Source organism: Phaseolus vulgaris, chromosome 9 (genome assembly GCF_051622355.1).
Source record: "Phaseolus vulgaris cultivar YP4 chromosome 9, ASM5162235v1, whole genome shotgun sequence".
Taxonomy (NCBI): Eukaryota; Viridiplantae; Streptophyta; class Magnoliopsida; order Fabales; family Fabaceae; genus Phaseolus; species Phaseolus vulgaris.
The window spans coordinates 20,604,179-20,748,357 of NC_143506.1; the positions used below are offsets into that span (position 1 = coordinate 20,604,179).

The 144,179-nt window shown below is 31.2% G+C and overlaps 12 protein-coding genes, 1 long non-coding RNA gene and 1 pseudogene across 21 annotated transcripts; 4 read left to right on the top strand and 10 right to left on the bottom strand.

Moving 5' to 3' along the window:
* Positions 1–19,896: 19,896 nt before the first annotated feature.
* Positions 19,897–25,267, bottom strand: LOC137821516 (biotin--protein ligase 2). Of its 5 annotated transcripts, none has more exons than XM_068626144.2 (10): positions 25,110–25,267; positions 24,712–24,970; positions 24,475–24,536; positions 24,221–24,369; positions 23,745–23,865; positions 23,391–23,546; positions 22,299–22,344; positions 20,848–20,914; positions 20,592–20,668; positions 19,897–20,343 (listed from the first exon to the last, which is right to left on the bottom strand). In XM_068626144.2, exons 1-10 carry the CDS (start codon positions 25,210–25,212, stop codon positions 20,301–20,303), a joined length of 1,083 nt encoding a protein of 360 aa, XP_068482245.1. In that variant the 5' UTR covers positions 25,213–25,267; the 3' UTR covers positions 19,897–20,300. The 5 variants fall into 5 exon arrangements, 3 of the variants coding, with proteins under 3 accessions (XP_068482245.1, XP_068482244.1, XP_090151371.1); XM_068626143.2 differs by having other exon boundaries at positions 25,089–25,265; XR_011082822.2 differs by lacking the exon at positions 22,299–22,344.
* A 4,356-nt stretch (positions 25,268–29,623) lies between these two features.
* SDG37 (SET domain group 37) lies at positions 29,624–36,292 on the top strand. 2 transcript variants are annotated; one of them, XR_016515667.1, is made up of 14 exons: positions 29,624–29,793; positions 29,928–30,082; positions 30,225–30,359; positions 31,193–31,247; positions 31,361–31,479; positions 31,657–31,745; positions 31,831–31,912; positions 32,930–33,034; positions 33,142–33,240; positions 33,452–33,574; positions 33,755–33,861; positions 34,354–34,423; positions 34,893–34,956; positions 35,747–36,292. XR_016515667.1 is itself a non-coding variant. In XM_068626097.2 (14 exons), the coding sequence occupies exons 1-14, from the start codon at positions 29,694–29,696 to the stop codon at positions 35,907–35,909; spliced, it is 1,458 nt and encodes a 485-aa protein (XP_068482198.2). In that variant the 5' UTR covers positions 29,624–29,693; the 3' UTR covers positions 35,910–36,292. The 2 variants fall into 2 exon arrangements, 1 of the variants encoding a protein (XP_068482198.2); XM_068626097.2 differs by having other exon boundaries at positions 33,150–33,240.
* A 1,111-nt stretch (positions 36,293–37,403) lies between these two features.
* On the bottom strand, positions 37,404–41,238 carry PPK1 (putative protein kinase 1). Of its 4 annotated transcripts, none has more exons than XM_068625621.1 (6): positions 40,986–41,238; positions 40,712–40,909; positions 39,606–40,633; positions 39,117–39,317; positions 38,574–38,735; positions 37,404–38,361 (listed from the first exon to the last, which is right to left on the bottom strand). In XM_068625621.1, exons 1-6 carry the CDS (start codon positions 41,068–41,070, stop codon positions 37,786–37,788), a joined length of 2,250 nt encoding a protein of 749 aa, XP_068481722.1. In that variant the 5' UTR covers positions 41,071–41,238; the 3' UTR covers positions 37,404–37,785. The 4 variants fall into 4 exon arrangements, with proteins under 4 accessions (XP_068481722.1, XP_068481723.1, XP_068481725.1 ...); XM_068625622.2 differs by having other exon boundaries at positions 39,606–40,570; positions 40,986–41,137; XM_068625624.1 differs by having other exon boundaries at positions 40,982–41,120.
* Positions 41,239–52,449: 11,211 nt separating this feature from the next.
* Positions 52,450–54,540, top strand: LOC137821947 (uncharacterized). The gene is made up of 2 exons (XM_068626765.2): positions 52,450–53,392; positions 53,770–54,540. The coding sequence occupies exons 1-2, from the start codon at positions 52,723–52,725 to the stop codon at positions 54,372–54,374; spliced, it is 1,275 nt and encodes a 424-aa protein (XP_068482866.1). The 5' UTR covers positions 52,450–52,722; the 3' UTR covers positions 54,375–54,540.
* Positions 54,541–57,029: 2,489 nt separating this feature from the next.
* LOC137822560 (Pentatricopeptide repeat (PPR-like) superfamily protein) lies at positions 57,030–61,422 on the bottom strand. The gene is made up of 3 exons (XM_068627465.2): positions 58,753–61,422; positions 57,591–57,742; positions 57,030–57,483 (listed from the first exon to the last, which is right to left on the bottom strand). Exon 1 carries the CDS (start codon positions 61,183–61,185, stop codon positions 59,107–59,109), a length of 2,079 nt encoding a protein of 692 aa, XP_068483566.1. The 5' UTR covers positions 61,186–61,422; the 3' UTR covers positions 57,030–57,483; positions 57,591–57,742; positions 58,753–59,106.
* Positions 61,423–62,621: 1,199 nt separating this feature from the next.
* On the bottom strand, positions 62,622–65,367 carry CCP2 (ubiquitin-fold modifier). Its single transcript, XM_068623860.2, has 4 exons — positions 65,160–65,367; positions 64,969–65,066; positions 63,308–63,340; positions 62,622–62,755 (listed from the first exon to the last, which is right to left on the bottom strand). Exons 1-4 carry the CDS (start codon positions 65,225–65,227, stop codon positions 62,691–62,693), a joined length of 264 nt encoding a protein of 87 aa, XP_068479961.1. The 5' UTR covers positions 65,228–65,367; the 3' UTR covers positions 62,622–62,690.
* Positions 65,368–67,600: 2,233 nt separating this feature from the next.
* LOC150025209 (uncharacterized) lies at positions 67,601–70,279 on the bottom strand (annotated as a pseudogene).
* A 14,374-nt stretch (positions 70,280–84,653) lies between these two features.
* On the top strand, positions 84,654–87,891 carry LOC137820602 (auxin transporter-like protein 3). The gene is made up of 8 exons (XM_068624763.2): positions 84,654–85,514; positions 85,610–85,795; positions 85,883–85,995; positions 86,082–86,265; positions 86,395–86,492; positions 86,685–86,892; positions 87,065–87,322; positions 87,434–87,891. Exons 1-8 carry the CDS (start codon positions 85,359–85,361, stop codon positions 87,626–87,628), a joined length of 1,398 nt encoding a protein of 465 aa, XP_068480864.1. The 5' UTR covers positions 84,654–85,358; the 3' UTR covers positions 87,629–87,891.
* A 2,047-nt stretch (positions 87,892–89,938) lies between these two features.
* On the bottom strand, positions 89,939–90,409 carry LOC137823130 (uncharacterized). The gene is made up of 3 exons (XR_011083070.2): positions 90,340–90,409; positions 90,170–90,265; positions 89,939–90,092 (listed from the first exon to the last, which is right to left on the bottom strand). It is a non-coding gene; the product is annotated as an uncharacterized LOC137823130 (long non-coding RNA).
* A 21,325-nt stretch (positions 90,410–111,734) lies between these two features.
* On the bottom strand, positions 111,735–112,673 carry LOC137821663 (cold shock protein 2). The gene has a single exon (XM_068626364.2). It carries the CDS (start codon positions 112,441–112,443, stop codon positions 111,901–111,903), a length of 543 nt encoding a protein of 180 aa, XP_068482465.1. The 5' UTR covers positions 112,444–112,673; the 3' UTR covers positions 111,735–111,900.
* A 4,705-nt stretch (positions 112,674–117,378) lies between these two features.
* LOC137821177 (camphor resistance CrcB family protein) lies at positions 117,379–120,728 on the top strand. Its single transcript, XM_090295212.1, has 6 exons — positions 117,379–118,472; positions 118,560–118,637; positions 118,864–118,962; positions 119,291–119,483; positions 119,655–120,073; positions 120,310–120,728. Exons 1-6 carry the CDS (start codon positions 118,137–118,139, stop codon positions 120,535–120,537), a joined length of 1,353 nt encoding a protein of 450 aa, XP_090151338.1. The 5' UTR covers positions 117,379–118,136; the 3' UTR covers positions 120,538–120,728.
* A 1,943-nt stretch (positions 120,729–122,671) lies between these two features.
* Positions 122,672–126,101, bottom strand: LOC137822608 (pentatricopeptide repeat-containing protein At3g62890). The gene has a single exon (XM_068627516.2). It carries the CDS (start codon positions 126,018–126,020, stop codon positions 123,696–123,698), a length of 2,325 nt encoding a protein of 774 aa, XP_068483617.1. The 5' UTR covers positions 126,021–126,101; the 3' UTR covers positions 122,672–123,695.
* Positions 126,102–126,479: 378 nt separating this feature from the next.
* Positions 126,480–129,438, bottom strand: LOC137822745 (S-locus lectin protein kinase family protein). Its single transcript, XM_068627729.2, has one exon. The coding sequence runs from the start codon at positions 129,234–129,236 to the stop codon at positions 126,657–126,659; it is 2,580 nt and encodes an 859-aa protein (XP_068483830.1). The 5' UTR covers positions 129,237–129,438; the 3' UTR covers positions 126,480–126,656.
* An 11,581-nt stretch (positions 129,439–141,019) lies between these two features.
* Positions 141,020–142,908, bottom strand: LOC137822669 (protein NODULATION SIGNALING PATHWAY 2). Its single transcript, XM_068627611.2, has one exon. The coding sequence runs from the start codon at positions 142,618–142,620 to the stop codon at positions 141,115–141,117; it is 1,506 nt and encodes a 501-aa protein (XP_068483712.2). The 5' UTR covers positions 142,621–142,908; the 3' UTR covers positions 141,020–141,114.
* Positions 142,909–144,179: the final 1,271 nt, after the last annotated feature.

Here is a 144,179-nt window from a genome sequence, read left to right on the forward strand (position 1 = left end):
TAGGAACAGTTTATATACATATTTTCTCCTTTAACCTACTGAGACATCTTTTAAAGATAAAATTGTAATGAAAGTTTGAGCTCCAAAATGAATAATAAAAATATTAGATGTGATGATTGACCATGTAATGTTATATTAACGAACTTGAGGTTGAAACATTGACATAGGATCAAAAACTTTTACCTTAGCCCTCGACTGACGAGCTTGTTTCGATAAGTCCAATAATAGTTTCGTAATGCTTAAAAGTTGATGTTAAGAACAATTTATACACACTTTCCTTCTTTAATCTATTGTGACTGAATTCTAAGTTTCAAAACGGATAATACATCTAAGTAGATTATTGATCCTACTAATATTATCTCAACAAATTTAAAGTTAGAACAATAAAATTGTGAGATTTTCAAATATATAAAAAAAAGTAGATTACTAAAAATGTAAAAAAAGTTATTTACTTAAAACATAAAATATTAAAAGTGCAATTGAGTTTTTTTAAAAGAAAATATATCAATCAAGTTTCATATGATTTGCCATATTAAACACATTAGGCAATCATATTTGGTCCGATGGCATTTTGAATCTAAAACTTTTCTTTATGTGCCTAAACTTTTGTTTGTAAACCAATTTAACTCTTTACTTATTATCCTCGAATTGAAGATTATAGCATCTAGGTGATGGGTAGGTTTATAGTGTACCCTTTTTCTTCTTTAAAGTATCTAAAGTAAATTCATTCATCTCATGTGACATGATATATTCATGCGCTGATATGACAAGTTTTAGATTGTTCTCATGGAACATTTTCTTAGGAAGAGTTTAATAGTAACATATGAAACACAGTTTAAATTCTTTAAATATGCTATAGTGTACCGAAATAAAAAATATAATTAAAACAAACAAAAACCACTCGAAAATATCAAGTCTTTATTTATTAATTAAAGAATATCATTAGCGCAATCAAAAAATAAAAACCTAAGAAATATAATGATAATAATAATAATCTATGCATCTGTACTCTTGAAAAGTTAGTTGAAATCATTTCTATAAAACTAAGTGTATAAGTTTATCATCTTTTTAAATTAATAAACATATTTTTTAATAAATCATTTTTTAAATAGCCACTTTTAAAGTAGATGTTTCTTCTTAAAATAAATATAAAAAATTAGTCATTCTGATCCATATTATAAAAAATAATTAAAAGTAATTAAAAGTCAGTTTTATAATATTATTATTTTTTCTTATTTTTCAATGATAAATATTATTCCAAAAATTCTTTTTATATATCTTTTCATCTTATTTTATAAGAAGAAAAAATATAACAAACCTTTCTTATTCTAATCAAATAGTTACACTTTTTGAATTTCACCCATTTCTCTTTTCATCTAACCTAATAAATTCACACCTAAATCATTTAGAAATTATTGTAAGGATTTTTAGTATAGTAGGGGAAAATAATAATTATGTTATTAGAATTACAAAGAAACAGATAACAATGAAAAACAGAATTCTAAAATTGATACAGACGAGAAGGAATGAGGATGAATACATGTGTTGTTTTTATTAATAAATAATCAATGAGAAGATAATTTTAAAAGTTATTAATGATTAAGGTAAATTTGGTATAGTTATATTATTGTTTTAAAAATTCAACAACATAAATTGAATTAATTATTTTTATTAGTATGTGTTATATGTGATTACATTATAAATGTTATATACTAAGATTGGAAAAATAATTTAAATAAACATATATTAGACCAACATATAAAAAAATAAAAATGTGCCTTTTTTATTAAATAAGCATTTTCTAAAATAATAAATATCAACTAATCACCCAATATCTTTAATGTAATTAATCCTAGATAACACTCATAGAATTGCCCTTAGTTTCGATTAAAGATGCATTCTAAAAATTATTAAAAAAAAACTTTAAAATAATACAAGCTACACCCTAATATTTTTTTCTCCAATGTTTTTTTTTTCTTTTTAGCTTAAGTCTGCGTCTGATTCAATAGTCACATTACGCTTGTATATTTTTTTTCTCGAGTAATTAAGATCAAACGCACTATTAATGACCAAAATAATTTAATCTCAATCTTCCTTATAAGACTGAGTGATTGGTATCAACTATTTTTACTTCCCATGTTTTAACCTAATATGCTTTACAAATAAATCATCTAATTTTATTTATCTAATCTTCTTTAATATCTTTTCAAACAAACAATTTCTATTAATTTTTACCAGTAATACTATTTTATTTATTAGTAAAAAAAATAAAATAAATAAAAGACATTCTAGAGATGTCTCAATCCTATTACAATGAAGCAGATTATGTATATACATAACCCACAGAAAATCATAATATCATCAAAAACTTGTCTTCATACAAAATCTGACTTGTCAGTCATTAAGAAGTCCTTATTTACATAACCCCACACCTTTACAATTAAAACATTGTTATGGCTTCAATTGTCAATATTACACACAATAATAAAAAAACAAACAAAAGAGAATAAACCAAAACAGCTTCAAATTAGTTTATCATAATCCAACTAGGATGTATATTGTTGGTAATAGAAATCAAAGGCTGCAAATTACCATGTCCTAAATCCTCTATAAATCTCTTTCCCAACCATCACCACAACAAAACTCATTTTAATTATTTACAATTAAAATACATTGCGTACAACTTTATCTTAATAAACTTGGATCAACAAAACCAAACAAACCACATTAAGGTTGTTAAGCAAATGTAAAGATTCAATCGTTAATTAAAAGAAGTATTTTAGATGACAATCAAATCCAAAATTTTACTTGGGTCAAATAAAAACTTCTTTCACATTCACCCACCGAAAATCATAATACCATCAAAACCTATCTACATACAAAATCTGACCTGTCAGTCATTAAAAAGTCCTTGTTTACATCAACCCCACACCTTTACAATTTAAATATTGTCATGGCCTCAATTACCAAATATTACACAGAATCAAACCAAAAAACAAAAGAGAATAAACCGAAAATAATTTCAAATTAGTTTATCATAATCCAACTAGGATGTATATTGTTGGTAATAGAAACCAAAGGCTGCAAATTACCATGTCCTGAATCCTCTATAAATCTCTTTCTCAATCATCAACACAACAAAACTCATTTTAATCATTTACAAGTAAAATACATTGCGTACAACTTTATCTTAATAAGATTGGATCAACAAAACCAAACAAACCACATTAAGGTTGTTAGACAAATGTAAAGATTCAACTGTCAATTAAAAGAATAATTAAAAGAGGGTATTTTAGATGACAACCAAGTCCAAATTTTTACTTGGATCAAATAAAAACTTCTTCCAATTCACCCCTATTTAGAAATGACTTTATTCATATAATCTCAAATATCTCATATTATTGCAACTCATTATAGAGAACCAAGAGATGACTTCAAAACAATTGAACTAAGATTTTCCATATCTGGTATTTTAATTAAGATGAAAGATATGAAATTATTCGAATGTGGTATTTAAGATAATTATGTTATACAAATGTTCCTTTACTTACCATATTCATCCTAGTTTATATTTTACTTAATAAAACTCTCTACGCGATAATTTAACGAGTAATGTGTCCGTGTAAAAGTCGTATTTAATTCAATCACGAGAGGTATATCATGGAGAATGAAGGAGAATTAAGATTCATCCAAATAAATTTCTCCACAAATATTTATAAAAAAATTAATTAATTAAATTTTATAATCAAATTATACACTTATCATTTTAAGAAGTTAATATCACCTACATTTTTTTTGTAAAGTTAACATACATAAAATTAAACTTTAATTTATCAAAACAGAAAACAAATAAAATGTTACTTGTCTAAGTTATATAAAATATTACACTACTTAAAATCTTTCGATCAGATTATAATTTTTTTTAAATTCACAAAAATTATTATTATATAAATTATATATACAAAATTTTATAATAGTCTAAAATTATTTGATACACTTTTTATATAAATCAAAATTAATGCAATGTATATTTATAAAATATAAATTCTTTTATCATCATTACTAAATTTAACAAAATTTTGACGTAAATAATTCTGATGATATAAGATTATATAATTTAAAATTATTGATGATGTAATATTTAGTACAATTTTGATAACTTTGTTAAATTAAAATTAGACTTAGCCACCTATTTCATGACTGCAACTGATCATCGAATTTCTTTTCGTGAGAACAAGATCGTTAATGATGGAGAATTATTTATATAATTATTATTATTCCAAATATTGACGTTCCCAAATTAAATATATGTCAGAAATTTATATACTATTTTCAACAAGTTAAACATATAAGGTGTCTACTGTCTTAATGACTTCTTTTATTACTGGTTGCAATGTAATTTTATTATTTTATATATATATATATATATATATATATATATATATGCTTATAGTTTGGTTTTGAAAGATTTAGAACAATCAGAACCATATATAAACAATACAAATTAAATGCACACACAATATTTTGCACCAACACTAACCAATAGAAAAAGTTATATTCCAACCATTTAAATTGTTAGGAAATTATAAGTTATGATTGAGACTTTTGCTATTTATGAAAAAATAAAGATATGGCTGCAACATAAAATTTCCATAAATCTTTGAAAATATTCTATCACAGCTACTTTGATTGCTACGTATGTTTGGTATGGCAGCAATGTGGGTCACTAGCACAAGTTAGTTGCAACAAATGATTGTCGTTGCAAAAACATCATTAATTAAAGTTATAATTGATGTTTGGAAACCTTAACCATCGCTACAACAATGTCAAAAGATAACTAACTATGCTATACATTCACTTAATATCATAACTTTCTTTGTTACAACTTTGTTGTCATAGCATCAACCATCTTTTCATTCAACATCTCACTTCTCTAATACATTTCCCTTTTTTCATATACAACTATTTATCTAAAAGAATTACTATTGTAACTTCTCACAATAATTGTTTATCCATTCTCTCAATTAATTACTAAACTTTTCTTTCTTTCTTTTGTTAATATTTTTTCTCCATATTCCTCTATCTATCGAGACTCACATGGTCGATTCAAGAATAAGTCAGTTTAAAACTTTGTTTTAAGTTCTTTTAAAAAAATAGTATTGATATACCTTTTTTTAATAACAGATTTATAAAAAAAAAATTATTAGCATTCCTAATTTAATTTTAATCAAGATTTTTTCCTTGATAAATGGGATTCTCGTCCTACTAAAGGAACATTTTTTTTTTTTTTTAATGTTTTTTTATTTTTTTTTCTCTTAACTAAAATAAGTATCAACTTTTGCTATACCAAATTCATATATATTATTAATTTAAGTCTCATACAAATTTATTATAAACCAAAAAATATGTTGGTGTGTCGAGAATCAAACTATCACACAAATAGAAGAAAATAATTTTTTTTATCATTTTGTGATAGAAAGTAAAGTATAATTTATCATATAGTTAGATAAAAAATTAAAATGAATAAAGTTTGAAGTATTTTTAATTTAAATATTTTTATTTAGATGAAAAAATTAAAATTTAATTTTTCTGGAGTAGAGTATTTCTATTATTATTAAAAAACAAGAAATTATTTTAATAATAAAAGTATTTAATTTTTTAACATTTTAGTTGGTGATATTTTTCTTTCAATTTTAGTTAATACTATTTATCGATTAAAATTGGTTAAGTTATTTTTTAGCTAAAAATAATAAAGAATTTTATTTATTTATATCTATTGAGTTTTTTTTTATGTTAGGATTACTTTTTGACGTTATTAGTGAGAATATTTTTTTATTAACTTTTTATCGATAAAGAATTGACTATAAGTTTTTCTAATTGACTTTACAAGAAAATTGACTATTTACACACACAAAAATAACACTAGTGACGTGGATGACAAATCTTTGCAAAACATAGACAAAAAATCCCAACAAACACCAACCGGAAAAATAAATCATGAAACACCAATTGAAAAGTAAACCTAGGTGACTTTAATAAAAAAATTAAGTATTGCTTAAAAATATATTTTTGTTATTAACCAATTAATTCAGAAATAACATTGTCTTAAAAAAAATTAAGATGTTGACTATAAATAATTATAAGTCACGCCTAGGTGTTCATCTTTCAATCTTCTGCCTTTGTGAATCATTCACTACACAACCGAACACCACAACCTAGTTTTATCAAAAAATAAAGTTTTATAAAAAAACAGAATAAAAGCACTTCTTAAGGCCGAATATGCGAATTCTCCATCTCTAGACAACCTCCAATCTGGACTATTTGAACATAAATTTGAGGAATTAATTAAAACTATTTTTATATAAATATTTTTGTTATTAATTGTCACGGACTCTATTATTTCAATAATTTTATTACCATTAAACTAAAATTTAAATTAAAAACAAAAATTAAATTCTCGTATAAAAATGAAAAATACATTTAATCCTAGAATAAATGAATTTTATAAAATCAAACAAAAAAATATAAAATATTCTTTAAAAAAATATTCAGATGAATCACCTTTCTAGATGATATTAAACTTGTAGAATGGTATGCTCACGGTTCAAAGTGTTCACTATTTTTTCAACATCTTAAATATTTTCTTCAGAACAAAAGGAATAAATAAAGGAGAAGAATCTTGATTAATAAACAACAACCTACGGATGCAAAATGAATCAAAACAACTAAAGTTCTAATACCAGTTCGTATTAACACACAAAGAAAGACAAAGATATTAAGAGAAGAATATTATTTTCTATAAATGTTCTTGATCAGCACAATGATTACAAAATTCAAAGCACACATGTCCAAAGAGGAAATGACAAATCATAAAGATTACCAACAACGAATCTCACACTTGCGTTAATAAAAAACTCTTTTCTAAAAAAAACATTACACATAACGTTAAAAAAAATTAATTACTATATTATTTTATAAGTTAAAAAAATATTAAAATTTATTTATTTTTATTATAAATTAATTTAAAATTAGTACCGAGTATTAGTTATAAAAATTTTAGATTAAATTATAAATTAATCACTGATTAGTATGATCTAATATTAGATATATATGCTAATTTATAAATTAATTTATAAATTTTTATTAATAATATAAATTACTTTATATACCAATTTTTTATAAAATAGTATTTATCTTAATCAATATAGTTATTAATTATTTTTAATCTCTAAAATTAGTAATAATTTAATAAAAAAAATATTTAAATATTATAATTTTTTTTATATGTCTGTTATATGTTTATTACTTAATTTTGCACTCTAAGCTATTGTTTTTTATATAATACAAATTCTTATGGTTGATTTAATAATATTTTTACCGTAAGATTGTTTCACTAATTAATCATCTTTTAATATTATAAAATTTGTTTCTGTCTTTTATATCTTATTTTAGTATTAGAAATATTATATAAACTAATTACACATTTTATTACATGTGAATTTTGTTATAGGTTTTTTATGTTGATTTTTTTTCCTTGATTTTTGTTAATTTGTTGAATATTTTTCTACAAAACTTTACTACAAACATTATTACAAATTTCAAAATATGATTATTAAATTTTGTTTGAAAATCATAGAAAATTTTGATTTTCTTAATTGGTCTTATTTTTAGTATATGTAGAATTTTCAATACAGTCTCTTAGGTTGAGAACTTGTCTCTTAGGTTGAGAACATCAAGTGTGAGAATTAAGAATAACTCAATAATGGGTAACATCATAATATAGATTTTGAATGACTATGATATCATATTAAGATATTGAAATTTAAGCCTAATTTGAGCCTATAGAGTGAGATTTGTCTCATTTATATATATTCTAAAATTGTTTTATTTATAATTTATGTAGCACAGACACAAACACTGATACAACACGAATACAGAAATACGTATAATCTCTAAAATGTAGGACACAGGGAAACAAATCTATATATTATATCATTATGGATTATATAAATTGACAATAAATATTTATGTACACAAGTATGTTTCAAATTTTTTTGGAACATAAAGATATTTTTTGATGGCTGTTCAAAATGATTTGTTTCTTATTATTATAATCATAATAAACATTTATAAAATAAGTATGAGTTTTAAAAAAATTAATGTATTTCTTTTTTTTTTAAATTGTGTTAGAACCGTGTTAGAATTCTTAGAAATTTAACAAATATTTTTTGAATTAAACACTGCACAACCAATATTTATTGAATTAGACACTCCACGGATATGTATTTTACGAATGTCGTATAAGTGTTGTGTTCCATACATGTATCCGACACGGACACACCATTTAAAAAAAGTGTTTGAGTCTCAATTTATAGTGGGTGTATCTCCAACACATGGATGACGCTATATATCATATATTAATATATGTCATTCAACCAGTAACTCTATACTTCATTTATTCTCATTGACTCAGTATCGTAAGTATCGTAATTAAACGTTAATAAACTATAGTAAAAGATAAGAGTTTTTTCTTCTTTCAAATTAAGTGGAGTTAGTTTTGATGGTTTATGGTTTATTGGTGGTGATCTTTTGCTTATAATTAGTTTTTTCGCGCGTGGTTTGCTGTATTTAAATTGATGGATTTGTACTTTTGTAACTTTTGTTCTTATTGGTTAAGATTGATTAAATTTTAAATATAAATTTGAAATAGAATATTCATATATATGCCATATTTTGTTATATTTTTTATAACTTCATTTTAGATTTAATTAAATTTAAAATATCTCATAGATTTGAATGTTTTTAAGTAATTTTTTATTAAAAATATTTATTGTATTGAGTATTTAAATTTGTTATTTTTTAATTATCTTTGTCATTAGATTTTATTGTTAATTAAGTGTGGTTGAAATGTCAATTTTTTTTTTCATAAGTAATGCCAATGTAAAGTAACATAGGGTCACCTTAATTAATAGCAAAATCTAATGATAAAAACTTAACTAAAAAATATAAAATTTTGGATACTCAATAAAATAATTTTTTAATAAAAAATTCAATTAAAAAAATGAAATTTAATTAATTCTTTATTCTATATATATAAAATTTAAATTATATTTTTTTATCGCCTAAAAGCCAGAGTGCGTAGTATAAGTAATTGTAGTTGGGATAAATCATTTAGTGATCACGTTAATTTTCTGTACTCTTGTTTTCTTTTTCAAATTTGATTAACGTGATATTTGAGAGGGTTCTGGAACATTAATGTTGGCTTGCTATTTTTGTATATTGAGTAAATGATGGATACAAGTTAAAAGAACTTTTGAAGATTTTTTATCATAAATATAGTTTTTTCCTAGTTGGAAAACTCTTCTAATTTTGTATTCAAATAGATTCTATAATTCTACATTGTAAGTACAGTATGAAAGGAATTGCGCACTGTTTTTTGTGTGTGAAGGATATCAGAACTTAATCTTGTTTATATTTAGATTGTGTGTAAAGAACAACCTTAACTATTTCGATCACTTGTAACTATTTTTATTAGTGTAATGCACAAAATGTCATGATATAAAAAATAAATCACTGATATTGTCCTTTGCACATCTCAAAATTGAACTATAATTATAAAATTTTAGGATATATCCAAATAAATTAGCTTTATGACATGTAAATTTTCAGAACATTTAACTCAAAATTCCAATTGATGCAAGGTCTCATCATGAAATGTTCCAGCATGCAAGCAACAACCCAAAATTAAGCAAAATTGATGATAATGTGCCCTTATCCAAGTGTTGGAGAGGTGAACTCAAAAAAATTGTCCCTACATTAATACTAACTTACTATTAAGAATACTATTAAGAAGTGGACTTTAAGTTTAACTCAACCCCATAAAACCAGCTCATGGGGTTGAGGTTTGCACCCACTTATATATAACGAAATGTTTTAATCTCTAGTCGATGTGCGATCTCCAACACACCTTACTCACGTCAAGAGTGACAGCTTGTGTATGACATAACATATTATGGGTGCTAGGATAGACTAGAAATAACTCTGATATCATATTAAGAAGTGAACTTTAAATCTAACTCAATCCCATAAAATCGGCTCATAGAGTTGAGGTTTACATTCATTTATATATAATGAAATGTTAAAATGTCATAATTTCTAGTCGACGTGGAATCTTCAACAGTATGATACCATGAAAAGTATCTAACAAAAGTCTTCAAGTTGGTTCAACCTCTCATGTTATCCTATAAGTTTGAAACCTTATTTCTCATTTTCACATGCATGTGATTCAATAAACGCCTCAACTTTGCATCTAAATTTATTTATGGATAAATGACATGAAAGTTAGATTTAATGTGATGGTAGATAAGTTCAATTCAACTAAGATAGTTTGTATACAAATGTAAGCAAATTTAATATAGAATCATAAATTATATCTCAAAAACCATCAAGAACTACTGTATTCCTAAACTACATTACCTAATCAACCAACAAAAGTGTTGTTAAGGAATGAGACCAAAGAACTAAAAACATTTTCAATTGATTGAACGTAGAAAAACCTATAATCTTCACATATGGATCCGAAAAAAAAAAGATTTAGAGTAAGAGAAACATAACCTAAAAGAAATTTTGATTGGGCATAATTAATTTATTTGAAGTCATTTACGAATAGGAATTTTTTTGAGAAAAGGATAAAGGATAATTTCAAAAGATTAAAGAGAAGAAAATTTATAATAAATTATTAGAATTTTATTTATATACTTAAATATAAGTTACTTTTTTTTAAATTAACTGGAAATCAAATACTACACTATCAATTTTATTATCGATGAAAAGCATATAATACAAACTCCAAAAACTAATTAAGGTTTATATATAACACCCAAAAAGTATGTTTAAAATATAGTAGCCACTAAATCTTTATTTAGAAAATATATATGTATATTTGGCGAATTATATCTTTTATGAAAATCTATTTTTCCTTTCTTAATAACTTGTTGATACAATTTTACTCAATTGGGATCATATATTTCTCGGAGTAAATAATTATCAAGTTATTATTAGAAAAGATCTCTATTAGTTTATTAATATTTAGTGTTTAACAAATATTGCAGACATATCATATGAAATTACAAGAAAATAATTAAGTAAAAATTAATTTTAAAAACAAAATAATTAATTACTATATTAATTAAATAAGTTAAAAAAATTATTGATATCTAAAATAGTTTTTATTATTAATAAATATTATAAATTAGTATTTAATTAACTTAACTAACAATATTTTAACTACCACCAACTGCTTTAAGTTTTATAATTAGTAATTTGATACTAATTTAAAAATTATTATTTTTATTAATAATAGAAATTACTTTAAATATTAATAATTTATAAAATAGTATATAATTTAATTAATATATTAATTATTATTTTTATTTATTTTTTAATAATTTGTTAGTAATGTGATTATATGTCTCATAGTTATGAATTTCACAAACATAGTTGAATGATGTGATATTTTTTAAGGTGAATTTGATGAGATAATTTTGTTGAACTAACATATAAATGTGAAACAGCTATTATTTCCACAAAATTAGAGTCAAAATACGTAATTGGTGGATGTCATACTAGTGAGCAAATAGTGTCTTATCTTTTTGAAACGTATTTGGCCATTTTCACTGTTGTGTACATGAATTTTGTGGAGTGTGAACACAATTAAAAGATAAAGATTTGGGAGAAGTACACGTTAAGGTGTACCCAGGCGCAGAGGATCACGGACATATCATTTTCTTTTTGGAGGACATTGACCAAAACCCCAGTCAAACGCAGACGCTGCTTTGCAATTCATGATCTGATGACACGTGGCACTCCTTATGTCATTCTCCCGTGCCTGTGACTCTGCCTGTGCTGTGCCTATTCAACAAGTCCTATTAAAGATGATTCATGTGCTTTAACTACTTAAAGCTGCTACACAAAAGGTCATTTTTGAACTTTCACTACCTAATAATATTATCTTCAATTTAAATAACATTACTTAATTAATTAAATCATTGTCATTATCACTAATCATTGTAACTAAATTCAAATCCTTAATTATTATTCTTGCACTTCACCCACTTCTACTCGATCAAAAATCATTCATGTATTTTATCACTTAAAACGGACATAGAATTTAGGAAAATACTTTAAAAATGTGAAAGTTAAACTTAATATTAATAAATATCAAATGAAAATATTTCACATAGCCATGTGCAGTTTAGTTTATTGCACTTTGAGTGATTTAAACCTTATATATTTGATTTCTTACCTGAGCCACTTTATTAAAATTGAAAGTAGATAAAAATGAAATAAAAAAAAAAGAGAATTGTCTGACAGAGTGATTACATGTGATCTTAAAGTGAAAGGCTGAATAAGTTAAAATAGTAAAATGAATAAAGAGGTTAGAATGAGGAGGTACAGGAACACGTTAAGGTGCAGAGCAGAAGGGAAATATGTCCGTACGTTTTGGTATGTTGTGGAGTGTTGTGTTGTGTTGTGTGTGTGTGTTGTGTTTATGATTTGGGTGAGGGTGGGAAGCGAAGCTAGTGAGAGAGTGGGGCAACAACAATGGTGCTTGGTGGGTGGTGCAGCAGCTGCGTACGTTGTTGTGATCAGAAGACATAAAGCAAAGGGAAAAAGGAAGAAGGGCCATCCATGAAGATTGAAATGTCTCCTCCTCAATTTTTGTGTTTCTGTTGATTTCATATTTCATTTGTACCCAATGTCACCTACTCCACCTACTCTTAACTTACCTTATTTTCTTTCTCCTCTTCATATTTCTAATGCTTTCATTGAATTCAGATATAAGAAGAATTTGTATGAGAGAGAAAAAAAAAACTCAAACTAAGATCATTTGTATTAAAGGGATGATAATGAAAAATAAATAGAAAAATTATGAAAGTTTGAGTAATGTAATGGATGTTATTTAAAATTTAATTGATAATTTCTTTTTACAATTTTATCTTTGTGGTTAAAATTAATTTAAAATAAAATATCATTACTTATTTGTAGATGAAATTATGTGGGATTAAAACATCATTTTCACTAATATTAGTGAACTCAATTAAAACAAATACGAATTATTTAATATTGTGCATACTTGCAAAATTGTTGAAAATATTTTTTTATAAAATTAAATAAAATTAGTTGTGAAATATTTAAGTGAAATTGTAAATTTTGTAAAACTTAATAAAATAAATTGAAATTTATGTCAAAATCCAGTGTCTGATTAATATTTAACATAGAAGTGTACAATACAATATGATGAAAAAATAAAGTTAAATTACAATAATTAGACAAGGAAAAAACAACAATCATAATAACAACAATCATTTGAAAGAGTTCTAGAACTCATCGAATCTTGTTGGAGCAGGTAAATTCTTTAATGAACCCTCTCAAAATCTTTGTTGACTAACATTGATGTTCAAAGTATTTAATCCTTGTTGCAACTCTTGAATACCACCCAAAATTTGTGAAAGCATTTGAGCATCTTGAGAGAGTAAGGGTTCATATGCAATGTCTTTAACATGGTCGTCGGGTATTAATGGGTCTTGGTCATCTTGTTCATCATCCCTTGCCATGTAGGTAGACACCATTGACTAGAAATATATTCAACTTGTTCAAGGTTTTTTGACCGAAATAGTGTGACCACCCTAGTTCCACGAATGCATCATGGATAAGTCCACATCATAGTGAGCCATGATCCGTGTTATCAGAATGTCGTATGGAAGAAGCATGTTGTTATCCATGCATTTGATCATGTGTTGCATGTTGTAATGAAACCAATTAATCAATACATTATTTTTCAATCCATAATATTAAAATGTCTTCATACAATAATTTAGGAAAATTGTTGGCTCGTGGACTCAATATGTGCACGAACACATATTGTAGTAATTTGTCATTAATATTCAAACTACCTACATTTTTTACATTTCAACCGTGCATCATTGGTTTAAACATGAAACTCAATGTTATATCACGATTAGTTGAACTCCTCGAGGATGTTTAAACATGACAATTTTTTACCTTGTTACTTTAAATTAGCCAAAGTTAATAGATTTGAATGTGTGATTTTAATCTTCTTATTATTAACCTTAGTATAAGGTATGTGATCTTCAAGTTCGAATAAAATACTTTAATTAGATCCTCAAAGTATGGATCTTTCAGCATGAGAAATTGTTCCAAACCTTTGAAAGTGTGAATGATGGTAAAAGTAAAGCCTTAATTGTGAATAGAATGAGAAATTCATGATCTTAGGTGTCAAAACTATCTTCGTGTAAAACTCCTTCCTATACTCAATCGTCTAATTATGCTTGTTGAAAAAACGTGTTTGATTGAAGACGTTTTCAATACATGAGAGATTTCTAGCAGGAACTCCATTAGCAATTGTCAGAGCTTTTCCTTTACATTTGTTTGACACTTCTTTATCTTTGAGTTGATGAAAATGAAGTTATTGCTACAAAACTTAAGAATATGAATACATTCGTCAATGCACATTTCATAATATTACATAACGACATTATAAATAAGGTAGTAAGTATATAAATAAGAATATTTAATAATATAAAATAAAACATATCACATTCATGTTTGAGTACATGTGACATGGTGATGTCATAATATTACATAGCCAAAAAGTGAAAGAAAATATAACATTCTCAAAACATGGTACAAATGAAGATTTCAACTATTGTCACTCATAATATTTGTAACTTATTTAGACGACAATGTGGAGGCATGCCTAGAAGATGCTTTGCATAGGACATGTTAATGCACAGGAAGTCATAACATTATTCCATAATTTGCTCATCATGTATGTTCATGTCAACTAACATGTCCTAAATGTCGGTTTCCAAGTATTGGAATGTTGAGTTACAACTCATAAGGCTAACCTATTTATTAAGAAGTTCATTTCATCATTCAATTACCAAAACTTGTCATTTAGAGAATTGCACTAGTCATTTAGATGTCATAGCAATTCATTTAGATGTGACCTATCTTTTAGCAATGGAAGACAATTTTTCACTTAAGGCATTTCCTGTCCCAATTACATCAACAAACACATCCACCTCAGTCGTAAGCTTGTCAAAGTGCACACATCCTTGACATCAACCATCGGGATTTTTATTTTTGAACTCCGTGATGATGACATACCTCTAGAAAGTTTGAAGCTCTACCAGATTCATTCACGAGTTTTTAATGGAGTTTTCAAACACTAAACCACAGTGGTCAAAAGATTTTCCACCTTGTTTTGGAATCTCTACATGCATGACCACTATGTTAACCTCGAATCTCCATGCATAGTGTAAAAGTGAAGGATACTTTGATCTTTTTCATGCACGTGCAATTGACTTTCTCTCTATTCCTTTATACAAGAGTAAGAGTAATGCATTCTCTTGACCTCTTTCTCGTACATCCACTTTCTCACTTTCTCATTAATCAACAAATACAAATACTTGTCCATCCTTCAAATTCATTCGTGTGAAGAGTTCTCATATTTTGTCATTGAGCTGAAAAGAATAATGGATATAAGAATTAAACTAAAAAAATAAATTTGTTTTTAAAAACATTAAATTTACTTGTACTAATATTTTATGATGTAATTTTTTTGAAATTCTATCTAATATAAAAACTTGTTTGAGTTCGTATTTTAAAAATTAATTTTCAAATAATTTTTTAAAATTTTCAAAGAAATATTTATGATATACTCATATACTAACATGTATTTATTTTCAAACTGATAACTGAGCAATAGACAAATACTGGATTTTTTATAAACATTTTTTTAATTTATTTATATGTTACTTTAAAGAGATTATTTGAACAAAGAAAAAAAAAAGAAATTCAGTAACCTAAAACAGTTAAACCTTTAATTATGTTGGGAGCAAGCATAAACTAAATACATAAATACATAGACCTAATAAGTGTCCATAAAATATTTAAAAGTTTGTGCCTGGTTTAGTTAAGGAATGGAAATGATTTTGAGGAAATAAAAACTGGTTGGTATTATTCATAAAAGTGGAGAAATTTCACACAGAGAAGAGGTACCAGCACAGCCGCAGCCTTTGTCAATAATCTAATGACGGAAATTCTGTGGATTTGGAATAATTCTTCACATATTCTTTATCACACTTAGAAAAAAATCAGTCAAAATTGGACTAAGTTATTAGGATACACATTATCCAATCATTTTGGAATAAATAATGTATCATTTATATAATTGAGTGTTAAACAATTTTTTAGTTGTAAGAGATTGGATTGTTTTCCTTTTCGTTCTTTTTTACTTTAATTTTATTATTTTAGTTTCTATATTTCTTTTTTTTTTCTTTGATTCTTGTGTCCCTACACAGCAATACCATGATTAGTATAAATTAGAAAATAGGGTTCAGATTTCTCAATTAATAAAGATTAAAATAAAAGAAACTCAATTAAAAGAAAAACTTACATAAAAAAAGTTTAAAATTTTATAGGAATTGAAACAAAGATTAAGGACTAAAATTAAATATATCAGACATTTATTTATTTCATTTCTGGTGACAATTAACAAAAGAAAATCTCAATCTCTCTTTTCTCAGCCATACACCCCACCAATCAGGGGATATACTTAAGACTTATTCTCAGAATTAAAAGCCAAAAACGTGGGCATAAAGGTATGAAGTTGAATATTTTGGTCAACATATATTATGCTAATATTACTACTCCAATTTTACAAATTATATAAGAGAAAGGTTGATAATTCTGTATTAAATTATAATTGAAAAAACAATATTTTTTTTATTAAAGGGTATGTTAACCTCTCATTAAGAAATTAAACAATATTAAACTATAACTGAAAAAATAAATTAGTTTTTGTTAAAATATGAACCCATATAAAAAAATAGAATAATTTTTACAGTTATAAAGTGATGCTTTATACTGTACAATTATTGTACAATTGTGAAAATAATATTTTACAATAAATAAATACAGTTGTAAAAGAAGAAACCTTATGCAGAGAGAATTTGTTTTGATCTCAGAAGATCTCTCACAAGCATCCAGAAACAATAGTTTCATGTGACGGAATGGTCCAAAATGGTGCAATGTGCAAAAAGGCTGTCACCCTACGTCTACCAAATATAACTGCACATTTGAATTCAATTCTTTTATCACTCATTGGACCCACCTCTTGATTAGTACTATTGGTAAATCCCATTGCCCCAATCTTCACATTCTATAACCCAAACACTCTTTTTTAAATTCAGTCGTAGTTGCTTACTTGGGAGCATGTCTATGCCAAAAATCAACCCAGATATAAAGTAGTTCCCACATTTCATGCTTACAAATTCAATACCTTGTACCACTTTTCGTCTACTATTCTTTTGGCCTTGCTTACCTTATCCCAATCTTATTACTTCACTTTAATGATTCACTTAATCATATCTACTTCGATAACGGCAAGATCATAATTGGCTTCTATTGTGGATGATGTAGAATATATGCATTTTTTACATAAGGTTAGTCAGATGTTGAAACCATGCTTAAGATCTTAATCAAGTTAAAGCGTGACTAAGAATTAGAGTATAATATATAATAAGTTGGGTGATCAATGAGTAGTGTCTTATTCGGCCTCCTACTTGATTTTTAACATAAACTTTTCTCTGTTGAAGTCACAACTTCTTTGGCCCACCAAGCCTGCTTCCCCATGTGATCCTCCAAAGGATCTATGACTAATCTTCTTTTCCTTTCTTTTTCCATTAATCATATGTAATTATGATTCATCAATTTACTTACATGCTGCAGGCCCTGCCTACGATCTTCCCTCTTCTTACTCTTCTCTTCAGATGCTTCTCACCCCCTTTCACTTTATTGCATTCATGCTTTCTCTGTCACTTCCTTTCATCCATTAGTGCCATAAATTCTCCTTCTGCCTGCTTTCTACTATTCTATAACCTTGCCAATCATTTCAAATTTCTCACTTCACTTTTTAAAATAATTTCTAGTGGTAGCTGGTGATGTAATACATTCAGTCACCACTTTGTAAGTCACTGTTCTCAGATACTACATGGCACTGCATCCTTAATGAGTGATGATTACTTTTGGAAACTTTCAAATTTCTAAAATTATAGTTTTCTTTCACGGTTTTGTTTTTGACAGTGATCCTGTTTGAAATAATGTCAGGTATTAAACGTTTTACATATTTAAAACACTGGTTTGGTTTATTAAGTTATACTAGATTCGAGTTTCTTGTTGATAGACTGTGAAGACTAAAATTAATGTTTTTTTTTCTTGGAAATCTAAATCCAAGTTTACCATGGTTTTTAGAACTAAAAAAATCCGCAAACACTTCTTTACGTGAAATTTAATTGATAAATACATGTGTCGCAAAGAAAGTTGTGGAGAAGAGATGAAAAGCTTGGATAAATATAGCATCATATCATTATGTCACCCAGGTAAAAAACAGTACGAGGGCAATTTTCAATTGTGGGATTTTCACTTTGTCAACTGTTCAACCATTTTCATTCATACAATGATTGTCCAAGACATCATCCACATTCCACAGCGTAGGTGTAGATATAGACTAATTATTCGAAAATCAAACCAACCTGGAAAGCACAACACCATATTCACCTATAGATTTTCTTTTGTCCAAATACACAAGATTTTACTGTATACACATATTCTTTTACACGGTTTGAATCTTCATTTTCCAGAAGCCTGGTGAAAAAATTGCTTTTATAAGTTTTCAATTCCGAACCTTTGGATTTGCGCCAAGGAACCTTATTCTCTGGACAGCTAGTCTAAAATTAGGAGCGTCTACACTGTTAATACTAATATTTTTATTGTAAGTTTGTTTAGTATTACTACAGATGGATTTCTGATTGTGACGTATACCAAATTAGCAACTATTTTTCCTTAACCGTGCTAAAAGAATTCCATGGGGCTCGAGACGTGGTGACAAGTAATAGATGCTACCGATTGTGTCACAAGGCATTGTCTCGTATTGAGAGAGACCAACACCCCAACTCGGCTAAACGTCTTTTTTTGTCCATGATTCGCGTAAATGTTAACTAAGCCACGTTTGGCGGAAGAATGCAGCTTTGGTGCTTATTGGGTACTGGCAGATCCAGTTTTCAAAAGGAGAACAAAGAAAAGGCTACAAGTTCTCACTAGCCTTTCACCAATGACCAAGAGACGAAAAATGCGACTGCTAGCTTCTCTCACATGGCCTTTTTCCTTCCCTTTGAGAATGACTCAACCTCCAATGATTCCACATTGTGATGGAGACATGGGAGTTGAATGGACATGCTTCATGCTTTATGGCCTTAACTCTCATATCGCCAAGGCATTTTGTAGAAAGTAAGGAAGCTTGTCCATATGTTGCGGATGGTGTGGTGTCTTTCGTTCACTTGCAGAAATACAAGCAAATAATGCCACCGATCCCGAAAAAGAAAGACCAAGTACAACTCAACCATTGAACATGCCACTATAAAGGTTTTTCTTCAAACAAGGCCACCAACCACCCCACCAAAAAAACATGCTGAATATGATGGATAATGGACCATTGTGGATCACTAGCACAACGCTACTCTTTGTGGAATAAATGCAAATTCTCAACTATGACGACAAGTACTATCTTGTTACATGATACCAGTATGTGAGAAATATACGCCAATATAAATGGGTAAACATTACTGTATAAAGCCAGTGGGAAAAAAGTACTGCATGTTTTTATAAGGAAAACAGATTTGGCATTATGGCGAATGAGTCCAATTTCAAAAAGCGACCGATTTTTGAAAGACAGACAGTCAACACATCTGATTAAGCATCTAATTCGAACACACTTTATTTGGAAGCAAAGGCGATTATTGAGCACAAGTATGAATCATAGAAACGGTTTTTCTTTTTCTTATTCAAATCATTTCATAGCTGGCGACGAAGGACCACCATACTCCTTACAAATGATTGACTAAAGCAATCATGAACTAGGTCCTATCAAGAGAAAAAAATAAGTTACTATTTTGGTTGCAACTGCATGATTTTTTTACGTGCCATGATGTATAGAAGATCTAGTTTGACCGGACAAGGAAAGCGCATCACAAGTTTGACGGAAAATCATAAATGGGGTACAAAAGCTCTGAGGCTCTAAAGACAACATATATTAAACAAATATGGTTTATGGAAAACTCTTAGCTCTAAAGACAAAAACCTTCGTAATAATATATACAGAGTGCAAAAGTGCGGTAGAGTTGTAGCCTCTTGTGAAATGTGTCAAGGAATCTTGTTCAGTCGAGTTTCCTTCTGACTAGTCCTTTGAAAAAGTCAAAGCTGTAACACAGTAGGAAATCATTTTGAATTTCAATTGATAATAAGATCAGGTCATGCAATCACGTAATTTCAAACGTCCATTTCATTAATAAATGTGTCCGGTGAAATTTATCACTGTTTTTGATAACTATGCGTGCTTCAAATTTCAAAAGTTCCTAGGCCTAAACTGTTGATTTTTTTTTCTCCAGAAGCATTTTGGTCATAACTAAATCATGCAGATGGCAGAAAAAGGTATTTTGTTCCATTACCTATTACCATCAGGGTGGAGCTCACACATTTGATTGTCATCACCGACAGCCAATAAATATCCCGAAGATGTCAAACCCTACGCATAAATTAATAGAAAAATTACTTTACAGCAATAATGACAACCGAGTTAAACCATCAATATTACCACTGAAAATGGTTCACAGAAACTATCCATTTATTTTCACAGAACAAATTTTACATCAAGTGTTCTCTATGAACGGTTGGTCAGGAGGGAATAGTTTTCATCTGCCAAACCTGAATAGTTACCACATGCTCGATCACTTTGTCCCCATTCTTTTCTTGTACAACAACTCTCTGTCCACTGCACACAACATTTTTGAATATATAAATAACTGCACACCCATAAATACAACAATATGTTTAAAAGCATAAACAAAATGATGAATACAACAATATGTTTAAACTTCATTTCAGCTGCTAACTAAAATGAATAAATGAATTTAGTTGTTAGTTTTCTCTAAAGCATAAACTTTAACACAAACACCGGACTCAAGATTGATAAAGATATTTCAACACAATTAAAGTAAACAAATATAAGACACCAAGACATATATAATCTAAAAATGATAATCAAGATTTGTATGCTATATTAAACATCCTACGATAATTGCCTTCACAAAAACATAGCGAGATACATTATTATTTTATATTTTATAATACACTCTATGTCGACTTTTCTGATTTTCTTTTTCAAAAAAATATAAATATTTTATTTTTTTCTGATACTAATGTTCTCGAAGTTTCCATCCTGAAGTATGCGTTGGCTGATGCGTTCAAGCTGATAGAAAATAATATAAGTGGACCCTGGGAGAATCAAACACATGTCATATTAGTGTTAGGGAAGTGCTGATGCAGTGCCTTGTGTCTCAAACAAGAAGAGTGTTTCTGCTTCAAGATCGGCATTATGACAAAACGTTAGGAATTCAGATTCACTCCTTCATGATTAACATTGCTACAAAGTATCAAGGGTAAAAGGAAGTACTACTTAAGTTTATGATGGTGATTAATTGCTAGTTCTAGTGATTTGAATTTCAAAGTGAAAAGATAAGAATAAAATGATGATAAAGAGGGCAAATGAAGACATTTTATTTTCTCTTTTTTTGGTGGGGGGGACAGGTAGAAAATAAGAATTGAAGACCAAAAATGATGAAAAGCAGGAAATAGCATGAATGCAGAGGTCCCTCATAGTTCTATTGTGTAAAAAATAGTACTCTTGGACAAAGAATCATCAGAACTTCTATTTAAAGCTAAGGTACAGTGGAGTCAATGGAACTCTTCCATATATATATTAATGATAAGAACTTTCGACAAATTATGCAGCCACACACGATGGAAACTACTAATTCACTGAATGCTAGGTTAGTCACTAAACTTTCTAGAAAAAATAGTCTCCAGAGTAACAATGATTCTCTGATTTTACCAAGGCATAGAAACAGGGAATTCAATCACCTAGTTCTTAGCATATTTTGCAACCCTAATCATGATCCCTAACTTGTCCTTCAACTTTATCCATGCTAACAGGCATCACATTATTTGTGCCTTATAATTCAAGGCATTACCAAAAAAAAAAAAGATTCAAAGGCAATTACAAGAAAACCAACCAATTCTCTTAAGTCTTGCAATGAATCCTTGCCAATAAAATAAAATAAATAAAACTACAGGTGAGAATTTTAAAACTAAGTCACCTGTGCAACCATGTCTTAATATAGAGCTCCTCTAGGGTCTGAAATCCTGCATTTAACAAGATTTGTGAAGCTGAAAATTACCTAACTAGTAATCAACATATTCGGTAATGTAGAATAATGGGTGCTTAAAATACAGTAAGTTGAGGAAAACTCTAAAGTCAGGAAACAAAGTAATTGCATTATTTTAACTCAAAAAAACACTGTTTTGGATGTTTATTTTATGTTAAATTTTTTAATAAATGCTTATTTTTTCTTCCGTAGATGTATGTGAGACTATATTGGTCATCCATATATCGGAAACATTAAATTGATCCTTCAATTAAAAGTGCCATTAGTTTTGACAACAGATCTTCACTGATAATGTTTTCTGAGTGTCTATCTCCCTTTTCATAGACATTCCTCGGAGACAGTCACATGAAAATCTAGGATGGAAGGATCCACTCCCACTAGTTTTGTTCTTCTAGGAACCAATTTGATGTCACTTCAATAACGAATGTGATGGCATAAGTTACATTGAATTTGATGCATTTGTAAATGAACAACAAACTTGAGGAAACTGTAGGATCATGTCAGGCCTCACTCTCTAAGTCGTGAGTACAATCCATTAAAAGAAACAGTAAATCTTCAAAAAGGGAAAAAAAATATCCAGACAAAAGAAAAATAGAGGCTCATGGAGTTTTGCACTTGCAATTGTAAACCAGCAAATCATTTTCAATTATATACATAACTGTTGCATCCTATTCCCTATAGTTATATTACTCTTCTCTCTCTTGCCTGTTTCTCTGCTTTCCCAAAATATAAATTTCCATAATTTTCTTCCCTTCATATTATATGTAGCTTGATTAATTTAGATATAAAAAGGATAGGCTTACAAGTATCTTCCATTGTGATTGGTACACAAGGGTGAGAAGCATAATTCAAGAAGTTGATTCAGATTGGTTAAAAGATTTTATTAATCCATGGGTTTTCCAGAGAAAGAGCACGATAGAGGAATGAACACAGGTACAAGATGTTTACACAACCAGAATTGAGGTATGATGTCAGAATTTAGATATGAAACCTATCAAACAAATTACTTAACTAGTACAGTACCTTGATTCACAAATAAACCATAAAATTCCTCAAATTTGTTAAAAAAGGCGGCTAGAATATCTTCTCTTTGAAATTGGTAACCTCCTGTAGACAACTCTCTTAGAACTGTATTTAAGGATGTTGTTGGCTTCTCATTGTTGACATTCAAGCCTATTCCTGTGAAAGCATGAGATTTGTTATGATCATCCTCATGAGCATAAACTTGAAAATCATTTTATTCTTACCAAAATGACATTAAGGAAAGTCAAATTCTCCACAGAAAACAGATAGACAAATTCAACTATTTAAGTACACAGAACAGAAGTGCAATCAGTCGATACTGAATGGCATTACTACTCAAGAATAATTTATTACCTGCACTAACGTTGAACTTCTTTGATTTATATGTCGAGGTGCAAAGAATGCCTCCAACTTTAGAGCCATTTAAGTAAAGATCATTTGGCCACTTGATTTTAGCATCTATGCTTGGTAACCCCTGGAATGGAAAGCGTTGGAATAAAACATACTTAAGGGCCCACAATGCCAAAACAATTGGAGAACATATTAACATTGTGACAAATCATGCATGTTGATTTGGAATACTGCCAAACACAAAGTAAACAACAGCATTCTTACTGCTGTTATTCTCGGAATCACATAAAGCAACAACAGGCATCAGTCTCCCCAAAAGAATTACAATTTTAAGTTTATTTAGTCAATAACATCTGCACATTTGTTTGTGTAAACAGAAAATAAATCTACTTAAATTTGTTAACCTTGCTACAATTTTCCCTAATCAAATTCACTGGCAAGCTAGGTGTCAAGTCAGTTCTTCAAAACAAAGCACTTACGTTTTTGTAACAGATATCCTTGACTGCCTCTGTGATAGCCAGGGAAACCACATACTGAACTAAAGGAACGACTCGTCCATCCTCCATTTGCAAAGTAAAAGAAAACATAAGGCAACCCGATGGAGATTCCCAGACATTCTTAGACCGACCTGAGAATTTAAGTGCTCAGGGCAGCTTGGACTTTAACTAAAATGGAAGTTGAAAAGGACAGATAATCACACACAACAACACTAAATGTTGTATAAATGTCAAACCTCGTCCCTTGGTCTGAACATCAGCGACACAAACTGTACCAATGGGAAGCTCACAAAAGTTTCTGAACAAACTAAGAGTGTCAGATTTAGGAAAATAAGATCTTATAAATGAATATGGATAATTAGAAAATGCGAAAAAAATGACAAAACATTATTTTAGGCACAACAAAGTCATTTTTTCTGCTTCCAGTGCATACTCTAAAACACTGAACAAAAGGCTAAAAGTGCAAAACATACTGTGAAACGATATCATGTGTTGAAGTTAACTGAGGGGACCAGATGAGAAGCCTGCCAAATTGTTTGGTTGAAAGAGAATCCATAAAGGAGGGAATTTGAAAAGACCCTTGCATAAGAGCTTTATCCAGCTGCGAATGCAAAACGAGGGAGTATTCTCCATTCTCGGGGAGCTTGAGAGTGTTATTGGTTTTTATAGCTTTGGCAGTTTCATTCTCTGCCAATGATTTTCCATACAAAACCAGCAAACTGCATTCCAAAGCTGATTAAAAAGAGAGGAACAACTATTTCACTTTCATTATTCACGCTTTACTCGATGCAATTGTTGAGTGACAAATGAATTAGTTAACTGATAATATTAAGCCTTAAACTTAAACTACCTAAACCCTTAAAGACCGAACCTGAAGACGCCATCGACGAAGATGTAGAAAGGCGGTGGTTGTAGAGCCTTCTCGCGGTGGCTGATAGCAACGTTGTTGTCCACGAAGGGTTACGCAACAGCATCAACGTTTCTTCTGACTTCAAAAAGCGTTACCGCAAGTCGGAAAAAACAAGGTGGTTCCACTTCTGTGACCGGTTACTATTACATGGTTTTAATTTTTGCATTTCAGTCCTCAAAACTTAGGAAAATTGCAAGAATCCAACATATCGCATTTCTGACCTTTTGAAATGGTAAAAAGTAGGCTGTTACGAGCAATAATTTCCTCGATTATTGGATAAAATTCGTCAGATTATTCTGAATTTTATAAATACTTCTAGCTTTCTTAAGAATAATTTTTACATATAATAATGAAATAAAAAAAGAAATATATTTTAAACTAAACATAATTTCTTAAATGCTAATGTAAAGACATTAATATATATATATATATATAATTAGGATTTTATAAATTTTTACATACGAAATAGAGTAAGTAGCCATTATAATTCTTAAAAAGTTATTCAATAACTTTCAAGTTTCAACTTTCCATCCCTAAACTTTTTCTCTTTATATTTTGCACAGGAAAATAAAAAAATAAAAACAAGAACATTGTTTGATTTTTCAATTATATATCTTACAAAGCACACACTATTTCTCTAGTTTATAAAATACACACAGAAAAAGGTCTATTTATTTTATCAATATCTAGATTTAACTATTTTAGTTCAACATATTATGACTTTTTTTTAAAACAATATCCGCATATTATCTTAATAAATTAGTGAAAGATAAAAGATAATAATAGTTAATATCACATTTTTTTACATTTTCAAAAGAGTTTTATTCATGAGGTAAAAAAAATATTAATTTTTTGCATAAGAAGTTATTTATCACATTCGCAAGGGTGGAGTGAAAGTAATAATTGTAGTCATGATAGTTTCTTTACAAAACCCTCGTCAAATTTGATTTACATGGCATAGTAAATTTAATCATATGATGTGTTAGAGGTGCAAGTTTATCTATTCTTTAAAATAAATCAAAACTTTAGAATTTTTCTTTTTTCATGACTTGATACAACGAGATGTTATCACTTCTTACTTATATCTTCCATATGTTATGCTATAAATCATCGTGTAAAATTAGAGAGATTAACAAACTATTACAATATTTAAGAGATCTCCTTTTATCCATATTTTTTTATTTATGGTGTTTTTAAAACAATTATTACTGTTTTTTACTGTGAATGAGTTTGACAATTAATTATGTTTGAAGGGTTAATATTCAACAATTTATATTTATATATTAAAATGGGTTTTCTTGATACATAAAAATAACATGGACAAGTGTTTTCACTACAAATAACTAGTTCAAAAAGTCATCAAAACAAAGTTTAACTTTGTGATTGAGAAAGTCCTAGCCCACTTAGAAAATTGGAAATGGAAGATTTTAAATAAGGATTAAGTATGTTTCTAGTCCCTGATTTTTTTTTTGCAAAATTAGATTTCGCCTATCACCAAAATTGTAAAGTAATTGTTTCATTGTACTTTGAAAAGTTATGAAAGATAATCAGACGACGTTAACGACTTTGTCATGTGACAAATGGAGTTATACGTAAGTGAAAGGTCTAACTTTGATTATTTTTTTTTATATTAATATGAAATTTTAAGGACTAAAAACATACTTAATTTTATTTTTTTTTACATAAAATAAAATATTTCTTTTTTTATAAACAATGTTTAAAATATTTTATAATTATGAGAGCTAAAAATACATAAAATAACTATTATAGAAAAAATTTCTCAACATCATAAACACACAAATTCATCCGTCAATCTCTTGCCACCCCAATATTTCAGGGATCAAAAACATATTTAATCATTTAAATAATGTATGTTGTATTTGCCTTATAAACTCATTTATGGTCTACATACTATGTAACCATGCAACCATTTTTATTTTCAAATGGTGTTTACCAATATATAATTTAAGTAGTGTATACATCGTAGTTTAAGAATGTGACTAATAAAAATTATAATTTGGTAAGATGAGAAGAAGTAATAAAACCAAAGTATATTGGTGGATTGAGTTTTAAAGATGTCTAAGCGATAAATATATTTCATTAACAAACTAACATGAGATTTCTTTCAATCGAAGTCATGAGTTCAAGTCCTAATATATGCGCGATCATATTTTTAAGGCAAAAGTGAATAAATGTGATTCATAAAGATGAAAAAATAAACATAGGTGATAGACTTATTAAAAAAATGGTTTCAAAATCAAACTGGGTATGGGCCAATCCATTTTTTTTACACAAATTGACTTGGTGCAAGTGAAATTTGTTACGAGTGTTGAAGATGGTTGCTGCCCCTTCAAGATTGTGTTTGATGAAGACTTCTATGTACTTTTCATTTGTATTTTGCTTTGCTTTAAGTGTGTCTTAGGTAGTGCTTAGAGGTTGTCTAAGAGTGGGTTTTTTGCTGAGTAACTCACCTCATAACCACTGGCCATGTGATAAGAACAAGCATAAGTTTTCTTAAACTGTTTTTCACATGTTTTACAAAAAACATGTTTACTGCATAAAAATAAATCTGTTCTTTCCTAAATAAACAGATTCATTTTTACACTGATGTCTTGGCTAAGTCTTGGGAAAATTAGATTTTGTGCATCATGTATTTTGACTAAGTCTTCTATCTTTCAAAACGACTGTGTTTCAAACAGTTAAACTTTTATGTTTTCGTTTTGAAAAATAAATCTATTCATCTGTAAATGAATAGATTATTTTTGTCTCTAGTGCCATGTCAAGCTTAAACGAATTTCATTCTTATCTCAACACCAGAATGGTTGACTAAGTCTCCTCACTTAACAAATTCTCTAACTGCTTTTTGAAAATAAATCTGTTCATTTTATTTTCAATCTGTTCATTTTATAATAGCTTTAACTGTTTTTTTCAAAAAATCTGTTATAAGTTGGTTTTCTATAAAAATGAAAACTTGTTTCTGAGTTTAAACATCGTTCATACATTTGCAAAAACAAGTTTTGACAGCAGAGAACTAAGAGTTTACAAAGGATTAAAATTTGTTCTTCAAAGATTTCAAAAATCACAAAGTGTTTGTTCTTGGTTTGGTTCCAAAAGCTTGGTGTGAGGTGCAGCTATTGTTCTAGCAATCTTGCCTACTGGTTTAAGGCAGATCTTTGTATCCTCAATCAGGTGTAGTCGTTTCACTTCTCATTTCTTGTAATAGTTTGGTTGAACACTCTTCTTGATAGGTTTTCTTGAAGAGTGGGTGTGTGCTGAAATAGGTTTTTTTCAGCAAGAGTACCTAAGTTCTTGTAGGTTTCAAGAATAGTGAGAATTGTACTTGGTTATACTGTGTTTTAGTGATTTCCACCTGGTTTTGGTGAAGACTGGATGTAGCTCAGTTGAGTGAACCAGTATAACTGCTTGTGTTCATTCTCTCTGCAATTTCGTTTCTGCATAATTGATAAAACAGCAAAGAAATAAATCTGTTCAATTGAAAATAAATCTGTTCTTTCTGGGCACTGTGCATACTGTTCTTAATTTCTGGAAAATTGTCTGGTTTCAATAAGAACACTGATAAAGGCTAATAAAACAGGTTGAGTGTGATAGATTGTCTCACTAATTGTCAAGCCCTTAATTGAACCTAAATCACATTAATTGGAATTAAGGTTTGTTGTTTTTGTGTTTCACTGTTTTTCAATCTAATATCTGTGTGTGTGCATCTGGAAAATCTATCTGCATAATCTTGTGATTAACCTTGTTGTATAAACGCTTTTCAAACAAAAACAATGCTGAAATAAATCTGTTCATTTTCACATAAATCGATTTATTTTCTGTAAAACTGTGTTAAACACTGTTTCTGTGAGAAAGTTTTAAAATGTCAATTCACCCCCCTCTTGATACGAGGGGAGCCATCCTCGTATTAGAAACCCTAAATCAGAAATTCGAAATCACCAATTTGAATAACCTAAACCCTAATTCAGTATTCACTAAAGTAATGTAAGCATCATTCACGTAACTTACACGTGTCTGCCACATAAGCACCACTTAACGCCGTTTGGTGATATTTAAAAGAAAGGATCATTTTGAATACATTTTAAAAAACTTAGGGACCAAATTGAATTTTTTAAAAACCACGGTACCAAATTGACTATTGACTATAAATATAGGGACGAAAATGGTAATTAAACCTTTAAAATATTCATAATTGAATTTTTTTTAATTCAATCATACTGATCTAAGCTTATATTTGTAAAAAAAAATTGAAAAAGAAAAATCACATGCATGATCCACATGATTCATGGTCATTCTTTTTTTCTTATCCGCAATTGGCATGATAAACAAAATTTTGTTTTCGTTTTGAACTTGGAGCAGGGAGACGAATATGATTTTTGTAAATAGTTTCAGAATAAGGACTACTTAGCAATTTTAGAAACTTAACAAAGGCTACCCGCGGAACGAGTTGAAGGTGAATGACCCGAACCCACTAAAACCAAAAGGGAGAGGGAAATTAAAAGCGCAGAGGTACCGTCCTTCAACATAGCAATGGAGGATTTGCAAAGTGCTCTAAAAGATTGTGGCTTATCAGTTTCCACCGTCCCAGAAAAGGGTCGCTCTCTCTTCGCTACAAGGGATTTCTATCCAGGTCTCTCACTCTAGTTTAAACTTTTTTTCTCGCTTCATTCGGTACTTGTTTGTAACTTGAATGAGTTTGGAGAATGATGAACACAATGATGAACACACAACTAATCAATGTTAAATGCGTCTTTTATGTTGCAGGGGATGTGATCATAGGCCAAGAGCCTTACGTTTGTGTTCCAAACAACTCCCCACTTTCCACCCCCAAAAGGTGTGATGGATGTTTGACGACATCTAATGTCCTTAGAAGATGCTCACGTTGCCACGTTGCATACTATTGCAGAACCGCATGTCAGGTCTTGTCTTCTTCATCACCTATTCCCCTTTTATCGATAGATTCAGTTCCTACAAAGTTTGAGTGTAAATATAGCTAATGGGTTTTATATATTTATTTGCTCTATCAGTGTAACCTTTGTCGTGGTTTTTAACGTTGTTCAGAGGTCAGAGTGGAAGCTGCATCGTCTTGAGTGTGAGGTCCTCTCAAGGCTTGACAAGGACAAGAGAAAATCTGTCACACCATCCATACGGCTGATGGTGAGACTTTATCTGCGGAGGAAGTTGCAAGATGATAAGGTATATAAAAAGTTAATATTTGAGTAATGTATTGGTGCAAGAAAGTCAGAGCTGCTTCTTACATTATGAAATTGAAATCTTACCTCATTTTCTTGTTGTATGGAATATGTCTGGGAAGTCAATACAAATATTTATTAATGCAAGATTATAAATATGAAGTCTTTTAACCGAGCTAAATGACTTTGTATTATTCATGTAGTCAGCCTCTCCTGATGGGATCAGGCTTATGTCCTGGTTGTTGTTACCAAAATGCAAATCTTACCGTTTTCAGTCAATTGACAAGCTTTATCCATATTTGAAAGTGGGAAGGAATTGTCAATAAATTCTGAGAGATCAGTTTTGCAAAACCTATTTTCTTTTGATCTTTCCAAAGACCATTGAATTTTCTGGAAATATGTTTGATGCTCTTGTATTCTCCCTGGAAATGGAGGCTCAAGTTATTGACTATATTATCGATTTAGCAATCACAGTAGCTAATGTTACAATACCAGAATATTAACATGGAGGAAGTTAGTTCAAATATGGCTGGAGCTTACTTCATTCGATACCAAACAGAGTAATTATGGACTGTTCTTCTTTATACAAAATATTGGTAGAATGTTAATATTCTTCACTGACTGTTCTGTTGGATACTTACCTTCCTCGTTTCTTTCATAATTTTTATATACAGTTGCACTCACATTTGACTTTTTAAACTTGCCTTCGTTGACTTATCCTTAAAATTCCTTTTTGTGGCAATGAAATGTTTCTTCTGTTTATTCAGAAAGATTTTTTCAACCAGTGATCAAGGTTGAGCTGCTATAAGAGAAATTTGTTATTTGTTTAATTGCTAGGTCATCTCAAGTACTGCCATGGACAACTACAACTTAGTGGAGGCATTAGTGGCTCGTATCCTTTTTATTACTAGTTTTACTGAAAGTGTATTGAAATGAATTTAGATTTTTCTCCATTTTCTTACTTTTCCATGATGATTGTTCTTTTTAACATTCACTTCCATGAAGACATGTCTGATATCACAGAAGAGCAGCTGGTGCTTTACGCACAGATGGCGAATCTTGTATATTACATATTACAATGGCCAGAAATCAATATAAAAGAGATTGCAGAAAATTTTTCTAAGGTCTTCTGATGCTCCTATACCTAAATCATTTGATATAACTATTAAAAATTGTTCTCATTTGATATAACTCTTATGTTCATGGGGATTTAGACTTATTTGTTTTAGATATAGGATCCTGTTTATGTGGATTCGACTCTGATGATGCCATTCTAAGCTCAGATCCTTTTAATCCTGCAGTTTGCATGTAATGCTCATACTATTTGTGACAGTGAGTTAAGACCTGTGGGAACAGGATTGTATCCCGTAATTTCCATTATCAATCATAGGTAACCACTTAGTCTATCCACCCCAATATATGTATATATTATCCTATTTATTTGGTTGTGTTCTAATCTTGGATTTGCCATATAGTTGTTTGCCCAATTCTGTGTTGGTTTTTGAGGGAAGGTCAGCATTGGTACGTGCTGTTGAACATATACCCATAGGTACTGAGGTAAGTATTTTATTTTTAAATTTTAAGTCAATTATAATTTGCAATATTTAGTTCATTGGTTTGTAGAGCAAGAAATGGAAATTTTAGTATTATTTAAATAAACTTAAAAAAGATTGGGCAGAATATTGGGATTTTAACCATTTTGTTTCACAAGTCCTGTCTTGTAGCCTTTTATGTATTTCTATATGCTTAGCTTCATATATTTTCTGTATGTCTCATCTCATTGTTCTCTAAGTCATGTTCACTTTTTACTGGATTTTTTTTTGGATAACTAAATTTAGACTGTAGAGGATGTAAATGGAAGCCAAACTATTGGAGGCACCACTGGTATTTCTACTAATCCATTGAAAATTTAAGATATGTGGCTTTTCTATGTTAATTAATGCCAAAAAGCAAAACTCATGCAGCCGTTTTGTTGAGGAAAAGTAGACACCTAGGTAATTTAGCATTTCAAGATTTCCATGTAAGTGTGGTATGAATAAGATGGTTTGAAAGATACAAAACGAATTGGTACATTTAATTAAGAAGTGGATGTTTTTATTAATAAATGATAGATTCAAATGGTTAATTATGATTTAGAGGGTGTAAAACCAATTTTGGTTGATTCAACCTACATGAGTAAAGTCAAAATTGTCGTCAAACTTTAAATACCACTTTTGACCCCAAATCCCAATTCTATTGTTGAATCACCTTTGGCCTGTTTGAACATTAGACAACTTTGCCTTGACACTGCTTCCTGTTTTAATTTGTTACATTTACCACTATTTATCCTGTACAGAACTGACTGCTACTTAACTTTGTAGTTCATAATTGTTTCCAAAGTGATGCAGCTGTTTCCTATTTACTTCTCAATTCTGTTGTGACTTTTTGTTTTTATCTTAGAAACTTTTTGGTTGGGCAGATATCATCTCATATCCACTAGATGATGAGTGTCAATTTAAAATTATTTGAAGATGTAGCGTAATATCTTCATTCTTTTCCAGATCATGTTCAATACAATTTTCTGTATGTTTAAAGGTACTGATAAGTTATATAGAGACTGCTGGAAGCACAATGACTCGACAGAAGGCTCTCAAAGAACAGTACCTATTCACTTGTACATGTCCCCGCTGTTCTAAATTGGTACTTGCTATATAACTTAATCTGGGATATAGTTTTTTTAGGCTTTCATGACTTATTATATTTCCATAAAATTTATATGCTTTCATTAGCTAATTCAGTCACGTTAGTTTTGAAGGGTCAGAATGATGATACACAAGAAAGTGCAATTTTAGAAGGATATAGATGCAAAAGTGATAAATGTGGTGGTTTCTTGCTTCACACAACTGGTAGGTGACCTATGGCTGTAATAAATGTTCAAGTAGCTGGAGGGGAATGTTATAATGTTTTATACTGGCTATTGTTTTTGAAGTCTGATGGTACATTGTTGATCCTCCCCTTTATGAACAAGACTGAGATCACAGATAGACAACCTGCATGGTGCTTTTATGTCTTTCTTATCAATGACCTTGTTTTGTTTTTTACCCGCTAAAATTGAAGATGGGAAAGGATTTCAATGCCAAGGTTGTCAACTAGTTATGGGCAAGGAGGAGATAAAGGAAACTATAACTGAAATTGAATTGCTATCTGAAGAAGCAGCTTCTAAGTCTTCTTTCTCTTGCGGTATTCTTTAATGCTTCTATCAAAATATATATAATTGCAGTAGCTATTGCCTAAAATTTTCTCCTTTTGTATTCGAATCTTCTTTTCTTTCTCTCCCTTGTGATGATGACCTTGATCCATGTGCACGTAAAAAGGATTCATAGTTAATGTCTGTGAAGTCTAATCCTTGACTATATTTAGGTTATCAAGAAGTTATTTCCATATATAAAAAGATTGAGAAACTGCAAACAGAACTATATCATCCTTTCTCAGTTAGTTTGATGCAAACTCGTGAGAAGATTTTGAAGGTGAGCTCCTCCTTGTTCCTTTATTAATTTTTCTTGCTCGATGATATCAATTATCAATCAAGCTCAACCTTACCATACATGCTTTAATTAGCACAATTCTTATGGAGATTTGTTCAGTAAATGCAGATCTTATTTGTGACTTTTCAGTACAAACAAATTCTCATGCTCGTGTGGTCACTAAATTATATTACATACTAGTTAATTAATATGGATTGATATGATTTATATTGTGTTTTGGATGATCTTGCAAATAGTATACAACAGGTCTTTATGACAAAAGGAGCCTGCCTCCTTCATGTGTATCCAAAGTTTGCATAACTGATCTACTTGTTTCTTTTTATTAGTAATTATTAATTAAAACTATGCCTGTCTTCTGCTATTTTTTTTTTTATCTTTGCATAAGGAGCATGTTTCCACAAGTCCATTGAAGCAATACTTTATGTTTGAACTTCGGATAATAGATCTAAAAATTAGATAGCTTTTCGTTTGCAGTCATTAATGGAGCTGGAACACTGGACAGAAGCTTTAGCATATTGCAAATTGACCATTCCATTCTATGAAAGTATGTTATATTGAACTTGGTGGATTCATAGTAAATGACATAATAATGAGATTCTATAGCACTGATTTTTTCAGTAGTTTCTGTTGTTTTGAAAGTTATATATGTTGCTCTTCAATTTTTTGTTTCCATTTTATTTTTTTGCATTTATTCCTTGTTGAATGAAAAGGAAAAGAATATTCTTACTTTTTGTTAACAATAGTGACACAAGGTACTCTGGAAGCAAAGCAGATAAAATCAAGGTTGTAATTTTAGGTGTTAACTAAATACCCTAGAACATTTCAATTCCAGTCATCAAGGTTGTACACATTGTGATGAAATTTACACTGATAGGGACAATAATAATGGGGCTAGACAAAATATTCACTTTGCTTAGACTGCTAAAACTTAACATTCATGTTCTCTTTGAAGAAAAGTTCATAATATATTGCTAATAGTTATATCCATTTCCTGGTCAATTACTTTACTGCAGAAGTGTATCCATCTATTCACCCTCTGCTTGGCTTGCAGTATTATACTTGTGGAAAACTAGAATGGTAAGCATCTTTATATCTGTTTAACTAAGGGTTTTTGTTAAATTCTTTTCCTTAGTGCAACCATTTATGGGGACATAAAAATCATGTTTTCTTGTGTAAATAACATAGAAATGTCTCTATATATGCATCACATGTTAGTTTTGTCAAAATTGATACTTAGGTCGGGGATCAAAAGATTGTAACACAAATCGTAAGGCTCTTCTAAAAATGTAAAACTATACTTAAACATATACATATGCATACAAAAAGATAAGGAAAATAACCTCCGAATCACATCAAAGAATTGAAAAGTGAAAATTTATGAGCTTATGAACACAACACAGCCCATAATTGCCACATAATATAGAACATAAGGTTTTTGTGAGAAATATAAGTTCATAACAAAGCACTATAAAGTCTAATTCTTTGAAACACTAGAAAATAATTCAAGTGTCCAACTCTTCTAGACGGCTAGTCTGCTATACCCTGCATTTGACCCCAGTCAGGATGGTCATTTAAAGTAACTAAATTATAAAATAGTACAAAAAGACATTTATACAATTTTGTTTTAACAAAATATTTTTTCGAGAATTATAATTTTCATTTCTTTATTACTTTTAAGTAATAATTTCTTTAAAGGTGAAATATTTTATTAAAAGTTAAAAGTTGTGAATAAGTGTAATTAAAGAGTCTAAGAGTAGCATAAAAATTAAGAAAAAAAGAAAAGAAATGTAGGTAAGGATAAAGAAAGGTATAAGCTAAAAAGGAAAAGAAATGTATTGTTGATGTTGTTGTTTGAGCTTTGAAATAGGTATTTGGGAGAGATAGAGGAAGGTGTTAAATCACTGACGAAGGCGGTGGATATACTACGGATTACTCATGGCACAAATACACCTTTCATGAAGGATCTCTTGATGAAGTTGGAAGAAGCCCGTGCTGAAGCCTCTTACAAATTCTCCTCCGTAGACAGCTAGAATAACAACTTGCTGCTGCTGCTGCTGTTTGTACAAGCTACTCATTGAAACCGAATCTGTTAGAGACATGGTTGGCTTGCTTTCTCATATTCTCGGGAGCCGTAACACATTTCAATATTAACATTCAGCAGAAGGAAAATTTTGCACTGTTTACCTTTTAATGGAATGTTAAATTTATGTGTGTTTGTGTTGAGATGGGGGGGAGTTTGCTGCTCCTTTTGTGTGTTGCAGTTTATTTTTATCATTTGGAGAATCATATCGAATCTTCCACTCCCCCTTTCCCCCCATGTGCATTCCCCTATAGCACCAAGAAATGTTTTTAAACATGAAAAGATGTGGACTGTTTTTTTTTTAAATCTTGATGCATAATTTGCTTATTTGAAGACTTTTGTTAATTGATTCACTGCCGCACATTTTAACCCACTCTGAATTATAATATATAGTGGGCTGGTAAAGGTGAATGATAACAGTGATAGCGTGAGTTCTGTAATATGAGAAGGCAGTGATAGGACTGTTTCTTAGGTTCTACATAACGTGAAAATACCTTTTTATTCTTGTGCTATTTTCATAGATTAATTTTTGAATTATGTAATCTGAAAATACATTTGAAAAAAAGACTTCTGGAATATGTAATCCAGAAACTAAAAGACTTTTGGATTTTGAAAAAAAAATAATTCAGATTATGTAATTCGAAATATTATAGATGGGTATTTTTACAAATATAAAAATTTATGGAGGTGAGAAAATAATACATGGAGGTAGAGGAAGAAACAGTCCTATCACTGCGTGTAAGAAAAAGCAATTTTAGTAAAAAAAATAGTTTTATTAATTTTGTTTGAACTTCAAAAATAAGTAAAGTAATTAGGCATGTATTTGATGTGTATTTATTAAAACAAAATTAATGTTAACATGTAATTAATTTTTAAAGGAATTTATCTTTTACTTTTTATTTTGTAAATTTAAGATTGTTAGTAGTTTAAGGTTAACTGAATATTAATATGTTAATTTTTTCTTTAAATGAAAAATATAATAATTATTAAAGACCAAACAACTGTTCAATTAATTACTAAAAAGTTCAATCAAAACTAATAAAATCAAAATTGTAGAACTAAAACTATTAATTTTTCTTTTTATCATATTAAATATAAAGTATATCAATATTTATTTTACAGATTATTTACCCATTTTATTTTCCTATTTTCACAGAGGTAATCTTTGGCCTGTCACCTCAACTTTTAACAGCTTTTCTAACTAACAGGTAAAAGGCAATAAAAAAAGTTAAGAGACAAGAAAAGAAGCATCAAGATTATTAAAATATTGATATTTAAGCCCATTTCCTGTTAGCAGCAACAACAAATTGGGAAGGTGGTGGGAAAAATAAGATGTTTATTCCCTTTCGAAAAACCCTATTAACCTTCCATATTTTAAAAATCCAATTCGACAAGTTCCATTTATTGATTTTTTTTCCAACTTCACTTGTAGCACCAATAAATGTTTTTAACAAAAATCTATACTCAATTCATTAATTTGGTGCTTCTGTAACATTTCACAAAATTTATACAAGACTTGTCCTAAATTCACTTGCTACACACTTTAACCCACTGAATAATAGGAAATACATACTAAGCAACCTAGAAGACTGCATTTACTAAAATTACATCAGCGAATGACTCTTCACACCTGGCACTTTGGGACGGAAGATACGAGGAAAGAGAGAAAACAATAAATGAGGTGAATGATGTTAAAAATATACGAGATGGGGGTGTAAGGTGAGAAGAAAAATAGAGTATAGGAAATCTGGGATTGGAGAAAATATAACGAAAGGACCAAAAGATTTGAACACCCCACTGACCGTCTCACTAGCTTCTCTCATCACCTACTTGCTTCCAGTATTTCTCAAACGTTCATGCAGCTGAATACATAGATCTGACATTTGGGACAGCAGTTTTAGTTGTTGATCTCGTGAATTTAGTGAGTGAGTTGTTTTATCGACTGGATCGCTAAGAAGCTGTTGGAGCTGACTACACAGTTGAGATACCTCTGGGTCATATGTACAAGTTTCAGAAATATGTTGTAACAATTCACAACTATTATTATCCTGGGGCAATGATGGATGAGATGGTACAGGAGGAACAAGAAAAGGATGTTGGAGTAGCTGAGGTATTCTCCACCTTTGATTGCGATCCCATGTTAGACACCTCTCCATAAGATCCAAAAGCCATGGATTTGAAACTGGTTCATACGTAATTTCATGATTTGGATCTGTTATCACTTTGAATTTGGCCCAAAATGTCTTGTAATCTGAAAAAGGTGTTCTCCCATATACCATTTGATAAAGGATGCAGCCCAGGGACCAGATATCTGATGACCGGCCACACTTTATGATGTTTCCATTTGCATCAGTCTCATTACACATAAATGCCTCTGGAGACATGTAACTTAGTGTACCCACCTACAAGAATTTAACACAGTATAAGTACAAATTTAATATTTATAGTTAGTTTGACATCTTAAAATTGGGATAAAAGTTAAAAAAAAATCCTATACTATGTTTTACATAACTTATATTCAATAATGCACATCATTTAACAATACAAGGCAGACCTGCATCTCAATATCTACAAGTGGATCAAAAGTAGAGAAAGAGGTGGAAATAAGCATCACCTGTGAATCCCGTTGGATGTTGGTTGTGTCATTCATTATTGCTTTGGCTATACCAAAATCAATTAGTTTTAGGGAACCTTTGACAAGAAGGAAGTTAGCTGGCTTTAAGTCTGAGTGCACAATACGTTCCTCATGAATAGTGTTGACAGCTAGAAGAATTTGCTGCGAAAGGTGTCAAAAGAATAACCTAAGCTAATTTACATGGACAGATATAAAAATAAGAAACCTAAGCTCATAATCATATAATGGCGAGAACAGGTAACAAGTTTGAAAGAACATAATTTCAAATCAGATTATCAATAGTGCTCGGAAAGAGAAATAGAGAGCAACTTCTTCAAATGTTACGTAAAATCTGAGGAATTGATTGAACATCCAGAACACATAGAAGCAGATATGGATATATGTATGTTAATTACAGTCTTTTTAGGTAATAAGCACCAGAAATTTTAATGATTGATCAATGAGAACAAAAGTAGCTATACAGCACATGCAATTTCCAGAATTAATATAATATTTACAAGGATACAAAGTAGATTTTTAAACCTGCCAATAAAATCGAAGCCAGTTCTCATCTATGGTCTGGTGGCTTCCATCCAGTTCCTTCCACTTCTGAGACAACATGTGAGCCAAATCAATTTCTCCATATTCAAGTACCATGTATATACATCCATCATCCTTGACCCGGCCATCTTTATTACTGAAGGAGCCTTTCATAACTTCCTCAAGCAATGCCTTGTCTGTCACCTAATCACAAAATTGACTGTAAGTAAACTACACTAGAACTTAAGTAAATAAAACATTTTCCATACACTACAAACACAAAAATAAACTCAAGAAAAACTTTTTGTCTGTATATAACCCAAGAGCACCAAAAATGAAGAGTATACATACAGAAGTGATGACATAATTTATTCTCATCCTCGGACATTGACGAGAATCCTCGGACATTGACGAGAGATATGAAGCAGAAATAGATAAAAGCTAGAGTAACACAAAGTATCCCAACAGAAAAATGTCATTGACGAATAGTACCTCATAATCTATGAGCTGTATGATGTTATCTTTTCCCTTTAGCCTATTCAGATACTCAATCTCTTGACAAAACCCAAATGCAGTAGCATAATCACGACCCTTGAGCTTGATCTTTTTAAGGGCATATATCCTACAGTCCGATGAAATCACTTTGTGTACCTCACTGCTTCCACCACTACCTATCTTGCCAAGACGTTGATAAAGCTTTCCATTAACTTTGAAAAACAAATCAGGATCATAAGTCCTTTTACGGGCAGATGATGCACCTTTACTACTTGCAATTTTCTCTCGTTTTTCTACCTTAGAAGACTCCAACTTCGCATCTGAAGATGTGGTTGTGGAAGGTAGAGCCAACGGTTGTATAGTGGCAACATCCACAGCCTCTTTCCCTTTACCATCATCCCAAGTATATTTAGAATCTCCAGATTCTTTCAACACACTCCCTTGTTGCTCCTTAGATCGATTGCTCTTCTTAGACGCCAACTCTGCATCAGCAATACTAGGACCAGAAGCTTGGACTTCAGCTTCTGCCCCCCGATCCACCAACATTCTGTTGGTTTCCTTTTGGAAAACATTAACTGATTTCACAAGCCCTTCAGTAACAGGACGAGGGTTAGCATTAACCTCCCCAAAAGGCTCAGCAGTCACATTTGAGCCACCTTCTAGATGCGAGTGAGAATAGCGTGTTGTTGAATTTAGCATAGGTGCCGAAGTTGAATGAACTGACGTGGTTGTAGCACATGAAGGTCCCAAAACCGAAGACTGCGTAGCTGGCTGACTCAAAAAACTACTGAATTGCTGCAAATGATCCTGAGTAACCACACTTCTCTTTGGCAACGCCGAACTCACTCCACTATCACATCTCAAACTCGCGTCGAAGCCAGCCTTCTGAACATCCTCCTTCCGGTTGCATCCAAGCAATGATGACGATGCTTCAATTTGGTTGCCTTCAACCCACTCCATTTCTGCGAATCCAAGCGAACCCATGTGAGACGATAAATTCTCCAACTCAGTGGTAGCCTTAGCATCTGTAAAAAATAAATATCGCAGGAAATAACAGTGACGGGTTCAAACTACACGAGGAGCATAATATAATAAAACTTTACCCTGAGCAGTAGAATTCGTGTGAACTGAAAACTGAACTTTCTTCTGAGCATCTAGATTTTGGGAAGGGACGACGGTGTTGAGTGAGACCTTGGAAGAAGCTTGTTCTTGAGATTTAGTGGGGTCGGAAGGCGTGTTTGACAGCTTTCGTTGTGGAAGCAGCGTGCGCCTTGGCCTTATGCTATTGGACTGCATTGAACCTGAAAAGGAGAAACCCTAGAAATGAGATTTGAAATGAACTGAATGACTGAGAGAAGAGTAAAGGGGATTACCGACCGATGGGACGGTGTCGTTTCAAGGCGGCTTGAACGTGGCGGAGGAAGTCCGCGGAGGAGGAATCCGGGTTAGGCTTCCCATCCATGGAGCAGTCTCCACCGCATTTCTATTCGCTTCTCACTTCATTTCCCAAACAACACCCATCAAATTGAAATTCAATTTTTCCTTTCGCGCTCCTCCTCCTCCTCCCTGGGCCCAATCAGCCCAACGCTCCTTTGGGCTTATCACCCACCAGACAAAATTGGACCCGCTCAAAGCCCTGTCTCTAGTGGGTTGGGCTTGAACTTTAATATTAGGCTTAGTGGACAGTGGTCTCTACGAACTTAGGTAAATTCTTCCCGTATCTCCATAGTTTCTTTTGACTCTTATATTTTTAAAAATATCAAAATTGTCAATTTGGAATGAATTTTGTATTTTTAATTTTACAATCTGAAATACAAAATTTTACATTTTGAATTATAGAATTTGGAATACAAAATTGTATTATGAATTGTAAAATTCAAAAGGTATTTTCGAATCCAAAAAATACCTCTAAATTCTATAATTCAAAAAGGATAAATTAGATTTTTTAAAAAAAGTATAGAGGTGTAGGAAGAAAACTTATGAACGAAACCATGTATGTTGTTGGTGCATGGGCATCAATTAAGAAAGTAGTTCGGATACATCTTAGGGTTGAATTGTTGCTTTACATCTTGTATGTGATTTGAAGCATGACTTTAAAATCACATATATTATTTTTATTACGTATATCACGAATAGTCAATTTTTTTACGTGAAGTTTGACTCAATAAAACATTGTCTAAAGGTTCTCAGACTATTTATTCGTGTTAGATTGTTTGGAGTTTTATATGATTTTTCTCTCATACTTGGTAGATCGTTTCAATAGAGTATTTATTCTCTTAGTGTCTACTAAGACTTGAAATATCTAATAAAATCGTCTAAGTGACTTTCCAATTCAGTAAAGAGAAGCATTGTTCATGTGTCTTCCTTGTTAGTTTAAGTGTGTTTCACGTGACTCGGTTGTAACAATATTGATGTATAAATAAGACATTTGTATTATTAGAAGGTAACACTTTGATTTGTACTTGAGTGAGAGTTTGTTGTAAAAGAGAATTTTCTCGTATATGTAAATTGCAATTCGTTAATACTTCAATCGAATCACATTAATTTCTCTGTGTGATTTTTTCTTAATCTTCTTCTTATTGTTTACCTTTTATTGTCTATATTTGTGGATTTCTCTATTATTGAATTTTGTTTGTGGTAGACGTTTTGTAGTGAGTTTGATTGAGTTAATTCCTTACAAGTTGGTGTAGTGAACGAATAATCAATCATCCTGACTTCCATAGAGTATGAGGTTGAGAAATTTACTATTATGAATTATTACAAATTATGACAGTTGAAGATGCATGCTTTTTTGGTTTAACAAGGTCTCCTCAAAGCTTTGGAAGGTGAATTTAAGCTTGATGTATCCATGGCGCATTGTCTTAGCTTTTTTATGTTCATTATTTAAGACGCATGATCACTTAAAAAAAAACTTATTGTATGGAAGGGAGAATCTCTCTTAAGGAGTTTCAGGTTGTTTTGAGCTCTAAGGATCTGAATGACAAGTTTAGTGTTAAAGCATTGGTGTTAGAGATAACCTTGTAACAAGGGGTAAATTGTCTACCAATGATAACAGAGGAGGTAGAAGGAGGCCAAAGTCGAGTATGTCAAATTATGGAAATACATCGTCCATTAGATGTTACCAATGTAAGAAGGCAGGTTACACTAAAAGGATCTATCTAGAGAGGAGAAATAAGGTTAAGAACCTTGATAGATCGTTTGGGTCTAGTAAATGGTATAATGGAGCATCTATGTTTAGTGAAGCAACTCTAATGGAAGACGGGTATGAATCATCAAAGGTCTTTGTGGTGTCAAGCAATAGTAATGATTGTGGATGAATAATGGACTTGGGATGTTCTTTTCACATCACACCAAATCATTTATGGTTCCAATACTTTACAAAACTTGAAAGAGGTCTAGTTTTCCTTAGTGATAACAAGCCTACAAGATAACTAAAGTTTGAACCATCAGGTTGCGTTTGCATGATGGAACTGAAAGATTTCTTGAAGAAGTTAGGTTTGTATCTAACTTGAAACACGATTTGATATCCCTTGGTGAGTTTGAGAACAAGGGATATGTGTTTAAAGAAGAGAGGGGAATGTTAAATGTTGAGGAGATCCATGGTAGTAATGAAGGGTATGAGGAAGAATGGCTTGTATGCCTTAGAAGGTGTTGTAGTGTGTCACCTAGCTTATATTGTTGAATGGGTCGTCTTATCCAAACTAAGATATGACATAAAAGGTTAGATCATGTAAGCGAAAAAAACCTAGTTGGGTTGAAGAGGCCAAGCTTATTTGGTAGTGAAAAAATTGAACAGTTGACATTATGTGAACATTGTGTCTAGAGAAAAGCCTATAGAATTCGTTTTAACGTAGGACGATAGAGAATGAAAGCAACCCTTTATTATGTTCATGATGACCTATGGGGACCTTCTTCAACTTGATGACTCTAGTGTTAGATACTCTATGTCATTAGTTGATGATTACTCAAGGAAATTATGGATCTATCCTTAGAAGACCAAGGATGAAACCTTTGATGGTTTCAAGAGATGGAGGCTTATAGTGGAGAACCAAATCGGTTAGACGATGAAGAGGTTCAAAATTGATAATGGTCTTGAATTTCATTAAAAAATTGTTCAACACATTTTATAAAGGAGAATGACATTACAAAACACCAAACAATAGTAGGAACTCCTCAACATAATGACCTAAATGAAGGTTCAACAAAAGTATTATGGAAAGAGTGAGATGTAGGTTGTTGAGTGTTAGAGTTCCAAAGGTGTTTTGGGCTGAAGTTGATGCTATTATTGCCTATATAATCAGTACATGTATCTCAATAACATTGAAGATGAAGAGAAATCTGGTTAGGACATTTCTCCAACCTTGAAAATTTGAGAAATCTTTAGCTATGTTGCCTATGCTCACATGATGCAAGGAAAATTGGTTGCACATGTTGTTAAGTGAATGTTTTTTGTTATCCAAAGGTTGTAAAAAATATTTGGTGTTTTGAGCCAGGATCCAAGGAGTGTATCATTAGTCATGACATCGTATTTAATGAAACTGAATTGACTTATAATCCAAGAGTTTCAAAAATCATCTTTGATGAAACTGAAATGACTTATAATCCAAGAGTTTCAAAATGGGAACCTAAGAGTAACAATAATGGTGAAAAAGGCTAACATTGAGGTGGAGTATGACACAAAAGAATCACCTAGTTTCCCACAAGATGGTGTGTTAGACAATATGGTAGATGCATACAAGAAACTTCTCATGAAGACAGATGGTCTGATGGTTACATGTTTGCCAAATATAAAACAAGGAGAATGATAAAGTAGTTGTTGGTGAGGTGTTAAAAGGTGAACATTTTAGTGTATCATGTGTACTAACAAATAAGGAGAGGACTCAATGGTTAGATTTGAATGATTTCATCTAAACAACATGTGAATTCTTGTCAGTAGATCTGTGGATTCTAGGTTGATCAGTTGTAAATGAATTTTCAAATGTAAAAATGGTAATCTAGAAATTGGTCAACAAAAAATCAAGGTGAGATTGGTGGATAAAGGCTTTACTAAAAGGGAAAGAGTTGATTATAATGATGTGTTTTCTTTTGCAGTAAAGTACATATCCATTTAGATGTTGCTAGCCATGGTTGTTGAGCTTAACTTTGAGGTATAACAAATGGATGTTAAGACTAGGTTCCTATACGAAGACTTAGAGGAGAACACCTACATGAAACAATTAGAAGGATTTGAGGTAGGAAACTAGGACGATTATGTTTGTAATTTAAACAGATTTTTGTATGGTATGAAAAAGCTCAAAGGAAATGGAATAAATTATTTGATTAGTTCATTCCAAGCATCGACTTCGAACATAGCAAATATGACACTTGCATCTACTTCAAGTTTCTAGTAGAAGGTTAATTTATTTTATTGTTGTTGTATATATATGATATTCTAATAGCAAACAATAGTAAACTTGAGGTGCATAAGGTTAAAACTGAGTTGAACAACGAGTTTGAGATGAAGGACTTTGGAGTTGCTAGGAATATTTTTTGGATAGATGATGTGATTTGAAGCGTTTGTATTTATCTTAGGAGATCTATCTCAGAAAAATTCTTGATAAATTTGGGAATGACAAATTTAAAACTTGTATTCACACATCTTGATTTCCACTATAAGATGAATGATGGGGGGACAACGTTATATGGACGGTCTTCCATAAGCAAATATAATTGGTTCTTTTATGTACACTATGGTTTGCACTCGACTAGATTTAGTCTATGTTGTTAGCGTTGTTAGCAAGTTCATGTCAAATCCTGGGTGAGCTCATCGACAAGCTCTTAAGTGAATTCTTATTTACTTGAAGGGATCGCTTGAAAGAGTGCTAGTTTATGGTGCAGTTAGACGGTCTGCCGGAGATGCTCTCGTAAAAGATTTTATTGACTCGGATTTTGATGGGTGTTTGGACACCAAAATGTCTCTCACATGCTATGTGTTTCACTGCTTATAATACTGCTATTAGTTGAAAGGACAATCTACAAAAGGTAGTGACTGTAGCAACCACTGAAGTAGAGTACATAGTCATAACAAAAGGAAGCCTTTTGGTCAAAGGGTCTCACTAAGGAGGTAAAAGTGCAAGACTATATTGTTATAGTCTATTGTGATAGTAACAACGCGGTAAAGTTGTCCAAGAACCAAGTCTACCATGAAAAAACTAAACATATTGATGTTAAGTTGCATTTCATAAGAAAGGAGATTGCACGAGGATCTATGAAGGTGATGAAAGTCTCAACAAATCACAATCCCTCTGATATGATTATGGAGGTTCTGCTATACAGTAAGTTCTTTCATTGTTTGGATTTAATCCAACTTATTGGTGATTAAGTTTGTAGTGGGCTTAGTGGTACGTAGTGACTTTCACTCATAATTTTTGTGTTGAACCAAGGTGGAGAATTGTGAAGATTAACTTAGTAAAATATTGTATGAATGTTTATAGACTGTTTACTTGTATTAGACCGTTCATACATTCATATATTATTTCTATCATATTTGGTAGATTGTATTAGTAGAACATCTAGTCTTTTAAAGTAACTTTCCAATTCATTAATAAGAAACATTGTTCATATATTTTTCTCCTTAATCTAAACGTATTTCACATGAATAAGTTATAACAATATTAATATATAAATAGGATTTTTATATTATCAGCAACTAACATTTTTAAGTTGAACTTATTGAGAATTTATTGTGAGAAAAAAATATGAAAGTTATAATATATTTAACAAATTCTCACATAAATTGAAATTCATTAACACTTCAATGGAATATGTTACTCTTAATTTTAATCTTACTATTTACCTTCTATAGTCTATACCTACGATTTTTTTTATTATTGAAATTTGTCAGTATGGTAGACCCTTTCTAGATCGAGATAATTCATATCATTGCGACCAAATCTTCCATGATCAGTTTTAAATAAAACCATTCAGATAAAGTATACAACTAATAAATCTCTCTTCTCACATTCGTATTTCTTAGAATAATTTTTTAGAATTTGTAATACTAATTACTGTCACTGTTTCGTTCAATATATAATTCTTCTTAGTGTGCTCTCACTTCGATGCTTCACACCATACTTTTTGTCTATCCATGGAGCCTCTTATACTTTAAATGACATAAATATATATTTATTAATTCTTCTGAGAATAGAAGCAGAGTGACACCCTTGCATGGAAACCGAAGAGAATCTCTCGAGTTTCACCAACATTTACTTCCCATGGAATCGCGCACTGAAACATTTACCAATTTGTTTTGACAACTTTGTAGGGCAACCTGATTTGAAGCGAAAAGAATCAGAGTTTAAAAAAGATACACAACTACTAGATTGCTTGGATTTGGAGCCATTTTTCACTCAAAATCTAAACTTTTGCACCATTATAGCTCAAAATTGGTTGCGCTAAATTTCCCTTGAGCAACAACATTAACAATAATGAAGACAATATAACCTAGTATTATGGCAATATCATATCACGGTCAATAGGTTATAAAGTATAGAATAACAAATGTTTACTTCAAAAACGTTTTATTGGTACATGGAAAACTACATTAATTGTTGGAGTAATGTATGCGTTAAGATAATCTTATTTAGTTTTCGTATTTAATTTTTTCATTATATTACTTCACTTCAACCTATTTAAAACATGCATATCTTTTTAACTAATTATCTCAAATTTGACATAAATGGTTACTAAATACTATAACCTGTGAAGTTCGGATACTGTGAAAAAGGCGTCGTCGGTATTTTCGATACACCGCAGACACGACACACGGCGGAAGCGTGTCCGACACGGTGTTGGACGCTTTTTATTGGGTCGGAAACGACCCTCTTTCTGGATACACTGGACGTTTCCCTCCTTGGACCCGCCAGAAAAACTTGAAAAAAAAAATGTCGTTAAGTGTTTTAAATACCTCTTCTCTTCCACACTAAATCTCAAATAAAATCTAAACAAAATCTCAAACAAAATATTAAAATTTTCAAAAAGTAAAAGTTAAACATTATGTTTTTTTTTGTTTTTTTTCATATAACAAAATATATTACTACATTTTAATTTATATATAATCGTGTTTCGTGTCCTATAATTTTCAATTTAGTCGTATCTCCGTGTCATATTCGTGTTTTGGCTTGTTAGACTATAACATTCTCTATATTTGTTAAAAAATACAGTAAGAATAATTTTCATTTTACAAATATGACTATGAATTTATGTTACGCAATCATACATAATTATAAAATTAATCAGTAATCACATAATTAGTTATTTTAGTAAAGTAATGTAATTTTTTTCCATTATTCAAATAGATGATAGCAGTTTAGTATCCTCCATGTTAGTCTTAGAATATTTTACTTAACAAAACATAATTTTTTGTATAAAACAAAATCAAACATGAAGCAATCTTTAAACTTAAGCTCTGAAATTTGAAGTTTGAACCACTGAGTGGCCCCATCAATGAAATACCCTACTATATAGTTTTGCTATATCTGGTGATTCGATTGTCTGTGGAGAGGACAATAACAATCAAATCGCTGCTTCCCACAGATTTATGATCTGTCTGTTTTTCAAGGTCCTTTTATTGTCCTTCTCTGTTCATCACATCAAATTTCGTGCTCACCATTGGAAAAGTTATGGCATACAACATTCTTACTCCACCACACATCTTAACCATTAATTTCTCCTTACCCTTTTCTAATTCTTTAGCCAATGGATGTGATGTTTTGCTCCTGTAGGCTACAGAAGCACACAACAAATGTTTTTTTTACCTTTGTGAGCTTTTTCACTTTCTCTGATGACCAAAGACCTTTTTAAATTAAACATTTTTTTGTACTACCATGTCTTGGCCTTCTCCATTCAGTTTTTAGTTTTTCTGTTTAAAAAATGTTAGTGCACTTTAACTGACACACCCATCTCATGTGTTAATTTAAAATTTGAAACACACTTGGTGCCTCGTATTTGTAATCTGTAATTTATGTTCTTACGCAAGACCTAAGTTACACATGAGAAAGTTGTTATCTTAATGTCTTTCTAAAAGAAGCAAAAATTAAATTATGTATGTAACATATGCTAAACTGTGCTGTCAAAACGGACCAGAGAATTGAACTGGTATCTTATTCCGTTAGTGTATATATTTAAAATGAAGCACTCTTAATTATAAATATTTTCAAATTTCTAACCCCAACTATTTTTTTCAATGTCTTTACAAATTAAAAGAATTACTAATTTTAGATATTGAATTACTCAATTATAATTAATAATTCAAACTTAATTTACAAGTACTCATAATTTAAATTGTAGTGTTATTGGATATTTTTCCAATTCAAACAATACAATACAATATAAAATTATAATTATATTCACATATATATATATATATCATTACAAGAAAATAATTAAATAATAATCAAATTTAGAAATAAAAAATAATTAGTCACTATATTGACTAAATTAGATAGAAATTAAAATATTATTGATATCTAAAGTGGATTCTATTATTAATAAAAATTTATAAAATGATTTTTAAATTGCATCTAAATTAGATAACAAGGTTTTAGCCACTTTAAATTCTAAATTAGTCTCTAAAAGACTAATAGAGACTAATTTAGAATATAAAGTAGTTAGTAACTTAAACCTTGGTTGGTAATGGTTAGATATCAATTTATAAACTACTTTGTAAAAAAAAATTTAATAATAGAAACTACTTTAGATACCAATAATTTTTTTAGTTTATAAAATGATTTCTAATTTAGTCAATATAGTAACTAATTATTTTGGTATCTAAAATTAGTTTCTATTTAATGATTTTCTTGTAGTGTATATTGCAAAAAATAAAATAAATATAAGAAGAAATAGTTGAATTGTGTTTTAAAAACTTTTTTGTAAGTATTGTATGATATTAAATAGTTAGATGATAAGTTTAATATTAGTAAAATGAATCGACAAAGATTTTCACAAACTTATCTCGACAGACTTCACCTTAATTTAGTTGCTGGAAAATAACAAAGTAATGTACAAAAACAGGGATAAAAAAGATTTATGCATTATTTTTATACTTGTTTATCTGATATTGCATACTACATCAATTTCTTGACCAATCATTTAAGTTTCACAAGACAGACAATTGTGACAAAGTACAAATCGAGTAATCTTTCGGATCACAACCATCTTGGCTCACCTCGTTTAAGGTTTCTTTCAACAAGCCACCTTTAACTTAAGACAAATAAAATGTCTTTGTGATCAACAAATCACTGGCTTTTCCAACTAAAGAGAGTTTACTTTTTCTGATAATTATATTGGTAATATTTTTCTCTTAGTTTGCTATGCAAACACAAATAATGTTCTTCTAGTAAGCTTTTTGTGACACATAATATGTTAACAATGTTTCAATACTTTGCAACGAGTACTCTCAACTTCTTATTGAAAGGTAATTTTATATAGGCACAAGAAGAAAGTAGTTGTTACAATCCCTTTTTTGTCCGGTTGTTGAGTAACTTTAACTCTTTTGTTCGTCTTCCTTGCCTTTGATGAGATTTTGATTAAAAGATGCATTAATGCAAAATTAAATGTTCTTCTTCTTCGTTTTCTTTGTGCCATATTAGCTTGATGTACTTATCTTTTTTTGGACATAGTACCTTTAATTGAATATATGTAAAGTGCAGTACAAACTAGATAGTTTTTTTCAGTGTTGGCGCTAGGGAGTTGATGAGGCAAAGTAACTTTTAGCTCTTCTTCTAAGAGATAATTTCTTGTGACTCAATGGATCTTCTTGGTTAAGAAGGGACTAGACATTTTTTGCAATCATAGAATAAGCGTATCGATATTTGTGAACTACGAGGATAACTTAAATCTATGCGCACGCATATAAATGTCTTATCAGGCGTAAAATAAGACTGCACAATATTATATTGTTTATTAGACGAAACATTTGTGTCATTAGATGATTATATTTGAATAGAGTATTCATTTTACAGAATGTACATAATCATATTTTATATTTTATTTTAAGCACTTAATAAAAAAATAATAGATGTTGGACTTTTATTCATAGAACATATATTTTATTTTAATAATAAAGGGTTGAGAGATAAGTCTCTTTTTATATGTTGTGTTCACAAATTATAAAAATGTCAACCATCCTACTAAATTCAAAGTGGTTTAATATACGCACACCTTTTACCATTTTATTTGTAAATCACAATATAACGGAATAGTAAAATATTTCAAAGTTGATTGCTAAAGTTTTCGAATTTCGATTTAAGAATTTCTTAGTAGAAAAAAAATTATTTTAACATAAATTTTACAAACATATTTTTTGAAATTGGAAAAGTTATAAATAGTAATGTTATTTGTAAAGCTGTATTTAATTTTAAAATATATTTGTAAAGCTCATTAAAATAGTGATGTTATTAGAACTGTTATGAAATTTTCATATTCAAACTATAAGTATGTTTTTGCGCCAAGACGCCTTTTGCCATACAATACGAGTTATAAGTATGTTTATACATAGCCAAGTTCTAGTTGGAATGGTACAATTAGGGTTAAAAAGAATAACTTTTTTCAAAGTTTTTGGGGAAATTACTGATTTTTATGTTAATTAAAGTAAGCGGCTTTATTCCATAGCATATGGGGTTGCATGATTTTGAGGCAGAAAGGGAATCAAATGAGCAGCTTTTCCCTATATAAGAGGTGCCATTATGGGGTAATTAGTGGAATACCTTGCAAATGGTGCAATGCGTTTAGCCCGAAAAAGTCCACCTTCTTGGGCATCAAGTAACGACAAAACCTAATTAATTATCAACTCTCTCCCCATAAACTTGTGCTGGGTTCGGGTACAGAAGGAACAGTTGCTACTCTTGAATGCATTTTCTAGCTGTGATGCGTAAATGACTTTTGTCCTATTCACTGATATTAATCAGTTATCTACTAGTTGATCTGTTGAGATATGGTCTGTGTCAGCGGTTATGGGAGATTGATTTAGCCAGGGTTTGTGTCTCAGACACTAAACTAACATTTTCCGAGGACAAAATCTTCACTCAATTATATTCCAATCATGTTGTGAAAGGGTTTCAGAAAGCTCATAAACCATGAGAGTTTCAACTTCCAAATACCGATGTGTTCAAGAATTGTGTTAGAACTCCAATTACTCCTACTCACAAATGACTGACGGAAAGAAATGTATAGGTTAGAAAACTGGCAAGTGACAACCTAGTGTTTGCACCCACTTCAATGATACATTGCATTATTTTCTTAATTTTAGCAACCGCATGATCTACTTCCTATTGAAACATGATGTTCTGCTGGATAAAATAATGGAATGGAATATAAGCCTTTTGCTGAGTACCTCCACCAAACAACAGAAAAATGGAAATGAACATGCAATTCTGCCAATGTTATTTTAAGTTTTCTGGGGGGTTTAGTTTTCAGGGGGGACCATTATATCATCAAATAATACAAATGTAAATTTCCTAGAATTTTCATCTGATGAATGGTTTGTGTTTCATATCTTTTTGCACTCATGACTGGAGCCAAGTCATGAGTACTCTCAGCAGGGACATTGGAAGCTGATAGCCCAAAAGGAAACAGAAATGTGGTCCATTTGCTTCAGAAGTATAGATAGGTTAATTAAACTGAATTTTTGGTGGCAGCAATTTAAAGTGTCCATTAAAGACTAAGCTATATATGATTTACATTAAGCATGAAATCCAAGTACTTTAGTCCCCGTGGGAATTAGGCAGTAAAGATGGTGAGTTATGATATTCACAAAATGTTTTCATACAGAAGACAGACACAACATAAAAAGGCGGGGGGACCCGTTGGCCAATAAACCCTTTACTTTCCCACTATTTAGATAAAAAATGACTCTTCAATCTAGAAAAATCAACGGTGAGAGATGCTCACCATAAAGTCATATATCTCCCCACGGGAAGAGCCATAGGTTCCTCAAAGCTTTCCACCTTAAGAGCCCACTTAACACTTCCATGTTCCAACTCCTAAATGACTCAAATTCAGAATCCTGTTCTACTTCCAACCCTGTTCTAAAAGCCATCATTTGGTATAAGCTGAACAAACTTCCATCCTTTCTACAATGAGCAAACCCAAAACCCAAAGAAAACCAACCATTGCCAAACATGTCAGCCAAGACCAAAACCAAGAGCTACAGAAAACAGAAAAACAACCTTCATGGGTGGTAAGAGGCCTATTGGCTTGTAGGAATGTCCAAATCCAGCAACAGCACCAGCAGCAGAAGGAAGCAAAACCACCTCCAGAAGCGAAAGAGCATCAACATAGGAAAAAACAGGAACAGAGAAAGCTGCAAGAGGAACGAGTCCCGGAAGATAACAGCAAGAAGTGCAAGAAGATGAAGTGCTCAGGTTCGCTTTGTAACAACACCAAAATCACGGCAAAGCCTGACACATCAACCCCGGATATCCACAAGAAAAGGTTGTTTCTAAATGGATGCAACAGCAACGATGCTTCCAGCAGATCCATGAAAGCTCCTCTTACTGAACACAATGGAACCGTCTCAGCCTCTTCTTCTTCATTGTCAGCATCTTCCACTTCTTCTGGCGCTGGCTCTTTCAGGGGAATGCCATTCAGGAGACTTTCCGGCTGTTATGAGTGTAGAATGGTAGTAGATCCAGTTCTAGGCTTCACTAAAGACCCTTCTCTCAGGAGTAGCATTTGTTCTTGCCCCGACTGTGGCGAGATCATGAAAGCTGAAAGCTTGGAGCATCACCAGGCAGTCAAACATGCAGGTATCGTATAATGTGCTGTACTTTAAGTTTCATTAGAAGAAAATAAGCTTTTCCCTTCATTTTATTGAAATTTTCAGTGTGTTTGGTCTCACATGTATACGAATTTTAGAAGCTAAAAGGTATAGTTTCTACATTGTAATTCAAAAACGGATATTCATAAGTTAATTTTAATTTAGTTTGCTTTATTTCCTTGTTTTCTTTAAGAGAAATTAATCCAGACATCTCTGATATGATGTGTGCTTATTTATATAAACATCATAATTGACACGTTGATGTGTTTGTCACTTTATCATCTATGATTTTAATGATGACACCAATGTACCATGACTTAACTACATGTTTTACCATCTTCTTTTTCTTCCCGTTACCAATTTCAGTTTCTGAACTGGGTCCAGAAGACACCAGCAAGAACATAGTTGAGATCATATTCCACTCCAGCTGGCTGAAGAAGCAATCTCCAGTGTGCAAAATAGACCGCATCCTCAAGGTCCACAACACCCAGAAAACCATTACCAGATTCGAAGAGTACAGAGACTCCATAAAAGCTAAGGCCACGAAACTCCCGAAGAAGCACCCACGTTGCATAGCAGATGGCAACGAGCTACTGAGGTTTCATTGCACCTCCTTCGCGTGTTCTCTAGGCCTAAACGGGTCCTCCAACTTGTGCAACTCGATACCACAGTGCAACGTTTGCAGCATAATCAAGCACGGGTTCAAGGTTACCGGAGGAACCGGTATCTTGACAACGGCAACGAGTGGGAAGGCTCACGACAAGGCGTGTGTGGATGAGATTGAGGAGAAGAGGGCAATGCTGGTTTGTCGGGTGATAGCAGGAAGGGTGAAGAAGAATGCAGAAGGCGGCATGGAGGAGTATGATTCAGTTGCAGGGGCTGTTGGAGCCTATTCCAATTTGGATGAGTTGGTTGTGTTCAACCCAAGAGCTATTTTGCCTTGCTTTGTTGTAATCTACAGTGGCTTTTGATGATCATAACTTCCTTTCATATATCACTTCCTTTGTTTTGTTAGTTTTTTTCAAGTTCTAGCATCATCTAGTTGATTATTTTGTTGATGCTTTGGGGGGAGTAAGATCATTTTTGTATGTGTTGGTTGGTATCACTGACTCTCCAATCCATGCCAGATTTAATCAACGACTGTATATTACTATAACAATTATATATTAACCGCATAATAAGCCTTCATTGTCTCTACATTTAGCTAACGTAAGACTTTTGTCTCATTTATTGTTTTTATATTTCACAAGACTGTTAAACAAGTGACTTTCCTTTATCCATTCAATGCATACACAGACAGAACCTATCAATCTTACACGCGCCATCAACTTTGCTTTACTTATCAGATTAATAATTTGATTCCATCAAAACTACTTTTTTTCTGAAACACTCAAATGGGAAATCTAAGTAGAAAGATATCCTACTTAAATTTAAATTTTTGTTTGTTTCTTCTACACGTTTTAAACTATTTTTCCCATGATTATATTTTTGTTAAATGTTTCTTGAGCATAATAGTAGATACTGATAAGTGAGAAAAAATCTCACTGTTTCTGTTTTTCAGTTTTTAACTTGGATGAGAAATTGATTTTTTTTTTAATAATCTCCTCATAGGATGAGGGGAGGTCAACGGTCTTCTATAGCCTCAACTCTCAATTTCTCCAACGATAATATAACAAACGGTCTGAAAATTGAAAAGAAAAAAAAAGACTTGAGACAATATGCTTGAAAGTCCCGAATTATTCTTGCGAACTTTACATAAAACGGTATCAGCATTCGTTATCTTTATATTTTTTTGTGAACTTTACGTAAAGGTAAGCAAGTAGAAAACATTTTATAATCAACCCGTTACTGCAAAAAGTTTACTCACATCTACGACTCTCATGTCTCATCTGTGACTTGTTTGGATGGGAGAGTACATTTGACAAAGAGAAAAATATAGATTTGATGTGAAAAAAAAGAGGGAAATGTGATCTTGTTTTGGATAAGAGAGAAACTAGAAATTAAAGGATAAGTTTATAAAAGTTGGTCTATAATTAATAAAATATTTTTTAATTAAAGAAATTTTAAATTTATATTTTTTTAAAATTAATTTAAAATTAAATATGATTAATTATTTGCAAAAAAAAATCATGTGTTATTAAAATATTATTCATATTATAAATGATTAGTAAACTCACTTAAAAAAATTCAATTATGTAACATTGTATATATGCATAAAAAAATTATATATATATTTTCGTAAAACAAAATAAAAATAAAAATATTATTATTAACTTTTTAATTTATGTTTATCTATTATTATTATTTATGAATTTTTTATTTTTAATATTATTATTATGTTATAGTAAATTATTATAATATAATCGATTATGTTATATAACATTATCAATTATATAAATGTTATAATTTTTATAATATAATCAGTTATTTTACATAGGTACAGAAATAAATTAAGGATAAATTTAATTTTTTAATATTTATTAGGTATATCTTTTCGACTTTATGTAGGGAACCATTTTTTTTATTATTCTTTCATAGATAAGCTACACATTAACAAAAACAAACGCACTTGTCTCTAACTTTTCTATCAGTTAAATAGTCTCACCGTATTCAAACTGTGAAAGCTCATAAACCCTTTTAGAGCAGAAAATAATGGTCAGGGTCAAAGGCCAGGTCTCTACTAAGAGAAAACAGGTCAATGCAACAATGAACACACTCCAGAGACAAAGGCACTTTAACAATAAAAATAACATAAAAACTTCGGCACTTGTTCTAATCGCTTCTTATTGGAACCACGTTTGTTTTGGCTTATTGTTTAATTGAAGTACTTGTTTTATCTTTTAAGTTGAATTCTATAACACTTCTTAATTCTTATAATAGCTTGATATACGAATAAACTTTTTGAAGTGAGTTATTATAGTATTGTTATTGAAGTTAATGGAGTGAAGTCCTTCACACAGACAAAGGCATGTAAGGAACATTATAAGGAATAAGACGAGGAGTAGAAACTCCCATGCCATAAAGTCCTCACACACGGTTTAATAAGGGTATCTCACGGTCGGGCGTGTGATCTAGATTTGTGTTTTTTATTACAGATGTAGATTTCAGCGGTGTAGTGCGTTTCCATGGAATCCGGAACAAGTTGACTCCTGTTTTGTACTCATTGTATTATGATTAAGATCGCATTGGCCTTTGTTACTCAAATTTAAGCAACTCGGCGTGGGCTTAACAATCACCTCTCCACCAATGTCAAGATAATTGTGAATATTATAACACAAATCACTAAAAACTGTTTTGTATGGCGCACTAAGCTTTGACAATTATCACAGGCTACGTTATGATGTACCTACATGGTCCATGTAACGCTTGTAGCTAAAGAAGTCTGATTCAGTTTGGTTTACTCACTATTGCAGAGTGACCAGTGACAACTCAGCTCTTCTTGATAGCAAACAAATATGGCGCGAAAAGTGTGGGCAGGAAAGCATTTTAGCGTGGTGTTTCGCGGTAATTTTTGCAGTGTTCCCTGGTTATTGGAAACTGTGAAGGAATCAACTTGACATGCCTGGTCAAGATCGAAACAAAAATAAAAGCTAGTAGTAGGAAGTCAGAAAAAAGTAAGAGTCGGGAGACAAAAGTGGATGAAATGATTGAGAAAGAAATAAACATGGCACGAGAATAAATTCCATAGTAGACTTCAAATATTAAAATCCATGTAAGCACTGTCACAATGTCACTGCCACTAGCATGCACTAGAGACTTTGCTCAGCAATGACTCGGCCTTATGCAGGAAGCTTACAGTGAGTGATGATGAGGAGGTGGGGTTCACCATTTTAATCTTCTCTTCTTCTAATGGGACCTACCCATGTCCCCAGTGTTAGCTAGTGGTAATGATGGGTCAGGTTCATATGGTTTGGACTGTACTCCTGCAGTTGTTGACTGGATTCCCAAGAACATTGCTCTACTAATTTAGGTGCCCCATCCTCTGTTCAAACTTGCAACTCATACCAAGCAGCCTCAACTCATCACGGAGGCTTGGAAAGACAAAATTGGTCCATGACATAGTTCCAATCAGGGCCAAGCCTAATACATAAAATGGAAACATGAATGACCTTCAAGTACAAAAAATGCAGTTAATGTAAAAATAGTAGTAAGAAAATTTGCGGCTTTAAAATTGTTACAAATCAAACCATTGAGCAGTATTTTATTTTTGCTTCCCTCGGACCAGGTAGTTAGAATCCGCTATCCCTCTGATCAAATAATCCAAAAAGTGGTAGACGTAGCTTGAGAGGTTCTTGTCCACCTCCAACATATTATCGCTGCTGCTTAGTGGTGTCTCAATCTGTTCTCACTCAGGCAATACGACAGAACGAGAAAAGCCAAAAAACAAATGAGAAAGTGATGATGTTAGTCCCCAGTGGCAGTTCCAAATTACAGAACGATTCATTTAAGATAAGTCAACTCCCAGCCAAATATATCTTCAACTTACTGTTCGGAGAGACAACCTAAAAACTTAAAAATTGTCATTAAATCCAGGGAATTATTGTACAGCATACTACATTTCTTTTTATCTATCTACTTTAGAAGATATTCCATATATTAAAAATTGTAATAAATTTTCCCGTTTATCTTATTTTTAACTTACTAATTGAAAAGAACAAGGAGTACACCTAAACCAGAGAGTCATGCCAAGCCATTTTCTTTGATAATCATTAATTCACTGTCATTATCACTCTTTTTTTGTCTTTATTATAATCATAATCTTAAATCTTGCTTAGAATTATTGAAGAGAAAATGAATTATTACACTCAAATTACAAATAAAATGAAAAATGTTTGCAACACACTATTAATCTATTCTATTAAAAAAGGGTCTCGTTTATAAATTAAATTGACTTTGTAGATAATTAACTAGTAATAAATCGGCAATCCATTCTCTAAATTCAACCCTCAGTAATAATATAGGCCAATCTTATCGTATACTGCACATGTCAAGCTCCTAAACCGTGCTAAAAGATAAGCTGAGACCTGAATCCTGATGATTTTGCAGAATTGATATAGCAAAAAGAAATTCAGAAAAGGTTTGTTTAATTGCAATTTTAGTGTAAAAATGTTATGTAAATTTTAAAACTACATAAAAAATGTAAGCGGTTGATCAAACATCTGTTTTTAACCAAATTTGAGTTCCTTAAATGAGTGCTTATTAGCAAATGTAAGCGGTTGATCAAATTAGTATATGGTATACAAAGTTAATCATGTTGTAGTTAATATAAAACTGAAATCAATTAATTAAAACTAAACATGATTAAAATTATAACGTATTAATGCTATTGAAAGTACACTTTGCATTTACCTTTTTAGTTTGTACCTTTGCTGGGGAAGGCAAACATTGAATGTGTGAAACCTCATGGCAATAGCAAGTATGCAAAAGCTTATCGGATTGAACTGCTGCATACGTTATACTTAATTTGATTCTTTGTTGTAGTATTTCTAGTATCTTCCATCCAAATGTCCTTTAAAATTTGACACTAACGTGCTTTTACCTTGTAACTGAACTGACAGTCACCATAACATACGACTCTTTCACCATACAAATTCCGGTCAAGTAACATTCCTTATAATTTAGAACAATCATTGAGTTGTCCGGAAATATATTACAAGGAATTAAGCTAGCTGAACCAAGCCGTTCACAACATAACCAGCTATCTCAGCTAAAGATCTCGATCCAGCTTTTTCCAGCTCCTTTTATACCTACTTTTTTGACAGCTTCTCGTACTTTGCTTACATTATCCCACATTCCAAGTGATGCATAAACATTTGACAGCATTATATACACAGAAGCATCTTCAGGTGAGGTAGCAAGAAGATGCTCAGCAACAATATTTGCAAGATGTCGATTCTTGTAATTTCCACAAGCACCAAGCAAGGAACACCATATGGTTTTGTCGGGCTTATATGGCATGTCATTAATCAAGTTTATTGCTTCTTTAAAACGTCCTGCTTGAGCAAATATATCAACCATACAATTGTAATGTTCAGGGCATGGTGTCAATCCATGCTTTGTTTCAGTAGACTTAAATATAGTCCATGCCTCTTCTACTAGGCCTGCATGTCTACATGCAGACAGAACACCTATAATGGTGAGCTCATTTGGCTTTGTACCTGACTCAATCATCTTATGCAGAAGATTAATTGCCTTGTCTTCTCTTCCATTTTGTGCACATCCCACAATAATACCAGTCCAACTCAAGGTATCTACTTCCGAAAGACAATTAAACAAAGCTAAGGCATCCTCAATCTCACCACATTTTGCATACATATCAGTAAGAGCAGTTGTAATAACTCGCTCTGATTCATATCCCTTCTTAAGACAAAAAGAATGAATTTGTTTGCCAGTTGGAAGCGATGCCAAACTTGAAGAAACTTTCAGAACAATTGAAAGGACAAAATGATCAATCTCAAGATCCAAATGAACCATATCCATGAAGAGGGAAAAAGCTAGTGTAGCTAGACCAAATCTAGCACAACCAACAATCAAACTAGACCAAGCCACAACATCTTTATATGGCAACCTTTCAAACAATTTCAATGCATTGTTAATATTGCCCTGTTTCACATATAGATCAATGAAAATGCTTCCAATAACATAGTCTAACTCATAGCCACCAGTGATGACCAATCCATGCACTTGAGATGCCAACCTCAAGTTTTCAAACTCGATGCAGACCTTTAAAGCAACACTAAAGGTATAGGGATCAAACTGTGCACCAGAATGATGCATATGAGCAATCATACTGAGAGCTTTCCACCAATCTCCATTGGCAACAAACCCTGAAAGCATGGAATTCCATACTGCCAAGCTTTCTGCAAGAGGAGATTTGTTATCAAATATATTCATTGCATCATTCAATAGCTTGCAATTCGAATACATATCAATCAATGCTGATATGCAATAAAAGCTACACTCAAACCCTGACTTGATAATGCAACAATGAATCTGTCTCCCCGCGGTTAACTTGCCAAGTAGACTACACGCTTTGAGGGCACATGGGAATGTGAATGCATCAAGTTTAAGGCCCTTCATATGCATCATAGAAACAAATTGCAATGCCTGGAAGCTAGAAGTATCTGCAAGACCAGCAATGATGCTGTTCCAAGACACAAGGTCTGGTTCTGGCATTTGATCAAACAGATCCAACGCATCCTTCATCAAACCCTGTTTGGCATGCCCTAGAATGAGAGTGTTCCATGAAGTAGAATTTTTACACGGCATGTCATAGAAAACTCGATTTGCATCACCCAACCTTCTACATTTGACGTACATGTCCATGAGGGCATTCATCAGAACAGTGTCATACTCTAACCTAGCCTGATATACACGTCGGTGAACCAACTTGCCCAATTCAACATCACCAGCGACTCCACATGCCTTGAGAACCGCTGAGTACAAGAACTGATTGGGTTGCACTGTTTTAGATTCCAGCATGTGGTTGTAGAGTGTGAGAGCATCTTGGGGTCTCCCGGAATTGGTGAATGCAGAGACCATCGTTGTGTAAGAAATTATGTTCCTGTGAGGCATATCGTCGAAAAGGGTTCGTGCATCGTCGAATTGGGAGCATTTTGCATAGACAGAGATAATGTTATTTAGGAGAAAAACGTGACTGAAAAGACCAAGTTTTATTATATGGGAATGAAGTGATTTAGCATGTTTGATAGCTTGAAACCGCCCACAACAGCGTAAAGCTAACTGGATTTGGTTCAAATCCATTGCTAACCCATTGTGCATCGAATTGCCAGTTTTCGCTATTTTGAAACTATTTTTTTTAACAGCTAAGGATTTTGTGAAGAATGGTAGAATAATTCCCAGATTGAAAATAGTGTGAATATCAACATATTTTGCTCAAATGTTGGATTCTAAGGAGTGATCAAACGTTTTTGCGCGTGTTGTATAGTTTGCACTATTAAAGACTAATATTTTCGGGATTGACAGTCTCGTTTTCTTCTCCTAATAAAAAAAAAACTAAGAAGGTGGCTCGTATTCTTGTATTGCTCATACTAATCTTTCTTTCTTATGGTTTAAATAAGTTACTGGTATTGCTTTGAATTAAAAATATTACAAATTGACCAGTATAAAAATAAACATTAGACAAAAAAAAGTATTGTCTAAATTTTATTTATCCCACTTTTTACTTCGCTAAATAATTAAATCATACACACTTACTAAATATAATTAATTATTATTATTATTATTTTTAATATTTCCTCCAAACAATTCTTTTCAATTAATTCTTTTTTATAATTTTTTTTCCCAAAAAATTTCTATTCATGTTATTTAACTTAATAAATCAAAAGGAAAAAAAGAAGTAAAAAACGACTCAGAATTCGATTCCCCCATAACAGAATTCCAATTGGTTTTCGGTACCACCAAATTAATCCAATGTCAGAATTTGCCTCCCAAAAATCAAATTCTGACTTAAGACCAAAAGAATGCTACATGTGTAAGTGTTATGTATAGTGTGCCATACGGAAAAAAAAACATGTCAAAAAAAAAATTCTAAAATTTGACGATTAGCAGCACATGTACGAAAGAAAACGACAATTCCTCCCAGTCCCCCTTCCTCTGCATTCTGGTAAGAGGTACATATAGACATAAGTCTATGTTAATTTTTCTAACTCAGGGTACCATGATTCCTTTGCACTCACTTTCACTTGGTATAGCTTCATCATACAATATGAATAGCCAGTAAAGGAAATTTCATAGACCCTGGATTGCAAAGCGTGGCTATTCAACAGTGGTACAACAACAACTGAGTTTAAAAAGGTAATGTATTTAATAACCACATTTCACTAGTGCATGCCCCACATCAAATAATAAAAAATATCTTCAACTTCAATATATTTTGAAGATAATCTCCTCATCATCAGTAGTCTTAAATTTAGTAACATGCTTTCCTTAATATAGATTTATTTATGAAACAGGTATCTGAAAAGCAACACAATCAGCGAGAGACACGCACTGCCTCAAAATCGATGGTATTGCACGATACGGACATCATTTATCTCAATTTTGACATCTTTGCTAAGCTTTCATCGGGGAAAGGGTGGCGCTTGGAAGTTGTCTAAAGGTAATGGGCGGACCAAAACTGACAGAACTATAATTTCCCCAAAATTTATATTTTTACATAAAAAAGAAAAGACTTCATGATACCTTTAATCTCAATATTATGAAATCAGTAACAACGGCTTTTATTGATAATTATGAAGCTACAACAGTCAGACACCCCCGTTACATTAGGCACCAACCCTATCACGCGGAATCAGGCGCAATTCTGAACCATGCTTAAGGAAGACATTGCCTGAATAAATCAATATATAAGCAAGTCAATGAAACATACCAAACTACCATAAACCTATATATAATATAATTTTATTCAATGTTTTGTTATTGGTGTAACCTTTCTATAGGAACCCATGATTGCAACTACAAAAAAATGCGAATTAAGAAATCTCAACACAACCATTTCATGTATATAATTAAATTTAATCATAATAATACCATCACCAGAGTGATTGCAAAAAGTACTTTATTTTTTTAAGGACTTTTACATAAATAGAAATTGACACTGACAAAAACTACTTTTTAATTAAAAGTAATTTCTCTGTTTTTTCAACTTCCCGCTTTTTAAATAAGTTTATCCAAATATGTTAAAGATCATAAGTGATTATTTTATTTAAAAAACATTTTTTCTATAAAAAAGTTTTAACAAACAGACCCATTGTTTTATTTGTCCTTGTACAGTAACTTCTTAAGAAGAAAATTGTAGAGGTAAAACAGTATTTGTAGGAAAATATGAAGATTCTTCAAAAACAGTGGAAAGTTAAAGACAGATGATAAAGCATTGCGTTACCTGCGCTCTGCTGGGGATTTATGCCGACACCATCTGCATGCATTCGAAGTAAGGAATATGAGTGGCAAATTTAAGATGAATATTACTAGAACAAGATAGGCTAACAAAGTGAAAGGTTTACAGCAAACAAAAATACTCTTAAATTCGTAGTTCTTCATTCATTTGATTAATGCAACAAGTTAGTTAGAAAAATCCTCCTTAATGAACAGTATTACACTTTTAGTAATGCAACAACAAATGCCAAAACAGTCCCAACATATGATGGGCTCACCAAGTCAATTCAAATAACTAATTTGTCAACAAGCCCAATTAAACCTCAATCAATTGAACTTTTTAGCTTTTGAAGATTCAAAGATCAAATATCTTGTCAATATGTAGCCACAGTGAATCACGTTAAATTTGAATATGTTTACCTCCAACTTAACCAGTAGAGAATATAATAAAACCTAAAGACTACACTATTCAATCAATTCTAATTCAAATAAACAGCAAAAAAAATAAAATAAAGGGGTTATTAATTAAATTCCAACCCCAAAAGTTAAAATATTACGTAGATTACAAAATTACCCAGTAAGATCACAAATTTCAAAGGGTCTATTAGTTACAAAATGCCCTAATAACTTTAATAAGTCTAAAGGAAAGAATGGGAAACAACTTCAAATATGTGCCAAACTATAAGCCAGACACCACTTAGCCTGCGAAGGAGACAACCCTCGAGTGAAGAAAAAGGTACGAAATGAGGCCAATATTTTGGAGCTGAGATGTAGAAAGTTTTCATTAATCTAATAACCATAGCATTTTCAGCTGCATTCAAAAGGCGGTCTCATTCAGTAAATACATCATTGTCTTCAAAGTGGCAACCATTGTTGATTTAGTATCTAAAACTTTGCATGTATGCAATAATTTATTTCTCAACTTTGTCAACTTAAAGACAAATGAGTCTTCTTTAATGAAGTTGACCGAGTTTGAGGATTAAATTTGTCATAAAATAAACAGAATCGGGGATTACATTATTATTATATAATAAAAATTCAAGGTTCAAATCAACACGAATTACCATTTTCCAGATTAAAATTGTATATTTAGTTAGGTTTGTATACAGTACAAGTTGTCTCCAAATCTATAAATTTCATAACAAATCAGTTCTTCCCTCATGCAGTCGACCAAATTAGAGGACTGTATTTGCCATAACATTGGTAGATTAGGGAACAAAGTTACACACACAAAAATTTCCAAGGGCTAAATGAACATGGGTTGCATTGTTTAAAGACAAAATTGTGTTTTGTATCGTATAAATTGTTCTCTCTTTTTTACTTTGTTTCATATATATTTTTTAATACAAATCAACTGAAAAGAAAAAATTAAGTACATAGAATGTGCAAACACTTACAAAATAATCACCAAAATAAACAGTACTTTTCTTAATAAAAAAACAGGTGCAAGTGTGGCAAAGTTTTTTAATTCCCCAAAGGCTGAAAAAGCTATAAGGAAGGAAAAACAATTAGCGAAAGGCATCTACCATGTATTCAAATTTTCACACCCACACAACCATAACACGATTTTCAATTTACATGAAACCCTAAATATCCTAAAACTAGAAACATCGATATCACTGACTAATCCAAAAAAAAAAATCGATCTGACTCAAGATAATTAATTACCGTTGGTGATGATAGCGCTGGTCTGGGGCGGGACTTTGAATTCTTCCGCGGCGAATTTGAGAACTGCGGTAAAAGGTGCAGCCTCTGGAACACTAAACCTGAAAGAAACAAAGAAAATCGAGATTAGGGAAAAAAGAAATTTAGGGAAAATGTTGAGAATTGAGAATTGAATGAGACATATAGATATATACACTTTGAAGGGTAGCTTTGGATCGGAGGTCAGTGTGACTTTGAAGGAAACCTTTCCACCACCGGCCATTTTCCCACTTCCGACGATCTCCTAAATTCCCCTGTACCAACAACACGCTCCTGCACCCTTTTGATATTCTTCAGCGTACTTCTCACGCACTTGTCGTTTCCCTTAAAACGACGTACTAAGGCTGAACGGTGAAGGGAGCCGTATTCTTAAAAAAAAACCTTTTTTAATATTTTTTTTACAATTATTACATTTTCAATTACTCCTTTTCATATAGTTCGTTAAATTTGTAGGGGAATTTTTTTTTTTTTTACATTTTATGAATATTTTTAGAAAATAAATTTAAATTTGCATGAGTAATTTTATTTTCAATAAAGATAGCTTGCAAATACAATTTCTTTTGTTTTTCTTTATAATCAAATTGTCCTTTTTTTCTTAAATTAACAAATTTTGTAACAATTAATGATCATTATTTATTTTAATATTTACATATTTTAAATATTTTTCTATTTGTGGGACATAAATATTATCAATGGTATTGTTTTTGAATGAGATTAGAATCAAGAGAACGATTGAACCATTTCTCGTTCGGTTGGTCTGATGCTACTCTCGCTCTTTCACTCTTCCTTCCCTTAAATTTCGGACTCGAATTGTACCTGCAAAAGGCACTCCAACAATCAAGTTAGACTTTAATACTCGACACTCAGCATTTAATATTATATGATTGCGTACCTGATCCTTTGAGATCTGTTATAAATATTGTGGACCCTTTGTCGTCAATGGACCTACTAAAAGAAGATTAAAAAATGTTGGATCATTAATCATTTTTGTTGTTCATCTTGTCGATCAATCTGAACCGAAAACCATATTAGAGTCTCGATCGTGCAGACTCTACGTAAATAAATATTAAAAATCTCAATACATTTTACCATATATAAATTTATAAGTAATTATAATGTACTTTTCAATTTAACGTTTAAAATCATTTTCCAACTTTATACTGTGATTATAATTTACTTTTCAATATAACATTTAAAATAATTTTCCAACTTTATACAGAGATTATAATGTACTTTTCAATTATATGTTTTTGTATTAATATATCCATTCCACGAAATATTTAAAAGCTAATAACTGTAATGTATAGATATTTATAAAAAGAATGAAAGAAAATGCTTAATTTATATATTCTTGTATTTGTATATTTAAAACATCTAATCGGTAGAAAAACATTTCAGTAGCAATTTGCAAATACCTATCCATTTGCCATTACGTATATTATTAATTGTTGATACAAAAAAAAGTAGCTTATTGAGTAAAACTAAATAAAAAAAATTAATAGAATAATTAATTGAAATGATAATTTGATTTATGAGTTATAAAATTGAGGAAAGTGTATAGTTATGAAAAAGGTACATATACAAATTATATTACTGTTGAAAACATAGATACAAAATGATTATACTGTTATGGACTAAGTTAAGGGCCCAAACCCAATTAGCTAGGGCGCCATGTGGTAAGTTCGGATATATTTACGGCTGCTTCTTCCTGCACCTAGTATAGTATGTTCTTGCAGCACCCCAATAAATATTTTAATTCCAAAAAAAAATGTTCTTTTGTAAGTTAAAAAGTAAAAAGTTTTGGTTGTGGAGGCATTGCGGAACTCTTAGGCTTTGTTTGGATTAGGGAGTGGAAATGAGGGAGTGGATTTGAGATGATTTGAAGAGAAAGTGTAAAGAAAGTTAGGGTGTTTGGATTAAGGTAAAGAGAGGAGAAAGTGTAGGGAAAGTTTATAAAAGTTTGTGAGTGATGTGATGGATGTGATTGAAATTGTATTTTTTTTAATTGATAAAAATGTAACTTTACACATTTGCCCTTATATTTAAAAATTGATAAAAAAATTATTTTGATTGATTATTTGTGAATTACATTTTTTTTTAAATTAAAAATATTTTTTTGACAATTGAAACATTATTTTCGATACCGTGTTCGAGCTAACTTCGGAAAATTATAAATTATATAAATTTTTTTGATCATATTTATGATTGATAAACATTATTGAGAACAAAGTTGTAATTGTGAATTATTTATTTTTCAATTATAGTTGTATGCAATTAAAAGATTATTTCCGGTATGGAACAAATTATTTCTGATAATGTGTTGGATGTATAATTCGATAAAGGATTATTTTTTTAAGAAATAAATATTAATGTGTATTAATGCAGTATGTTAGTTTATTAAAGCAAAATTCATTGATAAATTTTGTGCATAATAATAATGATTCAGAAAATCATATGAATGATACAATGAAATATGTTTCATTCAAAATAGTCATGGAAGTCCTTAATTTGTTTAGGGATTCGTGTCATAAATAAGATTACAGATTCGAAAAGAAAAACACATGCATAATAAAATACAACCAAATTTTTACGTAGTTTAGGGATTTGTAGTCATTATCTTGACCAGCTTTCTCATTCTTCGCTCAAGAGGCAGGCCAAAGAGTTGTTTTACTGCATTAGGATAACCACACAAGAAGTCGTAACAATTATCCAACAAATCTTCATCTTGTATGTTCATCTCCACTAACATTTCCCAGATATCAGATTCAGAGTACTGGAAAGTCGATGTACGACGAAGTGTGCGCGTGTGTTCACGAAATATGGAGTTTCGTTCTTCTTCTGCAACAACATGGCGTCTGTTATATTGCAGATTTTCTTCCGTAGCATTAGCCACTCGTTGTGATGACAAAGCGACAACCTCAGATGAAATGGCTTGTCGCTCAGCAATATGACATAACCTATCTGACTGATCACTACCCCTCCCAAGGATATCAGTTAATCCTTCAAACCTTGTGTTAAGCCTTTCCAGTTGCAGATCAATGACGTCTACCATAGGGGCTTTTCTTTTTGAGCCTCTAGAAGAAGAAGTACCACCTGATGGCTGAGATGACTGAGGTGGCACCAATGGGGGTGTCAAATTAGGGCTAGGGCTGTATGAATCAACATTAGGATCAACTGAGCGAGGAGTTTCACATTGAGTAGCATCCAATCCTGGCTCCTCTGGGATGTCCTCCATATTGTGATCATTAAGATCTACATTAAAATGATGAGACTGAGTTCGACTTGAGGACTGCAATGCTGTTCTTCCACCGTGGCCAGTAGCACGATCAAGCCCCCATAAGTCTTCCATCAACTTGTAGTGCCTGATGGGATTAACACGCCATTTTGCGGCCGATGGCTTTGCCTGTTCATTAATGAAAAGAAATACACTCATAATCATAATTAGTGGTTAATGTATGCGATAAGTGAACATCAAGTTGAATACGTTACCTTTATCAACGAATCCCACACTTCATCCTCGGCCTCGAAAATTTTCGTGCTTGGATTCCAAGCAAAACCACTCAGTCCACTAAATAGATCATGGATCTCACGCCATTTGTCCTTAAGGCTTTTCTACCTGTTCTTCCCATTATTTTTTGTAATCCCTACCAATCCAGTCTGATGTAAGGATTTAACAATGTTTGTGTAACCCTGCGTCGTCCAACTACCATCAATGCGGTTACCCATAGATGCCTCATCGATCATGGCATTCAACAATCGGAAATCTATGTCGGTAGTCCATTTTTTGTGTTCACGGACAGCTGCAGATGACTCTGAAGCAATACCCTTCCCGTGATCCATGATAAAACCTAATAAAAAAGGTTAAACTTTTGCAATAACATAAATAGTTTCATACGTAAATATTAATAAAGGTGGAATGTCAACATTAAACCATGAAATTGTTCTTACAACAATATAAATATAAGTTCACGGATGTTACATAAAATTAATTATTACAATAATCTGTCCACATTTCATTCGCTATAGTATCCCTAATTTGTGACCCGAGCCTGTAGTCATCCTCACGAGTTTGCGAGTGTGACACATCTATATCTCCTTGCATTAACTCACGATCAACTTCTTCCAACAAAGAGTCATCATTATCCACCCCGCGAAGAAAGTTATGAAGAATACAACATGCTAAAACAATATCGGTCATAGTGTCCACAGAGTAATGAGGCTCTGTTCCGCTAGCGATAATTGGAAATCGCTTTTTGAGGACACCAAATGTTCTTTCGATAACATTTCTTAGTGAGGAATGACGATGATTAAATAACTCACGGGCATTTTGTGGACCTCTTCGGGAATACTCTTTTAGATGGTATCAAACTCCGCAATATGGAGTTATAACTTGGGTTTTGAGCATAAAACCTGCATCTCCAAGGTAGTATTTGCCTACAACCATCCATTAATAATTGTTAATTATAAGTGATGTGACCAAATGAATATTTATTGCACTTGAAAACACACTCAACTAACCTTCCGGAATGACCAATGGATCCTCTCGTACAAACGCATCCTTCAATATCCTGGAATCAGAGGCTGTTCCTTCCCACCCGGCAAGAACATATGTGAATTTCATGTCAAAATCACAAGCAGCAAATACGTTTTGCGTTGGCCAGTCTTTTCTTCCACGAAAACGAGGAGCATCAACTCGGGAGACTTTAACACGGACGTGAGTGCCGTCGATGGCACCCAAACAATCCTAATACACAACAACTTCACATTTATAAATAACTTGCATTGCATACAACATGAATTAAATATTTAACTATTGTTTCTCATATTCATACCTTAAAGTATGGGAAAAATCGATTGTTGTTTAAGATATGAGGTTCAACCTCAGTCCCAGCTGGTTGAATTAAGAACTCTCCATGCAACATCAATATTGCCTTCAAAACATTATGAAAGTGACGAGACACTGTTTCCCCGGACTGAAAGAAGAACGAAACACTTTGATTCTTGACGTTATGACCAATGATGTGTAAAAATTTAGCCACTTGTTCTTCAACTGTAGATCGAAATGCATCTTTAACCATATCCGTTCCTCTTATTCGTTGACATAAATTACTAAATGCTTCCGGACTCATGCGAATAATGTCACGACATCTTTCAGTATGGACCAAGTACGACATCAATTCTTGTCGACGACGCTCTTTTTGTGGATAAACTCCGGTATAGGATTATTTGTCTCGGTTAACACACGCAATACGTTCAATCCATATCCAATCATGCAAAGAATTGTCATTGCTGCTACTTGTGTCCGCAAATTGATTTGCTCTTGTATTTGTGAAACTAGTGTGAAATCAACACCAACTACATCGGGATTCATGTCATTCGTGCTAGACATCTCGACATTTTCGAAATACATAGACCAATGGTTATCGTTATCCATGGTCACAAATCCTTGACAATCATATAAGTTTAACTATTAGGTCTAAAGAACCACATTTTAGATAAATAATAATACTCAATTTTGTTTTACTTTTAAAAAAAATTAAAATATTATATATAAACTCTGTAAAGTATTATAGTTATAGTTGTATTACAAATTCAAAATAATATTTATAAATTTTTTTTTACTTGATTTTAGAAAAAAATAAATATTATATATAAACTTTGTAAAGTGGTATAGTTATAGTCGTATTATAAATTCAGAATAATATTTATAAAATTCTTTTACTTGATTTTAGAAAAAATAAAATCTTATATATAGACTATCTATAAATTAATATTTTAAAATATTTAAATACTTTGTATACTTATAATTATTTTATAAATTCGTTATAAAATTCTTTTACTTGATTTTAGAAAAAATAAAATCTTATATGTAGACTATCTATAAAGTAATATTTTAAAATATTTAAATACTTTGTATATTTATAATTATTTTATAAATTCAGAATAATATTTATAAAATTCTTTTACTTGATTTTAGAAAAAATAAAATCTTATATGTAAACTATCTATAAAGTAATATTTTAAAATATTTAAATACTTTATATACTTATAATTATTTTATAAATTCAAAATAAAATTTATAAAGTCTTTTAGTTGATTTTGGAAAAAAATAAATATTATATGTAAACTATCTATAAAGTAGTATTTTAAAATATTTTGTATACTTATAATTATTTTAAAGCCTATTCAAAATAATATTTATAAAGTTTTTTACTTGATTTTAGGAAAATTTAAATATTTAAATATTTTGTATACTTATAATTATTTTATAAATTTAAACTGATATTTATAAATTTTTTTACTTTATTTTAGAAAAAAAAAATATCAGAAATAATTTAAATATTAATAAGTTTGTTTTAACTACTAGAAAACTCATTCAAACTTTCATTAATGAAATTTCATTAATGCTAATTAATTCTCATCAATATACTCATCAATGTGATTAAGAAAAACCTTTGAAAACTGAAAAGGCAACAACATTCTATTAATTCTATTAACATAAATAAAATAAATTACAAATTCCTCACTCCACATTTCATTCTCAGATTTTATTCTTCAAATTCAGAATCTATGTATGAAACTTACCTCCAGAAACCTAGCGAAAACGATGCCACCGCGAACCACCAACGACCACCGAGCACCACCAGCGGAACCACCACCCACCACTAGCAGCGAAACCGTCCACGTCCAACGACCACCAACAACGCCGCCTACGGACAACCGCTCACTTCCAACGGTTGTGAACCTCCGACAACCGCGCACATCCACCGCGTACCTCCGACGAGCACCTCCGACCGCTTCTAAGGGTACTCCCTCAACTCAAAACAAATAACCCACCTCCACTCCTCTTCCATATTTATCATCCCTCTCATTTATTCATCACCCACACACTTGAATTTACCCACCAAACAATGTACGAATCCCTGTTTGTTTGTGCTGTGTTTATGCAGGGAATCTCATGCGTGAGAATGGAGAGAATATTGGAGCTGCATTGGCTCGGGCATAGGCATGGCACGGGCATAGGCATGGCTCATAGGTTAGGTGAACCATGGGTAATTTGGTAAAATGAGAAACTTTCACTCCAAATCTTCTCATTTCATCCGGGAAACTTTTTACCCATTCATCGCTTTTCTTCGCCCCCTAATCCTCTCTAACTCCCAAATACAAACACCAAATTCATTTCCTTTTCAATCCGGGTGAACAGTAATCACTCGGATACAAACACAGCATTAAGGTGTGTTTGGATTGGGGAGAGGATTTGAGGGAGTGGATTTGGAGTGATTTGAGAGGAAAGTGTAAAGAAAGTGAGGTTGTTTGAATTAGGATATAATAGAGTGGATTTGTGAGGAAAGTTTATTGAAGTTTGTGAGTGATATGATGGTTGTAAAGAGATTTTTAATTTTTTTTAAAGGTGTAAAATATAAGTTTACAAATTTACTCTTTCTTTAAAAAATATTTAAATAATAAAAGATGAGATATTTTTGTATAAATTTTAGTTAACTAAAATTTTATAAATGTATATAAAAAATATTTTCATAAAATCAAATCAAATAAAAATAAAAATTAATTTTTATTACTGTTAATATTATTATTTAATAAATTTATTTTAATTATTATTAAATATGTAATTTATTTTTATTATTATTATTGTTTTTAATTTATTATTATTATTATTTAAAAAAAATTATTTTAGTTACTAGTATTATTTATAATTTTATTATTTTTTATATATTATTACTATTTTAAATTTTAAATATGTTACTAATTTATTTTCTTTTACTATTACTATATAAATATATTTATATTATTATTATTATATAAAATATAAGTTTATAAATTTATCCTTATCTTTAAGAATATTTAAATAATAAAATATAAGATATTTTTGTGAAAATTTAAATTAATTAAAATATTTGATATAAAAAATATTTATTTTTATTATAAATACATATAATAAAATATTTATATTTTTATATTCATAAATTTATTTTTTAGAATTGAAAATTTTGTAAATTTATTTATCTTTTTATTTTTTAAATTTGGTTATGTTTAAAAATTAAAAAATAACTATGGGCAAAGTAGGAAAAGTAGATGTTACGTGTCTTTCTCCTCTATTCTGTGAAGTTTCTTTACTTATATGCAAAGAATACATTTCAATGAATCACCGCATTTCTCCGCTTGCAAATCTCTGCCAATTTGTTGAAACAAACACAAATTCTTCCGCAAATCTTTCTTCGACTACAGTAAATAGATAGAAACAAATAGAGCATTAGTGTGTGTTTGCTTTTGGGGGTTGACGGAGGTTGAGGGTGAGAATGAATGAAAAGTTGATAGTATTTAAGATTCTCTCATAATTGAAGAGAAAAGAGAGTGAAATGAGATGAAAAGACCATGGTGCCCTTACTTTATCATACAATAATACTAATAATGAAAATATTTTATATATATATATATATATAACATAATTTAAAGAATCATAAATAATATTAAAATTATCTAAATAAATTAACTTAAATAACACAATTAATTTAAATTAATAAAATGAAAAATAATAAAATTATACTTACATTTAAAATTATATTTAATTATTTCTTTGAATTTTACATTTTTTTATTTATAAATGTAACTTTAAATTATTTTAATTAACTAAAATAAGCACAAAATTAATAATTATTTATTCTTTTTTTATATATAAGGGTAAATTTGTAAGATTACAATTTACACTATTCAAAATAATTTAAAATACTCATACAACCATCACATCATTCACGTATCTCAATAAATTTTCTTTACACATTCACTCTAACATACCCTAATCCAAACACACTTACTTTTTTCACACTTTCTTCTCACACTCTCACTCTCCCACACTCTCAACTTTCCACTCTCCAATCCAAACAAAGTCATGTTAATACGCTATATTGGTTGTTCTGGTGGTTATGAGTTGGCGGTAGATTGTAGTCGTTAGCGGTGATTCGTGGTGATCGTGGTAGTTTGATATGAGTGTTTGATGTTGAGTTTTGTGTTTTTGCGTTTTATTGGTGCATTTTTATATGTATTATGGATTGGATAATCCGGTGAATCTTTGGATTATATAATTTGTAACCAAATTTAAAGTTCATGTGTCTTTTGGATTGGATAGTTTGGAACTTTTTCTTAGATCCAGATAATCATTTTGCATTAAGTAATCTTTAATATAATTTTATGTTTTGGACTACATAATTAAGAATTTTGATATGAATCCAACAGAGAGTTTTGGATTACCCAATCCAGAAGACACATGAACTTTAAATTTGGTTACATATTATGTAATTCGCCGAATCCATAATATGTTATTTGAAATAATTGCTTCCACATTACATAATTTGGTTTACATTTGCATTTAAATATTGTCTTTTTGGTTTACATAATCCAAAAGGTTTTTAAAATACAAAAAAAAGAAGCGCAGTAAACAATCACAAACCAATGCAAGAGAAGAGTGAAAAAAGACTCAAACTCAAAAACTAATATTTTCAACAACATAATCACAAACGGACTGCAACAACTATCAAATTGTGTTAAGAACAAAAGAAATCCCTCAATCATAGCAAATGCATGCTTGGAGTGCAAATCTCCTTATGAGACAATAAACAAGAAAGAATAAGGTAAATAATTGTATAGAATTTTGAAATTTTAATTATTTACTAAAAAAAAAAACAATAATATCATATTTACTATGAGTTGTCAGGTGTAAGAAAAAGCAATCCAAATTTACTACACACCTGTTTATAACTACTTACGTGTGACATGCACAAACACTACCTCTCATTGGATCAAGAGGGGGTGCGTCTATAAAAATATGTTATCTTTTTTAGTAGGAAATGACATTTGTTTAAATAGGAGAAAAAATGAGAAGTGAATACACAGAATAAACAAATTAGGAAAATTGAGTAAAAGTATGCACAGTTCAAATTGACAAAAATAAAAAAAAACATTTTTATTTATTGGGGTACATTCAAAACTGAAGAAAAATAATTTGGGCAAACACAAGGGAAAAGGTTGGTTTCAATTTTATCGTATAAAGGAGAGAGATCTACAGTGAAAAATGTCAAGTGTAATAAAGAGAAAAAGAGAAAAAATGTAACTAGTAAAAAAATAAAATAACATTGTTATATAAATTATTGGACAAATAATAACACAAATAATCTATTATTAAGTAGATCCACAAAAATATGTTCCTCTTTCAATTTATTTTATGTTTGACTAAACACTAATTTATTTATTTTTTTATTTTTCTCTTTTATTGTCACTCTTCCTTTTTTCCTATTTCATCCTGATTAGTATTAGAGTTGATCCAACGTATTTAGGTGTAAAATGAATTAGATGATGAAACATTAATTCTAAGTTAAAATATTACTAATCATAAATTTAATTTATTTAAATAAATTTTGAAACAAATTTTGCTAGAGTAATAGTTACTAGAAATGTTGATATTATATATATTTTTTATGTTTTTAGTAATATCACTACAAGAAAATAACAATTTAGTCACTGAATTCAGCGACTGAAAAGAAGGGGTTGCAATTTGCGATAAATAGTCATCAATACCCTTAATGTCAAATATGCTACTGAAATAGTGGTCGAATGAATTGTTAATGATGTTAGTTAGTTTTGCGACTGAATCAACGACCGAACATGAGAGTGACAAAACCACGAGTCGCTAAAGTGGTGAATGTTTTGAATAAATTGAGAAAAATATATTTGCGATCAAATTAGCGACCAAATATGTTTATTTTTTAGCCACTGATTTTATTTTGATCGCTAAATATTATATTATTGCTTCTTTTCTACCACCAAATTAGCCACCAATATGTTTATTTTTTAGCCACTGATTGTCTTTTGGTCAGTAAATGTAACTTTTTATTTCTGTCACCGAATCAACCACCAAATTGTTTATTTGTTAGCCATAGGTTTTTTTTGGGCGTTAAATGTAATTGTTTATTTTTTAGCCACCAAATTTTTTTTGGTCGTTAAATGTAATTGTTTATTTTACTACTATTACTAATAATAATAATAATATATTTGTTGCCATACCAACATATTATATGGTTTTATATCACAATGGAGAACATCACAATTCCGGAGATGCTTAAGTGCAATAAACAATTGTTTAGCATACTCTCTAATGACAGTTAGCCTGAGACCAATATAATTTATAAGTATGCTAAAACAATTCTATTTAGACTATTTCTATAAATGGAAAATGATGAAAAATTGAAAAATCGTTATATAATAATCCAAAAATTGCAATAGAAAAGAAAAAGAGAGGTTTGAGATGATTTTTGAATCTTTTATACTGGAGAATCTAGTATTCTTATGCATGAAGATAATGAATTCGATAGTTGTGGTCGGACTCTATTATGGATTTATGACCACATTTTCCATAGGGCCCTCTTATCTCTTCCTTCTTCGAGCTAGACTTGTGGAAGAAGGAACCGAGAATAAAATATCAGCAACAACTGGGTTTATTAAAGCAATTCACTTAAACTAAAACAATTTAATCAGAAAAGAATTAAAATAGCTGAATAATTATTTTGTTCTAAAATAAAAATAATAGATTAGTCAATATTATTATTATTGTTTTAAAAAAATTCTCTCACTTGCTCTTCTTTAAGCTTCAAAGTTATTGTTAGCTTTTAGGGTATTGGAGTGGGTAAGTTTTCATAAAACACAAAACCATTAGAAGAGGAGAAGGAAGTTACGGGTGGTGGTCGTGGTGCGAACGTAGGTGTGAGCGAAGGAGGAGGAGGAAGCTGCGGGTGGTGGTTGTGGTGAGAGCGGATGTGCGAATAGAGGTACTTTGATTTCTTGCATTAATTTTATCATCAATACTGTTTGGAAAGAAAATTGAGTAGCCAAATAATACTAGGTTATTGCCACAATTAATACCTCTGCTGTTTTTTTTAAGAAAGAGATACCTTATCACTTTGTTTCACATTGTAGTCTTCCACATTGCGGTCTTCTACACTTTATTTCACAAAATTATCACTTTCTGGTTTTTGGTTATTGCGTGAAGAGTATTATTTAGTTTATTGTCTTTTTAGAGTGTTATTTAGGATAGCTCAGCAACCTTGTGGTCAAGACTATCAAATATGTTTTAATTCAATACCAAACTACCAACACCTTCATGTTCAAAGAATTCAATAGGTTATGAACAAAAAATTCAATTGTCGATAACTGTAAAAAAGTTGGCAGGGTCTGTTGTTCAAAGAACACCAGACTCAGCTGTTTATTGTTAGAATCAACCATAATCACATTTTAGGGAGAGGGTAACTAGCTGAATCAAACATTGTTTAATATTTTTTTATATTATTTATATTTATTATTAGTAATAACAAATAAATAAGAGAAGAAAAAAATATATGCAGATCTAGTAATATTATTAATATATGTAATATGTTTTACTTGCAAATGACGCCAAGGGGTAGAAGTGGTGGTTGTAGACCACCTAATTGTGGTGGTCGAGGTGTTCGTGTTGATGACATATCTTTACCTAACACCAACATTCCCCCTTCGTGATGCAAACCCACAAAGAGCCCAAAACCAAGTCCACAAGAAGATGACCAAGAATGCCAACTATGAAGGGTCATCTCAACAATCAAAGAAAGACCTCACCAGTAGGAGGAATGGACAAGGTCCAGAGCACTTGAAGTTCCTCCTACTAGTCTGCTTAAATATTTAGAAAATATTGTAAATAAATTGGGCTCAAATGAGGGGTCCAAATAGTAGAAATAAGCTAGAATAAAGTGTCTTTAGTATAGTAGGGGGTGTGAGTTGCATTCTAGCTTGTTCCTAACCCATTTAAAGGCATTTTGACGTAGTTTCTAGAAGGATAAGCCTAGAATACAGGATTGACTTAGTCAAACCCTATGACTGCCCACTTTTTCCCTTTGCCCATTCTACCCTCTTTTCTTCTTTTCCAATGCTCCTAAATCTATAAATAGGGAGGCCTACCTCATGTATTCTTATGTTGAATGAAAAGTAAAGTTACTATACACAAATTGTGTTAGAGTTTGTGAGCATTGTCTCTCTAATCAATTGGTCCTATCTTGTGAGTGTTGTGAGCTCTCAAGTGGCGACATCTACACTTATCTTGGATTCAATTCACCATCCAAGTGGCTTGCTCATTCACAATTCCACCACTCTTAAGTTTCCTTTCACTCATCTTTTTCCATTCCATTTCTATTCCTATTTTCAGTTCCAAAATATGCCTTGTTCTTGTTTTTGATTGATTTAATTCAATTCAGTCCATGTATTTCTCACCATATGTTTGCTTAAATTCCGCACCTATATTTGTCATTCATTCTCACCATTAATTGTGTTTTCCCTTTGGCCTTATGGAAATGAACTTTCACATCTACTTAACACTTGTTAAGTTAATGTCCAGTGGGAATCCTTAGGCTTCTCACCTATATTTGTCATAAAAATCTAAATCTAAGTAAAGTGTCACTAATCAAATGAACAATCCTAAAATCAACTCACATCACTTCTTATATTCTTCCAATAACCATGGAGTCTACACATCCTATCTATGAAGGACTCCCACTTCCTACACTTCACGAACAAGATATTGAACATCATGTAGGATAATCAAATCCTACTATCTTTTCTACAAAGCCAACTATGGAAGTTCAGAAGAAGATTAGTTGTATGTTGAATTATACAATATATTAAACTCTTTTAACTAGTTTTCAATAGTTTTCGTTGTGTAATACAATTTACTTTTAATTTGTGTACAACTCCTTCTTAAACTATGTATTAGAAGTTCATTCCTACTTAACTTGATTGAATTTTGAGTATCTATAAGCAGGTTTGATTTTTTTTTTTTATAAAATGGTCAAAATACCATTTTAAATAGGTATTAATAATACATATAAAGTTAGTCATCGATTTGTGGCCATATCTACAAAGTTGTTGTTTAGCGACCGAAACAAAATCAGTCGTTGTAATTGGAAAAAATATTTAGCCACTGAAATCAAATTTGTCGCTATAGGGGTCTCCATTTAGCCATTTAATTAGTCAGCACAATTTTTTTTTTCTAATTAATTATTTTATCCATTAGCGACTGAAAATGATGGTCACTATCACCTTTTATTTTAGCCACCAATTTAGTCACCGATCTTTTATAAAAATTTGATCGCTAATTTGGTTTCTGAATTTTGGTGACCAAATTTTCTGCGACCGATTTAACGACCGAAATTTCAGTTGCAAATTTGCGACCATTTTATAATTCGGTCGCTAAATGCTTTGTGATTAGGGTTTTTGCTTCCATCTTTATTTGGTGACCATTTCGGTCGCAAATATATTTAACGACCGAATTTGATAGTCGCTAAAAGTGATTTTTTTTAGTGTATAGTGCAAAACTTTACAAAGTGAAAAAAAGATACAAATACATTATGATTAGTGAATAAAAGAAGTTATAATCAAACTATTCAAAAACATAGTTATATTAATAATAGACTAATATTGGTTATCAGGAAGTTAACTTATATTAGTTTTTTTATTAAACATATTAGTTAATGATGTTAATTAGTTGTTGGATAATTAGTGTGTTGTCTTCTCTCATTAAATGGTATAAGAGAGACATTTTTATTGTTATTATTGTTTGCTATTTTTTGGATTTTTTATTTTTATATTAAAAAATATAATTTAAATCTATATTAAAAAGTAGATTTTAAATCTCCATTAAAAAATAGTTTTTAAATTTAATTTAACTTTGTAAAGATTTGTACCTACTTATATAGATAAAACTAATAAACTTTTATTATGATAGATTCTAAATGATCCAAATAGTGTATTAACAAGTCATTTTTAAGTTCAATTTATTTATAAGAAGAATTTTTTACCCACTTATATACTATAAAATATTTTATCTCCAATCAATGATATGTAATCTCTAACATTCATATTTTTAAGTTATATCTCTTCTTCTTAGATGACAATTATAATGTAAACACACTTTTTTTTTTCTTTTCTTCCTTATCTCCCTTTCTCTCTTTGTTCATATTCTCTTCTCTCCCTCTCTCTTAATTTTCTCTTACAATCTTCATCTATTTTAGAATTTGATCGGACCATGTTGTAGCTGACGAGTTAAGGAACATTTCTACCCGATCAGATTTTCAAACAGAGTAAGTTCATTTTTGCTCTAAATATCCTTTATTCTCAGTTTTTTCCTTAGGATTTAGTCATCAATCTTGGTGGAGTCAGTTGAGAAGTTTAATCCTCTCAACTTATTCTATTATATACTGAATTTTTGTTTTGTTTGGATAAATTGCTTTAGGCCTGTAAATCTTGAAGCTTATTCAGACTGTGGGGAATAAAATTGTAGAAGTTGCTTAGAAAACAAGTAATTAAGGTAAGGAAAGCTAAATTTAATTTTTAATAGCACCCTAGGATAGAAGATCTGAATGCGGAGGGGATGTGGTCCCAATATTCAATTTCTCTTGTAGGGATGTTGTGTGTTTATATATATATATATATATATATATATATATATATATATATATATATATATTGTAGTTTCTTTATATATTATTTAAACTTTTGGAAATATTAGATTTTGATGGTTTAATATTTAAGTGTTGTTTTTTTATATTAAATAGGATTTTGAATATTTTGGATTGCGTTTTGGAATAATATTGTATGATGAAATGATGTGGAATTGAATTCATACATTTGAGATAATGTATGGATTGATGTTTGTTGTGTATTAAGTATTGATGCCTATGTGGTAACAGAGATCTCCGAGCTTCACTGATGATCTAAGTCACAAAGACTAAGATATCATGTGGTGAGAAGTTGATGAGGGAATTTATGCACACCGTGTCACATGAGATGCACGACTTGGGTTGTATTGAACTTACCCTGATCCTTTCTGTTGGATTCGTTATTAATATTTGGATCAGGTGTTAGTCTCTGGTAGGACTTACTTAATACGGGTTTTCCGGAGGACGTTGTTTGTTGAATATTCTGGATGTGTAGATCCATGTGAGATCTATGTGATTGTTTTATGTTGGAATTTGAAGAAGATCGAATGATTGAGAAATTGACCATGTAATTTAATTTTTTCTTTTAATTTAATTGCGTATATTATAAAATATTATTTTCACTAGCTTACCCTTATTTTTTGTGTTGTGTTTGGACTGCAATGACTGTACTATGTGCACGAGCATATGAGCATACAGGTGCAGGAGAGTCTTAAAGGTTTCAGAGTTTTATTTTGAGTTATGAATATGTAAATATTTGTATTTGTATAAATCGTAATAATATTAGGAATGTTTTGAAAAACTCCAATTTGGTATAGAAACTGGTAAAACTATAACTATGTAAATTATGGATGTTACATATAATATAAAATTATATTTATTCTGAAGATTAAATCTTAAACACTTTATTCAATAAATTTATATATAAATAAATTAATTTACTAAAATACCATTTGTTATAAAATTGAAACAACTTTCAAGAAGACTTTCAATAGATCAACTACTCTATATCAAACGTATAAGAGTCGCGTGAATCACATTCTACACCAATGTTAATGTAAAAAATTAGGATATCACTTCATCTTAAAACTTATTATGAATTTGTAGTTCTTTCTTTTATTATATTTAAATTGTTTGAGTATGTACATGTGTATGAGTGGTATTTATACGCTATAGATTAAAGAAATTTTTTATTCTCTAATAAATTATAGATTAAAGAAACTTGCTTAAGAGATTTTGATTAAATAAAAAATTGTGCACAACATCTTTCAACAAATCTTGTGTTGAATTCTATTGGCGAATTAAGCATGGGAATCGGAACTCTCTTTGGATCTGACAGCAACATTGCATGCTGTACCCAGTCATGATCATGGCTTAATGCACAAAATGTTCTTAATTTGATGCCTAACACTTAGAATTGACGAACCCCTGCAACAATTTGAGATCTCAATGCTTAGCACAAAGTAATTTAATGTTTAACAGTTGCAGGATTTCACAGTAATTAATGTTATGATTCAGCACATAGTGGCACCAGGCACGGCTTTTTCTTCCGCGTCCTATGAAGAGAAAGGAAAAACGAAGATGTGATTGATGATGATGATAAGATACAATTTAGAAAAGTGGAAAAGTTGATGTGTGTACAGCAAGGAGCGAAGTCAAAGAGGGTTGTTTCGTGGCTTTTGAAGCTTTTTTGGTTTTGTTTAATGGTCCCTCATCGTGCAATGGATGTAATCCGAGTCAGAAATCAAGAAAGAGTGCAGTGACCTTCTCATGCCATGCCTCTCCTCAAGCAAGGTGGGGTTAAGAACCTAACTGTTTCCTTCGTTTAAAGTAACCATTAGGCTATCATTCCATCACCATCACCATCAAAATCAAGTTTCACTCACTGCAAATTAATCACCTTCCCCAATCTTTTATCATTGCTTCATTTTATATAATCTTAAACGAAGATCTTTGTTTTAACTTTATTCCTTAGCATCAAGCGTAAGCGTATCAAAGGAAGTGTGACTCATGGTTTTCATGATCAGAGGCAAACTGGCAACCATTTGCTCATAAAATTCAATCATTGCCCATGTAGCCTGGGAACTTACTGTGACTACATTATGAGCTACTAAAGCTTTTTCTGACTAGTTTATTGTGAACTCACTTTTTTATTTTTCAGTTTATTTGTCAGTTATAGTTCAGAGTGGCCATAATATGCAATGCAACCGACAAAGTCCATCGAACCACTACACGCCTCCATCATCTCTTTAGTTTTTGTATAAAACACTAATGGTTAATTACTATTATGTACAGGACAGAAAATTTTAGGTATATAATTTCTAAAATATAGGATAAGAAATACAAATCTATATATTATATAATTATAAATTATATAAATTAATAATAAAGATTTATATGCAATAAGAATGTTGTTGATTTTTTTGGAGCAGAAAAATATTTTTTTATAACTTGTTCAAAATGATTTGTTTTTTACTTTTATAATCATAATAAAAATTTATACCATAAATTTTAGTTTTCAGAAAATTAATGTATTTTTTCTTTTTAAAATTGTGTTAGAAATGTAATAAAATTGTCAGAAATTCAATAAATAGTTTTTGAATTAGACATTTCACAGATACGTGTTCTACAAGTGTCATACGAGTGTCAGTGTCCGATACAAGTATCCGCACACTGACACGTCATTTAAGAGGAGTGTTTGAGTTTCATAGATTATTATTACAAGAGTGTTGTTAGCTAATTTGCCTACCATTTTCTTCTTACAGATGCATTATTGCTTATTAAAACATTACAAAACTATAAATCAGCAATGAAGATTTCTATATTATTTTAATTTTTTGCTTTTATACTTGTAACTGATTCCCCAACTTTTTATGAAATAAATTAAGACTGCCATTTTATTTTGATGACCTCCTGTAACTTTTCCTACCTTTGAAAGATCACTAGTAAGTGTCATACGAGTGTCAGTGTCCGATACAAGTATCCGCACACTGACATGTCATTTAAGATGAGTGTTTGAGTTTCATAGATTATTATTACAAGAGTGTTGTTAACTACTTTGTCTACCATTTTCTTCTTACAGATGCATTATTGCTTATTAAAACATTACAAAACTATAAATCAGCAATGAAGATTTCTATATTATTTTAATTTTTTGCTTTTATACTTGTAACTGATTCCCCAACTTTTTATGAAATAAATTAAGACTGCCATTTTATTTTGATGACCTCCTGTAACTTTTCCTACCTTTGAAAGATCACTAGCAAAAGCTTTGACATAAATCATGGCGTAAATTAAAATTAATTAACCCATTTTGAAAAATTATGTACGTTTCGAACTTTTAACAAGAGAAGAAAAGGAAAAACTTTAACAAGAGAAGAAAAGGAAAAAAAGGGTCTCAGTTTTTAGTTCACCCAATAATAGTCCAACAGTTCTCTGGTACTGGGCCTAATGAGTTGGTAGGTGTTGGGCCATCCTGGAAACTGTATATTAATCAAATCTGATATAACGCCCATCTCAAGATACTTTTGCTCCTTTCATTTTCTTTTTTTCACCACTTTTTGACTAGAAGATAAGGATGTCATACCTAAGACCTGAAAATTATAAGTGTTTCCTTACTCATTAATGCAGTAAACCTGTCAAAATATTCATTAAGAACTATCATTTCATTAATTGTGAGTGATGTGACATTATTCGCTAAAAAAATTAAATAAAAATTAATTTTAAAAAATAAAATAATTAATCATTATATTAACTAAATTAGATACTAATTTAAAATATAAAATAATTATCAATTTTTAAAATAAATTTTATATTAATAAAAATTCATAAAATAATTTTTAAATTATTATTAAGATTAGATACCAATTTAAAAATTATTTTTTATTTTATAAATGGTCTTTAATTTAATTAAATAATAATTAATTAGTTTAGTTTTTAAAATTATTTTTTATTTAATAATTTTTTTTAGTGATTGTTCATATTGAATAGTTAAGGAAGTAAGATATATTTAAATTAATTTTTATCTTAATTAATTTTTAAATGATATAAGATTATTGGTGCATTGGAAAATTAAGTTCTTCAAATTACCAAAGTGTATATATACTGGAAAATTTTCAATACAGAGAATTTTGGTCTATGCAAGATACTAGGAAGATATATGGCTCTTGCAAAGTTGCAATGGCCCAAATCTGCATAACATTTATAAAATCTATCATAGCTCATAACTAACGAAAAAAGTTAAAAGGAAAAGGAGAGCTGGGGCTATGATAGAATTTTCTTTTAGGAAAGCCAGTTGGAACACGTGTGATACTAATCATGATTAGCACTAAGCCCCTCAAGAGAGCAATGATTCATTCCATCTTAGTCTCCCCCACATAGACATCTTCAACACCCACACACTAGAAACTTTTCTAATCTCCTTCTGAGTCTTTTTATTGCTTTTATCTCTACACTCATAATCAATCAATGTGCATGGGCTAGCTGATCTCTGAGATTAAAGAAAAGAATAGGGCAATGGTGGGCCACCCGCTCGTGCACTGCAGCTAGCCATGGCTCATCAGAACCTACAAAACTGATGATGAAGTTGAACCTTCATAAAGGCAATTGGTGAGAGAGAATTATTAAGGAAAAAGGCTGGTTACATGTGAACTAAGCAAGGTCCCCACCAAGCCCATTCACATTTAGTACCTTGCTGTTAAAAAAGTTTATATAAGGAAAGGGATGCTACACAAGAATGTGAAGGGGTGAATTAAAACAAGCACTTCTCTCCTATCTATCTTTGCTCACTTAGTCTGTTGTCTTCCCCACAACACTTGAAGGGAGATAACAATGGCTTCTGAGAAGGTTGAGACTGTTGTTGCAGGGAATTACCTAGAAATGGAGGCGGAAGAGGAAGGTTCTAAGTCAACAACTAGCAAACTATCTAGGCTCTTTTGGCATGGTGGCTCTGTCTACGATGCATGGTTCAGCTGTGCTTCTAATCAGGCATAATCGCCACTAGTGTTTTTCCTATTGAAGCAAAACCTTCTTTTGATGTTGCAAGGGACTCATAATTTTCATGTTTGTCGGATTTCATTTAGGTTGCACAAGTACTACTGACACTACCATATTCCTTTTCACAACTGGGGATGTTATCTGGGATCATATTTCAGCTTTTCTATGGACTGATGGGAAGCTGGACTGCTTACATTATAAGTGTCCTTTATGTTGAGTACCGAACCAGAAAGGAGAGAGAAAAAGTTGATTTCAGAAACCATGTTATTCAGGTGATTGCAGTCTCTCTCCCTTTTAATGAATCGATTTAGTGGTTACTTTAGATTCTTCTAATCTTGGATTCTTTTCACCTTTTTCAGTGGTTTGAAGTGCTAGATGGACTTTTGGGCAAACACTGGAGGAATCTTGGTCTTTTTTTCAACTGTACTTTCCTTCTGTTTGGATCAGTAATTCAACTAATTGCTTGTGCAAGGTAGGAATAGATCACGGTTTTGAATATATATGATCTTCATATGTATACTATAAACTAAAAAATTACATATACAACAAATGTTTCAGCAACATATACTACATAAATGACAATCTGGACAAGAGAACTTGGACTTACATCTTTGGCGCATGCTGTGCAACAACGGTGTTCATCCCTTCTTTCCACAACTACAGAATCTGGTCATTCTTAGGCCTCATGATGACCACTTATACTGCATGGTATATGACCGTAGCTTCCCTTACCAACGGCCAGGTAAACGACTCACAATTTATAAGCCTCATCCCCAGAATAAAACAAATTATATAATGAATCCATGTGATATATTACTGTTGTTAATTATTTGTGTTCTTCGATTAATATTATGTATATATTGTTCTGAAGGTCGAGGGGGTGACGCACTCAGGGCCAACCAAATTGGTTCTCTACTTCACTGGGGCTACCAACATTCTCTATACCTTCGGTGGACATGCTGTTACAGTGTGAGGACTTGAAAACTAATCAATTTGTTTTAGTTATAACTTAAGGGTTTCTTCTAGAAAAGAGTAGCATGATGTTTCAGAATTAAACCTTGTCCTTGATTTTAACTTGTATTGGGATTTAAAAGTGACTATATTGTCAGAAATAAAAATTGTATATGAATCTGACAAACATATATTGGTTATATATTGTAGGGAAATTATGCATGCAATGTGGAAGCCACAGAAGTTTAAGATGATATATCTGATCGCAACCCTATATGTGCTGACCCTAACTTTGCCATCAGCAGCTGCAGTTTACTGGGCATTTGGGGATCAGCTTCTTACCCATTCTAATGCCCTCTCATTGCTCCCAAAGACAGGCTTCAGAGACACCGCTGTGATTCTCATGCTCATTCATCAGGTTATAGTTATATAATATCCTTACTATTTCAATTCCAAATTAAGAAAACATTTATAAGAGCTTATCTAGCTTAAAAAGTAACTTATGTTGTACAAGCTCTTGTCCTCTTATTTCAGTAAGTTTTACACAGTAATTATGCTTGATTTATTTACTGTTGTGGTGGTGTTTGCAGTTCATAACTTTTGGATTTGCTTGCACTCCTTTATACTTTGTGTGGGAGAAATTCATTGGGGTGCATGAAACCAAGAGTTTGTTCAAAAGGGCGTTGGCTAGACTTCCTGTTGTGATTCCAATATGGTTCCTGGCAATCATATTCCCTTTCTTTGGTCCCATTAACTCAACTGTTGGATCTCTTCTTGTCAGCTTCACTGTTTACATAATTCCTGCCTTGGCTCACATGATGACCTTTGCTTCAGCACCGGCTAGGGAGGTTAGACATGCACTTACTTAGCTAAAAGTGCTTATCATATATCTGTCATGCTAGTTAAACATAAAGCAATGGTTTTCTGATAATTTTTTGTTTAATTTTGTTTGTTAACAGAATGCTGTGGAGAGACCACCATCAAGGTTAGGAGGTTGGGTAGGATTGTACTCCATGAACGTGTTTGTGGTGGTGTGGGTTTTGGTGGTAGGATTTGGGTTGGGAGGATGGGCAAGCATGATTAATTTCATACACCAAATTGATACGTTTGGGCTATTTACAAAGTGCTATCAGTGTCCCCCTCACAAGGCTTAAGTATAAGTAGCTCCTCTAGTTTCTTGTGATACTTTGAGATCATACATGCGTGTAAAGAGATTGGCTTTTAATTTGTACCTTTTTCTTTTATTCCAATTATTCCCTTTTATTTTATTTTTTTATTGTAAGAAGCCAAGTCTTTTGATGGTGTCAGCTAAAGGTGCGATGGCACATCACGGCCACCCCCTATACGAACTTACAGTTAGAATTTCGTGTGCTGATTAATCATTTCTTGTTGTGCAACTACCTTACCATATGCTACACTTGATTTGTGTCCCTATCTCTCTCTCTCCCCTACGTAGCTACAATAAACTAAAAACAAATAAATGACTACAAACCAACTTTTCCTGTTTTGGTTTCAAAGGAAAAGATTGATGGGATAATGTGATATTTACTTTTTACTATTATCAGTATCGCTCAAGTTTAAACCTCTCCGATATTTCACAACTATTTATTTTCAACTTAGTGCATGAATTTTGTAACCAATGAAAAAAAGTACACCTACTTTGAGGTTTGTTAAGGATGGAAATGTGGTATGGGAAGATCCACAAAGACCAGACGTAAATGGAAATTGCATGCATGATGTGGTGATTACGGTGTCATCTCATCCTATAATCTCGGAAGCTTTTGTGTAACCCTTTGCTTGCAAAATGGAAAAGGTGTTTTTCTCTTGGAATTTTGATTGGGTAGGTAGCTAGTGTCGTGAAAGGTGAAATGTGAGAAAATATTAGGCAGCTCTAAAATGCAAAATCTTCTAAATAGTAGGGGATGGACCACAAACTATTCCCTCATACCTATCATTATGCATCAATAGTACTTTTCGGGCACTTATTTGATGTATCTTCTTTGTGTGCTATGCCAAATGACAAACATAATGCCCAAATACCTGTTTCTATAAGTTTACCAACTAGTTATTGTCTTCTTCTTTTCACCACTTTACTGAGATATATACAAGGATTATGTGAAGTCATCAAATTTTCTTCCTAGGGATATTTCAGAACAAATTAAACAAAATACTTGGGGAAGCTTACAGTCATACAAATGTAACAAGTAAAATTACACATATTTTCTCTGTCATCGTCTATCTATACTTGTATAAAAATAATAAAAATAAAATGTGTGATACTTCCATTTATGTTGTATTAAAGGATATGAATGCAAGAGTTATAAAAGGATGCTAATATTAAATGTGTCATTTCTAATTATTAATTGTTTCTTTCTAGAAAGGTGAATAACCACTATATAAGAAAATCATGGAATAGAAATCACTTTTTAGATTCCAAAATAATTTTGCTAATTAGATACCAATTTAGAAACTATTTAACAATAATATAAACTAATTTAGAAACCAGACTCTTTTTTTTTTAGTTTCTAAAATGGTATCTAATTTAGTTACTATTGCAACTAATTATTTTGCTCTATACAAATTGGTTTCTATTTCATGATTTTCTTGTAGTGAACCTTTATTTTGTCTTTGTTATGATTCTAGTATTTATTGATTGATTCTCTCTTTAGCTATACATAGAATGAATGTATTGCTTGTATAGATTCATACTAGTTGTTTTAATTTCAATGTAATAATAGAAGAGGTATTCATTTTCATATCTTGTCTTCCTTTTACTCTTTTGTTCAGTTCTATTTTATAATATGGTTTCAAAACCCTAGTAAGAGCTCTGGTATAGAAGTAGCAAGAAGTAGGAATAATGGTGAATCAAAGGAAATATGCATTGAAATATTTAACACATGCATGTCTTTTAGCCTGCAAACTTGCACTCACTCCTATTGATAATCATGAAAAATTCTCTTTTATTGGACGTGTTCCTTTCACAGATATTCAAGCCTATAGACACTAGTGCAGATATGTAAAACAAATGCGGCTATTTTCAATTTACAAATGCGGTCATAGAACCGCATTTGATCAGCACGCATTCGTAAATCTGGAATTTACAAATGCGGTCCTATGACCGCATTCATAAATCACATTTACAAATGCGGTCATTTTAGGTAACCGCATTTGTATATTATTCTGAATTAGGGAGTGGGTTTGAGGTTTAGGATTTATGAATGCGGTCTTGGTAAAAACCGCATTCATAAATCACTATTTACAAATGCGGTCATTTACCAAGACCGCATTTGTAAATGCGAATTCACTATTTACAAATGCGGTCTTGGTAAATGACCGCATTTGTAAATAGTGATTTCTTTTTTAAAATACACTCTGTTTTGTGCAGAAACCATATATTTAAATAACCTGCATAATGATCAAACCCAGTCAGACAAATACAGAAATGTAGTAATCAATTGAAATCATCAAAATGTACATTTACAAGTGATCAAATTACATATAATAAAACCACTATTGTTTACCTATGCTAGAGTTATAAAAATTAATGAAATATGTGGACCAAGAATCTCTAACATATGAAATGCCTTCCTCACTCATTGGTGTTTCTTCTGTGAATAACTGCATTGCAAAGTTGACATAAATTAGTTTCTAGATATATATATGTTCAAGAATTATAAAAATGATTTAACATATACCTCTTTCCAACCAGTTTTAACACCTAGTCTTATAATGGTAATCATCCATTGCATAATGTAATAGCCACACTCATAGCTTCCTGGTTGTTTATTACACTATAATTCAATAAAAAGTAATATGTTAGTATATTGATAAACAATGATAATAGAGAAAGAAAAAAATTACAAACCTTTACTCTTATGTAGTTCAAATTATTTGAACTGGATCGACCTTTTAGGATGTTATATCCACGCCATGAACTGGTTAATACAAAAAACCTCGTTAGTAGATGGTTAATTAGTAACATACAAAGTTAAGTTTATACTATACTTACGTATTAATGATATCCTTAAATTTTGTGGGCATCTTCTTGTGTAGGGAACAAAACCACACAACAGTCTTATCAACCATTGATAAGACAAGTAACTGCCAATGATGCCTATATGATCATTGAAAAGAGTTAGTAAATATTTAAAACATGAAATAATAATAATTGATGACATATAATTAAACTTACTCATTAATATAAGGGCATAAATAAATTTGTTTTCCCTCTTTTTCCAGGATGTTAGTGATGTATGCTTGAGTCTCAGTTGAGTTTGGTCCAACGGGATTAGTATATGCAGGATCTACGAATCCATACATATTTTCCTTCCCCTCTGGAAGCATATCCTTCAACAGCTGGAGCAATTCCGTGAAGCTTTTATCAGTCCATCCGTTTATTGCCTTCAAATTCATCAATCTTAACACCGCCGACAACCGTGTGAAGTTAGTTGATCCAGGATACAAAGGAGTTTCTGCATCTTTTGACATACTTTCATATCCATGCGCTTTTGCAAAACACTCAGCTCCCACATCACGAATCATGTCCTCCAATCGATCATCATCTCCATCATCGTGTACTGCTTCATCCATGGTAGAACCCACATATTCCTCAGTTACGGAAACACGTGGTAAATTTAATAATTCACCATGCCATGTCCAAGTTGTATAAGATCGAAGAAACCCATCACACAGCAGGTGTTCCCTCATGATATTCACATCCAGTATCCTTCCATTCAAACAGTTAACGCACGGACACCTGATCTTTGCTCCATCATGACCACTAATAATCGCGTTACGCTGCGCAAATTGTATAAATTCCTCTACTCCCCTTTCGTATTCATCACTTATACGAACAACATTAATCCAACTTCGATCCATTATATATTCTGGAATATAGTTAGGATTTTCTAATAATTGGTATTCTATTCAATCTCACACATTTGCCGAGGGTCGAACACCCCCGGACTCAATCCAAACACGATATTTTTATTCTAAAAGTAACAATAACTAACATAACATAAAACTTTTATTAAAATGTAATTAACAACTAACTAAATATATAATATAAATTTAAGAAAATAGAAATTATATAATACAAAAATTCAAAATACACACAAATATATAAATTATTAGTTATTAGTTATAAATTCCAAGTTGTATTAGTTATTAATTAAATATATATTATAATACAGAAAAATAACAATTCAAAATATTAAATATAAATTCAAAATATTAAATATAAATTAAATACAACACCAACCTTTAGGTTGATGGTGATCGGAGTGGCAGAGGCACAAGACGAAGACGAGGACGAAGACAAAGACGAAGGCGCAGGCGGTGGCGGAAGTTGTGGCGGTGGCGGAAGCTGTGGCAGTGGCGGAGCAGAAAAAACCGGCGAACCCAATAGAACAGTAACCACCTATATGACAAAAACGAGTTAGGAAACGAAATGACAATGCCAAGGAAGTGAATAACGACAATGACAAAAACGAAAACGAAAACAAACGTTGAAGCGAAGAGAGCTGAAACTTACAATGCAAAGGGAGAGCTGAAACAGAACGTTGAAACGAAGAGCGGAGAAGACGAAAGTGAAAGTGAAAACTAGTGGCGCGCTTCAATTTTTAGGGTAAAATTGATTTACAAATGCGGTTCTAGGGTAAGACCGCATTTGTAAATCAATTAAAATGATTTACAAATGCGGTCTTTACTATGCCCGCATTTGTAAATCATTCTGAATTGATTTACAAATGCGGTCATACTAAAGACCGCATTTGTAATTCAATTCAGAATGATTTACAAATGCGGTCATAGTAAAGACCGCATTTGTAAATCATTTGAATTGATTTACAAATGCGGTCTTACCCTAGAACCGCATTTGTAAATCAATTTAATTACAAAAATGCCACCGCATTTTTTACAAATGCGTTTAAGCGCAAAGCCGCACTAAATAAAGGGTCGTTGTTTTCATATTTTGTACTAGTGAGAAGATTGATTGGAAGACTTATGTATCTCACTAATACCGACTTGACATAACATTTTATGTGCAACAACTTTCTCAGTTTTTTGCTAAGTCTACAATTGCTCACTATACTGCAACGATTAGAATTCTCAGATATAAGAAATGAGTTCCAAGTCTTGGTTTATTTTTCTCTTCCAACACATCGGCTCATCTCAAAGTCTTTTGTGATAGTGATTGGGGCACCTGCAGTGATTCAAGACAATCAGTGACTAGTTTTAGTGTGTATCTTGATAATTCTCTCATATCATGGAAATCAAAGAAGCAAAGAACAATATTAAAGAGTTCTTGTGAAGTTGAATACAGGGCAATGGCCACACTGTTACATGTAAAATTCAATGACTAACTTATCTTCTTCAAGATTTTAAAGTTCCTCTTGAGCAACCATCTCTTTTATACTGTGACAATGACTCAACAAGATACATTGCAACAAATCCAGTGTTTCACGAGCGTATGAAACATATAGAAATATATTGTCACATTGTTAGGAAAAATTAAAGAAGGATCTCATCCATTTGCTTCCCATTTTCTTTCAAGAGTATTTGTTCCAAGCTAAGTCTCATCAATATTGTCTCTACAACAGCTTGGAGGATATTGAAGGAAGGATATGGATACAAAAGTTATAATAAAACAATGCTAATATTAATTGTGTCCTTTCTAATTCTGAGTTGTTTCTCTTATAGATGTGAATAACTTTATTTTGTCTTTGTCTGTTATGATTCTAGTATTTATTGATTGATTTTTTCTCTCTGTAGCTAGACCTAGAATGAATGTATTGCTTGTATATAATAGAAATTTTCATATCTTTTGTCTTCCTTTAAATCTTTTATTCATCTTTGTTCTATTTTATAATGTGTTGTGAATAACATATTGTGCTATATGTTGAAGTAAAAACTTAATATGTTAACATTTTACATAATAAATTATGTCTCCTCTTGTCTTTTTGTCTCTTCTATCTTTTATTTCTCTATTTCTTTATTCATTTTTAGCATTATCCGCAAGTGAGAATAATAAATTTTTTTAAAAACATCCTTTATAAATAATAATTTTTTTATCGAAAAAAAATACTAAATAAAATAAAAGTATTTCAGGGATACCTCAACCCTTATACAAACCTTTTATAAATAATAATTATGAATTAGCTATAATAAATTAATATAATAATAAATAATTGGTAGTTAAAACCTTAATAAGTAGTTAATTAAATACCAATTTAGAAACTATTTATTAATAATATAAACTAATTTAGAAAGCAAACCGATAAACTTTTTAGAATTTAAAAATAATATCTAATTTAGTCAATAGAACAAGTAATTATTTTTTGTCTCCAAAAACAAGTTTCTATTTAATGATTTTTTTAGTGAAAATTTAATATTATTCATAGTTTCAATCTATATATATTGAATCTTAATTTTAAAAATATCACTACTCCACAAACATGACTTAAAAAAAAGAAAACTTTTCATTATTTAACATAAAAGAAATCTAGAAATTGAAAATAAAGGAGGTCAACTTATTTCTACAAAAATAATTTTGGAGTTTTTCTTACTTCAATATTAATGTAAAAGAAATTTTTGCTTTCGATTGAGCTTTACTCCAAATTATCCAAGATTATTTCAAATTTAGTTTTTACTTGATTTAAATAAATAACTTTATTTTAAAAAGTCAATTTTTTATATTTACATTAAAATGATTTTTAACTTTTGATTCATTTTATTTATATAAAGATTTTTTTGTCATTTTAATGTTAAGTAGGTGTAAAGCTTATAATATGAAAACAAAGTTGGAAATAATAAAAACTATTTTTCATTTTAGTAAGTTACTAATGTTTTATCAGTTTAAATTTATTTATATTTTAGTTTTTTTTTTATTCCAAGTAGGTATTAAATATGAATGAAATCCAAGAAAGTACTTTCATGAAAACACAAGATTCCCAAGTAAAGGAAAGAATAACTAAAAATCTTGAGCATGCACTATAATGTTCTATTACAAAAAAAATATTAGATGAAAAATTACAAAAAGGAGTATCATATATAGTGGCTTCATTATTTTCGATTTATGTAAAAACTACCGAATGCATTTGTAAACGAGAAAAAACTCTTATATCTTTAACTTATACATTGAATACAATTCCAACTTTAATGTTTAGGCTTCTAAAATAAAGGGATATACAAAGTCATTCAAATATCACAAGTCATTATTGAAAGAAGAAAATAAAATATGTTTGATGGAAATTTTGCTTGTCAATGCTGAAAGGTCTACCACATGATCTAACTTTCAAAAACATGCATAATGATAAGAAATGGTCTTATATGATTTTTTTTTTAGATTACTATTTGCTACCAAATGAGGATGACTCACATCACACTTGTAAAAGAAAAAAAAAAATCATTGCAAAAGTTGTGTTTTAGTTATTCTAAGTCATCCAAGATTCAATTCATGAGAAAATTATTTTTCATTGAGAAAAAATCGAAGTTTTTCCATTTCTTGATAAAAAAAAACTACCTAAAAAAACCTTCATTTATTGTTGCATGAGTTTTTCTCTTTCTGTCTTTCTCACTCTTTTGTCTCTTAGAGGAAGACATAATTTACTATATGAAAACCACATGGTAAATATTCAATATAATAACCGTCAATTAAGAATATTTAGTTTGCGAAATATTTGACTTTTTTTAGCAAAATAAAAAATATGAGTGTCCTTTGTTCATAAAATGATAATTAATGTATTTTATCTATCACATCATATTATGTAGTCTTTGTTTTCTATCCAATGAACACTCAAATGCTTTGACGATTTGTATATAATATAAATTTAAATTAGTTAGTAGTTAAAATATTTATAGTTAATTAGATATAAATTTAGAAATTAATTAATAAATTTTATTAATAATAATATTATAGATATCAATATTTTTTTTTTAATTTCTATAATAGTATCTATTTAGTTAATATAATAACTAATTATTTTTTTATTTAAAATTAGTTTTTATTTAATTGTCTTCATTAATATACTATTTTTTTTATTATAAACAAAAGTTTTCATATTTAATAGACTGAAATATAAATTATTTTTAACTTTATCAAAGTCTATTTTAATTTTTCAGTTCAAGTATTAACACTATTTCTAATAAATATGATTAAGAATAATTTAGAATGTAGTTTTTTTTTATCTATGGAATCAATAAAATTAACTGTTTAATCTATTATTATCACTGATGAAGTGTTCAGATTATATCGGTAATTTAGAATTAAAACTCCGCTCTACTTTTAGTTATTTTTTTATGAATAATATTTCACTGCAACCTCGATTTGTTTTAATTTAGTTCCTGAATTTTCAATTAATATAATAAATTACTGTAACATTTTTCTCTTTTTGAAACCTCTAACTTCTTCCTTTTGGACACAAACAATCAGAGGTTTAGGACAAACTTAGAATGAGAAATGTTTTAAAGAAGATGGAAGGATTTGTAAGAAATCAAGTTAGGATTCAGGAAATCTTGAAATTTCAAATTTTATTTTAAATTTATCAATATTCAATAAAATACTATAAAATAATTTAATTGATTGATTTATATAATTTATTAGTAAAATTGATTTTTTTTTTTGAGAATTTAGGTAAAAAAATCAATAGAAAGATTTAATGGAGATGATAATAAAAAATATAATATTTTTTAAAAAACAAATGTTTAGTTTTTAAAATTTCACATTAATTTCAAAGTGTAATGAAGTGAAAGGTTTATATGACGTCACGGAAACGAACGACATGGGCCTAACCAAAGGCAATGGGCCCAACTCCTAGTTGGCCTACAATATCGTCCTTGGTTTTGTGCATAAAGTAATCTATGATGATGAAGAGTAAATGGGCACAACGTGAATAAAAGTAGATAGCAACCTCATCCACATGCACTGCTACATTTTACCTTTCAAATCCGACTCTTCACCTTATTATGATTGTTCACTAGGATATTTTTAGATTCTAAAAGGCTTCTTCAAAATTTAAAGCTAAAATTGTTTAATAATTTTATAATTCCTAAAAGTTCAAATTTTCTTTTTAATTTAAAGTTTGTATTAGACAGCGTATTCTTAAGAAGATATAAAAAAAAACCTAAAAGTTCTTAAAACTAAAATTTTGTAAAAATGTTCCCTTCTAAATAGTCCATTTGTCTAAATTCTATTTGGTTCAATTTCAAAGAAACATAAATGCTTTTGTTTGAATTAGAAAATGAATTTCAGGGAGTGAATTTAAAATTATTTTAAAGAGAAATTTTAATTTTTTTCATTTTTTCACAACTCTATTTATACACCAATCACCCTATAAAAACCAATATAGTTAATCCTCACAAATCAATCTGAGTGAATAGTAATTACCTGAATCGAGTTAGATTAACATTAACTTAAATTATGGTAAAGTGATATCATTGAAATGTCTAATCCAATAAAAGCTAGAATAAGTGTCACGTGTAGTAATCTAAGAAGAAGTGAAGGCACATGGGTAGAGTGCAATATAATAGGTATTTTATAGGCTAAAGACTAGGACTATGACTATGACTATGAGAGGGGAATGGGAGAAGCTGAAAATTTTGTCGCATAATAGAAATGAAATGAAGGCAGTGATTGCATAGTTTGAGAAAGGAGAATGATGACATGGTGGGGATAATCACAAGTTCACATTTTCTCAAGAACTTTCCAAGTCAAGGACTGTCAAGTAGTTCTCACAGAATGTTTCAATTATTTTTCTTGTGGCCTCACAGAAACAGATTATTGAATGTGGTGATTCTAGAGTTGGAGTTGGTTTTGACCACCCATCTAATCAAACTAATGTCAAATGGGTGGACCCTATTCCTTAAGTGCCAGCAGAGAAAGCCACTTTAAAAAAGAAAAAGATGGTTCCATATAACATGATCAAGATGGGGGCAGAAACCAGAAAGAAAGATAAGGTAAACTAAAGTGAGGTAACAATACCTGTAACGAAGAAAAGGGTCACAAAAAAAGTAGCAGACGTGAACCAACTTCAAACCAATCCATGAAGTTAAAAGGGCAAAACATCTTCTCCATTTCATTTTATTATACATCTGGGAAAATAATTAAAATCAAAATGATACATACATGATGAAAATAAACATTTATTTAATAAAAGAAATAAATTTGAGAGGATTTATCATCAACAATTTTACCCTAAGTTGTTAGAGAAATAACATACATTTGACACTATTTATAATAATATAATAATATTTTTAAATTAAAAAAAATAAAAATGAAATATTAATTTATTAAGGTGTGAAGTGTATGTTTTTATTGGTGAGGGTGTTAAACCAAACCGCATATGACTAAATGTAATATCGAGCCTTATTAGTTCAATGTGAAACATGAGTTCATTATGTATGTTATGAAGATTCACACGTAAATACTAGTGTTGTCGAATATCTCTTATCCAAGGTCTTCCAATTCAGTTTCTTTTCTTTTGGTTTCTCGTCCTCTTGACTTTTTAGTAGTGGGTAAGGTACTTGCAAGACACTAATTAATGCTCAAAGTTAGAGATGTTGGTACTCAACTTTACAAGTTTCATGGTTAAACATTCATTACCTCTTACTTTGAAGGCTTTTACCTATTTATAGTTTTGTCATGGGTCCTTTCCTACGAGTGAGGTTTATTCTAGGCCTATTCCAGCCCAACAATAGCCTAATTGCACTCTTAGGGAGTAATCAAATTTTACCCATAATCAATCCCATTACATGTATAATTTACCACACCAAAAGGTTAGGTGGTAGATATTTTGCGGTTTGGTTAAGTTGTTGATTTGCCTTAGCGGAAGGCTGAGTGGTTTGCTTGAATCTTATACCGAGATGCGGATTCGACACCTCGGTACCTGATAGTACATTTGTCCCTCAAGTTTGAACATGAGCGAAAATACGTATTTATAAAAGAAAAATTCATTTTTTTTATAGTGTCATGTCATTAGTTTGACATGGAGTAAGAACGATAAATATAGTTGTCCCAGGTTTCACTTGCTTTAATCAACGAAAAATCTTAATTTTGATGCTTTAAATTATGAAAGAAAAATACTTTTTTTTATAGTGTCATGCTGTTAGTCCCTACGTGGTAAGAAGGATATGTATGTGTATAATCAACCTGACAACATTTTTTTACATGAAATGACTTTCTCTTAAAAAGCTTGTTTATAGAAACCATTTCCCAATTCAATCTTCACAAAAGAATCTTAATATAAGAAGATAGATAAAGAATTAATATATCTTAAAAGTAAAAATAGTTAATTAAGCGTTATACTATTAACTACTTAAACTAAATATTGAACTCAAAGTCAGTTGTGTATATGTGTGTGTTGATTACATCATTGGTTTGGCAACAATAAATACTGGCATCAAGAGACTAGTGGTTAGGGGTTTGACAGTGTTTGGAGTTGTTGGGATCAAAATGTTGATGAAAGCCAAGCATATCAAACAGCACTGCTGGACAAGGCACACATGTGCGGGTCTGAATTATCACCTTGTCACTGATGCGATATCAGATATACGCGTTATCTATTATAGGTAAAACTATAACCCTTTACGTAAGTAGTTCTTAGCCTTCGTAGATAGATAACTTTCATGGCTATGTTATGGGATGTTTGTTTTTACAAATTAAGTACAAACTCATGAAATTATATGCATGTCTTGTTCTGTAAGATGGTTCAAGCTTATTGCGTTGAAGAATGGAAGTGAGGATTGTAATGCATTTGCAAATGGGCAAATGGGCGTGACATTACTGTGGTAAACTGAATAATTGTTTGTGGATATTATAATACGTGGGAATCACGCTTAAAATTGACTAAAGCTTACCGGCAAGAAGAATTAGATGGGACTTGAATTGGTTTGTATTAATATGAAGTTTTGTATGTTCATCATTGTAGAATATGATTATAATGATTTGGCAACTACTCAGACGTCACAATAGTTCATAATGTGGACACTAGCAAAATGTTCTTCAAGAGCTTCCAATTGAGTATAAAATCAAACAGGATTGGCCCTACTTCTATATATCCCTGAATTTTGAAGGTAAGAGAAACTAATTAATATGCATGGAGTAATAGGTCAATGGTCAAAATTAATGCCAATTGCCATGTGGTGTGGTGTCCATGGAGATTTTATCTACAAGCACACAACTTGATTGGTAGCTTAAAACAATCAATAAATGTGTGAATTATTTATTCTAGGGTTGGTTCCCCACGATTTGTGTTTGTCCACATAAACCTTGCACTCCAAATTCTCATCCTTCATTCCTTAGTTCTTTCTAGAGTAGATACCCACCTACATACATATATATACATACATCTTCAAATACAAAGCTAATATCTCGTGGCTGATGTAAACACTTGTTGAAAACTTCTCAAAGCAAATGAAAAAACTAGGTGCTACAAAATTGATATGGTGATTATGATGGTGACCAAAGGTGCTGGCCTTGGTTTTGTGCATCAACACTATCGTCCTGGTTGGCCTACCAACACTATCGCTCAAGTTTAAACCTCTTAGATTCACTTTATACATCAGAAGCAATCTAAAAATACATAAACCATACCCATGGCTATCAAAACCTACCTCTCTTTGATATTTCACAACTATTTCTTTTCAATTTAGTGCATGAATTTTGTAACCAATGAAAAAAAGTACACCTACTTTGAGGTCTGTAAGGATGGAAAATCCACAAAGAGCAGACGTAAATGGAAATTGCATGCATGATGTGGTGATTACGGTGTCATCTCATCCTATAATCTCGGAAGCTTTTGTGTAACCCTTTGCTTGCAAAATGGGAAAGGTGCTTTTCTCTTGGAATTTTGATTGGGTAAGTAGCTGGTGTCGTGAAAGGTGAACTGTGAGAAAATATTAGGCAGCTCTAAAATGCAAAATCTTCTAAATAGTAGGAATGGACCACAAACTATTCTCTCATATACCTATCATTATGCATCAATAGTACTTTTCGGACACTTATCACTTAAACTTTAAACGGGCTTTTGCCTAATTTGATGTATCTTCTTTGTGTGCTATGCCAAATGACAAACATAATGGCCAAATACCTGTTTCTAAGTTTACCAACTAGTTATTGTCTTCTTCTTTTCACCACTTTACAGGGACATATACAATGATTATGTGAAGTCATCAAAATTTCTTCCCAGGGATATTTCAATGGATAACTACAAATTAAACAAAATACTTGTGGAAGTTTACAGTCATACAAATGTAACAAGTAAAATTTCACACATATTTTCTTGTCATCCTCTATCTATACTTGTATAAAATAATAAAAATAAAATGTCTGATACTTTCATTTATGTTGTGAATAACATAGTGTTATATGTTGAAGTAAAAACTTAATAGGTTAACATTTTACATAATAAATTATGTCTCCTCTTATCTTTTTTTCTCTTCTATATATCTTTTATTTATCTATTTATTTATTCATTCTTAGCATTGTCCGCAAGAGAGAATAATTAATTTTTTCAAAAACTTCCTTTATAAATAATAATTTTTTATCGACAAAAAATGAATAAATAAAATATAAGTATTTCAGGGATACCTCAACCCTTATACAAACCCTTTATAAATAATAATTATGAATTAGCTATAATAAATTAATAATAACTATAATAATAAATAATTGGTAGTTAAAACTTTAGTACCTAATTAGATACCAATTCATGAAAAAATGTTTTTTTACTGAGAAAAAGTCAACGTTTTTCCATTTCTTAATAAAAAATTAGCTAAATTTCATCATTGTTGAATGAGTTTTTCCTTTCCTGTCTTTCTCACCTCTTTTGTCTCTTAGAGGGAGACACGACTTACGATATGAAACCCACAATAATGATAAATATTCAATATAATAACAGTCAATTAAGAACATAAAATAGTTTGTGAAACATTCGACTTTTTTTTAGCAAAATGAAAAATATGAGTGCCCTTTCTTCATAAGATACAAGCTTTGTTAAAACTACAAATCATGAAAAACATAAGTGTTTTATCTATCACACAATATTACATTATGTAGTCTTGTTTTGTATCTGATAACACTCACATGCTTAGACGATATGCACATAATATTAATCTAAATTAGTTAGTAGTTAAAATATTCATAATTTTTTTTATAAAAGCTTTAATGTTAGTCATCATTATGCAACTTGACATCTCAGCTAGATTGCACCTCAAGTAATAACAATTATCTGTAATTACATGAAAAAAGTATTATTATTAAAAAAAATATGGGGGACTAGACCAAAACTCATATGTTAACAAAAACGATACATAAGTAGATTATATCTATTCATAAAGAATTCTAAGTACAGACTAGATGAAAGTCTATTATACCAATGAAATGATTCTTTATGAATAAATCCTAAATTAGCCAACTTATCAGCATACACATTCTCGTCACGAAAAATATGAGTAACCCTAAACCTGATTTTCTCACAATAATTAAGACAAGTATTCCATTGATTACGAAACATCCACGAAACATTAGTCCTTACAGTAAATGCAACACAAACCAAGGCAGAATCACATTCAAGCCATACATTAGTAAGCCCCATCTTTTGAGCTTCCTCCATAACATGTATAACTCTATAAAACTCAACAACCATAGTAGTCTGAACTTCAAGAAACGTAAAGAAAGCATCAATAAACTCCCTCATACTCCCACAAAAAATACTTCCACAAGTAGCAAGACCAGGATACCCCCTAGCAACCCCATCAGTGTTAATTTTAACCTAATATGGTGAAGGAAACTCTCATCTAACAGGAAGAGGACGAAGAACTTTACCACTACGAGTATTAATACGAAATAACTTAATCACGTTGAAATCCAACATATCATTCTTCATTGAATATTTAGCCGAATTTCTCACTAGACAAGTTAAATCTTTAATTATCGAAATAGCCCTAGAAACCTCAATCTTATATTGAAATCTAACATAATTCCTCATACGTCCTATCATCCAAATAGAAAAAGTTATCATAACAAGCTTAATCAATTTAACTAAAGGACTACCATCACTCTTAATAAAAGAAAGAAGATCATCGTTATTAGAGAAATGAGAAGTAAGAAAAATCTGTTGAATCCAACTCCAAATATGCAAAACATTAGAACATTCAAAAAATAATTGTTGAATAGGTTCCTCATGCTTTTCACAAAGCGTACACATAGAACATATATGCAAACCTTTACTATGAATACGTTGATTTGTAGGAAGCCGTCCATGAAAAAATTTCCAGAGTACTAGAGTTTTGGAAGGTAAAATAGATGAAGACCAAATGAATTTACCCAAACCACAAGGAACTCCTGGTTCCAAGAAAAAAGTCCTAGCCGATTTAAGAGTGAAACGACCAGACTCATCTAGAATCCAATTAGGAATATCATGTTCCTCCCTAACCATGATATGATTAAAAAAATGAGGCATCTGTTGTAAAGATAAGGGAATATTCCAATCACAACTTGTCCAAAACTGAGAGATTGTATCCAAAATGCTAAAATCATCAAATAACCTTGCAATATTTGTCAAAGAAGTAGTAAAACACCATTTATCATTCCAGAAATTAATAAAATAACATGTACCAACAGTCCAAGAAGTATAATCAAGTATAGTAGAATAAAACTGCTTAATTCACTACAATAAAAACGCGAATCATATACGGATTATTACATATGAACCACCAATCACAACAGGAAACTAGCTCAGGAATATAAGAACCAATAAAATATTCCATTTTACTTGTATCCTCATTATCAATCTAGATTATGAATCCCACTAGAATTATTTCTCCTTTTGACCAACATGGAAAAAAGTCGTATTTTGATCTCCATCTTTGAACCATAACATCTTAGCCTTTTCTTTCCAAAACAAATATTGACAGTGAAAAACATGATCAAACTCCTCCTTAGCAATCTTTTCTTAAGAGAGAAGTCCATCAATATCAAACAAACTAACAGTCTTTAAGTTTTGTTGAATACCAAAGAGTAGACCCTGCTTAAGAAGAACTGCATTGTGAATATTACCAAAAGAATTTTTATTCCAGTCTTGGAGTTCAATTTTCAACCTTTTTAACTTATGTTGCAAAATAGACATAGGACAACCAACAATTTTATTAAACCAAGAATTATGAATAAGCTTCAGATATGAAGTGTCCTGAAGCACATAGAAAAGAAACGAAAAATGTTAACCTTCCTCAAAGAATTACAAGCAAGACTAGCAAGAATAAGGTTATGATCAAAACAATTTTTAACAAGAACCTGATAAGTACAAGAATCTCATTCATCCAAACACATTCTATTACATAAAGTCCTATCGAGTTTTCTATAAATTCTATGCGACCCTCTCCGTCCATTACACCAAGTATAACAAGATCCAGTAAAAGGCATACAAGAAAGATCATTAGTATTAATCTAATTAAGGAATTCATTACAAGAAACTGATTAGGAGCCACCATCACACCCCCCTCCCCCCCTTTACTGTCAACCGTCGAGAGCACAACATTAAAATCTCCCATAATACACCAAGACCCTGTGAAGGTACTAAGATCCCTCCACAAAAAGCGTCTAACCAAGTATGTGTTAGCACCATAAACACCTGCAAAGCTAAAACATTTATCATGCAAAAGACAAGTTACAGAAATAAACTAATCATTGACCAAGAAATTTTGGACAAGATTATGAACCGACAAACACCAAATCTTAGCAACTTTATTAACAATAGGAGACGTAGTCACCAAATTCATATTAACAGATTTGAAAAGGACGTTGAAAGCATCAGTGTACTACATCATAGGTTCAACAAGAAAAACCAGGAGGGATTTATGTCGTTTAAGTAAACTAATCAACATCTCCACAGTTTTGTGGTTCCCAACCTAACAAATACAGACTAGTTATGATGATCACCTATATAAGATATAACAATCTTCAAAACTCAAAATACAAAATCAGCTTAAGTCAAGTAACCATCCATTGATAAGTTGTATTAAAATTTATAATTTGCACGAGATACCAACTATAATTTGCATTACCCTTAAACCCTAAACCCTCATTCAGAAGCATATACAAGTGCGACTACCAGAAATAGTCGCCCTTATAAATATGATTTACGAATGTGGCTATATAGCCGCCTTCTTATCTCTTCGATTTAATAATGCGTGCTCATCAAATGCGGCTCTATAGCCACCCTTGTAAATGTAAAATAGCCACATTCGTTTTGCTTTTATGCACCAATGAACCAACCAGAGACAATTCTGTCAAAGAACTTGTATGTGTTGTCCTCTAATTGTTACCAATTGTATTAAGCAATGCCACCATGCTTGTGTTCTCTAATTTTGTTGCCCCTTTTGAGCGTAATGATATTGTATAGCTTGTGGTGGAGATTAGTTCATGTTCCTACAATAGAAAAAGACTCCCAACTTCCTAGCATACCAAGTTTATACTAGAATTATCATATGTTAAGATGGTCAAATTACCAGTTTCAATCTTTACTACTCCTTTATAGATTTCAAGCAAGTGATAGGGTTAATGCACCACTCAGAGTAAGAAAAAGTAGCGGAAAACACTTTGTTCGTAATCCATGATCATGTTTTTACTTGAGTTAACGCAAAAATCTCCATTGGATCAACTATTTTATTTCTAAACACTATTGTTTCCAGATTTCTCCTATTATTGCAATCCACATACATCCCCAAACTTTGTTTCTAACTTTATTTAAAGTTAGACTACCAAATTGTCTAAAATATTAATTTGGTTCATAGTGTGACAGAGTGACCTCACCAATCCAGTTATAACATGAGTTCCAAACTACTTTGGAAATTTTACATCTTAGAAATGGATGACTTATAATTTCTTTTGTCTCACCACACATAACACACGAAATACTACTCAACACCAATCCCCTTCTACTCAAATTATCTTTTGTGGTCACTCTATTCTTAATTACTCTCCAAGCTATAATCAGTACATAAGGGAGGGCTTTTATTTTCCAAAAAAATTCATAAACATCCCTTTCTTCCCCAGTGCATCATTAAACAAAAATATTGTAAGTTGATATTACAATGAATACCTTTGACACTTCTCTTTTCCACATTCATTTGCTAGCCCCTTCCTTGTTCAAGGTTATGTTGACTAAGTCATTCAACAAAAGATTTATTTGATTAGATTCCCATTCAAACGTGATTCTTCTCCATTCAAGGACCACTTCCAGATGTTATCTTACCAACACCCAATATCACATAGTTTTATCTCCTTACATCTAGAGAGGATATAGTCTTGGGTAATTATCTTTAACACATATTTGCATTCCTCATACGTGAGTTGAGTATCACGAGTTTTTACCATAATAAAATATATTTGTCCGTCCCATTTATCTCAATATAGATGTCCTCCAATTTTGAAGGTTGAGTGAACATCAATTTCCTCCACTTACCGTTATAACTTATTGTAATTTATGAAATTTTTAACATCCAATTACAATAGTGATTTCAAAATATTTTCAATTAGTATTGGTGATCTTATCTTGAATAAGTTTTTGATGTGTAAGCTCCCATTTATAATTGTATGAGTATGATTAAGTTATACCATATAGTATGATAAATTAGTCTTATTTTTTTTATTTTTTTTACAAATTTAAAAGGTAATTAATTAATTAATTTTTATATTTGGCAACCCTACAAATACTACCTAAAGCTTATGAGATGCAATAATATAAATATAATACTTCTTATGAATCTTCTATTGAAAGTAGGTTTAGATGACAATTTTTTTTCATTAAAAATATACTTTTTATAAGTTAAAATTGATTTATGTTAAAACTAAAAATTTAAATTATATATATATATATACTTATATTATTCTGGATTTTTTTTTTCTTTCTTAAAAGTGATTATGAAGAAACTTGTCCCAAACATTATCCTAAATATCGGAAATAGATTACATGTTCCAACTACTGCACCTTTATACAGGTGTTTCAACACTTGTTATGAGAGACTTAATTTGTATGGGCTGCTTCTTCCTGCACCTCCATACCTTCTTGTGCCACCTCATAAATTTTTCTTATTCCAAAAATACCCTTTTCTATACCCTTTTGTATTATGTAATCCAGAAGCTAATAACACATCTGAAAAAAAGACTTCCAGATTACATAATCCGGAAGTCTTTTCTAAATATGAAATTGACTTCCGGATTATGTAATCCAGAATTTATCCGGATTACATATTATTTCAAATCCAAGGGGGTGAAAAAAAAGAATAAAATGGTATTTTCATATTTAGTATGGGGTGACACAAGAAGGTATGTAGGTGTATGAAGAAAGAGTCTATTTGTATGACAGGATTCAACACCATTTTTGTTTGGTTCTCTCCAGCAGACCCAACCAACTCCACCCAGGCCTTCCTTCAAAGTTTGAAGACACATTAACTAAAGTTTTTGGTAGTCTTTGGGCTTTTTGAAATCAAGTCATTGTTGACCCAAACAAAGTATCATGGACGACAAATTCTTCCTGCAGTTCCACAGTTTCTTCTGGCACCTCATATTTTCAAAGCTATTGAAATTGTTCATTTCGGATTTTACAATCCACAATACAAATTTTGTATTTCGAATTCTACAATATAAAATTCAAAATTTTGCATTATAAATTATATAATTTGAAATAAAATATTTACATATTCTATAATTCAAAATATAAATTTTAATTTGTATCTGAATTTTTGAACTTAAAATATATTATATTCCAAATTTTAGAAACCATAATACAAATTATTTTGTATTCTAATTCTACAATCTAGAATCTAAAATTTGTACTCCAAATTCTATGATCCAAAATTTATTAAATCTATTTTATTATATTATTGATTGTGTAATCTGAAATATATTTTTTATTATTTTAGATTGTATAATTTAAAATACAATTTTCTGTGTTTAGATGACAAAGGTGAAAAGTTGCTGGAATAGTAATAATGAAGGTGGAGGCTTCTAGGACGATGGCTTTGAAAGTTGAGGTTATCAATGGCTGAGAAATGAAAGAGTAGTGCTCAATAGAAAAGATGAAAAGAAAAATAAAAGAAGTATGGAGTTGCAGGATAAATTGTCCATCATCCACAAACCAAGACCCAAACAAATATAAGTAACACAACCCTTGTAAGAAAAGTAAAAATCATTACAATTAGAAAAATATAAAATGAATATTTATTATAAAGTAAATTTTAAGTTTAACTCAATCTCATAAAACCAATTTATAAGGTGAGATTTTCACCAACTTATATATAATGAAATTTTCTATCTTTAGTCAATGTGAGATTTCCAACACATCTTCACTTTAAACCAAACCCAACTTCACAAAATCGTCACTTTAAACCAAACTCAACTTCATAAGATTAGGTTTGCATTCACTTATATACAATGAAATGTCTTCATTCCTAGTCGATGTAAAATCTCCAACAATATTCTTATTTATCAAATTACTTTTAATTCTTCCTAAAATTTTAATACTATTTATTTCTCATTTACTGCAAGTGTGTAAAATTTGTAGGAACTAACAGAATAAATATACAGTTAAAAATAAAAAATCAAAAATCAAAAATCACTTTTACAATGTTGTTTAATCGTAAACTACTACATGTGATAATTTTATTGAATTTTACCATAATAATTTTAAAAATCAGATAAACAGTAGTTTTTATCCATAGAGTATAAATTTTTTTACTTTGCCAATATAGTCAACAACCTCTAAAAATAATAGTCATTAGTCTCTCCAAACAACGTATAGCCATTAGTCACTACTAATTTCTTCAATTTCTAAATAAAAGTAGTTTCTTACAAATATTTTTTTTTGAGAAGTAGTGGCTAAAATCGTAGATAAATCATATTAATATAAATGAAAGAAATAATAACAATAACAAAGTTATCACTCTCAATTAAAAAATTTAGGAGTTTAAGGTTTAAAATTTATGTTCTGTTTGTTTTCGATAGAAACATATGAAGCAATAAAAGAATAAGAAAGCTAAAAAAACAAAAAGAATAATTGTGAAAAACGTTTAAACTTTTTCTTCTCAATTGCGAGGAAAGTTAACTTTTGATAATTTAAGTTACTTTATTATTATTAAATAAAATGTAATAAATATTTTATTTTATTTTAAAATGTATATTAATTAAATTTATAATAAAATAATTAATAAATAAAATAAATTTAATATTTTCTTAATATATGTTTTATGTTAAATAAATAAAATAAAAATAAAAAATTTAATTATTAGTACACATTTTTATTTAATTTAATAATAATTTTTACTTTAAATTATTTTAATTTTAATATATATATATTTTAATTCTTTTATAATAAATTCTTTAAAAATTTATTATTTATCAAATTTGTAAACTTACATTTTATATATTTTAAAAAAAATTTAAAAAAATTTCAATATCACATCAATTACAAACTTCAATAAATTTTCCTCATAAATCTACTCTAATATATTCAATCCAAACAACCTCATTTTCCTATCAAATCATTTCAAATTTTCTCCCTCAAATCTCCTCCCCAATTCAAACACACCATTAAAATTAGAGTTGACAAATTATTATAAATGAAATAGAAACATTAAAAATTATAAACTAGGAAATATTAGAATGCATACATGATTAAGCCCCTCCTTTTTAAGTTTGTTTCTTTCTTTCATCATTCGCCATTATACATTTCAGTGACCCATTATACATTATCAGAAATGAATAAGAAGGACTTAAAAAAGCTAAGGTTTATTCAGTCACAAAAGTTAAACTTCGTATTTCACAACTGGTGAAGACTCTAGCCTCTTCATGAGATACTAATAGTTAGAAATGGTGTTATCAACAACAACAAAAAGGTAATTTTTTGTTTACGTGTGGTGAACATGAGATTGAAGCCCACAAAAGGAACAATTTGTATGTTTAGAATAATAAATCTCTCCTTTCATAAATGTCCCATCATGGAAATTCAAACACAAATCCTTTCAGTAATCACAGTAATCAAGGAAACATTAACTACTAGATCAGACAAATTCTTTGATAATATTATCGTTTTTATTATACTTATTATTATTAATATAATTTATACATATTATTATTAATATTATTAGTATTATTAATATTGTTAATAATAATTATTATAATAAAAATCATGATAATACTAAAGAATTTGTTTGTGGTAGTGGTTAAATTTTCTTTGGTTACTGAAGAAATCTGATTTTGAATTTCATCTACCACCAAATTTTATTGTATGGTGCCAAAGTTATCCGTATGTAATACCGATTAATAATCACTAATTTATCATAATTTTTAAAACACTTAAATCAATTACAAGATTATTATAAAATCTATTTGTCTCATAAAAAACTATTCAATGCATTCTTAACTGTATAGATAAAGGATGACATATAAATAAATGGTAACACTCAATAAGTATTTTACTTTTTTATATTCATTACCATCTTTATACTTAACTAATATTCTTATATTCTTTTTTACTTTAAGATTAAAAAAAATTGGAGGTGAAGTCTCATCTTTTTCTTTATTTGTGATCATTCAACACCACAAATCACTATTTGGAGAGAAGTTGTCTCATCTCCACTTCAAGAGCTTGTCATTTCAATCTTTGTTAAGAACAATAACAAAAAGGTAAAAGAACAAACAAACTAAGCAATAGACCAATTATTAATGTGAAATTGTTAACAATGGTTGTAAAATAAGAACGGAGAAAATGTCACCGTTCTCCAAAAATCATGACCAAAGAATTTCGTTACTTGACATAGAGTGATGAATTTATAAGAACCAGGTATGATAAAGAAAGCCATAATAAATTCAAAGTGATGGATAGAAGGAAAAGAAACACCAGGCCATGATCAGGAACTAAAAGGTCGAAACAGTTTTCAAGTATTCTAAAATCTACTTTGTTTGCTTCCTAATAAACGAAGAAGTAGTCTCTCTATGATATTATCAAACATCAAATGTATCTAAATGCAAGATTTGTAGAGACCTTGAAGAATCTAATGCCACCGATTCAATGGCGCCTCACGCGCACTCGTGTTTCATGGCACTAAAAAATTATCCAAATACAGAATGATGACGCCTACCTACTATCATAAGCATTAAACAACTAAAGATCCATTTCGGAAGAAACAAGAAGAATTACCATATATAATTTTTAGGTTGATAATGGAAGAAATAAAAGAAAATGCAAAGATTTTTCTAACAATTATAAAAAAACCAAAGGGCGGAAGCAACCCACGATGCTCTCATGCAACCATCACAGTGTATGACATAGGACAACTTCTAGTTTTTCATAATCACACAACATGGGATTAAGAATATCTGTCATGATCATTAGCCACTCATCTGATCATCAAATATCCTTATTAAATAACATAATACTTATAATAAAAAATTTAAAGGCATGATTGGTTTTAAATGGAAAGCCAAGCTGTCACTACAATATTAAAGTTGTATATTTTTGTAACAAAAATTGTGACTGCATTTATTCAAAACTTTTCAGAGTACAGAAGTTTATAAAATCTCTGCCAGTAAAACCTTTAAAAAAATAAAACAATGCCTTAAATGAACAAATTAGGAAAAAAGAACATCCACAACATTCATTATTGCATGAATAAATATCAGAAATGACAACATATCATTCACACACAAAACTAGAGGACAGAATAGACTAGATTTACTTATCATATCTTTCATGGTAGGACCACTGCGTAAATGCCTGCTTCTTATCAGAGCAGATAAGATCTTCACAATATTTGCATGAATTACAGATGAAAATTAAACTTCTTTCAACCGACTATTACAGACCCTTCTATAGTAGAGAAATATAAGGGAAAACAAACCATTAATTAAAGCATAGTTTCTTTAAAGTGTAAAAAATATACGCGTAGAATATTATAAAAAATATTAGTTACAATGATTTTATTTACTTTTAAATAATTGCCTTAAAAAATACTTCCTTATCACGAGTTTTGATAGATTCGTAATGTAGAATTGTTTCACAACCCTTAAAAATAAGGAGGGACATATCAAAGGGGATTTTGGTTCTGACATGATCAGAAGAATGGCAGGACTGCGACACAAATACAGATAGTTTGAGGACAGTGCATAGAAGCGAATGTATATTTTTGCTGAATTTATAAATTATTAAATTAGCCATTAATTACGGCTTCCCTTGCTTCGTATTGAACAGGAGGAACAACCATAATCACTTCATCAAAAGAATCGGATTAGATGAAACAATTAGCAAAACACATTTGGAACAAATGCCAATGGCTAGAAACCAAAAATAACAGACCCATGCATGCACCCAACCTCAACTAACAATAACAGACTCACAGTATAATAGAAGAAATAATAATTCATAAACCCACGTTCTCACTCATTTAATTTCCCAACGTTTGGACATTCCCTCGCAAAGTGCCCTTCCTCTCCACAGTTATAACACCCTCCACCACCTCCGCCTCCACCGCGTCTCTGTATCCTACCATCACCACCAGCACCACCACCACCACCCTGTCTCTGGTAACAATCCCTCGCCAAGTGACCTATTCTTCCACAATTATAACACTCAGGTCCTCCTCCACCACGGCCGTAACCTCCTCTACGGCCGATCCCTCCCCCACGGCCTTCCCCTCCGCCGTAGCGTCCTCTTCCGCCCCCACCCCGGCCTCGAATGCCTACTGGACGGCTGGATCTAACGGGAGAGGTGACGTCGACGGCCATGGCGCGGCCGTCGTCGCCGTAATCGAGGAGGAACTCGACAGACTGGCCATCGGACAAGGAGCGGTAGCCGTCAGATCGGATGGAAGTGAAGTGAACGAAGAGATCTTCGGAGCCGTCTTGGGGACTTATGAATCCGAAACCCTTCTTCGCGTTGAACCACTTAACGTTGCCCGTGGATCTCCGACTGTCGGCCATGGTTCCTGAAGAGGTGGAACGGAACGGAATAGAAGGTTCTAGAAGTTTCCCTTTTGGGTTTGGGAAAGCTTAGGACGCTGAATTGGAGGGAAGAGCGAGGTGCGGCGATTGTGATTCGTCCATTCCAACGGAGGTGCTGATGTGGTATTGTATGGATTTTGTGTGAGTGGAAAGAAAATAAAAGTGATATATTAATATATTTAGGTGGGACCCTTCCTCATCTTACTTCCTATAATTTCACTCTCTCTCTCTCTTATCCTATCCAAACACATTATTCCCACCTCACCCTCACCAATATCTTCCCTGCATTTTATAATATTTTTTTTAACTCATTTTCTTTTTGAAAGAGGCCTAGGCCCAACACAGAATAAAAAGGGCATATTTGGCAATTGCTTCCTGCACCATATCACTGCACCCGATTCCAGCGGAAAAGACGAAACTATCCTTAAAAAAAATTTCCGAAATATGTGTTCCGGATTTTTTTATCCGGAATGAGTTTTTCATTTTTGTTTCCAGATTTTTATTTCCGAAATACAATAATCTCTTTTCTGGATTTTTTTTTCCAGAATGTATTATTTATCAATTTCGGATTTTTTTGTCCGGAATAGAATTTTACATTTTGTTTCCGGATTTTTATTTCTGAAACTCAATAACCACTTCCGGATATATTTTTCCGGAATATATTATTTTCAATTCCGGATTTTTATTTCCGAAATAAAGGGCATTTTTGGAATTTTTAAAATTATGTTGGGTGCAGGTTAAAATGTGTTGGGTGCAGGGAGCATTTGCCTATTTCTTTTAGGAGAATATAAGGTGGCCCAAATTTATGATATTGGTAATACAATCATTGTTTATTCTTTCAAAGCAATATTCTCACCTCCAATTATTTTCTAGACAATATTTTAAAATAATTATAAAATAGGTAAATAATATTTGTAAAGACAGATTTATTTTAAATAAATATATAATAAATAATCAACCATTGATCATAAAATTAAAATAATTATTAACGAATTTGGTTAAACATATATTGAAAAATAAAAATCGACTAAGTTTTTTTTATAAGAACTTTTTTAGTTAATTATTACAAATGTGATTGTTATTTATGTAATTAGTTTTGTTGTGATACTTTATGCATCTACTTTTCAAAAGTATATAAACTTTCATCTTCGTATACCGAGATTTTGATCGACAAATGAGTGATAAGTCCAATCGAAATATTATTTTTTAAATCTTTTTCAACACCAGTTATTCATTATTAACATGCTGGAATTCATTAATATAATAATTATTAAATTATGTAAAACTGTTGTCGTAACTCTCGAATCCCACCTTATAGTTGACTAAGCATATTGTCGTATGATCATTGTGTTCTTCTACTATTTAATTCTTAAACTTTATTATTCGTTTGTTGTTATATAATTCTGCCATGTTTTCATAAGATTTCTAATTAAAAAAAGTTAGATTCTCAAAGTGGAAACTCAATTTCACAAAACAATATTGAAAAAATCATCACTTTTTTCTCTTTCTTTTTTACACTATTTTTCTTCAAAGTTTTTCTCACAAATCATTACAAATGACGTAAATCAATCCTTATAAAATCTTCCCGAATTCATCAAAAATACTAAACAAAAACATAAATATAGAGCTAATTTAAATTTGATGCAGGTTATTAACATCATCACTTATATTATACTTCAGGAGTATATGTTTTATATTTTGAACTTATCACTCAGCATATAAAAACTTGTTTTTATTTGTTTATAACTTTTTTTTTTAATTTTATAAGGAAACAAGTTATCTAACTTTAGGAAAGTTATTGGAAAAAATTAGTGACTTTTCAAAGAGTCAGAACGCATACGATGACCATGAGAATGAGTGAGTTTCAGAGCATGGAGATATTGGGGATCAAGATCTTATTTATATAAGACATAATGAAAGTTCAGTTACCAAATCATTTTTCTTTTTGAATAGAGACTCTCTCATAGGGAATGGTCATCAAATCCTTTTTACTCATATAAAGACTCTCTTCTAGGTAATGGTTATCAATCCCTTTTTCAATCTTTTGGATAGAGATTCCTTACTTGTGAATGATTATTATTTTTTTTTTCAATCTTTCGGATATAAACTTTCTTCTTGGGAATGGTAACCAAATCATTTTTCTTGTTATCTTTCAACTAGAGACCCCTTTATTGGGAATGATCATAATTTTTTTTTATCTTTTGGATCAAATCCTCTTCTTTCATATGAATGATTGTTGAATCTTACTTATATTTTTCATATTGAAATCCACTTCCTTCATATTAATGGTTAACAATTTCGTTGTTTTCACGTCTTATATTGATGGTCTGGTTCATATATATGAATGACCTATATTTGGTTCAATCACAACTTCGTCTACCCTGAACCCAACTCACTTTGTCCCCGACAAAGCCCAATTGAGTGACACTTTCCTTCTTCTTTTAGTTTTTGAAACCAAACTAAATTGGTATTCCTATCTTTACTTATCTCTTATTGTGAACATATAAAATTTCGATATTATCTAGTAAAAACTAAGCAAAGAGAGTAGTAAAATAATAAAATAATAAATTTTACAATTTCTCACATTTCACTCACTCCTAAATGAAATAGAGAAATTTGTCCTACACCTTTGTACCTTCTCTTCTATCTTCATACATTTTCTTTTTAATTATAAGAACTTCTAAGTATGGTGAAGAATATGGTATATTCTTCTTCATTTTTAATTAGTGATGGTTGTTTGTGATGATCGTTGGTAAACATTGGTGGTTGAGATAAAATTTATAGTGTTTTTCTATAGGTGATAATTATGTTTCCGTTTGCTTATTGTATAATATGAAAAACCACAAAATCTAGAAAAAAACTAACAAGGTGCGAACATGAAATATAAAACTAAAATAAAATGATCTTTGCACGGTAAAAAAAATAATTCTGAAAGTGACTTTTTAATTAATGTGAAGGTCCTTATAATTGGACTTTATATTTCTGTTTTATTTTTTTCTTTTAAGTATACCTCTACTTTGCTTTTTTCAACACACATTACTCTTTCTTTTCATTTTGTGTTTTTTTTTCTTATGATATCTTTAAGCTTTATCTTTTATCTTTCTTACTCTAGTTTCTTGTCTTGGTTCTTGATTTTTATTTGACGATTGTTTCTTTTCCCCAGGCCATCTTAGAATTCTTCAATAAAATAAATTATATTATTTTTCAATAAAAAATTATACAATAACAATCCTGCAAGTTGTATATAACTTATTATAATTGTTAAAATAATATTATAAAAGTTAAATTGAGAAATTATTAAAATAATAGTATTAAAAATTATTATGTTGAGGTAGAAAAAAAGGAAACTATCGATATATCATGATTTTGTTTGGATAGTACGTAAACGTGGAATATATTGCGTTTCTTTTGTTTGGATGTAAAATTGGAATGCTGTATTTGGTGGCTGTTGAAGTTGGAGTTTGGTGGAGGGGAGGGCTGTGTTGTCGTTTTGTGCCATAAAACATGTTTTTTGTTTTTTTATTATCTTCTTTCTTTTTAATATTTTTTTTAGACTGGAATAGCCCATTCATTCGGCCCAGCATTCTTATTATTTACCCCATTGTTTTTTATATACATACTCCTTTTTCGCTTTTTTGAAAAGACTGGACCCATTCGTCTGGCCCTTCACTTGCTATTTGCCATCCCGTTTTAAACTTTGGTCCTTTCTTTTGGCCCAACGTGTTTTTATTTGCCACCTATTTTTTTACATATATAATCTATAATTTTGGCACTACGCCCAAGTAACCAAAGGTGAAGAGAAGAAAGAAAGATGTAAATGTGCTGAAAAAATAGATTTATATTAAAAAAAATTGATGACATTTTTCTTTTTAAATGTGCAATATATGTATAATTTCTATATAATTTTTTTTATATTTATAATATATATATATATATATGATAATGATAGAAAATTATTTAATAATTACAATCTCTTTTAACTTGACGGTAAAAACATGATGTTTAGTTGTTCATGAATTTAAATAATTTTTAAACTCCTGCACCATACTTTTTAAATTTTTAAAAGAATATTTTATAAGAATTTTAATTTTAAATGAAGCAGAAAACGTTTTTAGTTAGACTCAATATATAATCTTACACATAAATTAGAAAAAAAAATATATGTTAAAAATCTCTCATATTAAGATAAAAAATCTTATAATATATTATAGTCTATCTATAAGTGGGTATACTATAACTTATAAATGATAATGTAACTTGTATTACAAACAATTAAGACTATGTTACTGATGCTAATACAGTAAACAATTTTCTTTTCCTTCGCATAAGAGACAGGAGACACATAGTAAGCTCTTGATGACAATAAAATAAGATACTCTACTCTATGTATAATATTGTTGTAAGAGTCAAGATTTGATTTAAAACTCAAATTTCTTCTGGTTTCTCGTGTCTATCGTGATAAGGGGTAGGAATCTTCCGTAAGGGGATTGTGACTTGTGAGGTGATGCCAATAAATTTATTTTATGACAAGCCGCAGAATCCAAAAACAAAACAATTGCTTCAAATTGTAAATTTATAAATACTGCTGTGCAAAAACCAAATCTAATTTCTATTAGTCCACAGAAAACAGGGTCTTCATTTGGACACGTGTTAACAAATAAAGAAGTTAGATTTAAGAAAGATAAATGATGATTGTATTTTTTAATCTAGTAACTCTGTCAACAAACTTAATATATTGGATGTTTTTTTATAATTTATTTTTCTTGAAATTAATGTGACGGTCTTTTAAAAAATCCATTTTATTTATATTATTTAAATTTTATATAAATAATAAAACTGTTCAAGAACGGCATCTTGGTGGAGCCTTTAAAGGAATCTATTTCAAAAGCTGCGTGCTGTCATTGACCACAAAATAGTTATCCCCAATTCATTTCTCATGTCTCCTAATATTAGCTTCACATTTTCTTATCAAGTGAAAACGCCACCTTACGTATGAATCTCTCTGGTGTGACACATTATTATGCCCTTTTCTTTAGAACAATTAATATTATGCCATTTTCAATTTGTCCGCTTCATATTGAATTTCCTGCTGCGTATTCTCTAAGGTGACTCCAAAAAACAAAAGATGACATAAAATCATAACCATTGAATTTGTATCCCTGGCCTACATATATTCACCATGTAGTCAGTACAGTTTTTGTGATATCATTGATTATTAATTGCCCATAACTTATATTATCTCTTTTTCTTAGGCTAGTTCCCATACGTTTTTACTTGTCATTAGTAAGTTATCGCTTGTGTGGGGAAAACTGCTTTCTTAGGCATGTGCATCACCATCTATTAAATTGACTATAATGTGTTTGTTTTAATGTTCGGGGTAGAAATGGTTGATTTTTCATCTGCTATTTCATGTACACTGTTGTTATATTGGGACGGGGAGTGTGATTATTATTAAAATCCTAAACAAAATAAATTGGGCAAGTGGCTAACTGTTACTTAAACTGGGGGTAAGTATATAGAATTCAGTCATCTTTTTCTGTACCACACATATAAAGAACAAAACAAATAAGGTTTGTATTGGTGGCAGCTGCATGAGTCAACTTGGTATTTAGTTGGGTGTTCAACGCGGTTTAAGGCGGCGAGACAAGTGTTGTGGTTGTGTTGTTGTTGACATGGAGAGAATGAACAGTGGGGGTTCTTCAATCAGAAGACGTTCATTGAGCATATCAAGTCACGTAAGCCATCATACAGACAATGATGGTGAGAATGAGAGTGTTTCCGAGGCTGGAGACATTGGAGATCGAGCTCTTCAAAGCAAGAGGTTCAGTGAGAGCAACAGTTTCCGCTTGTCCTTTGACAACAGGTCAGAAAAAGACACCGTTGTTTCCATTACAGAGGAGCACAGATTGCATCCCAATTCTTCTGTTAGGCCTTTGCCTCCTCCTGCCTTCACATCCCTTTCCCCTCTTTCCACTGATGGAATAGTAGGTTCTGAAGACACAGAGCATGTGAGCTTCAACACTTGATTTTCATGTAGTCCAAGATTTTTGGTTTCTGTGATTTGGTTATTAATTAACCTTATGATCTATTTTCAGGATCCTCCTAAAGGTTTGCCAGAGTTGCTTGACTATACTTCATGTATGGTTCAGTTAGCGGTTTTTGGAATTCTTGGGGTAACTTCTGCTAAACTTTTGCTTGACTTGTTAGACATGGCTAACTTGTTGGTACAGAATGGATTACTGGTATTTGCCATTGTTTCAATTTAGAATTCTTTTGCTGATTGAGAGGCTATGGCAAATTTTAGCTGTGACAATGATACCCATTTTATGGTCAAATTTATATTATGACATGCAGTTATCCACAAAACTCTAATACACAAACTGTAAAAACACTGTGCAGGTCTTAACGAGATATTTACTGCAGAAGTTATTTGGCCCTGAGGTTGCCCATGTGACAAGCGACCAAACCATTCTTTATGTTGATCTTCCTTCTAATATGGTGTGTTCCCTTTTCCATCTTCAATATTTTTGTGTCTTGGTTATCTACAAATTTTGATGGGTTCACAAAGGCCAACACTCCAGAGTTGTTTAGACAGGAACATAACTACATTATGGTAGTGACTTGCTTAGTGTGGAGTGACACTAGAGTCATTTATGTATAGAACACATTTGCAAATTACATTTTAATTTTTTTATGTATAGGCATCTTGTAGAAGCTTCAAAGTTCAAACTTGAAACTTAAAACTACTGTTAGAAGAAATTTTGGAATTCACTCGTGAGGAAGCTGATTCAGATAATCTAATTCAAATTTTTATATTCCTTTTCAGATTGGTTCGTTTCTTATGGGTTGGTTTGGTGTGGTATTCAAAGGAGACATATCTCAAGTGTCAGAGCATCTAGCTATAGCAATAACAACTGGTTACTTAGGAAGCCTTACAACCTTCAGTGGTTGGAATCAAAAAATGCTTGAACTCAGTGTTTCCGGGCATTGGTTCTTCGCTTCACTTGGCTTTCTATTAGGTAAATGAGAAGATTTATTGTGTATTTTATAGTTCTAAGTTTGTTGTTTCAAGCAAAGATTTTTTGTTTTGCTTAAAATCAAATGACCCCTATTAGATGAGGTGATGATTTTAATTCCTCATGATGGCTCAATTGATAAGATGAATTTGTTTTACAATTACAATTTTTCAGGTTTATTTCTTGTTGCCTATTCCATCCAGTTTGGGATCGAAACTGCCAAGGGTTTCAGGTGGCTCCTCCACCGGTTGAGTATTAGTTCGGGAAAAGATGGTAATAAGATCAACTACAAAGTAGACAGCTACCGTCGTCAGTTGATAGTTATGGTGATCTTCTTAGTTATACTAGGCATATTGTGGGGTATAAGTGGTGCATTAGTAAAGGCTGAGTTCAAGCACGGTGGTAATGCTGCACAGTTATGGTTTGCTTGCATGGTTGGACCCATGGGTGTGTGGATTAGATGGTTCTTAGCAAGGTTAAATGGGCGTGGACTGGGAAAGGAAGGGTTGTTTAAATGGATTCCATTTGGGACGTTAATTGCCAATGTATCAGCAGCTTGTATTATGGCTGCACTTGCCTGTGTGAAGAATGCAGTAAGTTTCATTGTCATCATTCATGTTCAAGTCCCCCCCTAACTACATTGTCCAATCTCTAAGCTAGAAGCCATAGACTCATAGGTTCCGAATTAGATATGACAGTAAGATTTACATGTGTTGGGAAATTGGATTGCTTGTTGAACTTCTTTTTTGATTACCATGATTAATTCTTGCCCTCATGTCTGTTATATATATGACATAAACCATAACCATTATTTACTTGCCTGATGCAGGTGAACACCAGAGATTGTGATACTGTTGTAGCAGGAATACAGTTTGGTCTAATGGGGTGCTTGAGCACTGTCTCTACTTTTGCTGCTGAGTTCAATGCAATGAGAGAAAGCAGTCATCCTTGGAGAGCCTATGTCTATGCCATTATTACAGTTTGTGTTTCATTCTCTCTGGGAATACTAATATACTGCATCCCTGTTTGGACGAAGGGGTTTGACATTGACGCGTAGCAATTGAATAAGGCAATCCTGTTTAGGCAACAGATTGTTTTTGCTTAGAATGGATCGGCAGTTCAGAGAAGCAGAGTAATGTGTCTATACTATTCTTCATAGTGAGATCTGTCAATATTATGATTGACTGTAAAACCGGAATTTGAGCTGATAGTTCTTACTAATGTAGATGCATTTTTTGATGTAGAAAACGTTTCAACCCAGTAAGAAAGTTTTCATTAACTTAATTTTTCACAAAATTGTGGTATTGTAGGAGTGAATAGCGCATGACTTAATAAAGTCAATAAACTAAGTAAGTATAGAATTTTGATATTATATTAAGAAAGAAATTTAAATCTAATCCAACTTTTATAAAATATGTTTGCATTCATTTATATTTATGAAATGTCCTTAATACAACTAGTTGATGTAGGATCTTCGACGTATAAGATCTCCAACAAATAGAACTGAATGGAAAGTATTCATGGACTCCTTATTGTTGACAATTCGTTCAACTTTGCTGCATAATTAGCAAAGATGCGGCAAGTGCCAATCACTGTGTTGGATCGTTACAATAATATCACAGGCTGATTAATGCCCAAGAAATGTAAAGGTATTGACCTATTCAATAGCTACGTAATAAAGGTTAGGTGAGCATTGTTGTATTGTTTTCTACATGCATGGATTTTTGCGTGTCTATAAAGATGAAACAAATATAGAATTTTAATTGGTGTTATGCAACTTAAATATAATGTAGCGGATTTGTTCAATTTGGCTAATTTCTTTTGTTTGTGGTTGAGATATCGCTTGATGCATGATAGCAAAGCTAATCTATATTAGAGTAGCTTTGTGTCATTAGTTACAGCTAAGGTTTGGAATTAAAAAATAAATAAAATATAAAGATTTTTATGATAAATAATTACGTTGAGAAAGTTACAATTTGACAAAAAAGTTGTAGTAGAAAAACTTGAAAGTTAAGAAAAATTTTAATTTTTCTTTAAAATTAGTAAGAAATAATAAAAGCGTGTCTAAAAAAAAGGTTTAATTAAGTTTCAAGTCATACATTTTGGTATTTTTAATTGAGTTTCTATTAAATTTTGTTAATATATTGAGTACTAAAAAATTTTATGTTTTTCAATTGAGTATCTGCTGTTTAATGTTTCTAATAATTGGGTAACATGATTGTTATGTTGTCATGTCATCTTGGTGATTGGTCTCCTCATGTTATTTTGTGTTAGTATTAAACGATGTAGTTATGTTGTTAATAACTTTTATTGTTGGATGAAGATAAACAAAAATGAAAAGAAAAATAAAACTAAAATCTAAATACGATTTTGAAAGAGTAGAGAACAAATTGCACTATGCATCGGGCCAAACGAATACACACTATATTACATCTCAAAATAACATAATAAGCATTCTCTTATATGACTAAGATGATGAGTTGAATTATTCATTTTTAAAGTTTTACAATATCAAACTTAATCATTTTTATAATACTCAAACTTTGTTTTTCTACTAACTAGTCTCAAAGTTTGTGATAAAAAAACCAACAAACAAGTTCTCAATAATAAGAAAACAAATGAAGGAAAGAAAACAAATGACCATTATGATATTCAGTTTGAGAAAGAATATTAATATCACATCCCAGAAAGATGAGAATTTAAGTGATAAGTTATGAGATTGATAAAACTAAAACTTGAGTTCTTATAACCTAGAACACTCGTAAGGTTCTCAGAAGTAGAAAACTTAATTTTCTTTATAATTCACATATCTTTGTATTGTATTACAAGTACATATTTTGTAGGCTAAGTTATCTGTCACTGTAAACATATTAGAAAATAGTTTTTAATATCCATTATCAATTAACTCCAGTTGTATTTAATTCGCATTATTATTTTTTATCATCATGAGAACATTAATAATTCGTTGATTTTTTATATTTTTTGTGACAAGTCAACCACATAATTGACAAAAAACATAATAAAAGTAAAAAAAAATAAAATTGTATGTGTGTGAAGTGTTGCTTCATTTACTAAGAGTATGGAGATTACACAAGCATAATCCTTGAAGTGTTTTGGTCTTATATTTTGGTGGTGGGTTGTCTTGGCTAGCAAGAATAATTGTTTCGTCTTTGCTTACTTTCGTCCAGTGAAACATGACCTTGCATTTTCCATTGCTCGTTAGCTGTCAAGTAGTATTTATTTGCGAGACAAAACTCTCGTACTACATACTCTTTTAGATTTTAGACGAACATGTACAACCATGTATATCTTCTTTTGGCATAAATTAACGAGTTCTACACAAATAACATTACTGCCCCCATAACCTTGCACCTTTCGGTTTCCTCTTTCCATCTTGGTCTAGGCTTGCGTGAACTTTCACCACCTTGGCAACCAAGAACCACCACCTAAAAACCTCTCGGTCACATTGTTCAAACACCTCCAAACCTTCATCAAACACCAAGAATACCACCCGTATGTCTCGGCCTTCTTGAACAGAACCAATCCAAGAAGCCATCGTTGCTCCTTCTTCTCCTCTTTGCTTCCGCAACACTCCTGCTTGTTCTTGACTTCAAGAACCATCATCAACCTTTCCTAGTCGTGCCTCATTCATGTGCAAGCTTATCAACCAAGGAACCTAATCAAAGAGTAGACCCACCCTCATTCCGTGAGTCCAAGAAGGTCTCCATTACTTAACCCACAAAACTTCGGTGTGTCCAAGAAACCTATTCCAAGCCTAAGGAAAGAACTTGCTTAAAAAACAAGTACAATAGATGAGTGCCTCTATAAACTCAACAGCTCAGGAATGACCACTGAACCAGAGATGATGGTGATTGAATTTTTCTTTTTGGATTTTTGCAAACTTTCCCAAGATGAGAAGCCAACCCCTGAATGCAAACTCAATTAACATCGGCAGAAGTATCATTTCTCTTCAGAATCTTGGATCTTCAAGGCTCAGAAAGTTGGAGTGATATTATCCTGGAGTATAAGGTACCCTACATGTCCTTCTTTGCCAACAAGATCACAAGAATGACCAAAAATTTTATTCCATAGCAAGGCAAACAAAATCTGGAAAATCATAAATTCCACATGCTTTGATATTTGAGTCAACAATGAAAAAATTGAGTGCACGTTCCTTACACGTACTCATTCACTTTAATAGCCAGTACGGTTTTGTTACCAAAAATCCATGCAGGAACAAGCTCCATGCCTAAAGTGGTGAAAGCGATGACGATCCCTTACAACAATCTCGCGATCAAATGCTTTGGAGATTAACTTCACAACAGTGTGGCAATCATTACATATGCGCAAGTTCTTCATAACTCTGATTGGAGTTGGTGGAGCAATAGTGATAAGTCCAAAGGCGACTGCAAGTTTCTCACTGTGCCTGAAAAGTGCAGTTTCCTTCTCTTCATCGTCTATGTCTAGTGAAACCTCACTTGTGGTTGGTACATAGCCCTCAATCTTTAATTTTGCGGCCACTACATCTAACATGTGCTCAATATCACTTATTTGTGGGTGTGTCTTATCTCCAGCCAAAAATTCATGAACTATCCCATTTGCTTCAATCATGCTACAACCAGGTGTCTTTACCACCCCATGTTGTGCCATAATTCCCCTAATTTCGAGAACATTGCCCCAATTTCCTTTTGAAGCATATATATTTGACAATAGTACATGGAAACCATCATGGTCAGGCTGAAGCTGAATAAGTTTTTTGCCCACCCTCTCCCCTATTTCATTGTCATGGTGTTTTCTACAAGCCCCAAGCAAAGCACCCCAAGTGGCAACATCAGGTGCCATAGGCATACTCTCAATCAGTTCCTCCGCTTCTTTAAGCAAACCTGCACGTCCAAAAAGATCAACCATGCATCCGTAGTGCTTAATATTAGGCTCTATTTTGTGTTCGTGGATCATGGAACTAAAGTAGTGACGCCCCTCATCGACTAGGCCCATGTGCCGACAGGCCCCAAGAACTCCCATAAATGTTATCTCATTAGGAAGTGTCCTAGTTTTTTTCATATCTGCAAACATGCTGAGTGACTGTTCTACTAAACCATTCATTGCCAACCCAAGAATAATAGCATTCCAGGTAGAAACCCCCTTTGTCTCCATCGCATAGAAAACCTCCAATGCATTTTCCACACACCCGCATTTCACATACATGTCTATAAGCGTCGTGCTCAGAATAATGTTAACCTGTAATTTATTTTTACTTATATACGCATGAATCCATTTTCCTAAGTCCAAAGCAGCCAGATGGGTGCAAGCCGAGATGGCACTGACTAGGGCAGTTTCGTCTGGCCTAGCTCCATGAAGCTGCATTTCTTGGAACAATGCCAACGCTTCCGAGAAGAATTCCTGTTGAGCATAACCAGATATCATGGCACTCCAAGACACAACATCCTTCTCCGGCATGGAATAAAACAACTGCTCAGCATCTTCAATTGAACCACACCTCAAGTACCCAGAAATCATCGAGTTCCAAGATATTAGATCCAAGAGAACACCACCATCATCAAAAATTCTTTGCGCATCCACTATCTCCCCACAACTAGAATACAAATGTATCAATGCATTCTTAAGACTAACATAATCGTCAACCCCAACTTTCGCCGCCAAACCATGCACCAACCTTCCCATCTCAGCATTCAAAATTCGAGAACACGCGGAAACAACACTAACCACAACCACCTCATCCACTGCCACCCCATTTGCCTTCATCTCCACAAACAAAACCAACGCCTCCTCACACATTTCATTCTGCTCATAACAAGAAACCATCGCACTCCACGACACCATGTCCATATCCCTCACTCGAACCTCATCAAAAATCCGCCGCGCCTTCTCCACACACCCCTTCCTTCCAAAGAGCACAATCATGGAATTCGAAGCAATGGTGTTCTTCTCCGGCATTCCCTTATACAGACATTCCGCCTCCTCCACATTTCCCGCCTGAACATACCCGGCCAAAACAGTATTCCAAGAGACCAAATCCAGCACAGGACTTTCCTCAAACACCTGGCGCGCAGCGGACATGGTCCCACATACAGCATACAAGTTGATCAGCGTGTTCCGGACGTACGCATCTTGATGGAAACCAAACCTCACGACATGTGCGTGCAGCTCCCTTCCCTCGAACTCGGACACCCGGGCAACGCAGCATTGAAGGAGAGTTGGGTAAGTGTAGTTATCGGGTTTTGCGTGTTTCGCAAGGAAGAGTTTGTAGAGTGTGAGTGCTTGGTGGGGGTTGTTTTGGAGTTCGAAGTGGGCGCGCATGATGGTGTTCCATGTGAATGCGTTGGGGTTGTGAAGATGGTGGAAGATTCGGAGGGAATAGTGGAAGGGAACGAGAGCGGAGCGAGAGGAGAAGTTTATGAGTCTGCTTGCGGCGTAGGGGTCTGAGATGAGGCCGGTGAGGATCGTTTGTGAGAGAATCTGTTTGAAGTGCCTCGCCCATTGGCACCGCTGCAACGCTGCGTCTAACGTGCTCACCTTCATGCTTCGTCTTCATACTTCAATTCACACACACATCTTCATTTGCTGCATAATTTTTATCAACATTAATTATTTTTAATGGCAATTCAAGTTGATTGTTATTATAATACACTTTCATGTTTTATACAACCACTTTATAATTATACAGAGAGAGTAATTATACATTCATACTCTTTTTTCATTTACATTCAACTTACAGTTTTATAAATTATTATTTTATAATAATATTTTTTTTTTATTATTATTATAATATAACATTTTATTATTAAAAGTTTCCCATTATATTATTTTATATTTATTATTATAATCTAAATATAATATTTTAGAATTAGAAAAGATTGTTAAATAAATATTTAGAAATTTGGATGTGAAAGTATTCTTTTTCTTCTTATTATATAAAAAAAATCTATATATGCGGCAATCCACAAATAAATAAATAAATCTATTGTTAAAAAGAGATTATTGACAGTAAGCACTTTGATATCCTTATGAATTTAGTTTCTCATCCTTTACACAACAGGTATTATAATAAGGAAAGGAAATTACAAATGATAGAATTAAATAAGACCCTAATGAGATATTATGGTACAGTTTATGGTAGGTCGAAAACCAAGAAACATAGAGAATAAACAGGATTCCCTATCTTGGCCCTGAGACATTTTGGGAAGACATGTAAGAAAAAGCATGAGTGGGTGAATCGCTTGGTATGCTTGTAGATCTACGTGCTTCTTGTTGCATCAAAGAACCATACTCATTTTCTTCCCCTATAGTGGAAGCCTCAGTAAACCTACGCCCATAAAAGCGCAGGAAGTTCAAAGATTCTATCCTCGGCTGTGGCAATGGAGTCTCACCTTCCAACATGCCAACAACACTCACCATGTTTGGCCTCAGTACAGGTTCTTCATGAACGCAACACAACCCAATGCGAATCAGTTTCTCCACTTCTTCATATGTCACACGTCCTTCTAGCCTTGGATCAGCCAACTCCAGGTAACTCTTTTGTTCATGCATCTCCAATGCAAATAGTGGAAAATAAACCAACCCAGTTGTTGATGATGTCGAGGAATGACCTCCACCACTGTTGCTCTCATCCATGCTATGGCTTCTCCACCTGAAATAACAGTTCTTCCTTCCACTCACAAGTTCAAGAACCACCATTCCAAAGCTATACACGTCAGTTTTTTCTGTAATGGCAGAGTTGGTGAGCCACTCTGGAGCAAGATAACCACGTGTGCCTCTCATTGTTGTGAACAAACCAGATTGTTCGGGGCTGAGGAGTTTGGAGAGTCCAAAATCAGATATCTTAGCCTGAAACTGATCTTGCAGGAGTATGTTCTCGGGTTTGATGTCACAATGGATAATCTTTTGCTCACAGCCACTGTGAAGGTAAGCAAGTCCACGCGCTGTTCCAAGCGCCACATCAAACCTCTCTTGCCATTCTAAAACGGGTGCACCACCGAAGAGGTTTCGGTCAAGGGATCCACGGTTCATGTACTCATAAACCAACAAGCGGTGTCTCCCTTGAGCACAGAAGCCTTTCAGTTTGACCAAGTTAACGTGGTGGATGTTTCCAATCACAGCAATCTCAGTGCAGAAATCTTTCTTCCCTTGGATGCCTATGTTCACTATTTTCTTTACTGCCACAGCAGACTTGTCGGGAAGCACACCCTTGTACACAGTTCCAAACCCACCTGACCCAATAAGAGTCTTGAAGTTTTCTGTAGCCTCCTCAAGCTCTTCGTAGTCAAACCTTGCAGGTAGTCCGGGAATGTAGAAAACATCCAGGTCCCTTGAGGAAGATGAGTTTTTCCCTAGTTTCAGTTCTTTTATCTTTGACTTGAGAATCAATCTTCTCCACACAAGGAAAATTATGGCCATCATACTAATGAATCCAATAATAGGTAACAGCACCGCAACTGCCACAGGAAACCCCCCATTTTGAGAACTTTGCTTGTTACCATCATTATTACCAGTTCTAGATTCAACAACATTAGTTTTAATGAACCCCAACATGTCTCTTTCATCTCCATTACTTGACTGAATGGAGCCCAACTCGTTCTCAATCGTGTAACAAGAACCAGATGTGTTTTTATATAAAATTCCCAAGCAGGAACAGTTATTGGAACAAAATTTTTGACAGGCAGATAAATTCCCTTTATTCATAACCGGATCAGAGTAAAAAGTGGCAAAGTATTCAACATACCCTATATTCAAAAATGAAAGAACTGAAGAATTTTTGCAAGCAAGTGGCAAGGAATAGGATCCATTGCTTAGCACACAAGCACCAAAAGTACCTGAGCCTAGACGGAAGTTTGGGGGACAAGAACAAACAGGTGTAGAGGAAACAGTGCCCTCAGTGCATAACCCTGCTCTTCCACAAGCCAAGGGAGTTTGACAACCATCACCTGGCCCCACAAACTCCTGCGTCAAGCCAGTGTCAGAAAAACTGTTGATAGTAAACTGCCCAGTGGTACCCAACACGGCAATTCGAAAATTAGCCAGTGGCAATCCCAGTTGAAAAGATGTTCCACCATCTCCAAATAGATAAAAACCTGAATTGTTCACGGCCATGTATTCCACCATATCATTTGAATTCTTATAGACTTTCGTATCCGATGAAAGTTTCCAGTAGGTCTGTCCATACCATTGCAGCACTGCATCAGAGGAAGAAATTGTGAGCTTGAAATCTCCTGTTGACAAGTTTGAACTGGATGCTGCACTTGACAAAGATGCTCCAACAGGTAAACGCTGCCCAATAACAATTGTGTCAGTTGGGCTTTGGAAACTCTCCCAGAGAGAACCATTGGACTTATCAAGCAAGACAAGATTTCCCATCTCGGTCAACACAAGTCTATCTGCTTGTGATTTCAGTGATGGCGTTGACCATTTGGTGTTCCCATCTTCGTCTAGAATTGTGATCCCTCTGACAGTTAGAAGCATTTTTCCCGAAGCTGAGATGGGGGCATCACGGTTAGCAGACCAAATGATGGTGTTGGACGCATCGTGAATGACACACAGGTAGAAACTTGTTTCCTGGCCACCGGGGTTGAATATAGCAACCTTGAATGTGTTGTTCTGAGAGAAGAGGAACGTACCAAAGTCATCTATGAAATGAAGATATGAGGCAGTGAAATTTGGAGTGATATAGTCTGAAAAAGTGCGAGCCGAAATGGTAGTGTAGAAAAAGAAAATGCAAGAGAGAGTTATGATAGGTTTCATGGTGTAATTTGAAAAAATGCAGAGCTGAGGGAAGTAAGAAATGGCCTTGGAATTGAGGAAGGGAAAAAAGGTGGAATTGGTCAGTTTTTGTGGTTTCAATACCCATATCTGCGTTGACTATTGAAAAATGTTACAGCCCTCACTAATAAACTCTTTCAAATTCCAATTCATATTATTGTTGATGTGATATTGGTATTCCGTTATTTCCAGAAAGCTTCTTCTCCTCAAATTATTGTTATCTAATAATAATATAAAGCCGACTTATTTTAAAATGCAGTGACTTATGGGGCAGCATGACGTGAGTATTTAATATAATCTTAATCTGAAATAATTGCAGTGCATGCATCATACATTCTTCCACAACTCATATTTTCATGTATACTTCATTTATTTAAACGCATAGAATGGGAGTTTGGAAAACGAGAAAACATGTTACACAACTTGTCTGCATCATAAAGTCAAGCCTACCACAGCCTCCAAGCGCAGATAAAAGGGACAGTGAAACCAAAATATTACAAATTGCGTGCTTACGCAAACCATGGACTTGGAGATGCTAGCGGCTGGAACCTGCGAATCACAATTATAAAACCAGAGCATCTATAATTATTAATTAAAATTTCAATAATATATTCTGAAGTCTCTCATTAACAAAAATAAATTTATCTTAATTTAACTTAAATCTCAACAAAAATCCATTGATCTAAACAAATACTTCGTTCTATCTAATTACTGCTCTTATATATAAATTCTAACTAAGTTAATTTTTTATAAATTAATAATCATGCTTCTATAATGATTTATTTATAATGATGAACTAATACCTCAAGATAACTTCAAAATAAATTATGTATAATGAAGTGGACTTATCATCTCTAAAACTCACATACCCTCAAATAGCAGCAGTACAAAGAAAAATAATTTATAATATTTTGTATGCAAGAAAAACTCAACTTATTTTAATTAAATCATATAATTTATAGTACTAAAGTTTTTGAAGTGTACATTCCAACAAAGCTACATGATAGTGTTGTCTTTCAAAATTATAACTATCAATTGTCAATGAGACTTCAATAAAACATATCAATCATCCTTCTTGGAAGGATCCTTTACCATGTTATCATAATTATAATAATGATATTTTTTTTAATTTAGAACGTGGTATCTCAATATAAAACATTTATACAATGTTTTTAACTTTATTATATAATATCTTCTTTGTTTCATGTGAGGTTGATAATGGATTGATTGACTTTTAGAGGAATTCAAGTCATTTGGTCAAGTTTTTATCATTTCACTTACTTGCTTTAATATTTACCATGCTTAATATGGGTGTACAGAACCAAACCCAAACCGATAAAAAAAAAACTGAAAATCAATCCAAATAACTAATAATCGAAAACAAAAATTGGATTATTTTTAAAAAAATCTAAGAATCAAGCTGTTCGGTTTAGACTGCGGTTTGAATTTCCAAAACGATCCAAACCAAAGCTGCGATATACCTCTAATATAAATATAGTTATTATTACTATTATTATTATTATTATTATTATTATTATTATTATTATTATTATTATAATAAGTTATAAACTTCACACGTTTGATTTACAAGTTTCTTTATTCCTATTTACTATTGATGCTTTAAGTGATGTTGTTTTACTTTCTACAATTTGTAATTAACTATATGGACATTTTGTAATGACATATAACATAGTTTTATAGTTTTATGCAGAAGTAGTACATTAAAAGGATAATTAAATATTTTATTTTTAAAATTAAAAATTTATATATTTAGAAAAATTATCTATTTAGGTCTCATTTTTAATCACTAACATTTTTCTATGAAAGTTTATATTCTCTAAATTTCTAACTTCATCATTATCACATTGGTGATCTCATACCACCTTTGAACTTTTGACAATAAATAGAGAAAAACTGCCCAATTATATTTTTGTTTAAAGTAAGTTTTTTTTCTTTTTTTCTTGAGTTAGTTTTTAGCCATTTGTTCACCTAGGTAGATATGTTTTGCATGAGTATCTATGACTTCATGAGTAGTCTTTGTTAGTTAAGGGTCTTAGTAATGTGTTCAAATAATTGATAAGACTTTATGGTGTAGGTTAGGTTATCCCTGTTTTCTTTATAAATTTGAGCTTTTTTTTAATGTCCATCCTTATAATCATGTATGAGGAACACTTTATCTTTCAATATAACTCTAGGTTCTTAATATGAAGGTGATGTGGTCACAAGTTCTGAAATTCTCTTGAAGGGTTTGTGTTTGTTAAGTGAAATAGATGTTATTTTATGAAAATTGTTTGAAGTTTAAACAATTTGATAAGTGATTGATTGTTTAGATTGATTTGTGAGATTTTTTTTTAAAGTTTAAGTTTTGAATTTACTTTTCATATTGTGATTTAAATGAGATACACTTATATATATAAACCAAAGGCTAATTTGTAGTTGTTGGGATGTTCTTTGTCTCAAATCCGCTTAACACCTTTATGCTCAAACATAATAATAATTTACACATCTATTGTCTAAGTATTTGCTTTCAAAAGATATTTGTGAAGAGTGTACCCAAGTTTTGAAAAAACAATTCAACCCTCTTTTCATGTATTCACAAAGAGAGAATCAATCAGTCAGGTCAAGGAACATACTTAATATACACATTTCAAAAAATGTATAAAAAATGGATTTAACACCTTGGTTTTAATTTGACTATTTTTAAATAAATATTCATTAATATAAAATTTTATTATTACTAAAAGTATTAGAACTTGTAGGGACACTCCAATAATAATTATTTTAATTTCTAAATAAATGTTCATTAATATAAAACTTTATTGTTAATAAAAGTATTAGAACTTGTAGGTTACTCAAGTTGATAGTCATTATTTTTCATCATTTTGGTATGCTTCGCGTGTTTATTGTAGAAGAAACTAAGACTTTGAACATTAGGTATACTAGACATGTAAATCTCTTAGTTAACTTTGTTCTTATGTTATACAATTTAATATTAATAGAATTTAATCTTTATTATGTTTTATGGAATTTCATTCGAAAGTTGCATGGAAGAAGTTATAGTTATTTACATTTAATGTAAATAATCTGTTTCACTATTATTTAATTGTAATATATATATATATATATATATATTAATAATTTGTATTTATTTTGCAATTCACACATCAATCATAATCCATGAGCAGGAATACTATGTGATGTAAAATATGTACACAATTAGATTTGTCAGCATTATTGATTTATGGAGAGATAATATAAAATTAAATAATTTTTTTAATTAATTATGAATTTTAGTTTTTACTGATTAAATTAAATTTTGAGTATGTAGTTATTCAAAAATTCATCTCCTTTAAAAGATGAAAATATGGAAGATATTAGGATCCAATTGGCTTCTTTGTTAGTATTTTTCATAATCTGTCATCTTCGGATTTGTATAATTAACAATAATTTGTGTATTCAAATATATTATTAAATTTTAATAAAGCTAAAAAATATTTATGTAGAAATACATTTTTAAGTTTTGATTTGAAAATATTCTACTTGAGGATATACATGCAGGAAATTATATATTGTTACGTTGGAAGGGAAATTACTCAAACAAAGAAAATATTTTGTATAAAATATTAGATGTTTCTTCATACTAATAATCAGTGTTTCTTTAAAAGTTGCAATTTTGAAAATAAAGAAGTGATTATAAAGGAAAATGTGAACTTGATAGTTATCTGAACAACAAGACGTTTGTTAAATGATTTTATATTACGAGAAGTATAATAGCTTATTTTGAAATATATTTTATTATTTAGTAAAATTTATTAGTAGAGTTATTAAGAAGTAAATCTCAAGTATAATTCAAATTGCATTCATCTATAAAATATTTCTTAATTTCTAGTTAATATATCACATGATTTGATAAGTCTAACAAATTATAGTTAGAATAAATTTAAAATCGCTTTAACATATAGTAATAGAAAAATAAAAGTGTAAAAATGTCTATTCAAGAGAAGAGAACAGTCCAACAATTTATGAAATGGTTATCTTGGTATTGTTATTGTTAGCTGTTGTCATCCCTTTATTTGTAATGAGGTAGTAGTTGGCGTCAACAAATAGAAGGAGAATGGATTACGTTATCTATTATAGTATGCACAGGTTAGGAAATAAATACACGCTTTTCCATCTCAAAAACCTAGAGTTAAAATGTATTATTATTGGTAGCTGCATTGCTTAATATAATATAGTCTAAGAATAAGGCTAGAAATGCATCTTTACCAAGTTGCATGAAAATTGTTGTCATATCACTAATCACTTCGTTTTCAACTCTCTTAGCACACCTCAGCCTTGCCCGACATGCTGATTATTTATAATATGCTGCACCTCACTCAGATGTTACATGGTAACAATCTCTTATTTTTGTTTCAGATTTTATGCTTATTTATCATTCATCTACAGCTACGGAGAACAGTTTCGTGAATTTTTTGGAATTTTTAATCATTAATTTTAAACTTTAACTCACTCAAACAATGAAATATGTTGTATATCTTTCTGTTTAAAATTTAATTGTTTTTTTTACATTTTGTGCTTTTATTTTTATACAATAAAAAAAGTTAGAGCTCTAAGGGATAAAGAGTAGCCCAAACACAACATTTAAGATTCTTGGACATTTCTCTTAGTTTTCTCGATCCAAGCAATATCCAAAACGATATACAAAAAATTAAGGAGGATTGAGAGAATGTTTTTATGTACATACAAACTTAAATTAAATATACTAGAATAGTACATTATATTGTCTTAACAGAACAATCCCAATTACTAGTCCTCAAACTTGCCTAAAGGCTTCTTCTTCCTGCACTTCCACAATTTCTTCATGCACCCCCACAATTTTAGAAAATGTCCATTTTAATCTTCTTTAAAGTAACTTCTTGATTACTCGTTTCAGACATTTTCTAGAACATGTTTTCCAAAAACTTTACAATAGAATTTTTAGAATGCATGAAATACATTCTTGAATAAGCTTTCTAGAACAAGTTTTTCAGAATAATTTGTGCTCACATGTTCAGTCTCCCTCTTCTTCTTCTTCTTCTGCATCATTCTCCCTCTCTTCTTCTTCTGTAGCGATGATGGTACTGCACAGAATCAGTGGTGTGATGCAATGAAGGAGGATAATTTTTTTGTTTGTAGTGGAGATGCAATTCATAACGGTAAAGGTGCAAGAAGTAAAATTCTGTCCTAAAACTGATGTGTTATAAGTCCAATTTCATGAAGCCCAAGTTATTTTGTTGAACTTAAGTCTACTAATCACACCTCCTATATACTATTTAGTCCCGCATGGAAGCCTACAGGAAACATTTTTTATTCATTATATTTACAAAATGAACAAGTTTACATTGTATTAATTTTAAAATGTATTTAACATAGAAAAAGTTGTTTTTATTATATAATTTATTTTATATACATATTATTTTAGGAAAAAAAAAACTTACTTTTATATGTTACCTAAGAAAAAGACTACATAAAGGTAGAAGTGAGTGTGTTCACGTGACTTTGACTCTTCAAAATAAGAAAAAGGAACACACTAAATATTTTGTGAAAGAGTCTTCTCAACAAAAGAAACCTAAAAGACTAAAGAATTTACTTGTTACTACTTTTATAATCAGGACATGTGAAAAAAAGAGCATTTTAAGTGGGTCACTTTAAAAAAAAATCTTATTTTAATTTGTTCTAAAGTTAATTTGGCTTTTTGTACTTGAGGATACTTGCTCACATAAGTATAATTGTGTTATGTTTTCTACCGATTTGACTTTAAGTGTATTAGAAATCTGACTTTTCCTATATATAAAAATATTTTATATTAGGTGCATATAAATCTTATCTTATAAATTATTTATAAATTATTTATAAATTATTTGGTAAAATTGAGTTAAACTTAAAATTTATTTATTAAGATGATATCATAATCATTTAAAATCTATCATAATAAGAATTGGTTGGATTTATAGTTTCACTTATAAATAAATTAATTTCATCATAATATATAATGTAAATTTTATGTTATAAGTCAATGATTAATTTATATTTAAATTTCACTTTTTCATAAGTGATGAAATATTATTTTGTGTGTCGATTTAAGAATTTCAGTATATTCAATTAGAACTTTCATATAATTAAATACTTAAATTTATTTGAAAACTTCTATTATTCCATTTTTTTTAAAGCATTAACGAATTCTGATTTTGGTCAAATTTAAATTAATTAAATACATAAATTTATTTGAAAACTTCTATTATACCATTTTTTTGGAAAGCATTAACGAATTTCTGATTTTGATTTCGTCAAATTTAATTGTTTATTGGAAAATAATAAAGTTTGTCTCTATCAAAGTACAAATGTTGTTGTTCTTGATTCTTTGGATGATAATTTATATATGCGTAATATTGTTAGTTTTAAGAATGAAATATTACAAAGAAATCAACAATGTACAAAACAAAAATTGAATGAGAGTTTAACTGTCTTATGATATGAATGTTGAAGCCATATATTTGAATAGAGAATTCATACAATTGTGGATGAGATTATATTGATCTCTTGGGTATACACAAATGGAAAAATTGGATTCTACGATGGTTATTATTCTTCATCATAGTAAATGATTCGGTGGTCATTTTATAATAATTGCAAGTTTATTATGATGGTTATAACTAAAAACGTAACTAGATTTAACTCATAGTTGCTTAGCAAGTATGAAAATTATATTTTGAAGTTACGTAGTTAGTGTAGTTTTAGAGCACATTCGGCAATTTGACTTTAATGAGTGTACCCCAATAACGATTTTGGGGTTTTCCATTGGGATGCATAAGTACTATTCTAAGTTAAGAAGAGTAGGTACTCATTCCATTTAGTTACTTAAAACCATAATTTTAAGTCTAATCTTCCTTTACTCTTTCCAATTAAATCTTATGCAAAAGCATTAAGAATTTATTGTCACAAGAAGTTATTTCCTACTTCTAACTGCCCCTCATACCCCATAATTGACGATACATTCAGAATTCTTAGTGAATAAGATCTTCGAGGAGGCACATTAGGTTAGGTTGGGAAATTTCAGAAATAATTCTATATAAGATAGTTACTTGTGGAATAAATAAATAATAGAAAATAAAGCAAAATAGAATAATGACACTGATAATATAAATAATTGATAGTTAAAAACTTGGTAGCTAATTAGATATTAATTTAAAAATTATTTATCAATATTATAAATTAATTTAGAAATCAATAATTTTTGTAGTCTCTAAAATGGTATCTAATTTAGTCACTATAATACCTAATTATTTTTTGTCTCTAAAGTTGATTTCTATTTAATGATTTTTTTGTAATGCTAATTTTCGCCCTAATCTCCATTTCCATGATGAATTTTCACATAAATTTGGATTTCCTTCTATTTTTCAATCTTTGCGAGTTGAAGATTCAATCCTAGGTTTCGCCCCATCTCGATTTCTTTCTTTGTGGGTTGTATTGGTTGAGGTTTGGGTTGTGTTGTTTTTTATTTTTAGCACAGATTTTGTTTTTGAAGGTCTAGTCCTAATGATTCCATAATGATTTCTAGGACTGCATTCTTGACTTCAGTGGTATGAGGGAGCTTGAGAACAATTCTATTGTGGGAGCTTGAGGTTAAGACAACTTCGTGGAGATTCACCGCTTAAGGGAAATCCTTTATAAGATTTTTTTTTATTTCATTTTTTTGTGGTGTCTATTTTAGAATATGAATATGACTAGAATGCAATTTAAGAACCGAAATTTTTCCAAAAAAAAATTCAAAAATTACTTTTAATATTATAATTATATAAGAGAAAATAAAAGATTACAATTATATTTTGGCTAAAAGGATATTATATTTAGTTTGATAACAAAGGGAGCATTTTGCTAATTTATGGGATTGAGTAAAAAACATTATTAAAAAAATTATATTTAGATAATACTTGATAAACGTGAAAACAATTTTGTGTGATAGGATTATTAAATTTTCTTTAGATTTTTAAAATAATTTTTTTATACTTCGTTAATAATTAATGAAGATCTTAAAAGTCTTTTAGAAAAGTTAAAGAAAATCATTTTTATCCCTACTCCATTATTCTGGGTAACATGGACTTCACTTAAGGTTGTTAGAAACTATGTAAATTAATTTTTATAATGTGACTCACATGATATAAAATTTGGACTTTGAGCCCGAATGTGATTTAATAATAATAATAATAGAATAAATGGTCTATTGATTAACGTAATAAATATATAAGAGATAGATTAAAAATAAATAAATTAAAGAAACTGCTAACGTGGAATCTCTCATAAATCAAGGTAAGTGTCTATCTCTTTCTTAATTATTAATTTTATGTAAAACATGTGAAAATCATACACTTATCATCTATCAATCTAATCATTCATTTACAAAGTTACAAGCATGACTAAATGCTATTTAGATTAAAGTTAAGAGAATTGAAAAGTAATTTTAATTTGAAAAAAACACTTATTTTTTAAATTCATTTTGTAATTGTAAACGATGATGATATAAAATTTTGGATATGAATTAGAAAATTAATTTTCTTACTGGAAATTTACTAGAAAAAAAAAATATAAAATATATGTGAGAAGAAGAGAGTATGAAGAGTAATATTGAATGATAATTATCACCTACCTCAAGTTCGATTGAGGTATTTTCTCTAGGATTTTCAATCATAATTTTATTATTGTAAAACGTCTAAAAAATTAAAAAAAAAATATATGTATATAAAATATTATTGATCTCTACTCTTAAATAATATCAGATTATATTGAACATATTGAAATGCTAAAAAAAAACTTATTAACAATAATTAAATAATTAATTAACGTTGTTGTTCTCCCTAACCCAAAGATCGGATTAAATTTTTTTGATTAGCCATACTTTTGACTAATCTTCTGATCAAGATAAATTACAGAGGCGTATGAATACACACACTGATCACAACATTTAAATTACACATATATGACAGTGTGAAATGCTCGTCAATAATAAACAAACATCTGCATGAAGAGATGATGTTGCAGAAGATCTGTCGAATTACGGAACGTATTGTAGAGTAATTAATTGATTAATGTACCCATTGTTAAAAATTATTATGAGCTGAGAAGCACAATTGTTTATTGTTTATGTTGTCATAGAATAAAATAGAAATTCAAATGCAAATAAATATATATTGTACGGAACATTCAACAGAATCTCCCAGACAGGATGACACGCGGAAGAAGGTGACGTGCCACCTCCCAAACTCATCTCAACCATTCGTTCATATTTGAGAACCATGATCAATAAACAATCAGAAAGAAAGATTACAAGAAAAATAATTAAAAAAAAGTTCCAATTTAAATGTCCCTATATTTTACTTCCATTTTTTTTTATTTTAAAAGTTCGGTTTTCCATCTTCATATTTTTATAAAAGGAACTAATTTACTCTCTTCCTATAATACTAAAGTTACTAGAATAATAACTTTACCTTATATGCATAATTTCGCCACTTTAATTCTTGATCTGTAATTTTGGTATAATTTTAATTAAAACTTATTTTTTCTTTTAAACCAATTAAAGTTTAAAATAATTTAATCAGAGGGAATGTAAAAATAAAACGTATGTAAAATTAAAAATTAGATAAAAAAATTGAATTTTTTTAAATGTGTGGCATAAGAATTGCAAAAAGAAATAAGAGATAAAAAAATAAAAATCATAAATTATATTTTCATTATTTTTTTAATCAACAAAAAAGAATAAATAAGTGTGTGTGTTTCAACCTTTATACCAAAAAAGAATTCCAAAAACCTCTCCTAAGAAAAGAATTTAACTTCCTACCAACAACAACTAACAAAACACCAACAAACACTCAATCAACAACAAAGAGTCTAACTAACTACTCAAAAACATCACTTAACCAAACTCATACACACTAAAAGATCATTAATCAGATAATAAAAGCAAACTGAGGTACCTTAGAAGATATTATCCAAGACCAAATCGTTAATTGAACTAGAGTAAACATTTTTTAAACATCAATCACACCACCTTTAAAAATGACATTATTCATATGCTTTCAAATCTCACTTATTACAACAATTCAAGTCATCCCCAAACAACATTAACATATTCAGATGCACTACACATCTTAAACTGTAAAAAGTGATGACACGAGACTGACTCCAAATAAAACAAGTTATTCTGTAGTCAAAAAATAAATCGCGACAAGACTCCTCTTCCATCACACTTTCTTTCTAATTTAATGGTTGATAAATAATTTATCTTTAATCCTTAGTTAAAAAAAACTAATAGTAAGTAGTTATTCACCATTTTAATATTTTATTTTTATTTAATAACTAAGATTAATTCTTTGTTAATATAATTGTAAAGAAACGAATGATAAAATTGAAGAATAACTCTTTTAAATATACTCCAGAAATAAATTGAAGAAGGATTAGGTTGTTCTAAAAATATTTTTTATGCTCACTTTCATTCTTGTCTAATATAAAATTCTAAGAAACAAGTGAAGAATAAAGATTGTAAGTGTTTTGTTGTATGATCCCTCCTTCTATACAATAAATAGACCTTGTTAAGATCAGCCACCTTGTTTTTTGTGATTTGAATTACCGGTTATCACTCTCACCAATAGTAGAAGTAAAGTGCTATGAATTAATAAATAAGCACTGCTTTTAACTTTTAACTATATGATGCTTTTCTTATGGACAATTATATGATGATATTAATATCGTTAATATAAAATAAACCCAAACTATATCTTTATGTCATGTAGACTCCGATGAATTGCTTTCAAAGTAAACAAAAACAAAAAACACGTAAAAGAACAAAAACAAAAACTTAGAGAAGCACGATACCATTTTAAATAGTTTGTATTATAATAGAAATTTTGGTAAATACTTTTTTGCTATTAAATTATTAAAGAAAATGACACTAACTTCTTTTGAACTTGACACGATCATACATACTGAATACCCCTCTTATTTAAAAGTTACACTAATAGTGTTTAACTTTCTTTTAGGCTAGCTTAGCATGAATTTCAATTAACTGGTACGCAAAAGAACACTGAGTCCCAAGGTGTTACATTTGAACCATATATATGTTAAATGTAATTGAACTAAAATTGACGCCAGTATAATTTATTAACTCTAAGAAAATACAATTCGTCTTTGTGGTTTTTTTTTTTTAATTTGAACTTAAAGGTTATTATTTATTTTTCATTAAGGCACGCTATATGTTGAAATTTTCACACACCTGGAAGTATTATAATAATGTTTCTGTGATACTAAAGTGCTGCTAAAAATAATAGGAGGAAAACAAAGGAGCCTGCAGGTTTGCAAAGAGTAACATACATTTACAGAGATATGGAGACAAGCTTCGAATAATTCAAAGTACGATGGCTGTGGTTTATATGGTAAGTTTTAGTAAAGACATTAATACAAGAACATAAACCACATCGTATTTTACAATGGAAAAATTAAAAATGTTTTAGACTATAGTATTGTAATATGACTGTTGCTGATAAAATAAAATAAAATTGTAATATGACTGTCATGTCCTGAATTGCAAAATCAAGTTCAGTATAGCAAACAGACCAAATATGAAAAAGTACATAGAGTATGTGTTTTTTTTATGGTTCGAAATATAGTATGTTTGTTGGAAGTTTTGATGAGTGTGTTTTATGTTAAGTTATGTGTATTAGAAAGGAGATAAAAACTTGCGTCATGCAAATAATTTATATTTTTACTCATTGCTCTACCAAACAGAGCCTAAGAAATGAAATAATGAGCTGAATTCCTAGGAAGAAATAAATTAATGGGAGTCGGAGGAAGAAGAAGTCCAAAGCGAGGCAGAAAGCAAGCGCCGAGATTTCCAATCCAAAACTAGTCTGTTAGCCCCCAACTCCTCTACCCGATAACCGTCGTTGAAAAGACCGAGTAGAAGCTTCGCTTGGCAATGATTGGCGAAGCTCATGGGGACTCCCCTGAAACCCGACGCACCCAACCACTCCCCCCACGACCTCTCCTGCAGCTCTTCACCCGTCCGATAGATCCGGGCCAGCGATCCTACAATCCTCGGGCCCAAGAAAACCCGCTCCACAAGGGCCCTGGCGCGCCCCTGCATCGGAAACCCAGCCTCCAGCGAGTCAAACACCGCCGAATAGTGATGCAGCAACTCCATGAACCTTCCCACGAACCCTCCCACACTGGACCCCACCTCTTCCTCCACCAAAGTCACCAACCTCGGCTTCAACTCTCTCGCCCCACTCAAAAACGACGCAATAGAATCGGGCGCGCGGTAACTCAGGTGCGGTAAGTTTAACATGCAGTTAAAAACCAAAGCCTCTCCGCGAACCAGCTTCAAAGACGAAGGTTTAAACGTTTCGTCGGGATCCAACCTGCACTGGTGGAACGTGAACGGCTGCCCTAGGGAAGCGGCGAACGCCGTTAATCGCCTCCCTGTCTCCTGCACGGTAGCGACGGAGCGGCGTCCGGTTCCGGTTCGGGACAATGCGGTGATTCGGAGGTGTGGGCCCGGTGGACCTGCTTTGTTGGAGGCAAGGGCCTGCATAAGAGAAGCCCACTGGACCCCTTCCATGATGTCGTAGTCTACGATGTGGACTCGGCGCTCGTGGGCCACGGCCTCGAGGATGGCCTGGTTGGCGGTGAAATGTCCGAACTTGACGTAGGGAGACATGTCCTGGAGCATTTGGAACGCCGCGAGGGTGTCGTTTTGATGATGATCATCGCGGGGGTGGTGTGACCCACACGTGATGTAGTGGTGATGTTTGCTGTTATTGTGCGCACCCCCGGCGCCTTCTAGCAGGCCCTGTAGTGCGTCGGTGAAGTAGGCGGCGAGCCTTTCCATGTTGGAGCCGTGCGCCGCGTGGGACACCAGATCCTTGAGCCGAACCAATATTACTCGAGCAAGGTCGCGACTCTTGGTGGCTCCGGTGAGGGCCTCCGCGGCGGCCATGAGCAGATGGACTAGTCTCAGGCCCTTGGAATCGTCGGCGGCGGCTGTTTCTTCCTCGGCGTCGTCTTCCTCCGTTATGGAGGAGGAGGGGGAGTTGCTGGCGGCGTGGTCGTCGGGGCTGAGGTACTCAGCGGTTGCGCCATCGGAGACGATGGAATCGATGAGGTGGTGGAAGTCATCGTGGGGTCCGGTGAAGGCGTCCCAGTTGACGAGGGGGGACCAGTGGTTCCAGTTGCAATCGTAGTCGTCGTCGGAAGACGGGGTGGTGTCGGTGATGGTGGCGTATCCAGAGAAGTGGAGGCTGTGGATTGCATCTGTGTGGTAGTCCATGTCTATTTCCATGGTTGTTGGAGTATGTTGGTGGGTGAGGAGAAAAGAGGAGAGAATAGAAAGAAGGTAGGTAGATGTAGAAGTGGTGGTGTAGGAGATTTATAAAGGGGGTTCAGAGTGGTAGAAGAGAAGAAGTGTCTGGAGCATGAGACAGTCGAAGTCCAAAAATTGATTGGTGACTACAGTTTTTTGCGGCCGATCACTGCCCAGTTCATGTTTCATTCAATTTTTTTAATCAAATATTACTTATTCATCATCATTACTACTACTGCCGTTTTTTATTATACCCCCATCTTGGATTTATACAATCTTTAGCTCTTAATTTACTTTTAACCCCCTCTCTTTCTACTTAACTTTCAACAACCCTCCAAATTCCCTCCTCATCTCTACAAAGGAACATGCCATTATAACTAAACAAGAGAATAGGAAAAATTACAACAATAGTGTAATTTGGCACTGAAATAATCTAAATGGACAATATCTTAAAAATTTAGATAATGGGGAAGTCATCAATGCAGGTGATTACTTATTTGAAAAATCAGTTAAATAGTACTTATATATCACGAATTTGATTAAAAAAGTTATCTTGTCCAAATTTTCTTCTTTAAACTCAACTCGTCATTTTCTGTAGTGATTTCAGTTTAATTTTTTTTTCTCTAAATCATAATTAATTTTTTAAAATGAAAATATTTATATAATAATTTTGAAATTATTTAAATTTTTTCCTTTACATTAATTAATATTTTTTCGTATAAAATTTTATTCTATGCTATATAATTTCAAAATTCAGATTTGATGAGTTTTTAAATTAATAATTTCAAAAAATTACATAAATATTTTTACTTAAACAAAATTAATTCTAATTCAACTGAGAAAAATAAAATTCAACTAAGTTGATATAGGGAATGACAAGTTCAGTTTACAAAAATATATTAAATTTTTGGTAAACTAAAGTTGTCATCTGTTGCATGAGAACTTCAATTAAAATAAAAATCTGATAGATTAATTTTCAAAATCAAATCATCATATAAAATTCGTTCACCAATTTCTGTAAATTTTCTGCAGATTGTCCATTTAAGTTATTTGGGTGGCAAATTACAGTACTGTTGTTGTAATTTTTTCAAGTTATTATAAGAGGGAGAGAAGAAGCAAAAGGAGAAAGAAGAAGGACTGAAATATAAAATAAAAAAGCTTGGGTGGTATTTGGAGGTTGACGAAGTTAATTGGATGAAATACGTGTGTGTCCTCATAAACATCATATAGAAATCATCAACACGAAAGCTCAGTTTTGTTCAAAAGTTTAATTTTAACCTCATACGATACATCGCGAAAAAGACATAAAAGCCTCATTATCTCAGAGTGGTATCTTAAAAAGAAAATGTTAAAAAAATTTAAACTCTCTGTCAAGCCTATCTCAGTGGCCAAGTCAGTGCCTCACCATTTTATCTTGCCACGTGGAGTGTTGCTTGGCACCCTCTCATTGGCTGAGACTATCTTCATCCACGTCATCACGTCTGGGAATGTCTTCTCCTCTGCCATTGGTTGAACCTCAAAAAGTCTCCGCACAACTC

Bases quoted from the DNA above. Each gene is read 5' to 3' on its own strand.
- LOC137822608 (XM_068627516.2), bottom strand. From the start codon at position 126,020: ATGAAGGTGAGCACGTTAGACGCAGCGTTGCAGCGGTGCCAATGGGCG.
- SDG37 (XM_068626097.2), top strand. From the start codon at position 29,694: ATGGAGGATTTGCAAAGTGCTCTAAAAGATTGTGGCTTATCAGTTTCC. The intron at 31,746-31,830 runs GTAACCACTTAG...TTTGCCATATAG, and splicing joins ATTTCCATTATCAATCATAG to TTGTTTGCCCAATTCTGTGT. The intron at 33,241-33,451 runs GTAGGTGACCTA...CTAAAATTGAAG, and splicing joins TTTCTTGCTTCACACAACTG to ATGGGAAAGGATTTCAATGC.
- LOC137821663 (XM_068626364.2), bottom strand. From the start codon at position 112,443: ATGGCCGACAGTCGGAGATCCACGGGCAACGTTAAGTGGTTCAACGCG.
- LOC137822560 (XM_068627465.2), bottom strand. From the start codon at position 61,185: ATGCACAATGGGTTAGCAATGGATTTGAACCAAATCCAGTTAGCTTTA.
- LOC137821516 (XM_068626143.2), bottom strand. From the start codon at position 25,212: ATGCTGTTGCGTAACCCTTCGTGGACAACAACGTTGCTATCAGCCACC. The intron at 22,345-23,390 runs GTACTGTACTAG...TGTTAAATGCAG, and splicing joins TGGTTTATTTGTGAATCAAG to GATTTCAGACCCTAGAGGAG. The intron at 20,669-20,847 runs GTTTGGCAGATG...ATTTATGCGTAG, and splicing joins AGCATGTGGTAACTATTCAG to GGTTTGACATCTTCGGGATA.
- LOC137821177 (XM_090295212.1), top strand. From the start codon at position 118,137: ATGGAGAGAATGAACAGTGGGGGTTCTTCAATCAGAAGACGTTCATTG. The intron at 118,473-118,559 runs GTGAGCTTCAAC...ATCTATTTTCAG, and splicing joins GTTCTGAAGACACAGAGCAT to GATCCTCCTAAAGGTTTGCC. The intron at 119,484-119,654 runs GTAAATGAGAAG...ACAATTTTTCAG, and splicing joins TTCACTTGGCTTTCTATTAG to GTTTATTTCTTGTTGCCTAT.
- LOC137821947 (XM_068626765.2), top strand. From the start codon at position 52,723: ATGAGCAAACCCAAAACCCAAAGAAAACCAACCATTGCCAAACATGTC. The intron at 53,393-53,769 runs GTATCGTATAAT...TACCAATTTCAG, and splicing joins CCAGGCAGTCAAACATGCAG to TTTCTGAACTGGGTCCAGAA.
- LOC137822745 (XM_068627729.2), bottom strand. From the start codon at position 129,236: ATGAAACCTATCATAACTCTCTCTTGCATTTTCTTTTTCTACACTACC.
- LOC137822669 (XM_068627611.2), bottom strand. From the start codon at position 142,620: ATGGAAATAGACATGGACTACCACACAGATGCAATCCACAGCCTCCAC.
- PPK1 (XM_068625621.1), bottom strand. From the start codon at position 41,070: ATGGATGGGAAGCCTAACCCGGATTCCTCCTCCGCGGACTTCCTCCGC. The intron at 40,910-40,985 runs GTCGGTAATCCC...TCTCCTTTTCAG, and splicing joins GAAACGACACCGTCCCATCG to GTTCAATGCAGTCCAATAGC. The intron at 38,736-39,116 runs GTTTAAAAATCT...CACCTTTCGCAG, and splicing joins GGCTTCGATTTTATTGGCAG to CAAATTCTTCTAGCTGTCAA.
- LOC137820602 (XM_068624763.2), top strand. From the start codon at position 85,359: ATGGCTTCTGAGAAGGTTGAGACTGTTGTTGCAGGGAATTACCTAGAA. The intron at 85,515-85,609 runs GCATAATCGCCA...GATTTCATTTAG, and splicing joins TCAGCTGTGCTTCTAATCAG to GTTGCACAAGTACTACTGAC. The intron at 86,266-86,394 runs GTAAACGACTCA...ATTGTTCTGAAG, and splicing joins CTTCCCTTACCAACGGCCAG to GTCGAGGGGGTGACGCACTC.
- CCP2 (XM_068623860.2), bottom strand. From the start codon at position 65,227: ATGGCCGGTGGTGGAAAGGTTTCCTTCAAAGTCACACTGACCTCCGAT. The intron at 63,341-64,968 runs GTAATTAATTAT...GAATGCATGCAG, and splicing joins CAGCGCTATCATCACCAACG to ATGGTGTCGGCATAAATCCC. The intron at 62,756-63,307 runs GTAACGCAATGC...TGATTTATTCAG, and splicing joins AAATCCCCAGCAGAGCGCAG to GCAATGTCTTCCTTAAGCAT.